This window comes from Siphateles boraxobius, unplaced genomic scaffold (assembly GCF_051911475.1).
Source record: "Siphateles boraxobius isolate OS27281-9 unplaced genomic scaffold, OSU_SipBor_1 65, whole genome shotgun sequence".
In the NCBI taxonomy this organism is placed as follows: domain Eukaryota; kingdom Metazoa; phylum Chordata; class Actinopteri; order Cypriniformes; family Leuciscidae; genus Siphateles; species Siphateles boraxobius.
The window spans coordinates 18,869,062-19,013,240 of record NW_027509192.1 but is presented as its reverse complement, the minus strand read 5'-3'; the positions used below and the strand labels follow the sequence as shown (position 1 = coordinate 19,013,240).

Below are 144,179 nucleotides of genomic sequence, written 5' to 3'. Positions count from 1 at the left end.
ATTTATTAACATGTAAGACTGATCTAATCCAAACATGTATGAATAATTATTAATTACCAATTATTAATTATGATATGCAAATCCCCCACGGATTAGATCCGCCCCTGAGTCTTTACACAGTACAACTTCGCAATAAGTGAATGTGAAAACCAGGTATTTATGGTGTGAACTAAACAAGATGATGAGAAACAGGTGATTGAGATGAGTGCTGATGAGTCCGGGCAGTGAGTTATGGGAAATGTAGTTTGTGTGTGAAACATGATCATCTGGTGTAGAGTGCCCTCTGGTGTCTCTCAAGAGCACTCCAGCTGGTGACCGTTACAATTGCGCTTAAAGAAGATCAAACAAAATAGTCCTCCGCCGTGGTACAACGAGCACACTCAGGCCCTTACTGTGCGTTCACACCGCCGCCGGCGAGAGCGTCAAAGTGGCCGGAAGTCATTCATTGTCAATTAGAGGAGGCCTGAGCTCCGGCGAGAGCGGTGCGGCGCGTCTTGGACGGTGAGAGCGGCGAGGAGAGTTGAAGTCAGGTCAACTTTATTGTAATAAGCAATGACACGGTTCGGGGGCAACCGGCGGCAACCAATCGGAATATAGAAGTGCTCCGTTTGAGAGGAGTCCAGAGAACGCAGTCCTGTAAACTTTGGTTCCGACCACATTAGTTCCCAAGCAAAATTGAGGAGGTTGATCATTTGAATTTGATAAGGCGCGCAACACTAGTATTTATAGGCAATATTTTCGCGCTAGAACGCTTGTTTTTCAGCGGGAATGCAAATTATAATAGCACTTAACCATGAACACAAAAGCCACACCACACAAATGGCTTTTAATTTGTTTATCATTAGCAAACATGTCACTATAATTGTTTTTCCATCGATAAATTTTCTGCAAAAATAACGATCGACATGCTTGTTTGCTTTGTGGCCCCTTTAAATACAGTTGTAAAAAAGACCAAGCGTTCGATCTACGTCAGAGCATCAGAGCGTCCACGAATCTTTCCACGGCGTCGCTGGCAGGGCGGCGAGAGCGAATTTTGCCGCTCTCGTCGGCTGCGGTGTGAATGTACAGTTAAGAGAGCAGCCAGAAAAATGGAGCGAAACTGGAAGAAAACAAAACTAGAGGTATTTCGCATTTCATGGAAGGAGAGCTCTATTGCATACAGATATAGGGTTGCCACCTTCAATACAAAAAAATCAGGGACGCCTGCCGCAGCGGGGGCCAAAGCCCTCGGGGCCACAATGACCACAGGCCCGACGGTATGCCAATGTTGGTATATCATAACTCAAAACATATTTTCAGGAAAGTAATAAGATCAGTACCAATGGTCATTATAATAAGCTATCTGCTATTGAAATCAGTGTGGATAGATGCATTCACTCTTTATCACAAACAACGTTAACAAAGTGTGACAATGAGACCACAAAAAAATGGCCTTTCCTTGGAGATGTATGTGAGATGTTAACCATACTTTATTAACTTATTAAATTAACAGATCCATAACTTCAGGGGCGTCGCAAGGCCCTTTTTAGGGGGGCTTTTTCAAAATTTGTGATTAATGTAGGCTACACAAATTCGTGTTCGCTTCAGTCTTGTTATAATCAGATTCAGCGGGATCTTCATCTTCAATCCGCAGCGGCGCCGAGCAGAGAGGACATAAGAAACAGAGGACACAGGTGGTGTGTGTGTGTGTGTGTGTGTGTGTGTGTGTGTGTTTATCTGAGCCGCATTGGTTCTGTCACTGCTCGTCAATGTCAGAATATTTGAGATGACCAATCAAATCAAAGTAGGCGGGCTTTATGTTCACACACGCTGCTGAGTGCGAATTTTAACAGTGCAACTCCACGCGTTCGGTCAAGTGCGAGATAAGATGTAAGTAGCTAAACTTAACCATTCATATTTGACATTTGTTTAGCTCATAAATGTTAAACGAATGACAAAAAATAATCAGGCAAACTAATATAGTTTTGTCTAATTTCGCCATTTTGAACTGAAAATAGCCCTATATAACTTGTCTTATGTAATAGGCCTAATAATTAGTTTACTGTCATTATGAGGGGACAAGAAACATTAACAAAGCCGTTTTCATCATGTTAGGCACAAGATTAATAATGAATGTGTACATATTAAGAATATAATACAAATTATCGCCTTTAGTAAATTAAAAAAGCTCAGCTTTAGGAGGGGAAGAGAAAGGGATGAAGAGACTGAGAAAAAAAAGAAAGAGTGATGGAGATGAGGAGAGAGCAGGTATTGACAAATAATTTTGGTCTTAAAAACGTCTTGAAATGCACATATCAGAGAAATAATTTGAACCCCTTACCAACCTCAAATTTAGGACCTCTATGATTATGCCTAATACAGGGCCAATACAGACAGGGTGACAATACAGACATAAGATCAATAATGAATGTGTAGCCTACATATTGTGAATGCATTTAATAAACTTAATTACCTAAAAAAAAAATTACCTAGCTTTTAGGTAATTACAAATTTTCAGTAAATAAACGCGTCTGAGAAAATGATTCATAGGAAAAATCAACCTATCAGTTGACCCTATGTTTACTTTCTTCACTAACAGACAAAAATTTAAAGCTTATATCAGTCAAAGCTCAGCCTTAGGATGGGAAGAGACAGGGCAAGAGAAAAACAAAGAGAAAAAGAGTGTGATGCTGATGAGGAGAGAAAAAAAATCGGCTGCCCACTGACATGGTTTTAAAGCTGTCATCCAATATTTTTTTGGCCTTCAAAACATCTTAAAATATGTAGATCAGAGAAATCAAAATTTTCTCGGGGAAACCCAGAACCTCCCTATCTGCCCTACCTCACATTTGGGACCACAGTGATTATAAAACCCTGCATTTGCATGGTAATGAAACTGGTTAATAGTGAGCATTAGATCCTAAACTAAAGTGTTACCTTTTTTATAATTTAAAAAAAAATCATACCCTCATTGGGGGGTTAGCCCCCCTAAAATGAAAATCCTAGTGACGCCCCTGTATAACTTATTCACTATAAATTAAACAAATACGTTGATACTCAAACAAATACTAAATTTGATTGGAAAAAAATATATAGTGCAGGAGACTTTAGCAAAGAATCCTGAACATCAAAAACAACAATAGACCAGAAGTAGTACTGTGCAGTATTGGACTATGTTAGGCCTACTTTTTTATAAGTGTACTTCTGTCACTCCGTGCAGCACTGGGTAGCTGTTTGTCTTTCAAACATGTAAAACCATCCAAATGGTGATACCACACATAAATAACCTATAATCTACAAACATTTCTAAATTTTATTATAACACTATTTTTATAATTGGTAAGAAAATCTATTTATGTATGTATTTATTTATGTATTCAGACCTATTGTTAATTCTATAGTATTAAAGGATGAAATTCTCTAGATTTGTTAAGCATAAGTTATTTTCTTCCCATATGCACATTTTTATTCTCTCTCTTATTTCTTATTTAAAAAATGCATGTCTTTGACTGTGTACCTTAACCATAATAAACAAATCATACCATAATGTATGAATATAATTCATTTACATTGTAACATTATTTCTTAACAAATGGGCATAGGCAGAATATGAAAACATAATCAATCAGAACATTATTGAGCTGATTAAAAAACTGTCAATACACTATATGCTTCGGGAGAAGAACTGTGAGACGGTGCTTTGATTTTTCTGAGCTCTAGTATTGCTATCAACTCTCTGCCAAAAGACCCGCCCTCCTCTGACTCTGATTGGCCCTGAACCTGGTAGTATTAAACAAATCAATCAAACCAACAATGGCAGCGAGTAGGCTATTACCCGATCAAGGGTAGATAAGGACGAGTTTTCACAGAAGCGGGTGGAATGATTTGCATGGGATGATGCGTTTAAGACAACTCGGAAATACGGGAAAAACCGCGTCCCGTATTGATTCAAAACGGGACGCGCTGTTTATTTCACAAATATGGGACAATTCCGTATTTTAAGGGACGGGTGGCAACCCTATTTTTCAACCCTATTAGAAGAAAATAAACAAAACCCTAGGTATTTATTCGAAACAGTTGTTAAACTGACGAAAAAGTTCCCTTTCGAACGGTCACTTCGTATTGTGTAGCTATACGCAGTGGGGGAACTCCTTTTCCTCAATTTACTGAAGCCTTTATGCAAAGCGCATTTGCAGCTGCACAGCTAGAACATGAACGTCTGGCTCGCTCATAGGCTGCGCTGCGGCAACTGCAGATCCAATGGCGCGGGCTCAGGCTGAAGGCTTGTTCGACGGCGAAGGCTCAATAACGGCCGTTTCACACCGCAAGCATGAGCGGCGTGTGAGCAGCACGTCAGCGCAACTACATCGTCACTGCAGCTGCAGACGCGCGCGAGTATTCACACTGGAAGCGTTTGTAAAGCCGTCACAACAGCGGCTCCCAGGCTACATATAAGCAAGCATTTCTTTACAATGACTTTTGTAAAATTTGTTTTTAGAAGTTGGTCATAAACACATTTGTTCAAAGCCCAAACTGAATAATTAAAAACAAGTTTAATGGGTACATTTTCTATAAAATTTTATTTTCTTTATGTTAGTCTTCATTTCCTTTTCTGACATCTGACAGCGTGAGCAGCGCAGCAAAAATAGACTCAAGGCCGAAACCCCCGCTTCACTGCTGCTCACGAGACGCTCCTGCTTGACGCTCACGCGCTGCTCCTGCTCGCGGTGTGAACGCCCTCATTGACTCTGGGGTCCTTCATTTCAGAGTCACACTCAGGACCTTCGGGTCCAAATGTGCCGGAAGGGTGGGATTCATATTTATTAAAAGAAAATCATAATTTTTTTTTTACTTGTTTTTTATAATATTTTTTCTTTTCTTTTTTGGTGTTTTGAGAATTTATGATTTATAATTAATATTTATGCAATAAATATGACCCATTTCCCCCCAGTTTCCCCCCCATTGAATATAATAGAAAATTATTATTTTTTTTAAATATTTTTTTTTATTTTTTTAAAACTGTATTTCATTTTAGAGTCAAGCCTAGACCTCATGAAAGCAATTTTTGAAATGAGATGGATGCCATCTGGTGGAAAAACTGAGCATTTTAAAAATGCAAAACACATAGGTAATCTGAATTTATTGGTTTGTTTATGTATAAACGTGTGTTTGTGTGTGTGTGTGTGTGTGTGTGTGTGTGTGTGTGTGTGTGTGTGTGTGTGTGTGTGTGGATGTGGATGTTTTGCACTCTTGATGTTTTATAGATTCACCCCTTCACTGTTGTGTGCTTTTTTTCTGGATCGTGGCTGATTTGTAGATTGTACGCACAAAAAAACTCGGAATTTTCACATTTTTGCCAATTTGCCATTCATTTCCTATCCGGGTCCATTTGGACCCGAAGGTCCTGAGTGTGACAATTTTTTTTTTACAACCGCTTAGATTATTCAAATCCTGTCCCCAATTTTTTTGGATGTTCATATACCAAGTACCAAAAAAGTCACCAAATTTCAGACCATTCCGATGAAGCTATGATTTAAAAAAAAACAATATTTAAATGCGTCGGGTCCATTTGGACCGAAGGACCCCAGACAGTTAACATGCACGCCGAAAAAAATACGCGCTGCTCACGCGCCGCTGACGCTTGCGGTGTGAAACGGCCGTTATGTGTAGCCTGGGAGCCGCTGTTGTGACGCTGTACAAACGCTTCCAGTGTGAATACTCGCGCGCGTCTGCAGCTTCAGTGACGATGTAATTGCGCTGACGTGCTGCTCACGCGCCGCTCATGCTTGCGGTGTGAACGGCCGTAATGGTCAGAGACGTGAAGTTTGTTGCTGAAGGAGTAAAATCTGCTATAATGGCAATTTCGGGAACTATTATAGACTGAGGTCACGCCCATAGGCGTCGATTTCGGTGGGGACGGTGGGTGCGCGTCCCCACCAGATTTCTTCATGAGTCATTTTGTAACCACCACTTTTTGAAACATTGAGGCGCCACGGTACCTAATACAAATAAATAAACCACATCCAGTTAACTAGCATTCATTTAATCCTCTATTAAATAAGAGATCTGGCGCTAAAATGTGTTGTTTTTGAACTCAAGCTGAGCGCTCGTTGTTGCGGCAATCAGTGTCATGGATACAGTCAGGCTCGCGCAGTCTTCATTCGGACGCGCTCTTCAATCTATCGCCGTTGTGGAGACTCACTATATACATTCCGGTGGAATCTCAAAATAAAATACACACAAACGTGTCCCTGCTTGATATAGACTGTAACCACTGATGAACATATTTAGTTTTGATGAGAGAAAAAACAACAACATGCCGAATGCGGATTAGAACCCGTAACCTCTGACACGCTTGGCAAAAGGTCTACCACTAGACAGATCGATGGATTTACTTACGGGTTGAGCAGAGAGAGGCTGCACACTTTGACAAGTTTCAGTGACGTGCGGTCTGGGTAGGCAAACTAGGCACTAACCTGCCAAAATTGTTTTTTACTGTTTATTCGTATTTTTTATATATGCAATAGGCCTATGTGTGTTATTCCGGATGTTTAGACGTTATGATGACAAATGTAGCAGTTACGCATAATCAAATAAAAAACAAATGGTAGAATAAGCAGTGCTTTTACTGTCTACTAACATTTTTCTTTTACTAGCATTTGTTTACGGTATGTTGCGCATGCACACTTCGATCCTGTATTCTTCAACATGTAGCCTACGGCAAAAAGCACAAATCTGCTGTGCCTTTGGACGTAGGCTAAATATGTTATGCCAGTAATCATCTCCGTTACGTATCAGACATGGACCAATTAAAATCGAGATATTAGCCTACTGGACATTTGCGCAGCTAACGTCATTACACCAGCTACCCAACATGCCTATAACGTTAATCCCTGCCAAATTCAAAGTCAAAATGACAGCACCGGCCGTGATCACGAGTTAAGAAATTTTTCTAAGCTCGATTTTAATTCAAAATCTGAGTTCAAAATCCTGAATTCCTGAATTCAAAATCAAAAGTTCAAGATGGCGCCGAGTATGGCTGCTGCGTTGCGAGCTCCGTCACAACATGGTAGTTTTTTGTTTGTTCTGTTTACAGTTCTTTTGTTTTTTGTCTTGGATGTTGTCTGTCTTATTCAGTACGACATACAAACACTTTTGGACATTGGTTCCGCAATCGAACACCGAAAACCGGACTTTCATTTCTTCAGTGATGCCCCGCTGTTTACAAACACGGCAGCGGAGCCCTTTGTCTGGGCAGCTTGGCCGCGGAAACGCAGCCGGAGAAGGGGAAGAAGAGCCGGCGTTCTCGTCAGAGTAAGACGGCGTGCAAATCGACCCCCGCTTCCCAGTATTCTGCTAGCAAACGTTCAGTCTCTAGACAACAAGCTCTGTGAGTTGAGAGCGCGGATCTCTTTCCAACGGGAGACGAGGGACTGCTGCATTATCTGCCTTACAGAAACTTGGATGTCTGCTGAGATTCCAGACTCGGCCATCGAAACCGTGGGGTTCTCAGTGCACCGAGCGGATAGAGTTAAAGACCTCTCAGGTAAAAGCAGAGGTGGAGGTGTATGTTTTATGATCAACAAATCCTGGTGTGATCAGAGGCACGTACATTCTATCAAGTCTTTCTGCTCTCCTGATCTGGAATTTCTCATGCTTCTGTGTCGACCATTCTGGCTACCGAGGGAATTCACAGCGGTCATTATCACGGCTGTGTACATTCCCCCACAAGCCGACACAGACCGGGCACTAAAGGAACTGTATGGGGAAATAAGCGAGCAGGAAACCGCGCACCCTGAGGCCGCGTTCATTGTGTCCGGGGACTTTAACAAAGCCAACTTTAAGAAAATAGCACCTAAATACCACCAATCCACCATCATTGCTACTCCCCTTTCCGGGATGGCTACAAATCCCTCCCCCGCCCACCTTTTGGCAAATCGGATCACTCTTCCGTTCTCCTTCTGCCCGCTTAGAGGCAGAAACTGAAACAGGAAACACCCGCCCTCAAAACGATCCAGTGCTGGTCGGACCAATCAGACTCTATGCTTCAGGACTGTTTTGATCACGCGGACTGGGAGATGTTCAGGTCGGCCTCTGATGACGACATCGAGGCTTATGCTGACAGCGTAACCTGTTTCATCAGGAAGTGCGTAGAAGACGTTGTTCCGATCAAAACAATACGGATTTACCCGAACCAGAAACCATGGATTAATGGCGATGTTCGTGCAGCACTCAACGCGCGGACCTCCGCTTTTAACTCCGGGAGTGCGGAGGAGCAAAAACAAGCAAGTTATGCCCTCCGAAAAACTATCAGAGCAGCAAAACGCCAATTCAGGGACAAGATTGAAGGACAGTTCAACACCACCGACTCTAGAAGCATGTGGAAGGGAATTAATAGCATTACGGACTATAAAGGAAACATAAACTCCACAGTGAACAACACTGCCTCTCTCCCAGATGAGCTGAACACTTTTTATGCTCGATTTGAGGGAACTAACATCCCCCTCGCGGAGAGAGTTCTCGCGGCTGAAGCTACAGAGGTTAGTACACTCTCCGTCTCTGTAGCGGATGTAACCCGATCTTTCCGTCGGGTGAACATCCGTAAAGCCGCGGGTCCAGACGGTATTCCGGGCCGCGTCATCAGAAAGTGCGCGAACCAACTAGCTGGTGTTTTTACGGACATTTTCAATTGGTCCCTCTCCTTGTCTGTAGTCCCCACATGCTTCAAAACGTCCATCATAGTACCTGTACCGAAGCAAACCAACATCACCTGCTTAAATGACTGGCGCCCTGTTGCTCTGACCCCCATCATCAGTAAATGCTTTGAGAGACTAGTCAGAGATTACATCTGCTCTGTTCTACCTTCCTCACTGGACCCACTGCAGTTTGCATACCGCAATAACCGCTCCACTGATGATGCTATTGCATCTACAATACACACTGCTCTCTCCCACCTGGAAAAGAGGAACACATATGTGAGAATGCTATTTGTAGACTACAGCTCAGCATTCAATACCATAGTGCCCTCCTTGCTTGATGTGAAACTCCGGGCTCTGGGCTTAAACAGCTTGCTGTGCAGCTGGATCCTGGACTTCCTGTCAAACAGACGCCAGGTGGTTAGAATAGGCAGCAACATCTCCTCATCACTGACCCTCAACACTGGAGCCCCACAGGGCTGTGTTCTCAGCCCACTCTTGTACTCCTTGTACACATATGACTGCGTGGCAACTCACAGCTCTAATTCCATCATCAAGTTTGCTGATGATACTACGGTCGTAGGTCTGATCACCGACAACGATGAAACGGCCTACAGAGAGGAGGTGCTCACTCTGACGCACTGGTGTCAGAGGAACAACCTCTCCCTCAACATCAGCAAAACCAAGGAGCTAGTGGTCGACTTCAGGAAGAACGACAGAGAACACAGCCCCATCACCATCAATGGAGCACCGGTGGAGAGAGTCAGCAGCTTCAAGTTCCTCGGTGTCCACATCACAGAGGAACTCACATGGTCCGTCCACACTGAGGCCGTCGTGAAGAAGGCTCATCAGCGCCTCTTCTTCCTGAGACGGCTGAGGAAGTTTGGAATGAACCGCCACATCCTCACACAGTTCTACACCAGCACCGTCGAGAGCATCCTGACTGGCTGCATCACTGCCTGGTATGGCAATACTACCAGCCGTAACCGCAAAGCCTTGCGAAGGGTGGTGCGCACTGCCAGCCGTATCATCGGAGGTGAGCTTCCCTCCCTCCAGGATATTTATGCCAGGCGGTGTGTGAAGAAAGCTCGGAGGATCATCAGAGACTCTAGCCACCCGAGCCATGGGCTGCTCTCACTGCTACCCTCAGGCCGGCGGTACCGCAGCATCAGGACACACACCAGCCGACTCCATGACAGCTTCTTCCCACAAGCAATTAGATTTCTAAACTCTTGATCCCTCATGAACAATAACCATAAACATTCTAACTGTCAACACAGCACAACATAACCTACTGCATTTACATAATATATATATATATATATATATATATATATATATATATATATATATATATTTGCACCTTACGAGTATCTACTCTATGTATAATTACCTCTTTTTGTATTTTTGTATACTGTTGTATATGTAAATTGTTGTATATTGTATATTGTTGTATATTGTAAACTGTTGTATATTGTACATTGTATATTATTTATTGTTCTGTTAGTGTATATGGTACTGTGAGTAATTGTGCGCACATTAGATGTGTAATCTATGTAAATCTGATGTTTGCTGTAATTGTTTTCGTCACATCGTGTCATACTGCTATGTTGCTCGGAACTGCACCTAAGAATTTCACCCACTGTTGCACTTGTGTATATGGTTGTGTGACAATAAAAGGATTTGATTTGATTTGATTTGATTTAATAGCAAGAGGGAGGTCTACACCTGCCTTAGATGGACTAGTGCAGTAAAAGGGCCCAAAAATTGTCCGATCGTTACAAACAGACTGGTATGAAAGAAAATATGTGATCGAAGTCTTCACGAGGAAAGAGCGGCGGATGGATTTTATGTACAAATAATCTACCGATTGGTGAGTCAAAAACTATTTTGGACTTAATATTGAATTGATAAATGTGGTTGAATTAATGCAAGCCATTTGCCTTCATATTCAATTGAGCAGTGTGTGATTTTACTTTTGCTGACTGACAAACATAATAGGCCGCTGTGCCTGTGCAACAATTAAGGATTAAGAATGGTTGTTGCGTTCTAATGCTGGAGTGTGTGTGTGTGTGTGTGTGTGTGAGTGTGTGCGTGCAAGAGAGAGAGAGAGAGTACACGATACACATTCCTGATTTGTACATTTCTTGATATGCCACGCTTGTGCGTAACGTTTACGGTTACGTATTATTAGCCTAAACAATAAATCAGGTAATATGGCTTTCAACTCAGTGCCTAGCCTCTTTAAGAAATTTTTGTTTGTACCCAGCACTTCTGATAATGCACTTCCGAATGCGTCTCTGTCCCCCCCACATTTCAAACCAAACTGACGCCCGTGGTCACGCCCCCTTTGGCGGGCTCTGACGTGTATGACCCAGAGTGATCTCATTGGTTGCACGTCAGAGCCCGCCAAAGGGGGCGTGACCTCAGTCTATAATAGTCCCCGAATTTGCCATTATGACAGATTTTACTCCTTCAGCGAAAAACTTCACGTCTCTGACCATTATTGAGCCTTCGCCGTCGAACAAGCCTTCAGCCTGAGCGAGCTACAGTTCAGCAGACGACACATTTCAACCGTGTTTCTCCTGACGCCGTCTCTCCTGTGGCTATCCGGCGATATCCTTTTCATTATTCATTGTATTCTGTGTATTAAATCTGTACGAGCGTTGTTTCAAATGCCTCGTGTCAAGACCTGCGCCACGTGCGGATGCAAGCTGCACGAGGAGGACGAACATGCTAGCTGCATTCCATGCCTGGGACTTCACCACGCAGATAATGCACTGTCTGCCGGCGAATGTGCGGCTTGCGAGACCATGCCTATCTCCGTGCTGCGAACTCGGCTAGCCCTCTCCCGTGATGGCGCCGCAGAAGCGCCGCAGCCAACGGCAACCGGAGAGCATGGATGTTAGTGAACACACGCAGGCCATGTCCCCACGTGCCTCACTCTCTCCAGCTCGTTCATTTCCGGTCCTGTTCGAGGGAGATCCCCCTTGAAGTCGGCTGGATAGCTGGTTTCTGCCGGGGCACCAACAGGCCCCTCGTCACAAGCCAGCTCCATTTTTTTCCCCAAGTACACGAGGAGCTTACCAAGACCTGGCGGACTCCTTATTCAACACAAGGCCCCGCAGTTTTCGCGACGCTCTCCTCCGTGGACGGACCAGCGGAAAGAGGCTATGAGTCGTTGCCGCCCCTCGAAGAGGGGGCGCACGATGGCCGTGCTGCAGGTTTACCAAGCCAAACTTCTCCGGTCTATGGACGAGGCTGGCCCGAGGCCTTTCGGGACCTTTGAAGCGCCACGGACCTGGCCTTGAGAGTTACCAAGGCCACAGCGCAGGCTATCGGCAGGAATATCGGCAAGTTTGGTCATGCTCGAACGCCACCTCTGGCTTACCCTCACTGACATTAAGGACGCGCAGAGAACGAGGTTCCTCGACGCCCCAGTATCCAGCTCCGGCCTCTTCGGCCCGGCGGTGAAGGGGTTCGCGGAGAGATACACCGAGGCACAGAAAGCGTCCCAGGCCATGCGTCACTTCCTGCCTAAGCGCTCGAGCTCGGCGTCGAGTGCTCACAAGCCAGCCCCGTTGACGCCCCGCCCTGCGGTTGATGCCCAGCGCCAGCCAAGAGCAGGCAAAAGCGCTTCCCGCTACCCAGACACCAAGGCCCGAGACCAAGCGCCGCGCCCCACACAGACAAAGTCGTCCTAGCACGCAGGGGAAAAAGAGAGGGCACGTGTCCCGCGCTCGCCGGACCAACCTCAAAGAAGCCAACAAAACTTCCCACAGACCCCTGTTCAGTTCAGGCGGCTGGGGATTTTTTTTACTGCAAACAGGCCCGAAACAGTAAGCGCGTCTTTGCAAACAAACGCCGTTTTCACGAAGACCCAAATAAAGCACAAAAAGAGCATGTTTCACAAACACAACACATGGGTTCACGGTCCCCCTTCATCAGACGGCCCCTCCCCCGTTGTAACACTGACTTCCCCACACGCAAATGCTTGTACAGTCAGTCCAATACTCAATGTGTGTACAAATCACAATATAAGGGTATCAGGTCCCCCTACATTAGGCGACCAGCCCCAATCTAGCCCTAGCCAAACAGGTTCTAGCCTGGCAAGCTAAGACTTGGGTCATAAACACTATAAAGCGAGGTTACTCGCTCCAATTCGCTCGCAAAACCACGAAATTTCAGGCAGTTCTCGAGACTTCGGTGAGAAGCAACGTGGGTCACGTGCTTCGCACCGAAGTACAGAATCTATTAGCAAAAGGGGCGATAGAATTAGTCCCCCCCGCGCTAAAACATATGGGTTTTTACAGCCACTATTTTCTGATTCTGAAAAAAGACGGTGGTCTCAGACCCATTCTAGATTTGAGACATTTGAACAAAGCTCTCATGAGACGGCCGTTCAAAATGTTAACTATCAAACATATCCTCGTGCAAATGTGCCCAGGGGATTGGTTTGTCACAATGGATCTGAAAGATCCTTACTTTCACATTCAAATAAATCCTCGTCACAGGCCATTCTTGAGATTCGCCTTCGAGGGCCAGGCTTATCAATACACCGTTCTGCCGTTCGGTCTATCGTTGGCACCCCGTACATTCACGAAGTGTGTGGATGCAGCGCTTTCTCCTCTGAGACATCAGGGAGTGCGGGTGTTAAATTATCTCGACGACTGACTGGTGCTGGCACAGTCGAGAATCGAGCTATTAGCTCACAGGGATTTGATTCTCCGCCATCTAAAATGCTGGGTTTCACAATCAATGTTTCAAAAAGCAAACTAACCCCCAGCCAGAGCGTGATCTTTCTGAGCACAGTTTTAGACTCGAGAGCTATGACAGCGCGACTGACACCAGAGCGCGCGCTCTCAGTGCGAGCACTTGCAGGCACTTTCAGCAAGCGCGCGCCACTTAAGAAATTTCAGAAAATGCTTGGTCTCATGGCAGCAGCATCGGCAGTACTCCGCATGGGATTACTGCGCATGCGCCCGCTGCAGCATTGGCTGAAACGCCGTGTGCCAACTCACGCATGGCAGTCAGGCAGCTTGCGCGTCATGGTGAATCACGGTTGTTTAAGAACCCTGATTCCCTGGCGGGCTCAGAACTGGTACCACGAGGGGGTGGCAATGGGAACAATTTCCAGGAGGAAAGTGGTTCTTACAGATGCGTCCAACCTGGGTCGGGGAGCGCTGTATGAGGGAATGCCTGCATCCGGCCTCTGGTCGAGCACGGAGCAGAGCTTACATATCAACTGTCTGGAGATGAAAGCAGTTGGGTTGGACCTGAAGGCATTTCTGTCGAACCTCAGAGGTCACCACGTCTTAGTCCGCACAGACAATACGTCAGTGGTGGCCTACATAAATCAGGCCTTCTTTCCTGGGCATCAGGTCAGGAAACCTGCATGCGATGGCGAGAGACCTCCTCTTATGGGCACAAACCAACCTGAGCTCTTTGAGAGCAGCCCATATCCCGGGCGTCCAGAATGTGGGCGCGGATATGCTTTCAAGGGGCAACACTCCCCTCGGCGAGTGGTCCCTGAACCCACAGACGGTCAGGCTGATACGGAAGGTGTTTGGCGAGGCCGAAATCAACCTTTTCGCCTCGATAATCAACACCCACTGCAAATTGTTCTTTTCGAAGAACAGGGCCTTTATGCCTTTCCCCCGTCTCGATGATTCCACAAGTCATCAAATGGGTCAGAGAGAGCGGGTGCCCAGTCCTTCTGGTGGCCCCTCTCTTGAAAACCAGACCGTAGTTCCCGGAACTGGTTCAGTTATCGGACACAATCCCATGGCCTGTCCCACTGAAGAAAGACCTCCTCACACAGGCGTACGGGACATTGTGGCATCCGAGACCTGATTTATGGGCCCTCCATGTTTGGCCCCTCAACGGGTACCCAGGGACCTTCCTGAGAAGGTTTTAAGCACTATATCTGAAGCCAGGGCCCCTTCGACTAGGCGCCTGTATGCTTCAAAATGGTCAGGTTTTTCCAACTGGTGCTCGAAAAATCAGGCTGACCCAGAGTCATGTGAGATATCTGTTGTTCTCTCATTCTTACAGGAGCTGCTGGACGCGGGTCGCTCCCCATCCACGCTCAAAGTGTATGTGGCAGCCATAGCAGCACAACATGTTCTGACGGCTGGCCAGTCACTGGGAAGAAACGACCTGGTTATAAGATTCCTGAAAGGTGCGAGGAGAATGAACCCCTCCAGACCTCCGTCTGTGCCACCTTGGGACCTCTCCACGGTCTTGGGGGCTCTGAAAGGTCCACCTTTCGAACCGCTCCAATCGGTTGATCTAAAACCCCTCTCGCTGAAGACCGCTCTCCTTATGGCGTTGGCATCTATCAAGCGAGTGGGAGATCTGCAGGCGCTCTCTGTGAGCCCTGCATGTTTGGAGTTGGGTCCAGATGACTCCAGAGTCATCCAAAAAGCCCAGACATGGTTATGTTCCTAAAGTGCTCTTAACACCGTTCAGAGCACAGGTGGTGACATTATCAGCCCTCCCTCCTTCTGCAGAGGATGGAGAGGTTAATCTTCTCTGCCCTGTCAGAGCACTGAGAATCTATCTAGAACATTCTGGGTCTTTTAGACAATCAGAACAGCTTTTTGTCTGCTTTGTTGGTAGATCCAAGGGGGATCCAGTCACTAAGCAAAGACTGTCTAGATGGATAGTGGATGCTATTTCTATGGCTTATACCGCAGCGGGTCAAGTTTGCCCTATAGGCATCAAGGCCCATTCGACCAGAGGTATGGGCTTTCGTCATGGGCTTGGTCATCTGGCATTCCCATTAGTGATATTTGTGATGTGGCCGGCTGGTCCTCGCCTTCCACATTTATGAGTTTCTATAATATGGAAGTGCCTTCCCTGCAGGCGAAGGTGCTTTCGGTATGATTAAGACCCGTCGGTGGCCGGTCTTGTCATATATTACTGTGGACAATCACATTCACATATATATATATAAAACCCGCTGCTGGCCGGTTGTATTTCATGCATAAACCCGCTGTTGCCGGTTATACTGACATATATATATATATATATATATATATATATATATATATAAAACCCGCTTTTGGCCGGTTATATGACATATATAAAACCCGCTTTGCCGGTTATATTCCATACATATATAAAACCCGCTTTGGTCGGTTATAATTACATATATAAACCCGCTTTGTCGGTTATATTCCATACATATATAAAACCCGCTTTGGTCGGTTATAATTACATATATAAACCCACTTGACTGGTTATATGTTCATATACTATGTAACGGCAAGCAGATTCTGTTCTGCCATTTGCTTTTTAATTACTGGTTTCTAATTTGCAAACACAGCCCCACTCTTGTGGACTGTGACACAAGGCAAATGGTGTTCGGACTTGATTAAGTTAGTGATTCTGATCAGCACACGAGGCGCTTTTCTCTAATGAGTAAACAAAGGAATGCCCTGTTTTACCGACATGTGACCAAAAGGCGCCCGCAGGAAACCCCCCCAGGGTCCCCTTTTATGAGATTGCACCTCACAAACAAGACATTGTGTAGCCAGATAGTCAAACACTATTCTGGTGTTAAACTCATCAATTCACAGAATACGCACACACACAAAACAAGTCCCCGGAGGGGATGAGCAAAAGTTCACCACTCCATCGAACGCTGGATGAACTTTCCTACGAATACACACACACACACACACAGAAACACTCATCCCTGACTACGTATGGTCAAAAGTACCTTTCTAAATGTATGAAATGTTTCTCTTGTGTGTTTCACGATAGCCATGTGACCAATTGCTATAACTATAAGCTTTATGGTGTATAATCAAACTTTATATGCATTTAATCACGAATAATCATGTATCTTTATCTTACTAGCTCATAGAAGTACCGTGTGTGGCATTGTTATGATCCAAGAAATTCAATGGTATCGAATACTTAACCCAAAGTGCTTTGATGCATTCTTTTTCTAATACTAGACTAGAAATGTTTTATGATTCAGTTCTGTCCCCTCTGTACATTGGCCGGAACGAAGTGTGCCACCACGCCTCCTCCCAAACGATTGGATCGGGAACGTGAGAAAGGCGTGCCACTGCTCCCTTTAAAATTCGGAGCACCACTTCTGTTCTGTGCAGTCCTACGCCAGAGAGAGGTTCACTTCTTCAACAAGAACTCCAACCGGAGTTCTTTGTTTGCTTTCTAAAATTTCGTTTTAATCTAAGTTTTTCTTTCTGTTGAAAAACTATCTACCTCAGTTGATAGTTTTCCTTCGTTCAGTGTATTCACGAACGAAACAAATTTAAGATTAATCATATGTCGTACGACCTGAAGAGATCGCAACATCTACCTCCATCCGAACGAAACTCTGGACCTTCAGCCTACGCTTCTTTTCAAACCAGCTGCACAAAAAGGGCCCATATCAATGCAAGTATAATCTAAAAGGAAATGCTGTTTTAAGGTTGTCTAGAACTTTCTAAAAGCCTTTGGGTCTCATTTTGAAGTAACTGTTTGAACAGTTCTGTCCTGAGAAGGTCTCTCTCTCTCTCTCTCTCTCTCTCTCTCTCTCTCTCTCTCTCTCTCTCTCTCTCTCTCTCTCTCTCTCTCTCGTATTGCAATCATTTTGTTTTTCTTTGTAATTGTTTGTTTTGCTATGAATATTTACTCCTGCGTGATTTAAGTAGTTTATGTAATCTTTAGTTTTGCTTTATTAAATTCCATAATCCTTTGAATGGAATCTGTCTCATTGTTCCATAAACTTGAAGTCCTTGAAAATGTTGATTTAAGCTACAAGCTCAATTTGGTTTAACTATTGAAATATCTAAAGTGCCTTACACGAAAATATCCCTCCTAGTGGCCATAGGACGGGTATTGTCGCTGTTTATAGGCCGGTAAGTTGTGATAAGAAGCTTCGTCCTCCAGTCAGATACAGATTGCTTGACAAACTAAATTTAAATCACATGAAAATTTACCCTGATAATTGATCTGATTTTACCGACCTATATTAATAATTAATACGAGCAATCGTGTTAATGATTCATATACGGTGAGGCTTAACCTTTTCCCTATTTGGGATAATCTAATTTGTGTATACGATAATGCATATTCATCATCTCATGAATATTATTCCCCCTTTGAGTTAATAATTTCCATACAAAAGTCAATGTCGCTACAACTAATAACCCCGACAGTGTCTGGGTTCATTGGTGTAGTATGTTGGGTTATTTCTAACTGATGTGTACTATTTTAGACCTGACGGTGTCTGTTCTATTTAAACAATAATTATGCGGTTATGGCTTGTTCTGTATACTCAGGGGTCCTGAGTTGCAGTGGCAGCCAGTTACTCAGTGTGGCGTTTTGCATGGCGTCCCCACTGCGTATACTACGTGACCGTTGGAAAGGGAACTACTCGGTTACTCACGTAACCTCAGTTCCCTGAGTTAGGGAACGAATATTGCTGCGTAGCCAGCCGCACTATAGTAACATGGCAAGTTGTCGCTTCAGTCGTTAAACCTGCTATAATGGCGAATTCGGGGACTATTATAGACTGAGGTCACGCCCCCCCAGAGTGATCTCATTGGTCGCACATCAGAGGCGCCCGCGCTATTGGATGTGCAGTTGCCGCAGCACAGGCTATGAGCAAGCCAGACGCTCATGTTCTAGCTGTGTAGCTGCAAATGCGCTTTACATAAAGGCTTCAGTAAATCGAGGAAAAGGAGTTCCCCCACTGCATATAGCTAAGCAATACTCGTTCCCTAACTCAGGGAACTGAGGTTGCGTGAGTAACCAAGTAGTTTCAAGCTTAGACGTTTCCAAGCAGCACAACAGTAATGACTTTATGACCTTCTTCACTTATAAGATTGATAATATCAGGGAAAAAATTATAACTATGCAACCGTCTACTACAGTATCGCATCAGGCAGTGCATTGTAGTCTCACTGACGAAAAATTAGATTCATTCATTGCTATAGGAGAGGAAGAATTTTCTAAACTCGTTAAATCATCTAAATCGACAACATGTATGTTAGACCCTATACCGACTAAACTATTGAAAGAGATGCTTCATAGATCCTCTTCTCAATATCATTAATTCATCTTCGTCACTAGGATACGTACCGAAAACGTTTAAGCGTGCAATAATTAAACCACTTGTTAAAAAACCGCAACTTGATCCTACAGAATTAGTCAATTACAGGCCGATCTCAAATCTACCAGCTGAGTGTAATGAACAGTGATAAGTGAAGGACAGAATGCTGGGAATTGTAGTCAATGTGAAGGACACCGTGAAAACGAGGATCCCTAGTGACACCCGGGGAAACACAAACCAGACACTGTGACATAACCCCCCCTCTACGGAGCGGCTACCAGACGCTCCACGACAACAAAACACAAGGGTTCAGGACGGAGGTGGAATGGTGGAGGATCAGGGGGAGGGATGGTGGGCCAGGTCCATGGAAGGGAACCGAAACAGGGGGTGATGGTTTAGCCGGGGACCAGGGCGAAACAGAGAGTCCATCAACTGGGCAGGCAGGAGAAGACAGTCCATCGGGCGGCCAGGGCGGTGAAGACCCCTCGGGCGGCCAGGGCGGTGAAGACCCCTCAGGCGGCCAGGGCGGTGAAGACCCCTCGGGCGGCCAGGGCGGTGTAGACCCCTCGGGCGGCCAGGGCGTTGAAGACCCCTCGGGCGGCCAGGGCGGTGAAGACCCCTCGGGCGGCCAGGGCGGTGAAGACCCCTCGGGCGGCCAGGGCGGTGAAGACCCCTCGGGCGGCCAGGGCGGTGAAGACCCCTCGGGCGGCCAGGGCGGTGACTCAGGTGCAGGAACAGCAGACAACCGCTCAGGAACAGCAGACACCGGCTCAGGAACAGCAGACACCGGCTCAGGAACAGCAGAAACCGGCTCAGGAACAGCAGACACCGGCTCAGGTACAGCAGACACCGGCTCAGGTACAGCAGACACCGGCTCAGGTACAGCAGACACCGGCTCAGGTACAGCAGACACCGGCTCAGGTACAGCAGACACAAGAACTGTAACAGTTACAAGAACAGACACAAACACAGAAACAAACACTGGCTCTGGTTCTGGAACAGGCGCTGGCTCTGAAACAGACCTTGGCTCCAGCTCTGGAACAGGCCTTGGCTCTGCCTCCGGCTCTGGAACAGGCACTGGCTCTGCCTCCGGCTCTGGAACAGCAGACACTGGCTCCGGCCCTGGAACAGACACTGGCACAGACTCTGGAATAGCGAACACAGGCATGTCCAGGATCCGAGCCAAACGCTTCAGATAGTTGCTCGGTATTCCCCCGGCTGCGAGCATGGGTCTCTCCTGATCTGTCTCTGGCTTCTTGACCATGGCAGGACAGATGACGGGTAGTTCTGGGATGGTCTCTGGGATAACAGCGGACTGCACTAGGACGGCCTCTGACACCACCGAATGCTGTACAGGGACGGCCTCCGAAATGACTGCGTGTTACACAGGGACGGCCTCCAAAACGCCCGCGCACTGCATAGGGATGACCTCCGAAACGGCCGCATGCTGTACAGGGACGGCCTCTGAAATGACCGCATGCTGCACAAGGACGGCCTCCAAAACGATCGCACGCTGCACAGGAACGGCCTCTGAAATGACCGCATGCTGTGCAGAGACGACCACCGGGGCGTTGGGGAGATAAGAGGCCCTTCTCCTCCTCCTCCTTCCTTGATGGCGAGGTGCAGCTTCAGTACCAGACGGGACCAGCGGTGAGGACTCCAGACCGGATGAAACCAGCGACGACGATCTTGTGCTGGGCGGAACCAGCTGCAAAGATCTTGTACAGGGCGGAATCAGCCAGTCCGGCGGCTCCGGACCAGAAAAATTGTTAGGCGGAGGACGGTGTCGTGGAACTTGTCGACCACCTCCTCCCCTGCAACCTCCCCGAGTTCCGGAAAACCTTGCCAGCCGTGTCCCCAGAAACGACTCCCCATTTCTGCTGGAAGACTTCGCTGAAGTTTTAGCTGCTGCTGCTTCCTCAGTTAGCTGGGCCCATAAGGCAAAACATTGGTGAATATTTAGTCGGGGCGCTTCCTCCCCAACCTGCAACCCTCCTTTCTGCGGCCCCCTTCCTTCCCCATATACGGGACAAGAATTACAGAAACCCGAACTGCTGGATCTGTTCATAAGGACGGAGTCGTTCTGTCACGACACACACGGGAGATAGACAGCAGATCCAAGTGCAGTAAAGATGTTTTAATGGGCAATCCGTAAAGCGTAAATCCAGTCCAGGCAAAGGTCAAATACCGTGTAAACAATCCAAATACAAAAATAACAAAACATAAGGAACAATCAGGAACAGACCAATAAGTGTCAGACATAACAACGACTCCGTAACACATACTGACACAGACATGGAATATATACACACACAGATCTAACAAGACTAACAATGAACAGCTGGGACAATGATTACAGGGAACAGCTGAGTGTAATGAACAGTGATAAGTGAAGGACAGAATGCTGGGAATTGTAGTCAATGTGAAGGACACCGTGAAAACGAGGATCCCTAGTGACACCCGGGGAAACACAAACCAGACACTGTGACATACCTTTTCTGTCAAAGATACTAGAAAAAGCAGTATCCTCACAACTGTGTTCCTTTCTTGAAAATGATATCTGCGAGGATTTTCAGTCAGGATTTAGACCGTATCATAGTACTGAGACTGCTCTCATTAGAGTCGTCGTGGTTGTATCTCTCTCTAAGTGTTACTCGATCTTAGTGCTGCATTTGACACCATTGACACATAGACTAAAAAACTATGTTGGCATTAGTGGAATTGCACTAGCATGGTTTAAATCATATTTATCTGATCGCTACCAGTTTGTAGCAGTAAATGAAGACAAGTTTTATCGATCACAATTTCAGTATGGCGTACCACAAGGCTCAGTACTAGGACCGCTGCTGTTCACTCTGTACATGCTACCTTTAGGAGATATCATTAGGAAACATGGAATTAGCTTTCACTGTTATGCTGATGATACTCAGCTGTATATTTCTTCAAAACCTAACGAAACTTACCAATTCACAAAATTATCTGAATGCATAGTTGATATAAAATATTGGATGACTAGTAATTTCCTACTACTAAATTCTGAAAAAACAGAGATTCTAATTATTGGACAAAAAACTTCCAATAAACGTAATAACCTAGAATACTGTTTAACACTTGATGGCTGCTCTGTTAAGTCTTCGTCATCAGTTAGGAACCTGGGTGTGCTATTTGATACCAATCTTTCATTTGAAAGTCACGTGTCTAGTATCTGTAAAACCGCATTTTTCCATCTTAAAAATATATCTAAATTACGTCATATGCTCTCATTGACAAATGCGGAACAACTAGTTTATGCGTTCATGACATCAAGGCTAGATTATTGTAATGCTCTACTGGGTGGTTGCCCTGCACGCTTAATAAACAAACTATTAAAGTAAGTATGGTAAGTATGACCATATTTGCCCGGTTTTGTCAACACTGCTTTGGCTGCCTATCAAACATCGTATAAATTTAAAAATATTGCTGATTACTTACAAAGCACTAAATGGTTTATCTCCGCAGTACTTAAGGGAGCTCTTAACGCATTATACTCCTTCACGTCTATTGCGATCTCAAAGTTCCGGCCAGTTGATGATACCTAGAATATCTAAATCGACTGCTGGCGGTAGATCCTTTTCCTATTTAGCACCAAAACTTTGGAACAATCTTCCTAACATTGTCCTGGAATCAGACACAGTCTGTCAGTTCAAAGCTAGACTAAAAACACATCTAGCATACACATAACACACTATAGACTTCTATAATTCAATATTAGGCTGCATAGATTAGGTCAGCCGGAACTGGGAACACTTCCCTTAAATCCTGATGTACTCGTTACATCATAAGAAGAATGGCATCTACGCTAATTTTATATGGAGCGAATTATGAAAAATCGACTTGCAAACAAACAGAAAGCATTGTTCAAGTACAAAGGTCAATCTGAGCGAAAATGCAGTGGAGTAACAAAAATGTATTGTGTTTTACAAATATAAATAAATGAGCCTAGATAATATTTCACAAATAAATACAAACCATCCTACAAATTGCATGTAACCTTTGAACAAATACCAAATTTATTGCATACAAATGCATATCTTTCTGTTTTGATTTTGAGACACTTGGCTTTTTATGAGATCTCTCGGCTTGATTTTCTCACAAATGCGTCCAGGCAGATTTTCTCACAAATGTTCAGCTTATAGATTCCTCTATCCTAGAGAGGTGAAGTGCTACTAAGTGCTAATGTGGATTTCTGTCTAGATATGTAATAACTTATTGCAAAAGAAAACCTCAAAAGGGTAAATTATAGATACAGTAAGATAGAAACTCACCTGTTCAACGCTCATTTTCCCTAGCTGTAGGCAAAGGCAAGCACGCGTTTCAAATCAGTGCTTCTCCCGGGAGAATAGCATTAAATTAATCCCCTATCTTAGCGCCATCTACTGTTTTAGAAGAGGAAGTTGCTCAACTGCATTTATGAGAAAATCTGCCTGGACACATTTGTGAGAAAATCGAGCCGGGAGATCTCATAAAAAGCCAAGTGTCTCACAATCGAAACAGACAGATACGCATTTGTATGCACTAGATTTGGTATTTGTTCAAAGGTTACATGCAATTTGTAGGATGGTTTGTATTTATTTGTGAAATATTGTCTAGGATCATTTATTTATATTTGCAAAACACAATGAATTTGTGTTACTCCACTGCATTTTCGCACAAATTTACCTTTGTACTTGAACATTGCTTTTTGTTTGTTTGCAAGTCGATTTTTCCTTTGCAAAGCAGATCGAGTTTGTTTGCGAGTCGATTTTTCCTTTGCAAAGCAGATCGAGTTTGTTTGCGAGTCGAGTTTCCCTTTGCAAAGCAGATCGAGTTTGTTTGCAAAATGCTCTATTTGTTTGTTTAATGATGGCACAAAATTCGCTGCATAATTTTAGTGTCTTTGTTTATCCCAAGGTTTTCCCGCAGCCTGCCGGATCCAGGCCGTTTCCAGATCTGATGAAGGACCTTCGCCTGGACCCGATGACAATGCAGTGCTGAAGTGCCAACTAGCCTCTCCCTATGGAGGATCCCTATATCACTCTACAGATAAAGCGTTGTGGAATTTGTTGGTTTGCATACCTTCCCGAAGTGATAAAATAAAATAAAATTCTGCATCAAAATTTATAGACGAGACAAGTAGTTTGTTTAGGCATCCTTAGTAAGGAATTACAAACCTGCGCACATATATTCAAACGCACATAACTACGGACTCAATTCTTACTGCGCATGTGAATGCCATCAGCGTCTATCACACGCGTTTAAAGTCTGTTTAGAGAGAACGGTGTCGTCTTAGCGGAATCTAATTTAATAACAAATGATCATTTAGACGGAAGTGAATCAATCATGATTTCTATTACACGAGAGAAGATGTTAAAAACTTCATGCTGATTTGTACTCAGCTTTCGCCAAGATAAGAACAAACTAAGACATAGCTTTACAGTAACCTATGCTTCTCCATCCATTTACGCATCTTTCCATATGGTGATGTAAATCTCCTTCTGTCTAGTGTTAACACGCGTCAGCACACACAACGGCTGCAACCACAGTGCGGTCCCCCCATGACAACCGTCTGGATTGAGCTGAGTAGGGGACATCTCTAGGGTCTTCAAGTGAGCACCTTCCGTCCTCAGTGTTTCGTCGACTAGCCCACAACACCTCAAGAGGGCTCGACAGTGACTCTGGCGTCCCAGAGTCACCCCCATCCGTCCCCCACTCAACCCAGACAGTCGTTGCTGCTGAGACCTAACCACAATCTCACAATCTCTCCGCAACCCAACCATACGCGCCAACCCGTTTGACTAAGGCTGTCGAGCCCCACTTGTGCGTTAATATGCAGTTTCAGTGGCAACGGTTCCGTATGGCATACCACCTACCGCAAAACACAATATCTGCCCAACCACCCGTCATTCACGCAATATACATAGGAACGTAATGACTGTAAATACTATACAACCTATACAAATAAACCAACGGACTCTTCAAGTTTTCAAGAATTCTACGAAACCGTAGCATGGCGGCCTGTACACAACCAGCTAGAATCTTTCCGTCTCAACCACAACCAGTTGCTGCTCCTTTCTGCTGCTTCAGATAAGTTCCTTACTATGTGATGCAACTCTTGGCCACTGAATCCTACGTCTCTGAGGAACCGGGTTGTAGAGTGTGTGTGACGACCCTGAGTGTACTCCTTCTCTGATGGTGGCAGTCTGTGGGAGTTTTGGGTCACTCCCCCATGTTAATTGTTAATTAGGAAATTTAGTATTTAAGTGTTTGAGTTTTTCATTTGGTTAGCACTCTCTGTGGGATAGTTTCTCAGAGGAGTTGCTCTCTACATCTCATTTGCTTTTCTTTCTTATACTTATCATTATATCATGTAGCTTTAATATTTTGTTGTAGTTATTTTGTTTATTTCTTTGTTTCTTCATTTTCCCTAGACTTATGTTTGTTATGAGTGGTTATTGTTATGTTTGTTAAAGAGAATAAAATCTTTTTTTTTCATTCATTGAACATTTGAGTTGATCCCTCTTTCATGTTGCGGCTTTAAACGAGTTGGTCGTAACAGTGTGCCACAAAACCTTGACATCCCACTTCCACTGGATAAACCTGGACTCTCCATCCTCGCTCTTCTGCTTCAGTGGCCAGATGAGCATTCCTCAGTTACTTCCTCTCATATGCCCATCTACCGCATCCTCCCATGGCACTGTTAACTCTATCAGTTGAACAATGCGTGCTGATCCAGACCACAAAACAATATCTGGTCGTAGGTTAGTGGTGGCAATCTCAGCTGGAAAAATAAGCCGTTGATCAAGATCAGCCAGCATCTTCCAGTCCAAAGCAGCTTCCAGTTGTCCTGGGCGAGAATTGGTGTTAGAACCTTTTCTTGGTGGTTGCTCGCCTGGGCGGAGGAATATTGTCTTCTGCGTGTAATGTTTGCAAGAACAGGCGGCAACTTATTGGTCATACTACGCTTGCCTTCCAATGCTAAAGCCAAACATCGCAATACTTGGTCATGGTGCCAAGTAAACCGACCTTGGCTAAGAGCCACCTTACATCCTGTCAAAATGTGCCTTAATGTGGCAGGTGATGAACACAAAGGACAAGAGGGATCCTCTCCTACCCAGAGGTTCAGGTTCTGTGGTGATGGGAGAACATCATATGTTGACCTTATAAGGAAACTGATCCTACTCTCTTCCATTGACCAAAGGTCTTGCCAGCCCATTTTGCGTTGTTCCACACTCTCCCATCTCATCCACTCTCCCTGCTTGGCCTGGGAAATGGCCTTTATACATCTCATCCTCTCCTCCTGCTTTCGCACCTCGTTGACTACCGGCTTCCTCCTTTGAGCTGGGCCTGCCTTGTGCCATTTAGGAGGAGCTAAACTGAGCCCAAAACCCCCTCTTCCATGCTGTACCTGTCCCACGATATCCCCAATTTGAAGGTCAGCCTTTGCCTCTACTACAGATTTCTTTGCTGACCACTTTCTACCAGTTTTTACCACAGGGGCTGCCTCCCTTACACATTTGTCGCATGACTCTGCTAAAGTCATTTCCAGTCTGACCTTGGCACACTTAAACTGCTTGGTTAAGGCAGAGACTGGCAGTTGCAATACTCCTTTACTATAAAGTCCCACTCTGCTGAGGCAGCGTGGAACTCCCAACCATTTCCTGATGTATGAACTTATTGACGCTTCCAGCTTATCCACTGTTGTCAAAGAAACCTCGTACACAGTCAGTGGCCACAGCAACCTTGGCAGTAGACCAAACTGAAAGCACCAGAGTTTTAGTTTGCCTGGTAGAGCACAGCTGTTTATGCTCTTCAACCCTTCCACTGCTTGTCGTCTAACTTCTCCCACTCGAACTGTGTCCTTTAGATCCCCATCGGACCATCTCCCAAGACTCTTCACTCATCAAAATTAACTTTAGCTTGAAAAATCATTATACAAGAACCGCTATAAAACCAAACCAATCTCTGTTACCTTAAATTATATGTTAATCTCTGTAAAGCTGCTTTGAAACAATCTACATTGTTAAAAGCATTATATAAATGAAGATGACTTGACTTGACTTGACTTATTTGACTGTTATCAGTTTGTAGCAGTAAATGAAGAGATGTCTTATCGATCAAAAGTTCAGTATGGCTTACCACAAGGCTCAGTACTAGGACCATTGCTGTTCACTCTGTACATGTTACCCCCTTAGGAGATATTATTAGGAAGCATGGCATTAGTTTTCACTGTTATGCTGATGATACTCAGCTCTATATTTCTTCAAGCCCTGACGAAACTTACCAATTCACTAAATTATCGGAATGCATAGCTGATATAAAAAATTGGATGACTAGTAATTTCCTACTACTTAACTCTGAAAAAACAGAGATTCTAATTATTGGACAAAAAACTTCCTCACGTAATAATAACCTAGAATACGGTCTAACACTTGATGGCTGCTCTGTCAAGTCCTCGTCGTCAGTTAGGAACCTGGGTGTGCTCTTTGATAGCAATCTTTCATTTGAAAATCACGTGAATAGTATCTGTAAAACCGCATTTTTCCATGTAAAAATATATTTATAAATTACGTCATATGCTCTCAATGACAAATGCAGGACAATTAGTTCATGCGTTCGTGACATCAAGGCTAGATTATTGTAATGCTCTTATGGGTGGTTGCCCTGCACGCTTAATAAACAAACTACAGCTGGTCCAAAACACAGCCACTAGAGTACTTACCAGAACCAGGATGTATGACGATATTAGCCCGGTTCTGTCAACACTGCATTGCCCAAACTATTTCTGGGGCGGACATATGTACAAAACCATGGTATGCACCTCCTATTCAGCTTGCAGATGGAGTGGCCTGTCTCCCGTAGGGCGAACATCACCGCAGAAGGCATCCTGCCAAACAAGAACAAGGGGAGAGCAGTGACAGATTTTGCAGTACCAGTCAAAGTCAAACAAGTCTCACAGATTTTTGGACTGACAAGTTATTACAGAATTTTTATCCATGACTACGCTTGCCACGCAGAGTCACTGTTCACACTTATCAGAGCAGATGTTTTATTCGTGTGGAAGGATGCATATCAGGGGGCCATGGATTTCCTTAAAGACAAGTTGACTTCTGCACCTGTCTTGACGTGCCCAGATTTTTCCCTTCCGTTTTTCATTCATGCTGATGCTTGTGATGTCGTACTTGGTGCTGCTCTCATGCAAAGGGAGAGGGCAGAGAGGTTGTGGTAGCATATGCGAGCCATGCTCTGCACAAATCTGAAAAGCCATATTGTACTTCAGAAAAGGAATGTTTGGCCATCATCTGGGCCCTCAAACAATTCAGACCGTATGTTGAGGGTCTTCATGTGACCATTGTCTTGGACCACAGCAGTCTAAAATGGCTAATGTCCAGTCAAAACCTCACAGGCAGGCTGACTAGGTGGTCCCTCCGTTTACAAGATTTTGATTTTAATATTGTCCATAAGTCCATAAGCGAGTAATAAAGTTCCCGATGCTATGTCTCGAAACCCCGTGCTTTTTGGTGATGCACCCTTGGACATTCTCCCTGAGTACGCTGTTATTTTGGGCCTTGACATGCGTGCCTTGCCTCCTGTGATCTTTTCAGATCGTGAGCACCTAAGAGAGCTGCAATTTAATGACCCGGTTACAGGGTGACTTATACGCATGATTGAGGGGCAAGAGGAGAGTGACACAGGACAGCTGTAACAGAATACAATGCAAGATGTCGTTCTGTACTTCAAAGACGGCAAAGTGTCCCTGTCATTTTTGTGGGTTAAATCTTCCGCTCTGTTTGAGAAAATCGCAGAGGCTTCTCTACATGATCATCAAAAAGGGAAGCTGGCTGAATTACTTGAGATCTTCAATGTTTTGTTTGATGGACATTTGGGCCACGCAACTATGGTCGAACATAAGATCATGACGGGTACTGCAAAGCAGATCCATCTCGCTCCTTTCTTTTCTCCTCCGGCGAAAAAGGAGTTAAGGGAAAATTCGAGAGATATTAAAGGATGGCATAATTGAACCTGCTCCAGGCCCATGGGCTGCTCCCATGATAATTGTGAAAAAAAAACATCAGGAGAGCCAAGATTTTGCGTTGATTATCGTGACCTGAACAAATTCACTGTGAAGGACTCATACCCACTCTTGGAAGGACTTCCTGGCCTGGTGGACTTTATATCCACGATTGACTTGGGCAGAGGTTACTGGCAGGTGGCTGTGGCAGAGGACTCGAGGCCCAAGACTGCCTTCATTTCACATTGTGGGCTATTTCAATTCTGAGTTGTACCTTTTGGCCTGTGCAACGTGCCAGCCAATTTCCAGAGACTTATAAATAACATCCTTGCAGGTCTCATATATAAGTCTTGTGCCGTATATCTGGATGATATTGTCGTGGCCTCACCCACATTTGAACAGCACCTTGTCGACCTTAAGGATGTTCTCACTCGACTGGAGTCAACTGGACTGTCAATAAAGCTAGCAAAGTGTCAGTTCTGCAGGAGCAAACTTACCTTCCTGGGTTATAACATCACCGCAGAAGGCATCCTGCCAAACAAGAACAAGGTGAGAGCAGTGACAGATTTTGCAGTACCAGTCAAAGTCAAACAAGTCTCACAGATTTTTGGACTGACAAGTTATTACAGACTTTTTATCCATGACTACGCTCGCCATGCAGAGCCACTTATCAGAGCAGATGTTCCATTCATGTGGAAGGATGCGTATCAGGGGGCCATGGATTTTCTTAAAGACAAGTTGACTTCGGCAGCTGTCTTGAGGTTCCCGGATTTTTCCCTTCCTTTTTTCATTCATGCTGATGCTTGTGATGTCGGACTTGGTGCTGCCCTCATGCAAAAGGGCAGAGAGGTTGTGGTAGCATATGCGAGCCATGCTCTGCACAAATCTGAAATGTCCCATCAAAACCTCACAGGCAGGCTGGCTAGGTGGTCCCTCCGTTTACAAGATTTTGATTTTAATATTGTCCATAAGCCCAGGGTGAGTAACAAAGTTCCGATGCTATGTCTCAAAACCCCATGCCTTTTGGTGATGCACCCATGGACATTCTCCTTGAGTACGCTGTTACTTTGGGCCTTAACCTGCGTGCCTTGCCTCCTGTGATTTTTTTCAGATCGTGAGCACCTAAGATAGCTGCAACTTAATGACCCGGTTACAGGGTGACTTATACGCATGATTGAGGGGCAAGAGGAGAGTGACACAGGAGAACTGTCACAGTATACAATGCAAGATGTCGTTCTGTACTTCAAAGACGGCAAAGTGTCTTGTAGCCTTCATCCTCTGAAACAGGAATTTGTTGGAATACTACCATTATCACCCAACCGCTGGAAATTTGGGACAAACAAAAACTGTGGCTAGAAGACTAAAACAGATTTTTCAGGCTGAAAATGTCATCAGAGGAGAAAAAGTATGTAATCTCTTGAACTGTTTGTCAGTTCACGAAACCTAGCCAAAGGAAACCTGCTGGCTTTAAGATACCGATTTGCCCCCAAAGACCCTGGCTCTACAAAAGACTTTGTAAGGCCTTTACCTCACACATCCTGTGGAAACTCTAATATCCTTGTTTTTGTGGATATCCTATTTAAAATATAATAAATATAAAATAATTATAAAATAAAATAAATATAAAATATCCTATTTTTCAAAGTGGGTGGAAGTCAGAGCAGTTAGAGAAGCAACTGCACAGGTAGCGGCTAGCAAGCTGCTCAGTGAGGTCTTTGCACGACATGGTGATTTCAGAGGTTCCCCTTTTGTTACTTTTACTCTTTGCGTTGGGGTCTGAACATAGACTCACGACTGCATACCACCCCCAAACGATTGCAACAGAGAGGTTGAATCGCACCTTGAAGACTGCCATTCCTGCCTACATTGGCAACAAACATACCCCTTGGGACCGATATCTTCTGCAAATTTGTTTTGGCCTGAAAACTGCCTGACATGAGAATACGAGCCAACGCCCTTCCATGTTGTTGTACAGATGGGAATTGGACACACCACTCGATCTCATCACCCAGCCAAACTGTGATGGACTTGGTGAGCCAGGTATTCCTTACCCTGAAAGCCTGATGTCATCAATTCAGGATGCACACGATCATGCAAGGGCTGTCCTGGGTGGTAGCCATGCTAAAAGAAAAGCATTTATTATTATTGTAAACTTCGTTCTGTCTCTAATGACTTGTTTCCACTGAGCGGTATGGTACAGTACAGTACGGTATGCAATTATTTCCGTTTCCACTGTCAAAAGTTGTGAATGGTACCAAAATGCCGAACTGTACCATACCACTTTTTCTGTACCCTTCCGTTGGGTAACCTAGCACAGTGGTACAGTACCTAAAGGGTGGAGCTACAACCCCAAATCCAGAAAAGTTGGGACATTTTGTAAAATGCATTAAAATCAAGAATCTGTGATTTGTTAATTCTATTTAAACTTTTTTTAACTGACAAAATTACAAAGAAAAATGTTCCAATGTTTTCACTGACCAACATAATTGTATTTTGTAAATTGATTTTGATTTTGATGGCTGCAACACACCCCAAAAAAGTAGGGACAGAGGCAAAATAAAAGTGAAAAGATTATCCAAATTAGATTATTCAACTCTTTTGAAACACTCCACAATGAGCAGGTGAATTGGTAATAGTTGAGGATATCGTATTTGGGTGTAAAAGTGTTTCTCAGTCTTTTTAAGCAAAGATAGGTCATGGCTCATCACTTTTGTGCCAAATATCATGAGAGCATTGTCAAACAATTAAAAAAAACAAGATATTGTCACAAGATTCAGGGAATCCAGAGAACTCTCAGTCTGTGTAGGGCAAGGCAGTAGACCTCTGCTGAATGTGCGTGACCTTTGAGCCCTCAAATGGCATTGCACAAGATACCATCATGCTAATCCGTTAAATACAGTCACCTGTGCTCAGGAGTAATTTGGAAAACCGGGTTCACTGAACACAGTCTGACTCTGCATTAAGAAATGCCACTTGAATCTCTGTTACGCAAGAAGAAAGCTTTACATCAGTTCTATGTGGAGATGCCGGTAAGTTCTCTGGGCCTGAGCTTATCTCAGATGGTCTAGAAGACATTAGAAATGTGTGCTGTGGTCAGATGAGTCCATGTTTCAGCTTGCTTTTGGAAAAAAATGGACACCGAGTTCTCACCATCCAGACTTTCACCAGCGACAGGTGCAAAAGCAAACATCTGTGCTGGTATTGAGGTGCATCAAAATCAAAATTTGTTCATATTTACAAAATACAATTATGTTGGTCAGTGAAAACATTGAAAAACTTTTCTTTGTACTTTTGTCAGTTAAAAAAAGTTTAAATAGAATTAACAAAACACAGATTCTTGATTTTAATGCATTTTACAAAATGTCCCAACTTTTCTGGATTTGGGGTTGTAAATACTGAAGCATTTGTTTGACTTTTCTTATTATAGTACTTTTTCATTACCTCATGTGTTTTGTCATGTGTGCAATGGCCATCTCACAGGCTTCCTCCCTTACCCATTCTATAAATTGATGTCAATTTAACGTTCCTGCCATCTGGTGTCAACGACGGTGTTTCTATCAGTCTTGTTATCACTAATCACATGTTTTTGTTCTGTTTTCCTGCCACTCATCTGTTTCCATGGTTACTGTCATTTAGTTCATCTGCATCACCTGTGTTTAGTTAATTATCATCATCATCATCATCTGTTTCACCTGTGTTCTGTTAATCTATGATGAGCATGAGTTCCTTCGCGTCAGTCCTGTCGAGCCTGATGTTTACATCATGCCTGCTGCACAAGAGACCGTTCACGTCGAGCCAGAGACCGTTCACGTCATGCTTGCCGAGCCAGAGACCATTTACGCCAGGGCAACCGTGCCTGAACCCTCACCTTTGGCCAAGATGGCCGCCACCTCACTGCCTGAGTCCTCAAAGTCTGCCCCCGAGCCTGAGTCTTCTGTCCCTGAGTCTTCTGTCCCCGAGTCTTCTGTCTTGATGGCGGCACGATTGAGTAAAGCGGGAAGAGTGGAACAAAGCGTCCTCAGAAGCTTCTGACTCCAAGGAGGAGGTGACGGGTGAGTTGTGACAGCAGCGGTCGCAATGTCTAACAACTCGAGGCACGAATGCCCGTGTAGTCGGGGGTCGCCCAGGCCCCCGTTAAAACACGCCCTTGTACATGGCCCCTCTGTTGAAGAGGGTTTGGCAGCAGACCGGGATGAACTATAGTCACACAGGGTGAGCTGCTCTGCCACGGTCACCTCGGGACTCGATCATGAAGCTAGCGCTGAAGCGGTCACATATGGAGGAAGCCAATGGCTGCAACTACCATATACCCCAGGAGCCTCTGAAAGTTCTTCCAGTGGGACCCTTTCTCACTTCAAACACCAGCTAAACACATTCTCATTGGAGAAACGTGTTAGACCGAGTCCATCTCCAAAACTGAAAAAGAGATACTAAGCCCGTGGGCGAGATTACTCTCTTCCAGTTGACCTGAAGACCCAACGGGCTCTGGAGCACTCGAAGGGAAGGACACTGTACTGATACTCCACCCTTACACGCAACCCACAGGATGGCCTGCGGTGCGGAAGGTAGAGATCTGTTCTTAAGCACATGTCTTTCAGGTCGGAGCTGCAGACCAATCTTGGGCCAAGATGGTCACGACCCACCACCTAGTAGCACGAAGAACGAGTTTACAACTGGCCTTCGTACCGGCTGGAGGAGCGGCTATATCAAATCCTTTGCCAGCAGGATAAGATAAGCACGCACAAGTCAGGAGCACGTCTGCTCAACACCTAATGTGATGACTATCACTGACTTGAGCGGAGTAGCCGAGCCTGAGGTGGGGCAGCAAAGTAGAGAGAGTGGTGTTAGTGTGCTGTGCAACACTTACCTGTCTCCACAAGCGGCAGGGGGCCCGTGAGAAGGCGGATGACTGGGTCCTCGAACGCACCAAGCTGCCTGCTGGCGACCAAGGGGGAGCTGAGGGGTGTAAGGCTATACAGGGTCACACCCGCCAGACTGGCCCTCTTGGGACCCCGGAACAGATGAAATTGCTCTCTCTTTGAAGTGTGGGTACCGCTTGCTCCGCTTTTTTTTTTTTTTTTTTTTTTAGGGAGCCAGCGGCGGAACAGACACACACACAAACAAAGGCTCCACCCGGCCCTCACCCGGGGGGAGGGAGTGATCGTGCCACTCCAAGAGCATCTCATCCATTCCTGGGCGGCCCGCTCCAGAATGCTTTCGCTGTCGCTTGCCACCTGGCTTGGCAGCGCCTGGAGTGGGCTGGGCGTCTCTACTGCGGCCGGCTCCATGCTGAGGCCTGGGGGGGAGCAGGAGCGGCTGCCGGGGAACGCCCACGGCGACGAGCAGGCGGAGTAGCTGCCACCGGCGGCGGGTGGAGGCAGCAGCTGGCCACCGGGGCAGGATGTGCCTGATGACCTCCGTCTGCGCTTGAGCGGCAGAGAACTGTTGGATGTAGTTCTCCACCGCGTCGCCGACCAGCCCAAACCTGGGAAATTGGGGAGACCAGGAACCGAACCTTGTCCGCATCCGCAATACCAACCAGGCTGAGCCAACGAAGGCGCTACTGGACCACCAAGGTGGACATCGCCAGACCGATCACGCACGCTACGACACCCGTACCCCGGAGGGTGAGGTCGGATGCAGTGCGGTGCTCACCTATGAGCGCACGGTCTGGATTACCCTCGTGCATGCCATGGGTGCCCTAGCCTGCAGCAACGCCATGGCACGCAAGAGGAAGCGGCTTGCCCACAGGCTTTGTAAGCTCTGCCCGTCGGAACAGACGAAAACTCACAGGCCTTAGGGGGGAGACGAGGATCCCCCCAAAAGGCAGCGGCCGCCGGACACAGGTGCACCTGTGTCGACAGACCGCTCCAATGGAGTGACACCTCGCAACCCTTCACCGTTCCTCCATCAAGGGTAATGAGGGGGAAAGGCTATTCAGGCAGTTTCTGGCAGAGAAAGATGCTGTTCACCACCTGATAAGCTCTCCATGCATTTCGGGAAAGAAAGGCACTGGGGCGGCGAGCTGAGAACCAGCGCGGCCCGCCCCAAGATACCAAACTCCAGATTCCAACCGAGACTGAACGGGACATGGTGGAGGTTCCACTCGAGCCCGGCAGCCTCGGCGGCCCGTTTCAGCATAGCTGATAATTCTGGATCCGGCTCGGGCAACATTGAACTCCCGGAGGGAGACAATGCAGCCGAGTCATCATCTCTAGAAGTCAGCTCACCCTCCGATGCTGCAATCGGCGTCCTGTCCTCCAGGGGAGCCCCGAGTGAAACCGCTGGCCCACCCATTACAGATGGACCAGCAGACAACACAGGAGGCTCCAGTGGTTGCAGTGGAAGGGAGGAGTGAGGAGCCCACAGGGAATGGTTACCGGGCGGGACATCCAACACTATCCTCCGGTCACCCATCCCACACAGCACCCGAGGGTGGGGCATGGTAATGGGGACTCGCTCTCCGCGAACGAAGGCGAGTCCCTTTAATGTGTTGTGACGGATCGCTGTAGAACCTCTTAAAGCTGCTCGTGAACCGATCATCTCTTCCTTCTAGTTAATTTATAGCATTAAATAAACATGAAAGAACATAAGAAGGAATTTTGTTTTAACCGTGGGAAGACATCAGGTTCAAGTTCAAATCCTCCAATGTTAATCTACCAACTCTCCTGACTGCTTTGTCGGACAAAAACGATGGATTCGGCGAATGGCGGATTATGATTGGTCAGATCGCATGTCAATCAAACTCCCTGCGAAGGGTCAATTGGGACACAGCCACTTTTTTTCGCCAACTGTATAGGGAGGTATGCAATTTCGTATGCAGCCACTGTTTGCTGCTACGACCTACGTCTACAGACTAGCCATTAAAAATGCAACCTGAAATGACATTTTGCTCAACACAAAAATGCCACTAAAACTTAAAACTACTAGGCCGCTTCTCATTTCTTGTTTGTGCATCCTCGTTTCCTTCTCTCTCTTCTTTTTCTCACGTCTTATGCCAAGTTCACACTGAACGGTTTTAAGCCCGATTTTTGCTCGCCGACAGGTTTTGGAAGATCGCTGACAAATGCCCGAAATCATAGGCAAATCGGTGCTTGTTCACATGAGTGACAATCACGCAGTGTGAATGTTCAAAGACGCGATCTGAGAGAATCGCAGATGAGTCGCCGGCGCTCGTGAGATATTTGGCATGCTAAATATCTGGACCTGTCGGCGATTCACAATCCTGCTGTGTGAAAGTGTTCTGACTGAAAACTACATCGGCGATGACCTAAAGCCAATGAGAGAGCAAGATACAGTACAGCGGGAAGTTTGGGGAGGATTTATAGACCTGAATATGAGTATTTTAATATATCAAACAGAAATAAAGCACAAACATTTGCTTGACCAGCGGCAACTGCAGCACATTGCAAAATTATTTATTTACCCTCAACTCGCTTTGCAGAACACACAATCCTTGCTCCCTCGTCAACCCAACCATTTCCTCCTGCATAATCTGTTTTTTTCTTTTTCTCCTTTTCCGCTGCAAATCAGCACACAGGCAATTTGGATCGCAAGCTTCTTGCGGGCTATAATTTTTTTAAGTTTCAAGAACGCTGTTGTGTTTACAACTGTGAAAATGAGCGCTTACCAGGATTAACTAAATAATGGATTTTCAAAAGTATGTGAATTCGCAGTAAACTTGCACAACGTTCTTGAATTAATCATTTATTAGATAACTACACGCCGGTCAGTTATTGTAGGGACATCGACATTATATTTTCACGCCCCTAAACATGACGCAGAACAAAACGAACTGTGATTGGTTGCGTTACATGTCAGTCAAATGTCCTCTTGGGCGGACCTTGGCCAATGAAAGCTGCGACAGAGTCCCACATCAAGATGTTAGGTCTGGGAACACACCATTGGCAGGGCTCAATCCAAGGGGTGGGATAAACGGTTGTCTTTCAAATTCCCTCTGCACACAAAAGGATAGCGCAACAACCAACCAGAGCAAGGTGAAGGTGACATAGTCAGAGCGACGGAGAAGGGGACATAGTCAGAGCGACGGAGTCAGAGTCAGAGTAAAGCCGTTCTTTGTTCTTGTTTCAAAGAAAAGTTTAACTTCAAATCCTCCAGAGTCGTGGCCAAAGCCGAATCGAAAGACTGCTGTTCGCCAGCAGCAGCAGCCATTATTTGTTTTCAAGTAGCAGTGAACCATCGCAACTTTGTCGCCATTATGTTAAGCCCGCCCGCCAACTCTATACACAATCTGATTGGCCTGACCAGTTTGTGTTTTTTCCAGCTCGAAAGTCAAGGGAGAGTTGCTAGACCACACTGGCTGCAAAATAATTTTACCAGATAAATAAATACTGTAACTTGTTACTCATTGTAAGTTCATGTTAGGTGATGCATTATCAAATGTTAACTAATGAGGCCTTATTCTGTAAAGTGTTAAAAAAAAAAAATGTGGTGGTGAAAACCTGCATGTTGGTCTGAGCCCTGATCTTTTACCTTTTAGTTTTTTCTTACAAAGTTCTCTTCTCAAACGGACATTGGGCAATAGATTTTACAGAGGTTTGATGACTGCGTTCACCGTTTTTCATGTAGCCTAGTTAAAATTGCGCCTCCAGATCAGTCCTGATTTTATTAGTGGCTGGTTGTGGGCGATGGACTAAGCGCCCTTGTCTGATTAGATTTGAGGACGCCGATTGGCTCAATTTTATGTGGCCCTGTTCCAAATGGCACACTTCATATTTACTCTCGGTCTTGTGGACTTACCATGGCCGTTAAGTCCATGAGAAACCGCAGTGTCCCATTTGTCATTTTAGGTTTCAGAAAGGTGCTCGCGAGCACCCCCTTGCGGCCGATATGCGCGCTCGATGCGCACTTTTGCCGAGCCCGCACTGATGTGGATCAACACAGACAGGAACGCACTAGAATTGCGAATTAGGCTATTCTACTAGTTCCAAAAAGGCACGTGTGTATGTAACCCGCCCTCTTTGAGCCTCTGAAGGAATTTGATCAAAGTCTTTCCTCATTCAACTGGACTGTAAACGTCGCCTTGAATGGTATCGTTGAGATCTAAAAAAACTGGTAGACCGTGGTCACGCATATTAAATGAATAAGTGAATATTGTGGGACGATGAAGCGTACAGGTGAGTGTTTTTTTTTCTCTTTTTTACATGGATAATTCATACTATGTCATAAAAGTAAACATTGGCTTACTATTAAACTGGTTGTAGTTAAGAGATTTTGGTCCCAATTTATATTAAATGGCTTTAAGTATTATATAGGCTACTTAAATTGACAAATATCTACAATGTGTCATGAACAACCAGACAAGGTTAGATCCAAACGCAGCGTGAGTTTATTCACAGGGTAGTCAAACAGGCAATGGGTCAAATACACAGACAGGAACAGACTAGACTAGACTAGACTAGGAAAACTAGGAAACGCTCGGAGATGTACACAACAGTGAAACAAGACTTAGCAATGAGTGATAGTTAGAGTGGAGTATAAATGAGTGCGGAGCTGCGTGAGGAACTCGATGCAGGTGTGAGAGTGATCAGTGGAAACAGGTGTGTGTGAAATCAGTTCAGGGTGTGTGCCTGATCAGTCCCAGGGAAGGCAGTGCAGGAGTGGAGCAGCCTCTAGTGACACTCGAGGGCAATCCAGCCGACATCGTCACATAACCCCCCCTTTAAGGAGCGGCTTCCAGACGCTCCAAAGAATATCCAGGTGGGGGGCAGAGTGAAGACGATCCTGGGGGAGGGACGGAGGGCCAGGCCCGTGCAGGGGAACGGGACAAGGAGGTAGCCAAGGCGGGCCTGGGCCGCAGAGCGTGGGCGACCAGGGCGGAGCAGGACGTGATGGCAGCCAGGGCGGAGCAGGACGTGATGGCGGCCAGGGCGGAGCAGGACGTGGTGGCGGCCAGGGCGGAGCAGGACGTGGTGGCGGCCAGGGCGGAGCAGGACGTGATGGCGGCCAGGGCGGAGCAGGATGAGCCAAAGGCCAGGGTGGAACGGGATGGACCAATGGCCAGGGTGGGGCCCCCTCAGGCCTCCCTGGGTGTGAAGACCTCACGGGCAGCCACGGCAGAGACGACCCCTCAGGAGACCACGGTGGCACGCCCCTCATTGTCCCTTCGTGGCCTCTACTGCCCCCCTCCAAAAAATACTTGGGGGAACCTACGGGGACATAGACTGGAACTGAAGGCTTCGGGGGTTCGGCTGCAGGCTTCACTAAAGGTTTCGGAGGTTCGGCTGCAGGCGGCTCTGGCAGTTCGGTAGCAGGCTCTGGTTCAGCTAGGCAGACGTGAAACTCAAGCTTGTCATGGCTGACGTGAAGCTCTGGGTCATCGAGGCTGACGTGAAGCTCTGGTTCGTCTAGGCTGACGTGAAGGGCAGGTTCGTCAAGGCAGGCGTGAAGGGCAGGTTCGTCAAGGCAGACGTTAAACTCAGGTTCGTCAAGGCTGATGCGAAGCTCAGGTTCGTCGAGGCTGACGTGAAGCTCAGGTTCGTCGAGGCTGACGCGAAGCTCAGGTGCGTCTAGGCAGACGTGAAGCTCAGGTTCGTCGAGGCTGACGCGAAGCTCTGGCTCGTCGAGGCTGACGCGAAGCTCAGGTGCGTCTAGGCAGACGTGAAGCTCAGGTTCGTCGAGGCTGACGTGAAGCTCAGGTTCGTCGAGGCTGACGCGAAGCTCAGGTGCGTCTAGGCAGACGTGAAGCTCAGGTTCGTCGAGGCTGACGTGAAGCTCTGGCTCGTCGAGGCTGACGTGAAGCTCAGGTTTGTCGAGGCTGACGTGAAGCTCTGGTTCGTCGGGGCTGACGTGAAGCGCAGGTTCGTCAAGGCAGACGTTAAACTCAGATTCGTCAAGGCTGACGCGAAGCTCAGGTTCGTCGAGGCTGACGCGAAGCTCAGGTTCGTCGAGGCTGACGTGAAGCTCTGGCTCGGCAGAAAGGAACCCTGGAACGGCGACCTTTATGGACTTCCGCGTTGAGATCAGTGGAGGATCAGCCATGCTGGAAACCAGTCCTGGATAGCAATAGACCGATCCGATGGCAGCTTTGATGGTAGGTGTGACGTGAGGATTCTCCAGCTTGTCAAGCATGACATGACTATACCCTGGTTCGGTGAATGTCGCGGCGTCGTGGAGCTCCTTCTCCATCTTACTCACAGCGAGAGCAGAACCACTCAGTAGAAGGGCCATGTCAATATACTGCATTAAAGTACCGTGGGGATCATGAATGGGCATCAGTGACCGGAGCGGTTCGGATAACCCTCCGCGGAAAAACACCATTAAAGCTTCGGTACTCATTATAGTGAAACGTGCCAGTTCAACAAACTCTTTGACATACCACTCAATCGATCGATCCTCTTGACGAAGTCGCATAATCTCAGCTCCCGTATCCGTGTTCGGTATTGCTGCGAAAGCTCGACGTGGAACCTTGCTGTCGAATTTTACCGGGAGTGCTTGGCGTTGAACTGGGATTGGATCAGGGCTGACAACTGTGGAGACAGGTTGAGTCTGCGATGGTCCCGGTGTGGAAACCTGTAGACCGCGAACCATCTTGGCCAACCTCTCCAATGACGAGGTGAGTTGATCCAGCTGATCCCGGTGTACAGCGATCAGATCCGCATTGGCTGACTGGGAGGCATACAAGGCTGACATGCTGCTGGATCTGTTTATGGCTAAGTCTTCTGTCATGAACAACCAGACAAGGTTAGATCCAAACGCAGCGTGAGTTTATTCACAGGGTAGTCAAACAGGCAATGGGTCAAATACACAGACAGGAACAGACTAGACTAGACTAGGAAAACTAGGAAACGCTCGGAGATGTACACAACAGTGAAACAAGACTTAGCAATGAGTGATAGTTAGAGTGGAGTATAAATGAGTGCGGAGCTGCGTGAGGAACTCGATGCAGGTGTGAGAGTGATCAGTGGAAACAGGTGTGTGTGAAATCAGTTCAGGGTGTGTGCCTGATCAGTCCCAGGGAAGGCAGTGCAGGAGTGGAGCACCCTCTAGTGACACTCGAGGGCAATCCAGCCGACATCGTCACACAATGTACTTGTTGTGTTCATGTTGTATTGTAAAACACTTGTGCTGCTATTGAGGCGTGATACAGGTAAGGTTAGGGGCTGGTATGGGTCGGTTTAAGGGTGGGTTAAGATGTAAGGGAAGGGTCAACACTCAACAGTGTAATTACAAATGTAATTACATACATTAACTACAGCTGTAATTACATGCAGGTATTTTAAATATAAGGACAATGTATAAATATGTATACACAAGTCCATTGTATCAAATTATTAGTTTCAATGTAAGTAATTAAAGCCACTTAACATAAAGTGGGAACGAGATTTTTAATAGGCCTACAAATTGTATAATTTAAAAGTCAAACTGTGCAAAACATATGTCACCACTGGAAAGTTTATTTTATATACTTGGTTTAACTGACTTTTTAAAGGAAAAAGCAAAGAGACACTGACTAGTTGTCACACAGATAAGATGTCAAATATTTCTGTCAAATATTTCTGTAACAAATGAGTTTTCTCTTGAAGTGGTTTGTTTTTTATGCTTTAAGAACTGAGTTCCAGCACCTACCTTTAAAAATATTCACTGGATCAAAGAGTCTGACAGCTATTCATGGTCTACCATTTATTTTTATTGGGTATTTTGTTTGTAAATTTAATAGAATATGCTAGGCTATATAAATCTTACTGAATTCCATTACAGCTAGGGACTTTCCATGCCCCTTATCACAAATAAGTATACTTAAAGTTATTCTTAAAAATATAATTGATCTTTACTTCAGTATATACTTAAGTATACTTACTAATATTAATGTACTATAAGTATACTTGTGTGCTGTATCAATACTATTTGGGACTAAACTGGCACACTTTTTAGTGTATAAAAGCGTACTTTTAATTAGGCTATAAAATTTTACGTCTATTACAGTTATGTGAATTTGTTGTACAGTATACAGTGTATACTGTATAGGTGGGACATGTTGTAACGCCCCATATGACAGATTAAAATGTTATCTGATCTAATCAAAACAATATTAAAGTCAAATCAAAAATATTTTCTCAATAAAATACAGCAAATAAATCTGTAGTAGAGGCAAAGGCTGACCTTCAAATTGGGGATATCGTGGGGCAGGTGCAGCATGGAAGAGGGGGTTTTGGGCTGAGTTTAGCTCCTCCTAAATGGCACAAGGCAGGCCCAGCTCAAAGGAGGAAGCTGGTAGTCAACGAGGTGCGAAAGCAGGAGGAGAGGATGGGATGTATAAAGGCCATTTCCCAGGCCAAGCAGGGAGAGTGGATGAGATGGGAGAGTGTGGAACAACGCAAAATGGGCTGGCAAGACCTTTGGTCAATGGAAGAGAGTAGGATCAGTTTCCTTATTAGGTCAACATATGATGTTCTCCCATCACCGCAGAATCTAAACCTCTGGGTAGAAGAGGATCCCTCTTGTTCTTTGTGTTCACCACCTGCCACATTAAGGCACATTTTGACAGGATGTAAGGAGGCTCTTAGCCAAGGTCGGTTTACTTGGCGCCATGACCAAATATTGCGATGTTTGGCTTTAGCATTGGAAGGCAAGCGTAGTATGACCAATAAGTTGCCGCCTGTTCTAGCAAACATTACACGCAGAAGACAATATTCCTCCGCCCAGGCGAGCAACCACCAAGAAAAGGTGCTAACACCAATTCTCGCCCAGGACAACTGGAAGCTGCTAGGGACTGGAAGATGCTGGCTGATCTTGATCAACGGCTTATTTATCCACCTGAGATTGCCACCACTAACCTACGACCAGATATCGTTTTGTGGTCTGGATCAGCACGCATTGTTCAACTGATAGAGTTAACAGTACCATGGGAGGATGCGGTAGATGAGGCATATGAGAGGAGGAAACTGCGGTATGCTCATCTGGCCACTGAAGCAGAACAGCGAGGATAGAGAGTCCAGGTTTATCCAGTGGAAGTGGGTTGTCGAGGTTTTGTGGCACACTCTACAACCCGGTTCCTCAGAGACGTCGGATTCAGTGGCCAAGAGTTGCGTCGCACAGTAAAGAACTTATCTGAAGCAGCAGAAAGGAGCAGCAACTGGCTGTGGTTGAGACGGAAAGATTCTAGCTGGCTGGCTGTGTACAGGCCGCCATGCTACGGTTTCGTAGAATTCTTGAAAACTTGAAAGAGTCTGTTGGTTTATTTGTATAGGTTGTATAGTATTTACAGTCATTACGCTCCTGTGTATATTGCGTGAATGACGGGTGGTTGGGCAGATATTGTGTTTTGCGGTAGGTGGTATGCCATACGGAACCATTGCCACTGAAACTGCATATTAACGCACCAGTGGGGCTCGACAGCCTTAGTCAAACGGGTTGGTGCGTATGGTTGGGTTGCGGAGAGATTGTGGTTAGGTCTCAGCAGCAGGAGGGATGTAGAGGTCAGTAAGCTGGGCTGAATTGAGTGGGGGACGGAGAGGGGGGGGGGGGGGGGGGGGGGGGGGGGGGGGGGGGGGCTCTGGGACGCCAGAGTCACTGTCGAGCCCTCTTGAGGTGTCGTGGGCTAGTCGACGAAACACTGAGGACAGAAGGTGCCCACTTGAAGACCCTAGAGATGTCCCCTACTCAGCTCAATCCAGACGGTTGTCATGGGGGGACCGCACTGTGGTTGCAGCCGTTGTGTGTGCTGACGCGTGTTAACACTAGACAGAAGGAGATTTACATCACCATATGGAAAGAAGCGTAAATTGATGGTGAAGCATAGGTTACTGTAAAACTATGTCTTAGTTTGTGCTCATCTTGGCGAAAGCAGAGTACAAATCAGCATGACGTTTTAACATCTACTCTCGTGTAATGGAAATCAATTAACTTCTTCATATAAAATAATGTCATTTTTAATAAATAAAAATAAAGTTAATTTTTGAGTTTGACAAACACACCACAAAACACAGATATACAGCAAAGTTAAAAACATAATAATGTATAATTTCTGAACATTGACTTAGTCTTTAGTCACCTTTTTCTTGTGGTTTCTCAATAGAATTCATAAAAGTATAGTGTAGAATAGCAGTTCTAATAGGGGCTCATTGTAATGCAGTGTTACAGCGTCCCTCACCTGCACAACTAGGATTTAAACCTGGTTTCTTTTGCTGGTTAGATCAGCATTAAAAAACTTTCAACTGTTAAATAACAGATATAAGATTAATATAATATCAGATTTGTCTAGTTATAAATAAACACACACACACAAAACATTGATGAAAAATTTACTTAATGTACTTTTGCTAGTGCTAAATAAATGTTCAATGATATCTTCCAAAGATTTTTTAAACTTTGGAGTAATTCTTTTCTCTATGTAATGTTGATATGACAACTAGTAAATACACTTAGTTTCATCATGCTGGCATGTGTGGAACAAGCCCTGCGTTAGGCTGTGTCCCGCTCACCCCTACACAACTAGGTTACAACTAGGTTTTTCTTTGTACTGCAAATGGTGAACTACTACAAGTGAATTCAGTTTACTATTCAAAAACTTGTTGTACATTCTTTAGTTTATGAAAGTACACTTTGAAGTATACTCTCAGTAAACTACTAGTAGTTTTATACTTCAAGAATACTTGTAAGTCTTAATTTAAATAAACATAACATCATCCTTAAAGTGCAAAAATAATAAATAAATAGTTGACTAAGTATACTATGTTCTTAGGTATTCATTCATTTTTTATAGGCTACTTGAAATTTACCTTTAACTGTACTTTAAAGGGGTGGTTGATTGCGATTTCACTGTTTTCATTTTAAATAGTGTGTAATGTTGCTGTTGGTGCATGAACAGTTTCTGCAAAGTTGCTGCACTGAAAGTTCAACGTAAGCAGAGATATCGTCTTTTAAAAATCAGGAAGTTTAATGCCTACAAAAACGACTCGAATGGGACTACAACGAGATACTCCCAGGTTTTATACGTAACTAACCCATAATCAACCCTCCCTCCGAAATATGTAAAAAAGGGGGCATTGCCATATTTCTGCTGCTTTGTCGAAGAGGAAGAGTTATATTGGAGAGCAGTAGCCATGCCGTCGAAAGTGTTATTTTCACCCAGCTCTCAGGTCTTCTGTGTTCGGGCTTTCTATGGACGCTGTAGTTCGTCAACAATGGCTACAATTTATGTTTGATTATGTTCCTGAAAATTACAATCGTAATTTAGCTCTCTGTGCTGCGCATTTTACGGAAGACAGCTTCCAGAATCTCCACGAATTCAATGCCGGATTCAACTGTTACTAAAACATGAAGCAGTTCCAACTTTAAAGCCAGAGGCAGCAGTTGTTGGGCCACAACCTGTAAGTAAGACTTAATAATTTTAAATGTATTTGCATGTATAATTTCAGACATAATGTTTTAGTTTTATCAAGGACGTAAAAAATGCCAGCGCTGGCTTTAGTAGCCACTTAGTTATGCTATTTCGTGTGTCTATGACAAACGCATACACACATTTTGGACCTGAGTTTGTAATTATGTACTAATTTTGTAAATGTATTTTCCATGTATAGTTTATGACGTAATTTTTCGATTTGATCAGGAACGTAAACCAATGCCAACGCTGTTTGTTTATAGCCAGTTAGTTCGATGCTATTTTGTGTGTGTAAGACAAACGTGTACACCTAAAGAAAACGACACACTGAGTAAACTAAGTTTTGTGAATAGATAAACGGTTGTTCATTTTATCGATACAACAATAACTTTAAAAAACGGTATTACTCTGTCATTTTAACTCGGTAACTCGAGAATGCAAACCATGAAATAGGTTCCAAGGTACAAGCCTTGAAAAATTTATAATACAGAATTCATCGCTTCCACGTAGCCACGTGAACCGGAATTATCCCGACAACGTTTTATCTGTACAGAGGTAGAGGGAAAGGAATGAGGCCTTCACAGTGGAGAGACTAGTTGACACTTCAGGTCTAGATTTGAACTGACAGAGTGTGTCTGCTTCCTGGACAATGTTAGGAAGACTGTTGCAAAGTTTTGGTGCTAAACAGGAAAAGAATCTACCGCCAACAGTCGATTTTGATATTCTAGGTATTATCAACTGGGCGGAATTTTGAGATCGCAAAAGACGTGACAGACTATAATGTGTTAAGAGTTTGCTCAAGTACTGGGGAGCTAAACCATTTAGTGCTTTGCAAGTAATCAGCAATATTTTAAAATTTATACGATGTTTAATAGGGAGCCAATGCAGTGTTGACAGAACAGGGCTAATATGGTCATACTTCCTGGTTCTGGTAAGAACTCTAGCGGCTGCGTTTTGGACCAGCTTTAGTTTGTTTATTAAGCGTGCAGGGCAACCACCCATAATAGCATTACAATAATCTAGCCTTGATGACTTGAACGCATTAACTAATTGTTCTGCATTTGTCATTGAGAGCATATGATGTAATTTAGATATATTGTTAAGATGGAAAAATTCGGTTTTACAGATACTAGACATGTGACTTTCAAATGAAAGATTGGTATCAAAGAGCACACCCAGCTTCCTAACTGACGACGAAGACTTGACAGAGCAGCAATCAAGTGTTAGACAGTATTATAGGACAGTATTATATTGTATGTGAGGAAGTTTTTTGTCCAATAATTAGAATCTGTTTTTTCAGAAGTAGTAGGAAATTACTAGTCAATCCAGTTTTTTATATCACCTTTGCATTCCGTTAATTTTGTGAATTGGTAGATTTCGTCGGGGCGTGAAGAAATATAGAGCTTGAGTATCATCATCATAGCAGTGAAAACTAAATGCCATGCTTCCTAATGATATCTCCTAAGGGTAGCATGTACAGACTGAATAGCAACAGTCCTTTTACTGAGCCTTGTGGTATGCCATACTGAACAAGAAGCTCCTTAACGCTCCTTCATCCTGACAGATTCGTCAGAGGAGACAGTTCGCTGGAGGCCCCGCCCCCAAGCACCATGTTCTGCATCATGTACCCTGTGTTCCTGCTGGTGACAAATGCAATGTTTGTGTAAATGATGTCTCTTTCTCTGTGAGTTCCACAATAAAAACATGTGTCCCTTCACAAAAAAAGCTATTTCCTCCTCTTACACCCAACACTGTGTCACTCACCCTCCACCAGAGCAGCGCGGAGCATAACTATAATGGCCTCTTGAGGGTGCGAGAGTGCCAATATGCGAGATGGCGTGGCTCCAATCAAAACACGTCGCCAATGGCTATGGCGGCCGTAGAACTAACACGACCACGGTGTCATTTCCTAGACGCGTGGAGGGCTTTTCCGTGTTTTTCTGGACCTGAGGCCCATCAACCGAGCACTTCACAAGTGCGTGTTCAGGATGACAACACTGAAGCAGATCCTGGCACAGATTCGTCTCGGGGACTGGTTCGCTTCAGTGGATTTAAAGGACACATACTTCCATATTCAAATAGCAACACGTCACAGGCACTTTCTGAGATTTTCTTTCGAAGGCACGGCATACCAGTATTCAGTGCTTCTGTTGGGGCTGGTTCTAGCCCCCCGCACTTTTTCCAAGTGTGTGGACGCAGAGCTTTCTCCCCTCAGAACAAGCAGAATGCGCATTTTGAATTATCTGAACGATTGGCTGATTTCAGTCACATGGAAACGCTGCTTCGCCATCTAGATGCGCTGGAACTATGTGTGACTGTGCAGAAAGGCGTGTTTATCCTGAGTCAAGACTATAACATATCTGGGCATGTGTTTCGACTCGGTGGTGATGTGAGCCCATCTCTCCCAAGAGCGCATAGAGACAATTTTATCGACTCTGTGCCATTTCAGATAGGGCAGGTCTGTTTCACTAAGGGAATTTCAGAGGCTTTTAGGGCCGATGGCGGTGGCTTCTTCAGTGTGCCCTCTGGGTCTGCTGCATATGTGGCCTCTGACATTGTATTCGTTGAAAGCCAGGCTTTACGTGCTCCCTCCATTGAAGATTCTGCCTGTGGTGTTATGTAAAATCAGGGAGGAGATTCTTGTGGCCCTGAACTGGCCGAACCAGCTCTGGTTTGCAGATCTGAGAGAGATAATGGTAGCTCCCCCATGGCAAATCCCCCTCAGGAAGGACCTGCTGTCTCAGACGGAAAACACCACATAGTGACACCCCAGCCCCAAACTGGGGAACCTTCATGTGTGGCCGCTTAAGGGACCTTAAATGAGTGAGACACTCTGCATTCACGAGTGCGGGGCACACTTGCGGAGGCGTGCGCGCCTTCTACTAGGCGCCTTTACGCTCTAAAATGGGGAGTTTTTGCAAAATGGTGCCAGGAGATGGATATTTCTGATCTGTTCCGTATCAGATGTTTCGCGCTTCCTACAGCACAGACTGGATAGCTGGAGTTTGCCAGTGTTAAATCTTCTACTAGATTTTAATTCAGAGAAAAATATTTTATTAATATTATTTTGATAGTAGGATATTTAAAAAGTACAATTAAACAAACATTCAAGAGCAAGGACCACGCCACAACCATGAATGTTAGAAATTATTAATTGAGAGTTGGGGATGAATAGAGAAAGGATGAAGTGGAAGGGGGAAAAGTGATGATAGTCAGGTTGATCTGGGCATCTGGTGTTGGCGGCCTAGAGACTCGAGTGGGGGCATCTCAGTTAAATGTAGTCCGAGTGATAAGGACCCCCCGATACAACCTGGAAGAGAAGGAAGAGGGCATGATATGGATGGTTGAATGGATGGGAAGGGAGGGTTCAAAAGAACGAGACAAACAGCATTGTAAGGGGCGGCCCAATATAAGAAGGTTTTGATAAGTCAGGTGACTGGTTGAAGCTCCCGAACATCAGTTAACCAGTCAACTCTGTGAAAAAGTGTCTCAGGGACAAAATGTGGTTTAATGGTCAACTGTATTTTTACCAGAGTGTTCTTTCCTTGTTTTTCTGTCTCCATGTGCTTTTTTTTTCTCAGTGGGTGATCAGAAACCACCGTTGGCTCCAAAACCAAAGGTTCTCTCAGAACCAGTGCAAACAGAACATCTACCTGCTTCTAAGTTGTGTGTTTACCAACATAACTCACCAGCTGTTAAAAGTAAAGTTAAGCTTGAAGTAGCTCCAAAACCACGCCTTTTCAAACCTCCCTCTCCTTTCAATTCAAAACATCTCGCATCCAAGGAGGTCCATCAAACTATTTTACCAGAAAAGTTTGACAGCACAGAAAATGTTGGCGTTCTAAGTTTCAGAAATTGTTTGCACACTGGGAACAACAAGCCAAAGTGGGATTACATAATTCCAATCTGTGTATGCAATGACCGAAATTGTGCTGATTGCTCACCGAAGGAAAACAACCAAAATGTTAATCAACATGAGAACAGTCCTGATCCGTGTAAAGCAGGAAATACAGAAAGTACCAGAAATAAATCATCCAAACCTCCGCTGAGAACACCGGAGGAAGAAAAGCATTTGGTGACGCCTATTTTGTCAAAGTGCATCTCTGAATTCAATAACAGTGAATTCCATCCAATTGAAAAATCTCAGGAAACATCCCAGATCCAGAACAAGTAGCCGTTGAAGGTGAATCAGAGTGGTTCTGAGATGCAAATGACCAAGAAACACCAAAAAAACATGGTCTCTATCATTAATTCATCTGTTGATAGTGGACAAACACCAGAGCCTCTAAAATGTATTGTGCGTTATAGTCCGCCCCCTACTAAACCTCTTAAGAAAGCACCACCAGTAGCCTTGCAGCGCAAAAATAAGATGGAAAAACCCAATGTTATCTATCAGGAGTCAGCTTCAGGAGTCAGCCTTACCAAGTTTACTGTCTTGCCTGTTGAAGTAAATAACCCATATCCATTATGGAGAGAAAGTCCTAACAAGATGAACATCAATGCAGTAAGACATTCTAGAGAGAACAAAGGTCCTCAGGCCATAAGGAGCTTTAAATGTACCCAGTGTAACAGCCAGGGCACCCCAGCACCTGTTCCACACCAGAAAATCCATCAGCTGCAACAAAATAAAAGCCAGCAATTTGGTTTACATGGGACTGAAAATAAAGAACAAAATCTGTATGCATCTCCTGAGGTATCAAGCAATTCCCATCTGAAGAAGTCATCTCAGAAACCTCAACCTGAGGGGCGAAGGCATAATAACATTGGGTCTACAGAACTTTCAGTAGATAGACTTCCTAAAAAGACTTTGACATCCAAAGGTCCACTGAGAAATGGTCACATTAATGCAATAAATACTGAAGGAAATCCCCCTCTCGCATTTGAAGGACAAATTGCCAATCAGAACCAAGCAAGTGATGTGCCAAAAAAAAAGACCAGCTTTACTCTCAAGCCTAAATCAAAGTCCCTATCCTCAGCAGATATACGTAACCTGGTGGCCTCAAGACCTCCTTTCTAAGGATCATGGACCTTGACCGTGTCAAAAAGGTTCCCAAGTTATCTGTCAAGAGTGGGCAGGCCCTTGTTCTCATTCCAGTTATGAATGAGCAGTCAGTGGATACAGAGGAAAGCCACTGTGAAACCTGCTCTCATACACTGGTGTCACTGCACAATGGTCACCTTGATGCGAATATACCTCGAGTTGAGCAGAGAGTAGATGAAGATCTTGAGAATTCTGGTGAATCTGAGCATGGATATGAAGATATCCCAGAATATGAAAACCTGCCTCCTTTTAGCACTACAAAGGAACAGTATGCTGATAGAAACCAAAATCAGTTAACCATGTATGAGGACGATGGTATTTATGAAATTCCAGATGTGTTGCCTGAACACTACGCAGACACCAAACAGCAGCAGTTTCTTAAAAGGTAAGATTTAAGCCAAAACAGATTAATAATTAATGAGAAAGTTGAATAGTAGAAATGAGGTAATTTCATTCCTGAGTTTGGATTGAAGTAGCAAAATGAAGGTCTGAATTTGATTTGCAAAATATAGAATTGCAATTGAAACTTGAATTTATTTGCTGTAAATAACTCGTATTTAACTAGGAAAGCAACGTTTTTGGCAAAGGCTTTGATGTTTTTAGAAAAAAGTAAAAATCCTTGACTTTTACGGGCCTTATGGAGGGACAGACATTTACATTTTGATTATATCATCAAATTTACAAATGTATACATTTAACTAAATCTATACAAATAATAATAATGATAAATACCCTAGCCTTAGTTAAAAATATACAATGGCCCTAAAAGGTATTTGGACACTTAAGCAACACTTAAAAATGTATGGATGTATTTTGTTTAGATAATTAATTTAGATCTATTCAGCAATATCAAAAACAAACAGATTTTGCTGGAAATGAGCCTGGGCTATTTTTACATGCAGTCTAATTTGATTTAGGGCTGTTTACTTGTTTACACTCCAATAATAATTAGACACTAACAGCAAAAACAAAACTTTAGGTAGATGCAGTGAAGAAGTTTAGTTTGATTTATAGAATGGTTGCAGCTTTCTAAACGGGTGTTCCTGAATCATTTTACCTTTGACCGACATCTAGCTCATACTACAGATTCTGAGACATTACTATTGACTCTTCTGCTTATGTAGCTAATATGGCGGGAAGAACTGAAATTTGGTGATTTTGGGATGTGACACCTCTTCAGTTCAACTCACATACTTTTAAAATCTGGGAGGCTTTTGGATTTCTTTTCAGAAATGTGTTGGAAAAAGTGCAAGAATTGGAGGATATGCATTCGGAAGAAGATGAATGTAGCTCAGAAGAGGAGGATAACACCATCAATAGAGAAAAACAGGTACTATATTCAAATTTACTGGATATTAAGAAGTATTTAAGAGTGTTTTCATAATTGGTCCTTGAGCAAGATTTGGGCCCATATGTGAACACTCCAAATTATCTCAGACCTTTTTAAAGCAAACCAAACCAAACCAAGACCATCTCAGGAGATGGCCAGAGTATGGTTCGCTCTCAGCTAATGGTATTCACTAAAAACATACATTGTGAAATCCATTTGTATTTCCAATTTATTTTGGTCATCAGATGCCTCTGTTCATTCAGATCTCTCCAAATTATTTATTCATTACATGCACTTGTCTGTGATTTCAACCGCTTCCAAACTCTGTGAGAGAGACACAACTGTGTGAATGCCTTGTTTATATTTTTGTGTTAAGCCCGCAAGATATTTAATGATATTATTAAACCACTGCATGGAATGCTTAACATGGTGTATGTTCAATATTAAATGGAGTAAATAATTGCTAGTTCTCATAATGCCTGATAGTAGATTTTAAAAAGCAGCAGTATGAACACAAAGAGGTCCCCATTATTACTTAAGTGGACCAAAAAAGGATCTGAGCTTTTAAAGGGGACTCAAGTGTGAAACCATCCTAAATTTTATGAAATCTAACACTTTATAAGATATAATACTTCATTGTTCCTAAAAGATAATTGCTATAAATGTATAGAAATATTACAGAACAGCATATGCAAAGATAAAACAGTCAAGTGCAAGTTTATAAATATGTTCTATACATAGTTTGCACAATTAACTACAGCTAAATATTTAGTTTTGATGGTAAAATTTACATTTTTTTTCTAGACTGAGAAGACGACCAATAAAACTGAATACATTGTAAATGAGATATTGTCTTCTGAGAAAATGTAAGTCTTTTTTATACAGTCTAACCTTTTTTAAAGGAACATTACCATGTCTTTTTTTTTCTTTTTTTTCCTTCAATCTTCAATCAAAATTGAATTTTCATACAGCCCTTTTCCATCCAGCCCTTTTGTTAAATTTCTGGTTACCACATGTGTCAAGTTTTGTGATGATTACTTTCTGGAAAAAAGTTTAATCAAATTCTCCTTTTGTGTTCCTGAGAATAAAGAAAGTCACAATTTGGATCTTATTGTTTGCATAAATTAGTCCTCTTTTAATAAATGTATTATTGTTAATGTTTCTCTTTATTATACTTTTTCCTCTTTATTTATTCACAGATTTGTGCAAGTACTAAAGCTCCTCCATGTAGTAAGTATTTCCTATTACTTGTTGAACTGATTAAGGTGCAGTCATGCACCATAGGAAACATTACATAAAAGCCCTGCTTTTTCAGCCATTTCATGAAATATAAGTTAATCAGTCACATGGGTTCTTTTCTAAATCTGCTTTATTATTGAAATCACACTTACTAGCCTACCTAACTTGCAGTCAGTGTTGGGAATCTGTTACTTTTACTGCATTTATGGCAATTCAGTAGCTTCAATGTGGTTGTATGGCAGTGAAGTTCAGTGGTAGTAAAGTTCTTATATAGGGATGTATGAGTGCTGAAGCGGTGCAGGGAGTTGAGTTAGATGTGAAAAAGTCAGGAACTATGAATAATTAATGGCTTTAGTTTTTCAGGGCCATTTCCACACCAAATCCAAAATCAAAACTACAAAAATGTACTGAGTAAATAAACCAAGTTAAGGCGTTGTTTTCTTAATGACTTCATTAAGTTCATCTGTTCTGAACTCATTTAAATGTGATATTCTTCTGATGTGCATGAATTATTCAGGCCGTATATAGCCGATATCATGGTGTCTTTACTGTGTTAAGAAACAAAGACTTTTGCTCTTATCAGTGCTTTTGTTGTTACTGATGGTAAAATGTCATTATAGTGACTCTCACTTCCCTAAATCTTGTAGGATTTTCGTGAAGTGGTACTGAAGGCCTCCTGTCAGGCGGGAAAATCCGTAATCGATGAGCGAGTCGTGAACCAGATCTTGTGTTCTTTGCCTCAGCTGTACGAGCTAAATTGCGACCTGTTGAACGAGCTGGAAGAACGGGTTGCTCACTGGTAATGCAACTGCACCAACATCAACAAATGCCAGAAAGCAGCAATCTTGAATACCTTATTTATATTTAAACAATGGGAAGTCAGCCTTATAGTATAGCTGTACAGTGCCCCTGCTCGTCATAGAAAATGTGTTTTCAAGTCTTTGTATTTATGAATTGAATTTTTAATGTAGTGACAAATATGAGGATCACAACATTGACCTATGTAGCATCTGGACCAATCAGACTCACACAAATTATTCATTATATTTAATGAATAATCCAGCAAACTCACTCTCCCAACAAAGGTCTATGAAACATCAATTGAAGCTAACACTGACACACACTCGGTGTCCTGTTACAGGACACATTAAGACTGATAAGAATTTTACGACCCCAAAAGGAAACAGGGCATTGTGACTCTCACTTAATTCTTGCTGAAGCAAAGGCTCACCTTTCTACACCCTAAAGGCCTTACAAATTATAGTTAGATTCATCTAAACTTTATCTGTGCATCTAAAAAGAATAGCTACCTGGTGATCAAAAAGTGCATTGGTTCCCATGACAACGACTTGTCACAGGAAGTGTATACTCCAGATAGTACACGTGATACCTTCCAACACCATTTTGTAAACAAACCAGACTAGGTGGCTAAACTAACCCAACCTAGCAGCCCTTCAGCTTAGGCGAAGCTAACTAATAACTTCAACAGTTAGCTGTTAGCATCATTTACATGAAGCCTTTAATTACAGCTTGTGTGAATGAAGTGTGAAGTGATCTTAACCATTTTGCTTTAACCCCATTTCTGGTTTCTGAATTCTTACTTTTTCTTTCCTTAACTTTAATTCTTCTCATCTAATTTCACCTGCACTGTTTTTGCACGGTGTGCACTGTGCATTCCTTACTGAACGCTGTTCAGCTAAATTTGCAGTTACTTTAATTAAATCTAAACTTAGTTACATGTAAACTGTTTAGCTAGAGAAGCATTTTTTATAGTTATTGGGAATTTTCAGTGGCACGTTGGTTTAAACTTTATGGAGGGACAAACACATGGTGTGGTCTTGAACATGTAGCAGCTGTGACCAACTATAGAATTATGTCCAAAGCAAATCTAATGGTTGATCATAGGTGCTATTGATTATTCCCAATACCAGGTCATTCTGCTGTTTTAATCACTTCTTTAAAGGTACACTGTGTAGGAATTTCTCCCATCTAGCGGTGAAATGATATTTTGCATTCAAACGAATAGTGCTCTCTAGGCACCTCGCTTTTTCAAATGCATGTTGCAACTACGGTAGCCGTTATGTACCAATAAGCTATGATAACATGTCTGGGAAAAACTATCCCAATATTTACCCTCCTTTTTAAATTCAATTCGTCGCTTTTTTGGCGACGAGGACCTATATATATATATATATATATATATATATATATATATATATATATATATATATATATATATATATATATACAGTGTTGTGCAAGTTACTTCCAAACTGTAATACATTATATATTACTTGTTACTGTTATTTAAAAGTAATTCATTACCTTACAATAGTACTGTCTCAGAATTGTAATGCGTTACATTACTTTTGAGTTACTTTCACCAAAATAACTATACAGAAGTAGAACTTAACATTCTAAAATGACTAAGGCTGTAACGATATGCGATATGAAACCGAAATCGCGACACTCAGATCCACGAACCTGCAGAATGGGGACACACCCCTTCCAACTCCCAGGGTTATCCATACCGTCCAGATCCAATGCTACCACATCTTTAAATTACTATTAGTATTATTTGAAGTTAACTTAACATTATAAAATATGTAGACCTACACCACAAAACTAGTTGAGGATAAATTATTTAAAATTTGGGAATTCCAGCGTTATGGACATGACATTTGCAGACTTGCAGTCAAAACTTATATAATTATATAAATTCTCAGAAAATGCATTAATACCAAAATATTGAAACGTCTGTTTATCCATAGGCTCCTCCCAGAAAGGAGTCCACACATTAGAAAAATATCAGTCTACACATGCGTTTTATATTTAATATTAGGGAAATCGACAGTCATGTGTGACAAAAGAAAATCTTTAACTTTTAGGAGGAAACGATTTTTTTTGTTGTAATTCTGTGAATTACACGGCGCAAATCTAATGAAGAAGGGTTGGCTCTCCACAGAACATAAAATATTCATTTTATTTTATTTTTCGGTGACGGACAGGTTCCATTTCAGCATCAAAGGAGTAGAGATACCATCACTGTCAGAACAGCCGGTGAAAAGCTTGGGCAAGGTTTTTGACAGTAGCCTCAGAGACTTCGCATCAGTCCAGTTGACCGGTCCGGAGCTGGACAGCTGGTTAAGAGCAACAGACCGGTCTGGCCTCCCCGGCAAGTTTAAAGCGTGGATTTACCAACATGGTATACTGCCAAGAATACTCTGGCCGCTACTTGTGTATGAGGTTCCCATTTCCACGGTGGAGACCTTGGAAAGAAAGGTCAGCAGCTGTCTCAGGAGATGGTTAAGGCGAGGGGGGCGTGGTTCAGCGAAGTCTGTAGCGCGAGAGCAACGACGGAGCCGAGCGGTGAGTAAGTAGGTCAAGTGCAAAATGACGAACACCTGTCTCTGATTGCAGTAATTGGCGTGGGGAGATCGCATAAAAGCTGGCTGCTGCAAGAGAGCGTGAGAGAGAAGGACTGGGTACTCGTGCACGAGACGTGAGCTGGACGCTGAAGAGTGATGTTTGATATTGGAAAGAGTGATATTGGATATAGTGGAAAGAGTGATATTTTGAACGTGAACGTGATTTATGTTAGAGCGCGCACAGCGCATTTCTTCTTAACTAAATAAAAGTGTACGAGTCCCAGTCACGCCGACCCCTGTCTTCTTCCATCACACCAACACTGAACCTTTACTACACTGGTGCCGAAACCCGGGATGGAAGAAGAGGCCGCCGCCACACAGCCCCCGTCCCCACTTGCGGACATCATCCACGCGCTCGCGGGACTCCACCAGCAACAACATCGGGCCCTGCTGGCCATGGAGGAGCACCAGGAGCGTCGGTTCGAGACACTCCTCCGGGCCCAGCAGGAGGACCGTGAGCAGTTCCGGAGCTGGATGGACCAGGAGGTTCGGGCCACACCATCATCGCCAGCTCCAGCCTCGGCCCAGCCCATGCACCTCCACAAAATGGGTCCAGGAGACGATCCCGAAGCCTTCCTCGAGCTGTTCGAGAGGTCGGCCGAGGCCTGGGGCTGGCCGTCCACGGACTGGCCGATGCGGCTGATCCCGCTGCTGGCCGGAGAAGCCCAGATCGCCGCACAACAGCTGCCAGTCCAGAACCTCCTGGTCTATGAAGACCTCAAGCGCGCCATTCTGCAGCGGGTTGGCCGGACCCCGGAGCAGAGCAGACAGCGGTTCCGGTCACTGGAGCTCGGGGAATCCGGCCGACCCTTCGCCTTTGCGCAGCAGCTCCGGGACGCGTGCCGCAAGTGGTTGATGGCCGACGGACGCGACGTCGAGGGAATTATAGACCACGTGGTACTGGAGCAATTCGTCGCGCGGCTCCCCCGGAAGACCGCGCAGTGGGTCCAGTGCCACCGCCCGACGTCGCTGAACCAGGCCATCCAGTTGGCGGAGGACCAGATGGTGGCGTGCCCAGGGGTCGGCGAACCCCTTCCAGCAGCTTCTCTCTCTCTTCTCGCCCTGTCCCTCTACCCAGGTCCCGTGGAGGATTCCTGCCCAGGCCAGCGCCCCGCTGGAGGACCGGACCTACGGCTGAGCCTGTTCCCGCACCCAGAACGCCGTCCAGGGGAACAGCCTCCGCCACTGCGCCTCCTGCACCCCCGCTCTCCCCACGCCAATCGCTTGACCCACTTCCCGCCATTGGGGCGGCGGGAAGGACTGGGCCGGCCTGTTGGCGTTGCGGGGACCCTGGACATTTTATCGATCGGTGCCCCGTAATGGAGGTGGGGACACTGGTCAGGGTCCCTGACACACCGCAGGCTGCCCCCGATCAAGCTGGGTTGTACCAAATACCTGTGAGTATTAAGGGGGGTACCTATCAGGCTTTGGTGGATTCAGGCTGTAACCAAACCTCCATCCATCAAAATCTGATACAACCAGAGGCATTGGATAAGAGCCGCACGGTTAGGGTTCGGTGTGTGCACGGGGAGGTGATGGATTACCCTTTAATGCCAGTCATTATCCAATTTCGGGGCCAAAAGCATAGTGTGGAGGTGGCCGTTAGCCAACACCTCCGGCACCCGTTAATTTTGGGGACCAATTGGCCGGGGTTTAAAACACTATTGGGTTATTTGTGTGCGGGTGCTTCTGGGACAAAAAGGAAGCAGGAGAGGGGAGCGGTCGCTCAGGTTGGAGAGGCTGTGCCGGGGCCCTCGGTATCTGTCCCAGAGGTTCGGAACGCGGTTGAAAGGATTCTTTCAGAGCGTGATGACTTTCCTCTGGAACAGTCCCGAGATGAGACGCTTAAAAATGCGTTTGACCAGGTCCGTACGATCGACGGGCAGCCCCTCCACCCCGACCGACCGCCCTCATATCCTTATTTTGCTATCATAAAAGATAAGTTGTATCGGGTGACCCAAGACACCCAGTCAAAGCAAGATACAACTCAGTTATTAGTTCCAAAGAGCCGTCGGGAAATGCTTTTCCAGGCGGCTCACTGTAATCCGATGGCTGGTCATTTAGGGCAGGCAGCTACACTAAATCGTTTAATGACCCGATTTTTCTGGCCGGGCATTCACGAGAACGTGCGCAAGTGGTGCGCGTCTTGTCGTGAATGTCAGTTGGTGAATCCACCGGCCAACCCAAAAGCACCTTTGTGCCCTCTTCCCTTAATGGAGGTCCCCTTCGAAAGAATTGGAATGGACCTCATCGGGCCATTAGAACGATCTGCACGGGGGCATCGCTTTGCATTAGTCCTGGTGGATTATGCAACGCGATACCCAGAAGCAGTGCCGCTTCGCAATATTTCCGCTAAAAGCGTGGCGAGCGCACTGTTTCAATTAATCTCCCGGGTAGGAATCCCGAAAGAGATTCTCACCGATCAAGGCACGGCGTTTATGTCACGCACTATTCGCGAACTGTACGAATTATTGGGCATTAAATCGATTCGCACCAGCGTCTATCACCCACAAACAGACGGCTTGGTGGAACGTTTTAACCGCACGTTAAAATCCATGATTCGTAAGTTCGTACGGGAAGACGCCAAACATTGGGATAAGTGGCTAGAACCCCTCTTGTTCGCTGTACGCGAGGTCCCCCAAGCCTCCACGGGGTTTTCCCCCTTCGAGCTTCTCTATGGGCGTCAGCCCCGCGGGGTGCTGGACGTGCTTAGAGAAGCTTGGGAGGACGGACCTTCGAATAGCAAAAACAAAATTCAGTATGTCTTGGACCTGAGAACAAAACTCCACACTTTGGGGCGGCTCTCTATGGAGAATTTGTTACAGGCTCAGGACAAGCAAAGTCGGCTGTACAACAGGGGGACTAGACTACGCAAATTTGCACCGGGAGATAAAGTCCTTGTATTGCTTCCCACATCCAGCTCTAAATTACTCGCGAAGTGGCAAGGGCCGTTTGTGGTCACACGGCGAGTCGGGGACCTCGACTATGAGGTTGTCCGATCAGATAGGGACGGGGCACATCAAATTTACCACCTTAACCTCCTTAAAAAATGGAATGAGGCGGAGTCAGTGATGCTGGCGACGGTGGTAAGTGGGGAGGAGGATCTCGGTCCAGAAGCGAGCTCAAAATCCCAATCTCTCGCTCTGGCATTTGGCGGAGACCACCTCTCACCGTCCCAGATCACTGACATACGTAATTTACAAGCAGAGTTTGCTGATGTGTTTTCGCCCCTACCTGGTCGGACAAATCTCATTCAGCACCACGTTGAGACCGAACCGGGCGTAATAGTACGCAGCCGGCCGTATCGTTTACCTGAACATAAAAAGAAAGTAGTTCAGGATGAATTAGAAGCTATGCTGGACATGGGGGTAATAGAAGAATCCAACAGTGACTGGGCAAGCCCGATAGTTTTAGTGCCTAAAACCGACGGCTCCGTCCGGTTCTGTGTGGATTATCGCAAGGTGAATGCTGTGTCGAAATTCGATGCGTATCCAATGCCGCGGGTTGACGAATTGCTTGATCGGCTCGGTACCGCTCGTTTTTATTCGACACTGGATTTGACAAAAGGGTATTGGCAGATCCCCTTATCTCCAATATCTAAAGAAAAAACTGCTTTCACGACGCCGTTTGGATTACACCAATTTGTTACTCTTCCTTTCGGCTTGTTCGGGGCTCCCGCGACCTTCCAGCGCCTGATGGACAGAATTCTCCGGCCGCATACTGCATATGCTGCTGCTTACTTGGATGACATTATCATCTATAGTAACGACTGGCAGCGGCATATGCAGCATTTGCGGTGAGTAAGTAGGTCAAGTGCAAAATGACGAACACCTGTCTCTGATTGCAGTAATTGGCGTGGGGAGATCGCATAAAAGCTGGCTGCTGCAAGAGAGCGTGAGAGAGAAGGACTGGGTACTCGTGCACGAGACGTGAGCTGGACGCTGAAGAGTGATGTTTGATATTGGAAAGAGTGATATTGGATATAGTGGAAAGAGTGATATTTTGAACGTGAACGTGATTTATGTTAGAGCGCGCACAGCGCATTTCTTCTTAACTAAATAAAAGTGTACGAGTCCCAGTCACGCCGACCCCTGTCTTCTTCCATCACACCAACACTGAACCTTTACTACAACCACAATGCTCCGGTTGCCTCTGAAATCCCTGGAAGAGGAGTTTAAAGTGACTCGGGCACGTGAGGTTCTGATGTATAGAGACTCCAACGACCCAAAGGTGGCCCAGGCAGGAGTGCTGGTGAAGACAGGGAGGAAGTGGAGCGCCCAAGCCGCTGTGCTGGATGCACAGGCTCGACTGCGGCACAAAGAGCTTGTGGGAGTGGTGGCCCGAGGCAGAGCAGGCTTGGGGATGTTCCCAACACCTCCTCGACATAAAGAGTTGAAGGGGAAGGAGAAGCGCAGCCGAATTTATGAAGAGATCAGAGCTACTGTGGAGGAAGGAAGGACAGGCAGAGCTGCTGGAATGGGGCAACAGGGGGCCTGGACCAGGTGGGAGCAGGCCATGGACCGCAAGGTCACCTGGACGGAGCTCTGGCAAAGCGAGCCGCACCGCATAACCTTCCTGATTCGGGCAGTGTACGATGTCCTGCCTAGCCCAGCAAACCTGTGTACGTGGGGGAAAGCAGACACACCAACTTGCCAATTGTGCCCAGCTCGTGGAACGCTGGAGCACATTTTGAGCTCCTGCCCAACAGCGCTCGGCCAGGGTCGTTACACTTGGCTTCACAACCAGGTGCTGAAAGCTATTGCAGACACCATCAGCAAAGAGATCAGCAAAGGCGGCCGAGGCAGCAACACCACTCGCTCAATCGTATTTGTTAGGGCAGGAGAACAGCCACAGGCAGGGAGGAAGGCACCAGCAGGAATTCTGGCATCAGCCAAGGACTGGAAACTCTCGGTGGATTTGGAGAAGCAGCTGAAATTCCCCCAGCACATCGTCAGCACAACTATGAGGCCAGATATCACTCTAGTCTCAGAGAGTACCAAGAATATAATCATCATGGAGCTGACCATGCCATGGGAGGACCGCTTGGGAGAAGCCCATGAAAGAAAGATGACCAAATATGAACATCTGGTCACAGACTGCCGAGCACAGGGCTGGAAAGCGAAATGCATGCCTATCGAGGTTGGCTGCAGAGGCTTTGTGGGGCGCTCCCTCCACAGAGCCTTTACTGCGCTGGGCATTGCAGGAACAACAAGGAGCAGGGCCATCAGGAACACCACCGACGCAGCCGAGAGAGCCTCGAGATGGCTCTGGATCCGTACAGGAGCACCATGGGGGCAAGCAAGTGCTACCTGAACACAAGTCGCGGTCTGATCAGCCGTGGCTGGGTCGCCTGGGCGAGGGTGTCTGATGTTGAAAGACCCGAAACACCCGAGGACCCCAGGTTACATCACTGATGATGTGTTCAGGTGCATCTGAAGATGTGTTCCAAGAACTTTGTGTTCGCATTTATGAGGAAAAAACAATGTTACATACGTGACAGTTCTCCGTTACGGACGCGCCCGCTCTGAAGCGGCACTAAAAGAATGCTTTAAAACTTTTACAGACACCTTACACAGAAGACACGAAGACTTTCTTTAAAGTGAATTTCGTTTTGTATTAATTGTACGGACCTGAAAAATATATCTATATTGAAATGTCTACTTGTAAACAGAACAATTCAAAACGAAAGAAAACAGACTGCTCTCTGCTTATGAAATTAAATGTGAATTCCTCTCTGGTGCATTCACTAGCCTACTGCGAAGATCGCGAGTCAGCATCGTCAACTTCATCTTGACTTTATTAATAAACAATCAACATGTCTCGTTGCTATATTTGACATATTCATAATCATTGCTTTTGCCGGTTCTTTGTGACAGCTTTTAGGTGCTTTATCGCCGCCCTTACATGAACGCGTCACCACGGCATCAAAAACATGATTGCGTGATGAAAACACGAAAAATACCACACAAACATAGCCTAACTGTTTAGAAAGAAAACACAGAACGAATAGCCTAATGCGCATACGTCCATCTCGCGAATGTAGTCTTCTTCATGCGATCTTCACCATTAGACGCTTTTCCTCTGGCCAGCGTGAGCACAGAGGCCGAAATCATACCTCACGGCACTCCAGTAAAAAATAAATCGCTATACAAATATATCAGACGCTGCCATTTAGTCTTTAATTACAGACTTGGACACCACACGCGGCTATTGACTGACCACGAACAGGTAATTTAGCCTACTTGCATCTTTCATTCGTTAATGTCTGGCGGTCTTGCTGTTTTTTTTTTGTTTGTTTGTTTGTTTTACAATTAAAACTAAAAGTCTGTTGTAACGCAAGCCTTACCGAACATGTACCGAGTAAAATATTACTGAAAATTGATTAGTAATGCCTTACACTACTGCGTTACAGCAAAACGTAATATGTTACTGTAATGCATTACTTTTGTAACGTGTTACTCCCAACACTGTGTATATATCTATATCTATATCTATATATATATATATATATATATATATATATATATATAGGTCCTTCTCAAACAATTAGCATATTGTGACAAAGTTCATTATTTTCCATAATGTAATGATAAAAATTAAACTTTCATATATTTTAGATTCATTGCACACCAGCTGAAATATTTCAGGTATTTTATTGTTTTAATACTGATGATTTTGGCATATAGCTCATGAAAACCCAAAATCCGACCAAGTTTTTAATAATAAAAAAGTCAACCTTCAAATAATTACGTTCAGTTATGCACTCAATACTTGGACGGGAATCCTTTTGCAGAAATGACTGCTTCAATGCGGCGTGGCATGGAAGCAATCAGCCTGTGGCACTGCTGAGGTGTTATGGAGGCCCAGGATGCTTCGATAGCGGCCTTAAGCTCATCCAGAGTGTTGGGTCTTGCGTCTCTCAACTTTCTCTTCACAATATCCCACAGATTCTCTATGGGGTTCAGGTCAGGAGAGTTGGCAGGCCAATTGAGCTCAGTAGTACCATGGTCAGTAAACCATTTACCAGTGGTTTTGGCACTGTGAGCAGGTGCCAGGTCATGCTGAAAAATGAAATCTTCATCTCCATAAAGCTTTTCAGCAGATGGAAGCATGAAGTGCTCCAAAATCTCCTGATAGCTAGCTGCATTGACCCTGCCCTTGATAAAACACAGTGGACCAACACCAGCAGCTGACATGGCACCCCAGACCATCACTGACTGTGGGTACTTGACACTGGACTTCAGGCATTTTGGCATTTCCTTCTCCCCAGTCTTCCTCCTGACTCTGGCACCTTGATTTCCGAATGACATGCTAAATTTGCTTTCATCCGAAAAAAGTACTTTGGACCACTGAGCAACAGTCCAGTGCTGCTTCTCTGTAGCCCAGGTCAGGCGCTTCTGCCGCTGTTTCTGGTTCAAAAGTGGCTTGACCTGGGGAATGCGGCACCTGTAGCCCATTTCCTGCACACGCCTGTGCACGGTGGCTCTGGATGTTTCTACTCCAGACTCAGTCCACTGCTTCCGCAGGTCCCCCAAGGTCTTGAATCGGTCCTTCTCCACAATCTTCCTCAGGGTCCGGTCACCTCTTCTCGTTGTGCAGCTTTTTTTGCCACACTTTTTCCTTCCCACAGACTTCCCACTGAGGTGCCTTGATACAGCACTCTGGGAACAGCCTATTTGTTCAGAAATTTCTTTCTGTGTCTTACCCTCTTGCTTGAGGGTGTCAATGATGGCCTTCTGGACAGCAGTCAGGTTGGCAGTCTTACCCATGATTGCGGTTTTGAGTAATGTAACAGGCTGGGAGTTTTTAAAAGCCTCAGGAATCTTTTGCAGGTGTTTAGAGTTAATTAGTTGATTCAGATGATTAGGTTAATAGCTCGTTTAGAGACCCTTTTCATGATATGCTAATTTTTTGAGATAGGAATTTTGGGTTTTCATGAGCTGTATGCCAAAATCATCAGTATTAAAACAATAAAAGACCTGAAGTATTTCAGTTGGTGTGCAATGAATCTAAAATATATGAAAGTTTTATTTTTATCCTTTATCAACTTTATCACAATATGCTAATTTTTTTAGAAGGACCTGTATGCATGTGTGTGTGTATATATATATATATATATATATATATATATATATATATATATATATATATATATATATAATATAAAAAAAATATACACCACTTGAGAAATGTATAAACATGTATCTAATTTTCCTATCTCATGATTTTCCTTTTATGTGGTTTGGCCTATGTCTTCATTTTTTCCTTTTAAACTCTTTTGGATTCATGTTGCAGACTTGCATACTATGGTTAACCTAAATCATATATGTAGCATGTTTAGTCTCTATAAACTCCAATCTTCATTCCCGTTTGTTAATTTACATTATATATTTCTAAATTTGTGATGAATTAGTATTATGAGACATGCAAGTATCAGACTTAGTATCATTATTTGATAAATTAAGTATCCTTACCCCTTTTTAAGAAGGGAGTATTAGAACTAAACTGATGGTTTGCCCAAGGCTGTTGATCTGCTGAATTTCAGACAATGCTATAACTTCTTGCTTTCCTGTATTCCGCTTCAGCTCTCCCTTGGTAAATTGTATGCATGTGTGTATGTTTATGTTAGAGTAGTGTTTTAGTCTAGTTAGTGGGTGCTTGCCAAAGGCAAAGCCCCAACTATTACTATTGCGGTTTTTATTCCGCCAAAAGTTTGACGCGCTACTCCTCACGCAGCTTTTGTCACAGACCCACAAATGAGTCGTCAAATCGTTTGGATTATTGAGGAATGGTGTGCTATGACTTTTATAAGCGATCGGGAGTACGGTGTCCGCCCCAGGGGTGAAAAAGTGGCCGAAAAAACCCATAGACTTAACATTGTGACAAACTTTGACGAGTAGTAGCTCCAAAAGAGGATTTCGCAGAAACGTGAAATTTGCCACATTTGAAGAGGTTGACAAGCTCTGTAAGACCATACCAAAAGTTGCACCCCTGGGGGGCAGGAGCAGCCCAAAGTTTCCCCATTGACTTACTATGGCGAAGGTCGGCCCATGAAACGCATATGTTTCTCCTGCTATGGTAAATTACCTTGTGATCCAGAGTTATGTTAAATACAAAATCCCTGTGTCATAGAGACAAGGGGGCGGGCTCATTTTACTCAGACGACCAATCAGTCTCTCAAGGTCATTGTGAAGCTATCAAGCCAGGCCCTAGCAACCATTAGAGAGCTCTAGCAACAAGTTACATAGACTTGCATTGAAAGAGATCAAAGGGATATCTATGGATGGAAGTGTCATAGGAACATGAGGATGGTCTTGTTTGACTCGGGACAGAAAACAGCCAATCCTGAATCACCTCAACACTTACTGGCCATGCCCTAGCAACCATTGTCGACCACCCTAGCAACCACAATCCAAAGAGGGATATCTTCCATTCTGAATGTCACAGAGTCATGGGAGTTGGTTTATGTCATTCAAGCAGCCTTTGGAGCTTCAACATTGGCAGCTCCATAGCAACCAAACAGAGTACTATAGAAACCGTTTATCAAGACCTATATCTCTGCTTCAAAACATCGTATAGACCCCTTTTGCGCCGACGTCACAATTATGTCACGGCGTTAGCTGGAATCAAAACAAAGTGAAAACTGGATACAATACAAACCAGCACAGATTCGGCTACATAATAAGGATCTTAAATTATTATTATTTTTATTAAATGTCATCTTGTTGTGTTTCTGGGTGCAAGAACCACCTACAGGACCCAATTTGAAATTTTATCGCATAATGTTGTCTAAATTATTGTGATTTGTGAATCATCTATGATTGTATACATTGTTGTGATTGATTGTGATAGACTTTTTGAAGAACCTGGTAAGAAAGAATAATAATAAATATTTTTATTTCTAGAAAATATTCACATCATTAAAATTGCACTGTAAAGTCACTCTTTACATTGTCGTCTTCTGGCCTTGGTGCTGGGCAGGACCGCGCAATGTAACGTTGCCACAAGTCAAGACCATTCATCACATAGTTATAGGCATCTAAAGATTTATATGCCCTCAGTTTGTCTTTACGCTCGGTTTCTCTATCAGGTAGGTGTAGAAGGCAGGCCACTCAACCGAGGTACAGTTAATCCTGTTAGATCGTCCATCCATTGACTGAGCGTGTATGGGTCGGCCAATCTGGTTCTGTCCGTTAAAAATAACTTTTGCAAATAACAATCGCTTGACAGTGAGTGACCTTTCACATTAAGATAAAATCTGTTTTTCTCCCGTCATTGTTAAAAAAACAAGCCTCAAAACTTGCAAACTAGTGTTAGTGAAGCAGCCAGAGGGATCGTTCTGCCTCCACCTAAGCTCTGCCCACATAAAAACGTCATCTTGTTTACCAACTGAAAAGGGATCTATAGAGATGGGGGTTGGCTTGTTTGTTTCGGTTGGGAAACAGTCTGTATATATCAACATGGTAACTGTGTATTCACACCCTAACAACCGTTTAGAGCCAACTTGCAACCATATTGCAACATATAGAAGCCATATTACAACTCCAAAACATTGTGTAGACTTTGGCTCATATGCAATCATGTACAACACCCTAGCTACCGAGTGGCAAGTTTTGCCACTGCAAGCACCCACTCGCATTTTCTTCAGGAAATGTACATTCTAGTTAATAAAATCTTGTTCATGTCACACGTACAGTTGTCCGTGTCTTAAGCTCTTACACTGGAGTCCCTAATCATAGATTTTGACTACTTGCTCTTAGTAGTACTGTAAAGTAAGAAAGGCATTTCCCATACCCCGGAAATTTACATTTCTTAGAATTAATAAACCGTTAACACTGAGTGTTCATGGGACAAACAGGTTAATTGATTTATTAATTTACAACATTTAGTTAATTCTATTAACTGATCCAAATATTCATAATCAATTATAACAAGTTATTGATTTATTAATATTTCTTAGAGCTAATTTGCTACACCTATATAGGGCTGGACCAGAATATTCGAATATTCGAATATTCGTTCGGTGGGTTGGTGTTCGATTTGAAAATTTGACATTCGAATATTCGTTTTTTTTTTTTTTTTTTGCACACCTGGGATCCCCCGCGAAACGGTTCTCACTCGCGCTTGAATAAGGCCGGCGACACACTGGCTGCATGGCGTGAGCGTCTCAGCTGTGTGGCATCTACGTTTTTATTTCAGCTCCCATGTTAACAGGTTGGAGTTTGCACACTGCCTGCGTGAAACACGCGTCTCAGGCGCGGCTCGAGCCACGCGGAAAATGCGTGCATGCTAGAAATAGAACCGACGCCTAACTGCAACGGGAGTGTTCTCTGGCTAGAGCGCAGAACAGCGGAGTTTGTATGGACCGAAGTGCATGCCTGAGCTTGTGTTTTGGGTTAAGCTGCGTTGCTTTGACATTGTGGAAAATAGAATAATAGAAACAAAATGTATTAGCCTTTTACCCTTTATTATCAATCTAAATTAATCTCGTTTTTAATTTAACTTAATTTCGTTTTTCTTTATTTAAATTTTGTTTTTTCTTTATTTAAGTTTCATTTTTCTTTATTTAAATTTCGTTTTTTCTTTATTTAAGTTTCATTTTTCTTTATTTAAATTTCGTTTTTCTTTATTTAAGTTTCGTTTTTCTTTATTTAAGTTTCGTTTTTCTTTATTTAAATTTATTTTTTTCTTTATTTAAATTTATTTTTTTCTTTATTTAAATTTCGTTTTTCCTTATTTAAATTTATTTTTTTCTTTATTTAATTTTCGTTTTTCTTTATTTAAATCTACCCTTTACTGTGTCAGTAATTTGTTAGTCAGAAAAATATTAGACTACCTTAAAAGTATTGCTTAATTTAACAGACCTGTGTGTGTGCGTTTTATATCATAGTGGAGTGTCCTTTCTCGGAGCATATAAACCCTGCCCGCGTGAGGTGCGCTGCTTCCCGCTCGCGCTGTTCTGTAGCTGACTAAAAGTTTATTAATTCTGAATGTGTCGCGTCTCGCGTGTCCATCTATATTGCACCAAATGCAACACTGCACTCCCTTGTGAAGTCGGTTGGATGAACGGTTCTCGAAGTAATCAAAATGCAAAAAGACAGACCAACACAGAGATTCCTGCCTTTATTAGTGAAAAGTTCAGCCCCCTCTCGCCGAAGCATCGAATATTCGATGTTCATTACTACCGAAGCTTCGAAGCTCAAAAAATGGTATTCGGACCAGCCCTACACCTATATACCTAATTCCTTAAAACATTTTACCCACAAAAGGTCTGGAAACTAGATATTCAAGTCATTAAAAAAATGTCATTCTAATTTTTTTTAACTTTTTAGTTTAGGGTCGAATTCTCACTATTAACTTTATACTTATTAGCATGCATATTACTATGATATTGGCTGTTTATTAGTAATTATAAAGCACATATTAATGCCATACTCTGCATGACCATATACTACATCCCTCAATCATACCTAAACTTAACAACTACCTTACTAACTATTAATAAACAGTAATTAGGAGTTTGAGGCAAAAGTCGTAGTTTGTGAGAACACATCCTGTATGACTTCTGCAGAACACAAAATAAGAGATTTGTTAGTTGCTCTTTAAATCTTAAGCCACTGAAAATCTTGACATCTCCACTAGCCATCCTGAAGAATTAGCAATGTCCTTTTTGGGCCAACATTCTTTTGAGTCTTTTCAATTAAATAAATTGATCTTGTTCACAAAACTGGTCTGAATTATTAAAAAAGAGCAATCTTCAAAATATCTTTTGAGCTCCATGGATGATTGAAAGTTACATGGGTTTGGACAACATATGTAAACGATGCCAGATTGTATTTTTGCGAACTAGTCTATTTATAGAAGTTTCTTTGTTCAAACAGGAACAAGCATTGTGGTGTAGCAGATATATTTGTAAAGAAAGGACCTTATCTCAAAATGTACTCCAATTATATTCGTGACTTCGACAAGAATGTGGCACTTCTAGAAGAGCATTGCCGGAAAAACCCAGCATTTGCCAAAGTTGTCAAAGAGTTTGAGGTAATAGAACCACTCCGACCTGTTTTTAATTCATACCTAAATGCCTTTGTAGTGATGTGAATAGTCTCTTGTTTTTTTAGGGCCCAAGCCTTGAAAAGGCGAAGGCCCTATTGTTTTCCTTAGGATTATTAGGGCCCAAGCCCTGAAAGGGCGAAGGCCCTATTGTTTTCCTAAGGATTATTAGGGCCAAAGCCCTGAAAGGGCGAAGGCCCTATTGTTTTCCTAAGGATTATTTATTAGGGCCCAAGCCCTGAAAGGGCGAAGGGCCTATTGTTTTCCTAAGGATTATTTATTAGGGCCCAAGCCCTGAAAGGGCGAATGCCCTATTGTTTTCCTAAGGATTATTTATTAGGGCCCAAGCCCTGAAAGGGCGAAGGCCCTATTGTTTTCCTAAGGATTATTAGGGCCCAAGCCCTGAAAGGGCGAAGGCCCTATTGTTTTCCTAAGGATTATTATTAGGGTCCAAGCCCTGAAAGGGCGAAGGCCCTATTGTTTTCCTAAGGATTATTTATTAGGGCCCAAGCCCTGAAAGGGCGAAGGCCCTATTGTTTTCCTAAGGATTATTTATTAGGGCCCAAGCCTTGAAAAGGCGAAGGCCCTATTGTTTTCCTAAGGATTATTATTATTATTATTATTATTATTAGGGCCCAAGCCTTGAAAAGGCGAAGGCCCTATTGTTTTCCTAAGGATTATTAGGGCCCAAGCCTTGAAAAGGCGAAGGCCCTATTGTTTTCCTAAGGATTATTATTATTATTATTAGGGCCCAAGCCTTGAAAAGGCGAAGGCCCTATTGTTTTCCTAAGGATTATTATTATTATTAGGGCCCAAGCCTTGAAAAGGCGAAGGCCCTATTGTTTTCCTAAGGATTATTATTATTATTATTATTATTATTATTATTATTATTATTATAACGACTATTCGGGCACTTTTGGGGCTCTTAACGTGCACGAAAACTCTTGAAACTTTGCACACAGGTCAGAACCCGCGGCCATCAGGGCCGGGCTGAAGGTGGTACCCGGGCGTGGCAGGGGGGCTCGACAGCGCCCCCTGGAACGGGGTCCGAAAACTTGGTCCATAAATCAAACACGCTTGCATGTAATAATATGAAACTCGGTACACATATAGATCTCATCGGTTCATATATACTTCATGCTCTTACTTTTTACCCCAGCCCAACAGGAAGTCGGCTATTTAGGGATGTTTGTAAAACGCATGCAATGGAATTTAAAGTACTTCTCCTAGAGAATTCAAAGAAATGCCACGAAACTCGGTCAGCATGAAGTCAAGACATTGAGGATGAAAAATTGCCAGGGGATTTTTGATATCTCGAACGGTTTGGCCGTGGCGAGGAAACGAATTTATGGCGAGAAACGTGAAACAGGAAGTGTGTTATAACTTCAGCATACATTAGCTGATCTTAATGAAACTTCAGCAGTGTGTTCGTTGTAAGAGGCCGATCACATGGATGTGACTATTGTGAGTCAAAGTTATAGCGCCACCAACTGGCAGCAGGAAGTGTGTCACTTTCAAAATGCTTTGAAATCACCCTCTTATTTTAACCCGATTTGCTTCAAACTTCATCTGTATAATGTAAATACACGGCAGATGTAGACCTGTGAAAGGATTACTGATATCTTAGATACTGGTGCCATGGCAACGCATCAAACTTTAATATTCTTTTTGGATGCTTTTGAGACTCTTAGCATGCCTGAAATTGCTTAAAATTGCATGAAACTCGACAGACAGATCACATTTATTAGCCTGTAGACATGTGCAAAGTTTCAGAAACGGGCGTGGTGCGGGGACTCAGTAGCGCCACCTTTTGACAAAAGTGGGGGGGTTAGTTTTATAGTTTTATCTACAATCATAAAACTCGGTACGCATATTGTTCAGATCAAGCCGGACAACTTTCTAATTAACTGTCATTAGCTCAGACCAAGAGGAAGTCAGATATTTTGGTTTGAATATGGTCATTTTCTCTCTCTCTCTCTCTGAGCCAATATGGCAAGCCGTTTTAACATTTAATCATTTTAACCTACTAATCTCTATTTTCATGCTTCTAGTACTTATTTTTTAGATACTAGTATCTATTCCATTAAGTACTAGTACTTATTCATTAGATACTAGAGCTTATTCTTTAGATATTCTTTTGAATACGTATTAGTAGCTAATGAATAAGTACTGGTATCTATTTAATAGGTACTAGTATCTAATGACTTAGTACTAGTATTTATTGAATAAATACTAGTATCTATTAATATGTACTAGTATCTAAAAGGTCATTTTCTCTCTCTCTCTCTCTGAGCCAATATGGCAAGCCGTTTTAACATTTTATCATTTTAACCTACTAGTCTCTATTTTCATGCTACTAGTACTTATTTTTTAGATACTAGTATCTATTCCATTAAGTACTAGTACTTATTCATTAGCGACTAGTGCTTATTCTGTTTAGAATATTAAAAGTGCTTATTCAATTTTTATGCTTATTTATATTTTCAGAGCAGAAAATCCGAATTTTCTGCTTATTCAATATTGCATCTAAAATGGAAGTGACTTGACGTGTGTGTGTGTGTGTGTGTGTGTGTGAGAGAGAGATTGTGTCTGTTACAGTGACAAGAGTTTAACCCTTTAAGGCCTTGTTTTTTGGATATATATCTTTTTTTATTAAAAAAAAGGTGCATACAACCCATATCTTTTAAATGTATTGTTTGCTTTAAATTAAATTAAGATTGTATGTTTGGTAATTGAACCTAAATAAATTTAAAATTAATGTGCTATATTTCAGATCAATATATTTGTTTTCCTTCATTTTAATCAACACTAACTTTATTCTCATCTGAATTATAAATAACTTATTTCTGTATAAAATAAAAAAATCCTGAATAATCCAGACCAACCAGAGCGCACTATTTCTACAACATCATCAGTGCTGAAGCGGAACTACCAGAGCCGTTCGGCAGATAGCCAGCAGATATTTTGTGTCACGTCGTGCACAATAACGCTAAAGGCACCAGGGTGGCGGTGCCACCGGCTTTTTATATATATATATATATATATATATATATTAGGGCTGTCAGTTAAACGCGTTATTAACGGCGTTAACGCAAACCCATTTTAACGGCGTTAATTTTTTTATCGCGCGATTAACGGTCTTTTTGGCCTAGCAAACTTTGTAGTTTTTTTTGCACATGCTTTTGCAATAGGACGCGGCATGGACGTTTTGAAAGCGCAAGCGGATCTAGCTAGACCAGAAACAAAACAACAGGCACGCCGCACACACTTGTTTGGGCTTGCGAGCCGGATGCGCGAGCGCGAATCTCTCTGCTCGCGCGTGGAATATAATGTGCCGAGCACGAATCTCTCTGCTCGAGTCGCGCGCTCTCAGATACGCTGCTCTTGTTAGAATTTTCTCTGGGCTCGCTCAGACAATATGTGCCTGCACTTAAAACGTGTTCAGTGCAATCGCGAATCTCTCCTCTTCCCCAGCTAACAATTTTAGGTTATAAGAACGTTTTCATAACGTTCCCATTAAGTTATAAAAACGTTATTTCTGAATGTTATAGGAACGTTCAAAACGTCCAGTTTTGAGTGGATGACGAGCGCGAGACACCGAAATGGATGCCAATAAGATTCTGAATGGAACGTTTACTTTTAAAAAGTTGCCAAATGGTTCCATTGACGATACCAAAGTGATCTGTGTGTTTTGTCGTTGTGAACTGAGCTATCATCATCGCAGCACGTCCAGTCTGAAATACCACTTGATGATGGCCAAACACACACACACACACACACACACACACACACACACACACACACACACACACACACACACACACACACACACACACACACACACACACACAGCTGATGCGAATTCTCCGCCCCCTCGTCAATATCAGGACCTCGTCAGTATTTCTTTCACCCTTTTATTGATGAACAGTGTTACATTGTGTGAGAGATTATTTGCTCCAAGTAAGAATGTTTTAGTGTGAAATTGAACACAATATATGCCAATGTTGTTTTCAATAAAAAACATTTGCACAAAGCAAGCCGATCCACTTTTCCATGTTGATAAGAGCATTAAAATGAGAAAAAATAATGGGACAAAAGAAATCAAGAGACATTTAGAATAGATAAAAATGTGCGATTAAATGCGATTAATCGCGAGTTAACTATGACATTAATGCGATTAATCACGATTAAATATTTTAATCGTTTGACAGCACTAATATATATATATATAAATATAGCTGCGAGCAGCGATGAAGGGCCAAAGCCGGCGGTACCGCCACCCCGGTGCCTTTAGGTAACTAAAGGCACCTGGGTTGCGGTGCCACCGGCTTGGGCCCGTAATCGCTGCTCGCAGCTATATTTATTATTATTATTATTATTATTATTATTATTATTATTATTATTATTATTATTATTATTATTATTATTATTCTAACGACTATTCGGGCACTTTTGGGGCTCTTAACGTGCACGAAAACTCTTGAAACTTTGCACACAGGTCAGAACCCGCGGCCATCAGGGCGGGGCTGAAGGTGGTACCCGGGCGTGGCAGGGGGGCTCGACAGCGCCCCCTGGAACGGGGTCCGAAAACTTGGTCCATAAATCAAACACGCTTGCATGTAATAATATGAAACTCGGTACACATATAGATCTCATCGGTTCATATATACTTCATGCTCTTACTTTTTACCCCAGCCCAACAGGAAGTCGGCTATTTAGGGTTGTTTGTAAAACGCATGCAATGGAATTTAAAGTACTTCTCCTAGAGAATTCAAAGAAATGCCACGAAAGCTGCTCGCAGCTATATTTATTCTTCTTCTTTTTATTATTTTACTACCTTTTGGGCACTTTTGGGGGCCTTAACGTGCTCAAAAACTCTTGAAACTTTGCACACGCGTCAGAACCCGTGGCCATCAGGGCCGGGCTGAAGATGGTACCCGGGCGTGGCAGGGGGGCTCGACAGCGCCCCCTGGAACGGGGTTTGAACACTTGTCCATATATCAAACATGCTTGCATGTAATAATCTGAAACTCGGTACACTTATAGATCTCATCGGGCCAAACAACTTTCGTGCTCTAAGTTTTACGTCAGCCCAACAGGAAGTCGGTTATTATGGGTTGTTTGGAAACTCATTTTCTATATTTTTCTTACGACTATTCGGGCACTTTTGGGGCCCTTAACGTGCTCGAAAACTCTTGAAACTTTACACACGGGTCAGAACCCGCGGCCATCAGGGCCGGGCTGAAGATGGTACCCGGGCGTGGCAGGGGGGCTCGACAGCGCCCCCTGGAACGGGGTCCGAAAACTTGGTCCATAAATCAAACACGCTTGCATGTAATAATATGAAACTCGGTACACATATAGATCTCATCGGTTCATATATACTTCATGCTCTTACTTTTTACCCCAGCCCAACAGGAAGTCGGCTATTTAGGGTTGTTTGTAAAACGCATGCAATGGAATTTAAAGTACTTCTCCTAGAGAATTCAAAGAAATGCCACGAAACTCGGTCAGCATAAAGTCAAGACATTGAGGATGAAAAATTGCCAGGGGATTTTTGATATCTCGAACGGTTTGGCCGTGGCGAGGAAACGAATTTATGGCGAGAAACGTGAAACAGGAAGTGTGTTATAACTTCAGCATACATTAGCTGATCTTAATGAAACTTCAGCAGTGTGTTCGTTGTAAGAGGTCGATCACATGGATGTGACTATTGTGAGTCAAAGTTATAGCGCCACCAACTGGCAGCAGGAAGTGTGTCACTTTCAAAATGCTTTGAAATCACCCTCTTATTTTAACCCGATTTGCTTCAAACTTCATCTGTATAATGTAAATACACGGCAGATGTAGACCTGTGAAAGGATTATTGATATCTTAGATACTGGTGCCGTGGCAACGCATCAAACTTTAATATTCTTTTTGGATGCTTTTGAGACTCTTAGCATGCCTGAAATTGCTTAAAATTGCATGAAACTCGACAGACAGATCACATTTATTAGCCTGTAGACATGTGCAAAGTTTCAGAAACGGGCGTGGTGCAGGGACTCAGTAGCGCCACCTTTTGACAAAAGTGGGGGGGTTAGTTTTATAGTTTTACCTACAATCATAAAACTCGGTACGCATATTGTTCAGATCAAGGCGGACAACTTTCTAATTAACTGTCATTAGCTCAGACCAAGAGGAAGTCAGATATTTTGGTTTGAATATGGTCATTTTCTCTCTCTCTCTCTCTGAGCCAATATGGCAAGCCGTTTTAACATTTAATCATTTTAACCTACTAGTCTCTATTTTCATGCTTCTAGTACTTATTTTTTAGATACTAGTATCTATTCCATTAAGTACTAGTACTTATTCATTAGCGACTAGTGCTTATTCTTTAGTACTAGTGCCTATTCTTTAGATACTAGTGCTTATTCTTTAGATATTCTTTTGAATACGTATTAGTAGCTAATGAATAAGTACTGGTATCTATTTAATAGATACTAGTATCTAATGACTTAGTACTAGTATGTATTGAATAAATACTAGTATCTATTAATAGGTACTAGTATCTAAAAGGTCATTTTCTCTCTCTCTCTCTGAGCCAATATGGCAAGCCGTTTTAACATTTTATCATTTTAACCTACTAGTCTCTATTTTCATGCTACTAGTACTTATTTTTTAGATACTAGTATCTATTCCATTAAGTACTAGTACTTATTCATTAGCGACTAGTGCTTATTCTGTTTAGAATATTAAAAGTGCTTATTCAATTTTTATGCTTATTTATATTTTCAGAGCAGAAAATCCGAATTTTCTGCTTATTCAATATTGCATCTAAAATGGAAGTGACTTGACGTGTGTGTGTGTGTGTGTGTGTGTGTGTGTGTGTGTGTGTGTGTGTGTGTGTGTGTGTGTGTGTGTGTGTGTGTGTGTGTGTGTGTGTGTGTGTGTGAGAGAGATTGTGTCTGTTACAGTGACAAGAGTTTAACCCTTTAAGGCCTTGTTTTTTGGATATATATCTTTTTTTATTAAAAAAAAGTGCATACAACCCATATCTTTTAAATGTATTGTTTGCTTTAAATTAAATTAAGATTGTATGTTTGGTAATTGAACCTAAATAAATTTAAAATTAATGTGCTATATTTCAGATCAATATATTTGTTTTCCTTCATTTTAATCAACACTAACTTTATTCTCATCTGAATTATAAATAACTTATTTCTGTATAAAATAAAAAATCCCGAATAATCCAGACCAACCAGAGCGCACTATTTCTACAACATCATCAGTGCTGAAGCTGAACTACCAGAGCCGTTCGGCAGATAGCCAGCAGATATTTTGTGTCACGTCGTGCACAATAACCCTAATGGCACCAGGGTGGCGGTGCCACCGGCTTTTTATATATATATATATATATAAATATAGCTGCGAGCAGCGATGAAGGGCCAAAGCCGGCGGTACCGCCACCCCGGTGCCTTTAGGTAACTAAAGGCACCGGGGTTGCGGTGCCACCGGCTTGGGCCCGTAATCGCTGCTCGCAGCTATATTTTATTATTATTATTATTATTATTATTTTACTACCTTTTGGGCACTTTTGGGGGCCTTAACGTGCTCAAAAACTCTTGAAACTTTGCACACGGGTCAGAACCCGCGGCCATCAGGGCCGGGCTGAAGATGGTACCCGGGCGTGGCAGGGGGGCTTGACAGCGCCCCCTGGAACGGGATTCGAAAACATGTCCATATATCAAACACGCTTGCATGAATTAATATGAAAATCGGTACACATATAGATCTCATCGTTTCATATATCCTTCGCACTCTTACTTTTTACGCCAGCCCAACAGGAAGTCGTTTATTATGGGTTGTTTGGAAACTCATGCTCAGGAATTTGAAACACTTCTCCTAGGGAATTCACCCGATCGTCACCAAACTCGGTGTGCATGAAGTCAAGACATTGAGGATGAAAAATTGCCAGGGCATTTTTGATATCTCGATTGGTTTGGCCGTGGCGAGGAAACTAATTTATGGCGAATAATGGAAACAGGAAGTGTGTTATAACTTCTGCATACATTGACTGATCTTGATGAAACTTCAGCAGTGTGTTCGCTGTAAGAGGCCGATCACATGGATGTGACTATTGTGAGTCAAAGTTATAGCGCCACCAACTGGCAGCAGGAAGTGTGTCACTTTCAAAATGCTTTTAAATCACCCTCTTATTTTAACCCGATTTGCTTAAAACTTTATGTGTATAATGTAAACACACGGCAGATGTAGACCTGTGAAAGGATTATTGATATCTTAGATACTGTATCCGTGGTAACGCATCAAACTTTAAGATTATTTTTTGATGCTTTTGAGACTCTTAGCATACTTGAAATTGCATGAAACTCGACAGACACATCACATTTATTAGCCAGTAGACATGTGCAAAGTTTCAGAAACGGGCGTGGTGCAGGGGCTCAGTAGCGCCACCTTTTGACAAAAGAGGGGGAGTTAGGTCTATATTTTTATCTACAATCTTAAAACTCAGTATGTATATTGTTCATATCGAGTTGGACAACTTTCTAATTTACAGTTATTAGCTCAGACCAACTGGAAGTCAGATATTTTGGTTTGAATGTGGATGTTTTGGAGAATTTTCTCTTCCTCTCTCTCTGACCCTACGTCTCTCCGTGTGTTTGGGGGGAGGGGGATTTGTCTGCTGAGTGAGAATGCTTTTGTTTTTGTTTTTCAAGGTTTTGGGGCCCTTAATGTGCTCGAAAACTCTTGAAACTTTGCACACAGGTCAGAACCCGCGGCCATCAGGGCCGGGCTGAAGCTGGTACCCGGGCGTGGCAGGGGTGCTCGACAGCGCCCCCTGGAATGCGATTCGAACATTTGTCCATATTTCAAACATCCTTGCATGTAATAATATAAAACTCGGTACATATTTAGATCTCATCGGGCCGAACAACTTTCGTGCTCTAAGTTTAACGACAGCTCAACAGGAAGTCAGCAATTATGGGTTGTTTGGAAAATGCATGCTTTTATTTTTTATATACTTCTCCTAGAGAATTAATCCAAACACCACGAAACTCGGTCAGCATGAAGTCAAGGCATTGAGGATGATAAATTGCCAGCGGATTTTTGATATCTCGAACGGTTTGGCCGTGGCGAGGAAATGAATTTATGACTAAAAAAGGACACATAAAGTATGTTATAACTTAGTTAGTTTTACCTACAGTTACAGAACTTGGCGTGTATATTGTTCTCTTCAAGCCGAACAACTTTCTAATTTACAGTTATTAGTTCGGACCAACAGAAAGTCAGATATTGTGGTTTGAATGTGGATTCTGAGAATTTTTTCTCCCTCTCTCTGACAGAGAGAGTGTTCCCTGCCATTCTCTGTGTGTGTGTGTGTGTCTGTGTAGGGAGGGTGAGAAGGAAAGGGGGGGGCGGCGTGGGGTGGTCTCTTCCAGTGATAGTTTAAACACAAAATCATAAATAGGGCTATACTGCCCTCTTGTGTCCAAAATTATATTTATATATAAATATATTACGTATGTGACTGAGGATGTGGTGTTTTATAGCGAGTGTACACAAATATAAGTAAACAGTTTGCAGTCTGAATGATGTCCTGTATGAAAAAAATGACGGAGTATGTTTCCACTGTTCACACACGAACACAGTTCGATCGCGCCCGCTCCTCTCTCTCTCACACGCGCGCACACACACACACACAGTTCGATCGCGCCCGCGCTTCTCTCTCTCTCTCTCTCTCTCTCTCTCTCTCTCTCTCTCTCTCTCTCTCTCACACAAACACAGTTTGATGGCGCGCGCCTCTCTCTTAAGCTGGAGTGTGTGTGTGCGCGCGAGAGAGGCGGGCTGGCGCGATAGAACTTTGTGTGTGTGAGAGAGAGAGAGGGAGAGTGAGAGAGAGAGAGAGAGAGAGAGAGAGAGAGAGAGAGAGTGAGAGAGAGAGAGAGAGAGAGAGGCGCTGAAATCATTTTATACGGAAATCAATTATTTATAATTCAGATGAGAATAAAGTTAGTGTTAATTAAAATTATAAGGAACATTTAGTTTTTCGGTTACACTTTATTTTAAGGTGTCATTGTTACAGTGTAATTATATATTTAAGTACTGAGTAATAATAATTAACTACATGTACTTACTATGGAGTTAGGGTAGGATTAGGATTTGGTTGAGGGTTAGTTCCAAGTAATTATGCACAATTTACTGTTATTACTATGGTAAGTACATGTAACATATGCAACAAGGGCACTGTAAAATAAAGTGTTACCAGTTTTTCTGTTCTGAATATCATTAAAACAGAAAAGGCAGAGACAACATAATGATGAATAATTTTAAGATATTATATCGGATGCTATGTGTTGTGAATACACCCATGTTAAACATTAAAATTTACTTCCATTACATATCAGGACACATAAGCGTAAAATATAATTACATTAATAAACCTGTACAAAGACCTCCAGATAAATACTGCGCTTCTATATTTACACATTTAAGTGCTGAAAAACATATTGAGCTATGACATCCTATGACATTAAAAATTATTCTATATTTAAATTATCTCATATATGTGGCTATTGTGGTTCAAGATCATAGGCCCCGTCCCAAATGGGACACTTCATATGAATACTCGGTCTTGTGTACTTATTTCATGTGTCCGTTAAATCCATGAGACCCATAGATGAGGTGTCTCATTTTTCATTTTAGGTTTCAGAAGGTTGCTCACACATACTTTGTGGTTGATATGTGCCCTCGATGCGCACTTGATGCACCCAAACTGATGCAAGCTCTACAGCACACTTCTTTTCGACAATCAAAGCAGGGTTACGTTTTTGCACGTTGTGCACAATAACCCTAAAGGCACCAGGGTGGCGGTGCCACCGGCTTCTTATATATATATTTATTAGGGCCCAAGCCTTGAAAAGGCGAAGATTTTCAATGGATTTTTTTCATCCATTGAAAATGCATGCTTTTATTTTTTATATACTTCTCCTAGAGAATTAATCCAAACACCACGATACTCTGTCAGCATGAATTCATATGAATTTTCGGTCTTGTGTACTTATTTCATGTGTCCGTTAAATCCATGAGACCGTAGGCTGTCTCATTTTTCATTTTAGGTTTCAGAAGGTTGCTCACGCCAGAGATGGGAGTAAGTCAAGTCTCAAGTCCCTACCATCAAGCAGAGGTGGAAAGTCCAGGGGTCAGAAAGTAAGGGGGCTTTCACACTGGCAGTTTAGTTCGGAACGGGGCTCGGATCGCATGAAAAATCGCTAATGTGAACCCTGTCATGGGACCCGGGTGCGCACTGGGGTACCGACCCCCAGACTACCTGGAGGAGGTGGCCTGAGTTCGGTTGCTCCCGAACCGTGCTGCGATTCGCGTGTATGTGAAAACTACACGGACTCGGGTGCGCACTTGTTCAGGAAGTAAAGTATCCTGCGCATGCGTTTTAGTCGATTATGATGTATTTAGTTAAATAAAACACACGTAAGGGATGAAGATTTACCCTGGATACGAGCAAGAGTGAGTCTGCAGTGTATTCGCGCATAGTGCGTGCAATCAGGGCAACAAATTAATGGAAATCCACTGTCTCCTCAAAAGAGTCCATTTGCAAGCAGCGGAAAAACAGCTTATGCGAAACACACACACACACACACACAGTTAACCTGGGTTGTTTACTCAGCTATGAATAATGGCACCAAATTAATAAAAAACACAATATATTGACCCGCGTCGTGTTTTCTATCATGCGCCGTGCACGTTTGCAATGACGTAAGATGCACGCAAACGCACCAGAGTTCGATAGAATCAAGTTGAGTGTGAAACCAGACCAACGCTGCGGGGGGCGCCGGGAACAAACGCGCTCGGGCTCGGACCGCAGCAAACGAGCCCAGTGGAAAAGCCCCCTAAAAGTCCTGCCATATTTTTATTCCACCCATGAACTCACACAGCAAAAACTTCAGTGTTAAATGAACTTTCCTAAGAGTTCATTTGGCTCCAGACTCAAGAGTGTTAAAGTGTTAAAATGATTGTTAAATTAACACTCAATAGTGTTAAAGTTAATGAGATAATTAAGTGATTGATTGAGTGATGATTGACCATTATTGAAGACACCTGATGTTAACAAGCAGAATCACTGAAGGAGAAATTGTAACAAATCACAAATTGTAAGCCACCGTTATGGCGATAAGTGTTAGGCCCTCTGCTTGATGGTAGGGACTTGAGACTTGACTTACTCCCATCTCTGGCTCACGCATACTTTGTGGTTGATATGTGCCCTCGATGCGCACTTTTGCAGAGCCCACACTGATGCAAGCTCTACAGCACACTTCTTTTCAACAGTCAAAGCGGGGTTACGTTTTTGCACGTCGTGCACAATAACCCTAAAGGCACCGGGGTGGCGGTGTCAGCGGCTTCTTATATATTTATATATATAAATATAGCTGCGAGCAGCGATGAAGGGCCAAAGCTGGCGGCACCGCCACCCCGGTGCCTTTAGGTAAAGGCACCGGGGTGGCGGTGCCACCGGCTTGGGCCCGCAATCGCTGCTCGCAGCTATATTTTTTTCATTGTTTTTTTTACATTCTTAAAAACTACCCTTGTGAAAAATAAATATACTAAAATGTATTTGAAATACATTTATTTTATGCTAAATATACTTCAAATGCAATTACATATTTATTTACTTATGTAATATAAATACCCTGCAATTGGAATACTAAATTGGTATACTTAAAGTCTGCAAAATTAGAACAAATAATTTTGTCCATAATGCACTTTAATTATCCATAAATAATGCTGAGGTCCAACTAAAGATATACTTAAGTATATTTGATTGTGTTATAGTGGAACTATTAGAAAAGTAGGCCTATACTTTAGGTATACTTTAAATATCTTGCATTTAAATTATACAGTGATTATACTATCCTTGATAATAGTGATATTAAACACATTTTAGGCTTAATATTAAGAAATATGCCTTGTGTAATAAAGAACTCCAGATAAAGTTTTAATTATAATATTTATATTATTATAAGTCTCAAGGAATATGGGTATAAATATATAAATGGGTTTGTAGAGTACTTAGTATGAAATAAATGTAGGCCTATGTAACGACTGAGACAAATCATACAATAAACTTTAAAACTCACTCTGGGATCTATGGTCCCATCCCCCCAACAAGGGCGAGAAGGGTCTTGGTTCCCATGACTACAATCAGATAAGTTTTATTGCTGTTAAAAAATGTGGTCACGTGGAAAAAGCAGAGGCCATAGAAAATACACACAGCCCTTGAAACAGATTTTGCATCAATTTATGGACGAACTGACCTATAAGTGAACATGCACCCCAGGACACTGTGTGAATGATTTACTGTCTTGTGTACTATTATGTCTTTGATACTACAGAATGTATTTTATTGACACAAACCATAACCCATATGTCTACCACACTTGAGATAGTGTCATAAATCCTCCCAACAGATGAATCTCCCGCTTAGAAATTCCCCATTTCTTATTGGTTGAGCCAACCTTGAAAGGTGGGACTCAGCCTTTAAATGGCCTCTACACAAGCCCGCCCCTCTCTTGGCCTTCTCGGTACGTTTGGGGTGCTGTGTTGTCCTGCGTGGCCTCAGCAGGCCCCAGGGCAGCAGGCCTTGGACTCACAACCAGCCATGTGCTCATGGAGAGAGAGAAAACTTTCAACCAGAACAGAGTCCAACTAACCATGCAAAGTTCATCATATCTTCATCCAAATGAGCAGAAACCGATTGCAACTTCAACGTTTGACACTCACGGAACCATCAATACCCTTTTTCTGAAACTTCAAGAAATGCTTTCACTGCAAAGGCCATGCAAGTATAAATTTAATGAGGTGCTCTTAAAATAATAAGCTGATGATTGTTTTCATGTTCAATGAATCTTTTCCCTAGCTTTATTTCATTTCCGGTTTCATTCTGTTATTTACCATCTACCCATGCAGAGGCGGTTCTAGACCATTTCAACTGGGGGGGCCAAGCTGGGGCCAGTTGTACTGTTTATGTTTATTATCATTCAACAATGTATTTGCATTTCCATTATATTTTTACATTTGCATTACATATTCAGTATTAGTCACAGTAACTGTAATTGACATGATGTCCTTCTTTCTCTTCATTTTGGTGAGAACTATAGAGCAAAAACAATGGGGACCAAGAAGCTTAATTAATTTACTGAAAATAACTGACTTGCTAGGTAACTATGTCTAACTGTTTACAGGGTTCCTGCACACTTTTTAAAGTCAAATTTAAGGCTTTTTAAGACCTGAAGAAATCAAAATTCATGCCGTACATTAGGGGTGTGCAATATTGACCTAAATATATTTCAATATTTTCAATGTTTTGTTGATAATAATTAGATTATATTTTACTGATTGTGAGTCTGTCTCAATGACCTCTGTGGAGGTAGAGTCCTCTCTGCAACACCCTATTCCAGCCCCTCCACGAGAGGCGATACTTTGGCTGGTGGCCAGGGTGACCTGAGGGTTACTGTGTGGAACAAAGCCCGACGATTCCTCCTCGGGCCACATCCACCTCTTGCGCACTGCAACCCACAAGTGTGCAGGATGATATTATCGGCCGGCCTTTGTACCCGCCCCGCGTCTCATTCGGCGCTCCAGATGATGAGACTATGTCGATCGTCGCATCACAAGGTGGGCTGGAGTCTTCCGGAGATGAAGACTCGACTGTGCTGGCACCTTCAGGGAGCTGCGAGCATTGGGCTGGAATGGAATCCTCCACCCTGTCCCGAGCGCTTGCGGCTGGATGACTGGGTTTTGACACCCGCCAGCACCCGCCCCAAATTCCTTTCTTCCCGGAAGTGCATGAAGAGGTCATGAGTTCATGGAAGTCTCCTTTGACTTCTCGCGATTGCTCAGCGGCATCTTCCGCCTTCTCTACCCTCGGCCAAAGGGTACACTGGTGTCCCCCCAGTGGAGCGTTCTCTGGCTATGCTATTGTGTCCCCAGAGCGCCTCCACCTAGCGTGGCAACCTTAAGCACCCCTTCAAAGCCTGTAGGTTCACGTCTATTCTGGTGGCAAAGACCTATAGAGCTGCTGGGCAGGCTGCCTCCTCACTGCATGCTATGGCCATCCTCCAGGTCTACCAGACCAGGGTGCTCACAGACATGCACGAGGGTAGGGCTGGTCCAGGGCTCATGGAAGAGCTTCGCTCCGCCACCGACCTCGCTCTACGGGTGACCAAGGTGACTGCACGCTCCCTGGGTCAGGTGATGTCCACATGCTTGGTCAGTTTTTTGGAGCCTGTCCCACTGGCTCGCGAGAACCATCAGGCTCAGCTATGGGATTCAGTTTGCATGGTCTCCTCCCTGATTCTGGTGAGTCCGCTATATCTTGGTGGGCTGCGATCTCTGCACACCGCGCCCTTGTGGAGTCGAAAACAGTAGGTCAGCACGACCTGGTCGTCAGGTTCCTGAGGGTGCGAGGAGACAAATCCTCCTCAATTTCCTCTCATACCCTCTTGGGACCTCGCAGTGGTCTTATCTGTCCTCCAGAGAGCTCCCTCGAGCCATTGCAATCAGTGGAGCTGAAGTTCCTGACTATGAAGACAGAGCTCCAGGTCGCTTTGGCCCCCATCAAGTGGGTAGGCGACCTGCAGGCATTTTCGGTTTACGAAGCGTGCCTGGAATTCGGGCCGGCTAACTCTCATGTGATCCTGGGACCCCGGACTGGATACATTTCCAAGGTTCCCACCACTCCTTTCAAGGATCAGATGGTGAACCTGCAAGTGCTGCCCTCAGAGGAAGCAGACCCAGCCTTGGCACTGCTCTGTCCAATACTCCGTAATTGTCCGTGCTTACGTATACAGAATGCGGTGTTTCAGGACCTCAGACCAGCTGTGTGCATGGTACCCCTGTTGGGCAACCCCCACATGTGTATTTCCATGGTAAGTCACCTCCGAGCATGTGTCTTTCCCTTGCCTCAAGGTTGAAACATTCCACACTGCAGGCTGGATATCTCTGAGTTTCCATATCCATCCCGTACTCGGGTCATATTTGTATTCTAAGTCCTCCCTACGGGTAGGCGCTGTGTTACATATCCCTCCTGGGATATGCCACCCAGTGTACCTTGGTATTCCTGTGTTAAGCCTAGCCCTTTGTCCGTGCTAGTCTCACGACAGGGAGCTCAGTCTTGGGCAGGGGACTGGAAAACAGTCTCTGTGGCATGATTTAAATTGGGACCCCCATTTCGTCAGTCACTGACATAACTCTAAGTGACTGAACGAAAGGGAACGTCTCGGTTACGTACGTAACCCTCGTTCCCTGAGGCGGGAACAGACACGTTACGTCTCTCTGCCACAACCGCTGTACCGCTGGAACGGCCTGGATTTCAGTCTGAGCTCCTCAGCAGGAAAACATAATGCAAGATTGCCAGCGGCCCTCCTTTTATACCCACGCGGTGGGATGCTTATAAATTCCGCAGACCCATGGCATTTCCTTGCCATTGGCTCATTTTGTAGAACTCGAAGGTGATAGGCTTCTTAGCGAAACCCCCATTTCGACAGTCACTGATGTAACGTCTCCGTTCCCTGGGTTACATACGTAACAGATACTTTTTTTTAGCACATTGCAATTTGTGTTTGACTGAACTGACACTTTTGGACGTGATTTGAACTGAGCTGGTTGACGACATCACTGTTTTTTGCAAAGCTAAACATTTATTTAACTAATTTCACAATTGAATTTTTTGAATTTATTAGACCTTAACAAAAATAAATGCATAGCAAGATGGCATCACAGTAACATTATACATTTATCAGAACTGTCAAGGATATCACAAGAAAGTTACTAACTTATTTCCATTGTGGTCCTCGTTGTAGTATGATAAAGATGGCCAGACAAGCTACAGATGACTAAAAAGCAGAGATGGGGGACTCGTCACATGACTTGACTCGAGTCAGACTCGAGTCGCAAATTTAAGGACTTGAGACTTGCTTGACTAAATTAAGAAAATGACTCGACTTGACTTTGACTTGAGATCCAATGACTTGAGACTTGACTTGACTTGAACTGTATGACTCGAGAATGACTTGATATACATTTATCATCGCAACATCAATTGATGAACAAAATGAAAGCAACGGAACCATTGACGCCAGTCATCAGATTCTGCGCGATTGCGTGACACTGCACAAGCCCAGAAAAAAACATACAATCGCGGTGAGCGCGCTAAATACAAAAACATCTCCCAGCATCGTTTCTTTTTGGATATAAACACTAGAAATTGACTATATTCATACAAGAAGATTTGCTGTACGCATAATAACTGGCAAGGGATATCGGCCGACCATCACAACCTCGAACAGTCGAACTTCATTCACCACGTCTAAAAGTAAGCTATGGCTTGCTTAACCTGTTTGTTATAGTTAATTTGATTATCTTTAAATCGAGAATATTGATCAAAATAGCATGCCTCTTTATACACAATTATGTTTTCAAATGTAGCATAATGTTGTCAATATCAAATGATAATTAATGATGTCATATGTTTTGTATAACATTTGCCACATTTCTTTTTAAATCATGCTTTAAAGCCAAATATGTCGTTCTTTCCAATGACAAAAAACAACATAGAAAACTGTCAATGTTTTGTCTTGTTTTATGTTTCTCTTTAAGCAGGGTTAGATATTTATCAGGGGTTACATCTATTAGATGTTATCAAAATGCCAGCAGAAATAATATTGCACCCAAAATTCAAAATGAGTTGAGTTATTTTCATAATTATAACATATGATATTAAAAAAAAATTCCATAATATTGACGCGATTGCAAATGTGATAATGATTTTATAAAACAGTTGAGTATTTATAAAACAAAGAGTGAATATTGTGATGTGACATTTAGACATAGCCTAATATTCCAAATATTTTCTGTTTTTGCTCGATTTCTCCAATGACAATAGTTCCAAACAAGCCACAGAAAAAGTTATGCGTATTTGTAATTCAGTGACCTAGTTGCTTAGTTCCAGAACGAATCTGCCGTTTTGAACATACCTGTCAAGTTTTGGATTTGAAAATAAGGGAAATTTTCCGGCGCCCACCGCAAGCAGTCCCACCACCCCAACCAAGCTCCAGTCACGTTATCCCTTACATTTTAAGACAAGTGTTATAGCTTGAATGTTGCAGACTTTGCATTCTTTAACCTGTTAGGCTGCAACCCCACTTTTGAAAAATCCTCAGAAATGGCATATACCCAAACTGAAACAGATAGCCTACAGTTCATTAACACTTTGCACTAATAGCAAAAGTATGATCTCATTTGAAAGCTGACACCTGGCGGTTTATTGTAAATGTAGAATTAATTGTTGTCATAATGAAAAAATAGTTATTAATAGCTACAAAGTTTTGTAAAATTATTAGAAATTTATTTTGTATGAAACATCTTCAAAGTTTCTGAGAATACAATAGTGGTCAAATACTGAAACTTGAGTATTATATCTTTTTAATGATTTAGTTTGTCAAGGTAACAACATTAAATCTGATAGTAACTTTGAACTATTTAAAAAAAAAAAAAAAACGCTTCAGTGCGTCGGCGCACTGGCAACGGTTAACAGGTTTTAAGATGCTAAAGTCGCAGTTACAAAACGCGTGACTGTCCCCTACCCTGCTCCTCTTCAGAAAAGTAAATTCGCTGTCCCATTGATCGCGGTATTTACATGAGGGTTTTGGGTTTTTTTGGAGTGCCTTCCGTCTCTGTCGTAGCGTCCATCATCGGTCTCCGATTTTCTTTCTTTTTTCCCTCCGCGTTGTCAGTCAAAATCTGACCTCACACACTAACCTCGCGACAACTGCCACCTACAGGCTACCCACAGTGACAGTACCTGTAGTAGGCTACGGCAGGTGGCAGTTATCGCGTGGCTAGTGACAGAGCTCAGATTGGGAATGTTTTTTTATCCGCCCGGGCCATTATTATTTTTTAATAGCGCAGGTTAAAATACGGGAGATTTTCGGGAAAATACTAATACGGGAGGACGGCGGAAAAGAAGGGTTAAATACGGGACTTTCCCGGCCAAAACGGGATACTTGACAGGTATGGTTTTGAACATAAGTTAAATGAATGCTTCTATGACTCGTACATTAATACGGTAATTTGGCGCCACCCATTGGCGGTTTTAACTTCATAATTAAAAATATATAACTTGTATTAAGGGGATGCCAGTTTGAAGAATGCCTTTGGTCGCATAGGAATTATACTTGAATTGTGAATTGTTTAATACCTTTTAATGGTCTTCTGCAATGTTTGAGGCATAGGGGAGAGCGGGGCACAACCTAACACATTTTGGTTTGGGCTTAATTATAAAAAAAATAATTAAGTTAGATTCATCTTTTTTTTACACAAGCAACATACACATCTCTGCTACAAATGAACACTTAAAGTTTTTTTCTAGGACCTACCATTTCCGTACAGTTGCACTGAAAGTGACAGAAGTCTAAATGTTACAACTTACCCCATATGCTGGGTTAATTGTAACAGACAGAGGGGTTAGTTGTAACACACATCATTCTGTACTATTGTATCTGTATAGTTTGATATTGTTTGTGCATCTGTATAGATAGATATCCATACATCCATCCCTCATCCAATCATCATTCTGTTATGGATCAATATAATGGATAGAGATATAGGAAAGGGCTGCACAGTTTTGCAATAAATAAATCAATAAAATCATCAAATATTGTAATTGCAATTTAATTACATTTGTGTGTGGCAGCTGCATGTAAAATTATTATTATTAATAATAATAACAGTAAAAATAATAAAAACGAGCTTAAAATAAAATTTTTAATGGTTTATTGCATTAAAAACAGGCTAAACAATCAATGACAATCAAACAATCAGGCATGATCAGTGCATAGTAAACTAAAAAAAAAAAATTCCAACATTGTTTGTGAAAGTCCAACAAAGTTAAATATATAAATAAATACTCAAACCTGAAACGTTGTGTGGCTCCCGTTTTCATTTGATTATCATTGTGCACTTGGCGGCTTAGTTGTAACACAGTGCTACAACTAACCCCGCTGTGTAAAAATATTTTAAGCCTAGCTAACAGTTGCTAGGAGTTGCTGACATGTTTCAAAATGGTGCTATGTTTTAGCCAACAAGACAGTGATTAATGTCAGATAAAGTTAGATTTGGTGACGTACACACCACACTAAGAAACCGAAAAAAACCTATGATGAAAAAATTTACTTGCATGGTGTCAAACACTCTTTGTCCAGTATCTTCACGAAATCTTATCAAAACTTTCTACAAATTCGCGCGAGAGAGTCTTCTGGCAGCAGGAGAAAAAGAGCGGAAACACAATCTGCTTGATCCTGACTAACTATGTAAAAGGTCAGCGTTACATTTAACCCCGCGTTAGGTTGTGCCCCGCGCTCCCCTATTTATTTTTTCATGCTTTAATGTTGGCCTAATTTCAGTTACATTTAGATTTTTATTGTAGTAACCACTCAGCTATATGTGGAAATGCATATATATATATAAAAAAAATAAAGTTGCAAATAAAACCATAGTCCACAACTTCTGTAGTTTTAACTTATTTTAATATATAAATTCAGTGAAATCGTCAAACGTTTGTATGACTTGCCAGTGACTTGTGACCCAAGCTACGACTTGACTTGCTTGACATAAGGCAGTGACTTGACTTGACTTGACTTGCCTTTATAAAAAATTTACTTGGACTTGCTTGAGACTCGAAGGTTAAGACTTGAGACTTGCTTGTGACTTGCACATGTGTGACTTACTCCCACCTCTCCTAAAAAGTACCTTGTATACTCAACCACATCCAAATACAAAACAAATGCATACACTACAATAATAAATATTCCTTAAGACTACATAAAAACTAAATCAAATTAGTAGTACGCAACCATTCACCACATGCTCGATTAAAACAGCAATCTGACTGGCTCAACTTAATCTCAACTGGGAGTTTATTCCATTCTATTGCTGCCAAGTACAAAAAGGTGTTTTTTCCCAGAACAGCTCTTAAATACAAGCTCTTAAGTACAACAGCTCTTAAGTACAAGGTACTATGTCTGTGGCACTGCCTCTAGTTGAGTAGCTATGAGAGTTCCTAATAAGCTTAAAATAATCTTTAAAATACCTTGGCTCATTCCTATACAAAATCTTTCGTGTTAACCTCAGTTTCAACTGTCTCACCCTATTTTCGACTGTCAGACATTTTAAATTCCTAAGTTCAGAGGAGCCGACATGGTTCCGTTTATTAAGATTTAAAATCAACCCAACTAATTTATTTTGTGCCGTTTGAAGTTGAACTTGTATCCTCTTGGGTCAGCTACTGTACCATGTAGTACAGGCATAATCAAAGTGTGGCTGAATTAAAGCATTGGCTAACATTTTTAGAGTTTCTTTATTTAAAAAATGTGCCTTTCGTGCCAGAAATTTAATTCTTTGGTTCACTTTAGTGATAACCTTTTGACCCATACTTTCTCCACTCAAAGAACTATCTAAATCACAACCTAAATATTTAACACAGTTTTTAACTTCGATCTGGGTATCACCCACATAAATTCTGAGCTCAGGAGTCCTACTCAACCTTATTTTTGAACCAAATAGAATAGATTCGGTTTTCCCTAGATGCAAAGACAGTTTGTTCTCTATCAGCCATTCACTTATGTTCTTTAACTCATCATTAAAATGGTTCTCAATAACTTTTATGTCCTTATGAGAGAACACTAAGGCTGAATCATCCGCGTAGAGAAAGAGTTTACAGTTGCAAACAGATTTCATATCATTTATATACAAGAGAAACAACAATAGACCCAGGACGCTACCCTGTGGCACACCACATGTTATTTCTCTAGCCTCAGACAGAGTGCTGTTAATATCAACTCTTTGATGCCTCTCAGTCAAGTATGATCTAATCCATTCATATGCCATACTGTTAAAACCTAGGGCTTTTAGTTTAATCAGCAAAATCTGATGGTCAACGGTGTCAAATGCTTTCTGGAGGTCTAACAATACCAAGCCACAGAGTTTACCCTAATCGATCTCTCTCCTTCAATAGTCTGTCATATATAATAAACAGGAATCCGTAGAATAAGATGTTCTAAAACCAGATTGAGGTCTATAATTGCCCTCTATAACTGGTCTATAATTGCCCTCTTCTAATTTGCTCCCTTTTTTATAAAGCGGCACAACCCTAGCAAGCTTCAGATCTTTCGGAACTTTACCTGACGTGATTGAAAGATTAAAAATATGAGTGAGATATGGAGAAATATATTCTGCAGCATCTTTTAAAAATCTGGCACGTATTTCAACTAGCCCTATTACCTTCGAACACTTAAGATCATTCAATAACTTTAATACCTTATCCTGTGAGATCACAGAAAGGCCAAAAGAGTCTGCTACCACTCCCAGCTTAGAATAATACTTAAACATAACCTCACCATCATTTAACCCAGGTTCCCCTTCAGGGACTACCGCTGCGTGTAATCGCAGTGGGAACGCCCTCCAGCGTAACGCGTCTGAAGCATGAATGAAATCAGTCAATGGAGAGATGGAGCGTCATAGCGAGTGACGTCATCGACCAGGAAGCTATAAATATCCCCTGAGCACACAATACGCCAGCTTTTTGTTACTTCAGCAAGCTCTGTGTGTGTCTGAAATCTAGCGAATGTGTTTGTCTGTTTAGACAGGAGTTTCTCACTATATATATATATATATAAAAAAACCAATATGAGTGTCAAAGTGACGAGCGAGCAATATAGAAAGTGTGTTTCCCCCTGTACACGATACATCACGGGTGGGGATACACATCAGCTGTGTGTTGCTTGTTTGGGATTGCAGCATGACCAGTCGGCTCTCGAGGGGGTCGATTGTGAGCATTGCGAGCGTTTTCCCTTGAGAACTCTGCGCTCGCGGCGATCGCTCTTCGAGGAGAGTGGTTTGCTGCGAGCTCCCCGAGGCTCCGGTCCCGCTTCTGTTGAGGCAGAGCGACGTCGCTTGTCTTGGGGCTCGCAGATGGATCTCACTGGCGACGTTGAGACGGGCTCCGCCCTATCTCAGCTATCTCCAGCGAGATCTAGTGCCTCTCACCCGGCTCTAGAAGCACGCGCTGCGGCGGTTACTTCTGCCCGGGTCGAGGCACATGATGTCGAACTTAGATTATCCAGTTCTGAGGAGCTCGATGTCGAAAGTTTTGCATCAGAAGAAACTGACTCGTCACTCCAGCATACTGCTGAAGAGGGGCTGATAGATGTTATCTCGGGCTGTTGAAAAGCTCAGCATCGAGTGGCCAACTGATAGGCAGGAGTCTAGAAATAAAAGCAAATTAGATGATAGACTTCTGTCTGCACGTCCTCAGCCTTCTCGCCGGTGCTTGCCATTCTTCCCAGATCTTCACTCTGAGGTTTCAAAGACCTGGGTTAGACCTGTTTCAAATAGAATTTATACTAACCAGTCTAATGCTTATGGAAACATTTTTGGTGCAAAACATTCAGGGTACGTGACCATGCCGAAGGCAGAGGAGACGCTCGCTAGCTATCTCTCTCCTGCTTCGTCATCTTCACTTAAAGCACCGGCTCTGCCCTCTAAGCCACTAAAAAATACTTCTGTGTTAGTGGGGAAGGCTTACTCGGCGGCGGGTCAGGCGGCTGCATGTCTACACACTATGGCCATTATGCAGGCTTATCAGGCTGACCTCCTTAAAGATGCTTGTGGGGGGGTGAAATTTCTGTGGATATGATTAATGAGCTCAGGCAGACTGCTGATCTCACTCTCCGGGCCACCAAGGAGACCGCTAAATCTATCGGCCGGTCTATGGCAGCCATGGTGGCCACAGAGAGACACTTGTGGTTGAGTCAGACCTCTATGAAGGAGAAAGATAAGACTCTTCTTTTAAATGCTCCAGTTTCGCCTGCGGGCCTCTTCGGTGACGCTCTTCACTCTGTCACGGAGAGGTTCCAGGAAGAGAAGAAACAGGCGGCCGCTTTTCAGAAATTTATGCCCCTTAAAGTGCGTGTCGCTGGGGCTGCTGAGCGAGGGCAGTCCCAGCCACCGAGTACTTCAAAAAGAGCGCAGCAGAAATGGAGTGTCGCTTCGTGCCCCCCCGCAGAGAAACTGGAGGGACGAGGCGGGGCGCTCTCCGGCGCGACCTTCTCGGGGTAGGGCTGATCTGAGGACAGTCATTATCGTAAAGAAGGCCGCATCGAAAAAATCCTGACGTGCTGAACGTCAGGACTCTAAGGGTGGTCCCCATCGTGGAAGACTTGAGTTCACTGCACAAAAACACGGTGCCCTGTCTTTCCCGATGCCCTCAGGGGTCTGCTCTACTAACCCTGCCTATACAGGGCGTAGAGAGACTCGGCGAGCGATTTCCCGAGGGACGCTTGCCCCCTCCGAGGAGGGTTGTGGAGTGCCCAGACCAGCTGTTCCCTGCCAGTACTGTGTCTGTCACTCGGGGCTGTGTCTGTCACTCGGGATGTTCATCCAGAGGCCAGCCTCGAGAGATTGGTTCCCTTAGTAGAGTTCCTAGCGAAAGGAGCTATAGAGCGGGTTCCTCCACCCAGCAGGGAGTTAGGATACTACAGCCGGTACTTCATCTTTCCGAAAAAAGATGGAGGGCTGCGTCCCTTTCTAGATCTGCGTCTCTTAAATACAAGCAGATCGTGTCAAATCAGATCTGAGGACTGGTTCGTCACGATAGATCTAAAGGACGCTTACTTCCACGTATCTATCCTCCCTCAACACAGGAAGTCCCTGAGGTTCGCTTTCGGGGGCGAGGCTTACCAATATCGGATTCTTCCGTTCGGCCTAGCACTGTCACCCCGCACGTTCACGAAGTGTATGGATGCGGCTATAGCCCCGCTGAGGCTGCAGGGCATCCGTATTCTGAACTATACAGACGATTGGTTAATTCTAGCTCAATCAGAACAACAGGCGGTTCGGCATCGAGATGTCGTTCTTGCTCACATCAAGAGGTTGGGGTTGAGGCGCAACGCCAAGAAGAGTGTTCTTTCTCCATTACAGAGAACCACTTTTCTCGGTGACGTGTGGGATTTGACGACGATCCAGGCACAGTTGTCACCTGCTCGTGTTGCTTCGATTCGCCGCAGTAGATCAGGTCAAGCTAGGCCAGTCATCCACTGTAAAACAGTTCCAGAGACTGTTAGGTCTCATGGCAGCTGCGTCCAACGTGATACCTTTTGGCCTCCTGCACATGAGACCGTTACAGTGGTGGCTTAGAACCAGGGGATTCTCCCCGAGGGGAAATCCGCTTCGCATGATCATGAGTTCGCGACGGTGTCATCGCGCCCTGGTTATGTGGAAAGATCCTCGGTTTCTGTCCCAAGGCCCTGTGTTGGGAGCTCCTTGTCGTCGCGTTATGCTAACGACAGATGCCTCTCTCACGGGGTGGGGGGCGATCATGAGTGGTCGCCCAGCTCAGCGTCTGTGGGAGGACCATCACCGTCTATGGCACATAAATTGTCTAGAGATGTTGGCAGTGTTTCAGGCACTGAAACATTTCCTCCCAGACCTAAGTGGCCACCATGTTCTTGTCCGGTCAGACAACACATCGTGGTCTCTTATATCAACCATCAGGGGGGTCTGAGTTCTCGCCCAATTTACAAACTGGCACGTCAGATCCTTCTATGGTCCCAGGGGAAAATTCTTTCTCTGAGAGCTATTTTTCTCCCGGGGTATTTAAATCAGGGTGCAGACATCCTGTCGAGGCAGGGGCCAAGGCCCGGGGAATGGAGTCTTCACCCCGAGTTGGTGGAGCTCCTATGGGAGCATTTCGGTCGTGCCGAGGTAGACCTATTTGCTTCCCGAGAGACATCAAACTGTCCACTGTGGTTCTCTCTCAGCCTGCCAGCCCCACTGGGGTTGGACGCGATGGTACATCTTTGGCCAAGGTCATGTTTGTACGCTTTTCCCCCGATCGCTCTGCTCCCGGGAGTTCTGGATAGGGTTCGCCGGGACGGTGTTTTACGGTGTGTGCTTTAACCTTACACCTTTAACCTTATTATTTATTATCCTCAGGTTAGGTAGAGCAAGTCAAATCTGACCTAAATCATAAGCGTTCAAATGGTACTTACAACTTGTTCAGAAGACTCCTCTGTGGTTTAGTTCTTGCTCAAGGTTTATTAACAACAATACTGGTAGACAATTGCTTGCAATTAGTATAATAGTTATTTATTAATATTCCAAAAATAAAAGTTAAACCAAAACTAATAGCAAAGTTACAATATAAAGCAAGGTATAAATTAAAGGTACAATCAGCTGGTTTTCTGGCGTCGAGAGATACCGCTAAATCAGTATCTGCTTGTTCAGTCTTCTCATCAGTCTTTTATACTCAAACAGTTCACTGCCGAAGTCAAACTCTCTTCTGTTGTCATCAACTGGAGAGCTGCCAAGTCTTCCATGACCCTTTTAAGGTGTTTCCGACGTAGCCTGCCCTCTCTTCTTGGCTCTTTTTCTCTTGGTTCTCAGTTTCTTCGTCTGTAAAATATACCTTATCTACAGCATTACATTTTTCTTAAAAGCAATTCTTATCTAATACATACATGCTCTACTCTAAGTTACTTAATATAAACATCTACTACTTTTATAAGGTCAAGTATACATGCATAATTGGTATTAATTTTTGTATATAATTTCCAATACATTTTCATGCAGCATTACAATTTGGGTTACATAAAAGTACTACAAAGGAAAACAGACATTAATCAAGACAGAGTAATTGCAAATAATCATCTCCATTAACAACGGGCTCAGTCTTCTGTTAATAGCCCCGTTCTGGCCGGCCCGAGTATGGTTTGCGGACCTAGTGTCTCTCCTCGACGGCTCTCCCTTGGAGATACCGATCAGGAGAGATCTACTCTCTCAGGCGAGTGGGTCGATCCTTCACCCCCGCCCAGAACTATGGAGGCTGTGGGCTTGGCCTGCAGTTGAGGCCTGCAGTTCGCACGAGGGTACCAGCTTGGGATCTGGCCATCATCTTAGAAGGTCTCTCCCTAGCTCCTTTCGAGCCCATCGAGGAAGTTTCGGAAAAGTTTCTTACGCTAAAGACTATCCTTCTTCTCGCTATCTCATCTCTAAAAAGAATTGGAGATATTCAAGCACTTTCGGTGGCTCCCTCGTGCCTGGAATTTGCTCCTGGTATGGTTAAGGCCTTTCTCTGTCCGAGACCAGGTTATGTTCCTAAGGTGCCAACTACTATTGTTAGACCTATAGTTCTGCAGGGTTTCTGTCCTCCGCCTTTTGTGACGTCAGACCAGAAGAGACTTAATTTGCTGTGCCCCGTCAGGGCTTTAGATGCTTATGTCCACAGAGCTGCCCTGTGGAGGAGATCGGAAACTGTTTGTCTGTTTTGGGTCACCTAAGAAAGGGTGTCCGGCATCTAAGCAAAGGATGAGCAAGTGGGTGGTCGAGGCCATCTCGCTTGCTTATGGTTCGGCCTATCAGCCTTCACCTTTGGCTTAAGGGCTCATTCCACCAGGAGTATGGCTGCCTCTACAGCTCTTCTTTCAGGAGCTTCTCTTCAGGACGTTTGTGATGCGGCAGGCTGGTCCTCACCGCACACTTTCGTTAGATTTTATTCCCTTGATCTTAGCTCCACTCCCGGGGCTCAGGTTCTCTCGTCGGTTTGTGTCTCCTAATGACACACGACGGGGATTTGGTCGTATGGGGATGTGGGTATTGCGTTCCCACTGCGATTACACGCAGCGGTAGTCCCTGAAGGGGAACGTCCCGGGTTACGTATGTAACCCTAGTTCCCCGAAGGGACGGACGCTGCGTGTCCTGCCATACTCCCGGCATCCCCTTGGGTCGCTTGCTTCAGTAACTTTAAGCTGGCGTATTGTGTGCTCAGGGGATATTTATAGCTTCCTGGTCGATGACGTCAGGAGAGATGGAGCTATGACGCTCCATCTCTCCATTGACTGATTTCATTCATGCTTCAGACGCGTTACGCTGGAGGGCATTCCCACTGCGATTACACGCAGCATCCGTCCCTTCGGGGAACTAGGGTTACATACGTAACCCGGGACGTTTACTTGGCAACTTTTCAACTAAATTTCCAGCTATAGAAGTAAAAAAGGAGTTAAATTTATCCGCAACCTTTAATTGATCAGAGGAAAGCTCCCCATTGATGTTAAGCAGATATTATTTGTCTTTGTCTTAAGTCTATTACTGTACCCAATTTGTTTCAATGACTGCCAAAGTTTCTTTGGGTTACCTTTATGCTCAGTTAATTTATCATGAAAAAAGTCCCTTTTACATATTTTTATCATCTTTTGCACTATATTTCTTAGCTTCTTATAATTATCCAAGTCATCCTGCTCATTACTCTTCCTAAAAACTAAAAAGGCCTTATTTCTCTTACTAATTGCTTCTAAAATATCACCATTCATCCATGGCTTTGACCTCAGTTTTACTCTAATATTGATGATTTTTTGAAAATTGATGAACTTCAGCTTGAACTGAATGACACTATTGTCTTTTTAGAGCTGCTTTACATCACAATTTAATTCTGTTTGCATTCTTGATCATTACTTTCCTGTTTATCACTGTAAAACTTATTTAAAATAATCTTTATTGTATAAATCACTGTATAAATAAAGATGACTCAACTTGGTTGCAACCATTTTTTTTTGGCTGTGTTCTATGTGTGTCACAATATAACCAGGCTGAAGACCAGGATACAATTCACAGAGTTTAAGGCAATTCCACAGACTAATAGAAGTTCAGGAACTTAGGAAAAGTCTTCAGACAGAAATATAACCTTAAACTATAATAGAACGCAGGAAGTCCATTCTTGAAATGTCTCTTAAGGATAACTCACAGAAGATACAAGAGGTCCTCTTTCTCGGACAGTCAACAGAACATAACTCACTGAAGATAATTGATTCACAGAAGAAGAGTGAAGTCCTCTCAAACGATCCACTGAATAAAACTCACAGAAGTAGAGTGAAGTCCTCTCAAACGATCCACTGAATATAACTCACAGAAGTAGAGTGAAGTCCTCTCTCAAACGATCCACTGAATATAACTCACAGAAGAAGAGTGAAGTCCTCTCTCAAACGATCCACTGAATATAACTCACAGAAGAAGAGTGATGTCCTCTCTCGGACGATCCTCATCATATAACTCACAGAAGAAGAGTGAAGTCCTCTCTCGGACGATCCTCATCATATAACCCACAGAAGAAGAGTGAAGTCCTCTCTCGGACGATACTCATCATATAACTCACAGAAGAAGAGTGAAATCCTCTCTCAAACGATCCACTGAATATAACTCACAGAAGAAGAGTGATGTCCTCTCTCGGAAGATCCTCATCATATAACTCACAGAAGAAGAGTGAAGTCCTCTCTCGGACGATCCTCATCATATAACTCACAGAAGAAGAGTGAAGTCCTCTCTCGGACGATCCTCATCATATAACTCACAGAAGAAGAGTGAAGTCCTCTCTCAAACGATCCACTGAATGTCTTATTGATAACACAAGGATCCACCTCGCTAGCAACACAACAGACACTAGCCCTGCACAAGAACTTTAAAAGGCACAAGGGAACAGAATAATGTGTAACATATAATACCCAGCAGTGAGGGAGTGAGAGCAAACAGAATATAAAGGCTGGTGATGAGATGATTATGACGTGATAGAGATCAGGTGTGGTGATGAGGGAATCGAGTGCAGGTGAGGATCCAGGGGAATGCTGGGAAATGTAGTGCGGGACAGGACCAGAAAACCAGAGGAACCGTGACAGAACTCCCCCCGCCTCGGAGGCGCGTCCTCGCGCCTAAACAACAGAAGGGAGGAGAGAGTCAGGGAGAGTCAGGGAGAGGTCATAGTGAAAACTAGGGTGGAACCAGGATGGAGCCGGGGAGAAGCCAGAGAGGAGTAGATTGTGTGGTCGACCAGGGCGGACGTGACTTTCAGGTGACCGGGGTGGAGGCTTTCTCTCGGGTGGAGACCCTATTTCGGAAGGCCAGGGCGGAGAGAGTCGAGTGGTCAGCCATGGTGGAGTAGGCCGAGTGACCGCCCACGGAGGAGCAGGTTCTAAATAGGGTTGGTCAGGGTCGATGATTTGCTCCGACTTGGCTGGGCAGAAGATTTGCTCCGACTTGGCTGGGCCGACGAGAGGTAATAGTTTAACTGTGCAGAGGACAGTCTTGAGTTTGATTTCGACTGGACTGACAGTTGGCACGAGTTTGCCTTGGTAGACCGTCGTCACAGACTCGTCTGGGCAACTCTTAGCATTCGGTCGGACTTGACTCGTATTCGACTGGGTAGACAAACGACTCAACTTGACTGGGCAAATTAATTGAACTGGCTCTTCTGTGCAAAAGAATTGAACTGATACGACGGGGCTAATACATTGAGCTGGTTCATCGGAGCAGAGGATGACTTTAATGTGGACTAGGCTTGGACCTTGACTGACTGAGCATACGAATAGCTCTGGTTCGAAGACGGGCTCTGGCTCTTGCTCGGAGACGGGCTCTGTACTGGACCAGCGGCGAAGGCGGCTCAGGACTGGACGAGAGCAGCGGCGAAGAGGGACCTGAGGTGGGCGGAACCAACGGCGAAGAGAGCTCCGAGCTTGGCGGGACCAGCGGCGAAGAGAGTTCCGAGATGGGCGGGACCAGCGGCGAAGAGGGCTCGGCTGGGCTGGACGGAACCAGCGATGAAGAGGGCTCGGCTGGGCGGAACCAGCGGTGAACAGGTCTTTGGCTGGACGGTCCCCGGCCGGGCGGTCTCTGGCTGGACGTGGCTGACGTGAAGCTCTGGCTGGACGTGGCTGACGTGAAGCTCTGGCTGGACGTGGCTGACGTGAAGCTCTGGCTGGACGTGGCTGACGTGAAGCTCTGGCTGGACGTGGCTGACGTGAAGCTCTGGCTGGACGTGGCTGACGTGAAGCTCTGGCTGGACGTGGCTGACGTGAAGCTCTGGCTGGACGTGGCTGACGTGAAGCTCTGGCTGAGCATCGTGGCTGACGTGAGGCTCTGGCTGGACGTGGCTGACGTGAGGCTCTGGCTGGACGTAACCAGCAGGGCAGGCTCGGCTGGACTGGGCGGAACCAGCATGGAAGTGGGCTTTGAGCTGGGTTCATGGGCTGTATCGGATGTGTGTGCTGCCCATACACACAAAACAGCCATGGACCCCACAATGAGCACAGTATCTTCCAGAGAAGCATGGACGGTCTCTGGCTCTGGACTGGCAAGAAGTGCAGGCCTGAGAGCTCCACGGACGGACATCAAAGCGGGGTCAGATAACTTGGACATCATGTTGGCACTATTTGAAACGAGATTACGTGCTCGGGGCCATGCACTGAGTCCAGGACGAATTAGGGGTTCTTGCTCAAAGGGCTGTGCTTTAAGCGACTGAGCAAACTCGGCATGGAAACTTTTGGTAAAGTAACTCAAATTCTGGAAAATAGAAGCATCTGAAACCAACAGATTTTGTGCTCACCTCTGGGCGTGGCCAGTAAGAAGGGAGAGAATGAAGGCAATCTTACTTGTGTCAGAAGTGAAATGAGTTGAGTTTACCACAAAGTAAAGTTCACAATAGAAGAGGAAGTCCCTGCTATCATCTTCCCCCGAATATGTAGCCGGTAATGCCATGGGACTGATGTAAGCAGAAGGAAGAACACTAGTGACGATGTCTTGCATCAACTGAGGTGCCACGGTGGAAGCAGCAGTATCCATAATTGACTGAAAAGCGTTGGTAGCGCAAGTAGAGGAAGTGGGTGGAGCTTGCCTTGAGGTGGCTGGGTATTCTGTCACAATATAACCAGGCTGAAGACCAGGATACAATTCACAGAGTTTATTTAAGGCAATTCCACAGACTAATAGAAGTTCAGGAACTTAGGAAAAGTCTTCAGACAGAAATATCACCTTAAACTATAATAGAACACAGGAAGTCCATTCTTGAAATGTCTCTTAAGGATAACTCACAGAAGATACAAGAGGTCCTCTTTCTCGGACAGTCAACAGAACATAACTCACTGAAGATAATTGATTCACAGAAGAGTGAAGTCCTCTCAAACGATCCACTGAATATAACTCACAGAAGTAGAGTGAAGTCCTCTCAAACGATCCACTGAATATAACTCACAGAAGTAGAGTGAAGTCCTCTCTCAAACAATCCACTGAATATAACTCACAGAAGAAGAGTGAAGTCCTCTCTCAAACGATCCACTGAATATAACTCACAGAAGAAGAGTGATGTCCTCTCTCGGACGATCCTCATCATATAACTCACAGAAGAAGAGTGAAGTCCTCTCTCGGACGATCCTCATCATATAACTCACAGAAGAAGAGTGAAGTCCTCTCTCGGACGATCCTCATCATATAACCCACAGAAGAAGAGTAAAGTCCTCTCTCGGACGATCCTCATCATATAACCCACAGAAGAAGAGTGAAGTCCTCTCTCGGACGATACTCATCATATAACTCACAGAAGAAGAGTGAAGTCCTCTCTCAAACGATCCACTGAATATAACTCACAGAAGAAGAGTGAAGTCCTCTCTCGGACGATCCTCATCATATAACTCACAGAAGAAGAGTGAAGTCCTCTCTCGGACGATCCTCATCATATAACTCACAGAAGAAGAGTGAAGTCCTCTCTCAAACGATCCACTGAATGTCTTATTGATAACACAAGGATCCACCTCGCTAGCAACACAACAGACACTAGCCCTGCACAAGAACTTTAAAAGGCACAAGGGAACAGAATAATGTGTAACATATAATACCCAGCAGTGAGGGAGTGAGAGCAAACAGAATATAAAGGCTGGTGATGAGATGATTATGACGTGATAGAGATCAGGTGTGGTGATGAGGGAATCGAGTGCAGGTGAGGATCCAGGGGAATGCTGGGAAATGTAGTGCGGGACAGGACCAGAAAACCAGAGGAACCGTGACAATGTGGTGTTTCAATTAGTAACACATTGTAGCGCAGTTTTCTAGGGTATTGTGGATGGTTGCCAGGTTGTTGCTATCCAATTGCTAAGGTATTCTGGATACTATTTAGTAGGGGTGCGCCGATCCGATACTCAGTATCGGTATTCCTCCGATACTAGCAATATTTGCCGGATCGGGTATCGCCAGACAAGATCATCCGAATCCGATCCGATATTGTATCTACGTATGTTATTGTTATACAACACAAAAGGCACAAAAACATTATAAAGCACTATAATGTTTTCGTGTACTGTATTCCAAGATTTCTGAAGCCATTACATATAGTTTAATGTGAGGTACAGATTTAAATCGTTAAATTAATCTTCACCTAAGTGCTTCCCTCCGCTGCGGCTGTCAGTCATTCTCAGCACTCAAACAGCGCGTCGCGCTCGGGAAAAACAGTCAACACGATGAAACTCTCTCCAAGATGAGTCAATGTTCCTATTATTATACTGTATATATGTAGATAAAGGTCTATGGTTCGCATAAGAGGACTTTAACGTGCTGGAGTTTCACATGTTACTTTCAAACGGGTGTCTGTTAGATCACAACACAACTCATCAGTGATCACAACACTGGAGTAGAGAGCGATATAATTGCTCTTCACACGCACATTAACTGAAATTTAAAACTGTTAAAAGGCTCAAACAAATGAATAAATAAAGAAATATATGTATATCTTACTTTTGTGCTTTGAACTTTTCAATGCGACGCGCTGCGCGCCGTGACTCAATGTTGCTTCGAGCGCATCATTCTGCGCAGGGGAAGCGCATAAGGTTTCGTGCCGCTCTGAATTGGAGCCTTTCATATTACAATACTTTTGCGCAATGGCAGTTTATTGATAGCCTTAGTTTTTCTGTCCAATCTATGTATCATATGTTGCTGCTTCATTAAAAAGTTGCGCTTAAAATTTTAAAATAAATGTATTTTAATTATATAGTATATATTTTGTCTGTATTGTTTTACAAAGTAAGGAAAATAATGTTTAAGTCAAGCTTTGATGCCTTTAACAAAAGAATAATCCCAGTCTCTTCCCCACAGTGAGGCATACAGATACAGTTTATTAGGTAATTTGGCACTGTTTAAATTATTATTTTAGTATTGGATCGGATCGGTATCGGCCAATACTGAGTCCCAGGTATCGGGATCGGTATCGGAGGCAAAAAAAGCGGATCGTGCCACCCCTACTATTTAGCACAACATGCAGTAAGTGTGGTTTTAGTACATGTAAGAGGTAAGAGGTTTTAGCTCATTGCAGTTGCTAGCACTGATCTGTATAATGACTGAATTGCTCATTGCGTTATAAACTGCCATCAGGCGGTGAAGCCACCGGAAGTGTTTGAGCGGCCATCTTTCTATTCCCTACCGACAGAGGGCCTCATTGATTTACAGCCAAAACATTGACCTAAAATCACCTGATTTGCAGCATCTCAGTCTCACAGGATTAGTTTTGCGATATATGTATGTAAATTAATTTTTACTTCCGATGTTATCTGTAATGTTTATGGTCTTTTCGGAAAGGATGAGTCATATATTGAAATTTTTAGTGTGGTTGTCTACTGCACACTTCTGACAAAGGTAACCGACCTAACACAAAATATATTTATTTATGTACATAATTATGGAGGAAATATTAAACATGACCATACAGTATATCTGTGTTTAGTTGCTGGAATTGATTAGAAAAGCCTATACAATAAATATTAATACAAGCCACTGTTACTATATTGCACTATATTGTATTAAAAAATTGTTAATGTGGTTGTCTACTGCACACTTCTGACAAAGGTAACCGACCGAACACAAAATATATTTCTTTATGTACATAATCATGGAGGAAATATTAAACATGAACATACAGTATATCTGTGTTTAGTTGCTGGAATTGATTAGGAAAGCCTATACAATAAATATTAATACAAGCCACTGTTACTATATTGCACTATATTGTATTAAATTTCAAAGTTTACCATGCATCATCTTGGAAATAAAGCAATCTGCGTTATTTGTCTAAATAAGTTATGATGATGTGTTTTTTATTCCCTGATTGAGCAACATATTTCAGACTTTTAAGGCCCGCCCAATCAGTCCAACGACAGTTTAAGATAAGTGGGTGAGCGGGTCTTTTCAGTGTGAAAAAGAAATTTTATTCCATTTAAACTTTTATCTGGGAACTTTTATTAAAGGAGTAGTTCACTTTAAAATAAAAATTACCCCATGATTTACTCACCCTCAAGCCATCCTAGGTGTATATGACTTTCTTCTTTCAGACAAATACAATCATAGTTATTAATAAACACCCTGATGCTTCTGAGCTTTATAATGGCAGTGGATTGGAATCCAATTAGTTTGAAGCTTAAAAAAGTGAATCCATCATCATAAAAGAACTCCACACAGCTCCGGGGGGTTAATAAAGGCCTTCTGAAGCAAAGCGATGGGTTTGTGTAAGAAAAATATTCATATTGAACACGTTACAAAGTAAAATTTCATTTTCCGGCCAAGGCTAGAACAAGTGCAAGTTAGTAAACCTAGTACAAGTTACTAGGGTTTTCGGTGGTAGCCAGGGTGTTTGTATGTCGTGTTCCATGGGGTTTTAGCACATTGCTATGCAGTTTTTAAAGTGCTCTGAGTGGTTTTTATATTAAAGATACAAGTGTCAACTAAGACAATCGATTATAATGGGAAGTATACTTTACATGAGTTAAAGTGTAAAAAACTGTCTGCTAAATATTCTGTATGATGATTTACCCGCTGGCTTTCTGGAACTTTGAATCCATGTTTGCAATGTTGAATGGCCTTTAGCCTCCCTTTACTCTTTCTCAGTCTGTCTTCATTTTGTGACGACATTGTTTATTGTCTACAAAGTGTGTTGACAACAGAAATGTTATTTATTTATTTATTAGTGTTTTATTTATTTGTGTTGTTTATATTAGATCAGATCAGGTACAATAATTTTAGACAAGAATTAATTATCTTCCAAGAACGTGGATATTTTGCACAAGTTGTTAGCACTATTAGAAGACCAGGATATTACCGACAGAAATACAAAAACAAACTACCAAATTACCAATTTATGGATCAACCACTGTCTGTAAAGTGGATTGTACAGGGCATAGGTGACGTGGCCCTTGCCACCAGGCAACCCTACACCCCCTCCCGTGCACGACTCTGCTGGGGATAAATGCAGATTTCATAAATAAGAGCAAGAGTAGCAGTGATGCTTTACTTATCAAACACCATAAACAAGGACACTTTCAGATGGCCAGTTGTAACATCCAAATATCTAAACAAAAGAACCTGCGTTCAGAATTTTTGTGTGTGATATGTCGGATATGTTGGCGTTAATGCTTTTATTTTACTACAGCAAAAACATAATCAGATTTACAAAGCAGAAATCTGATTTGTGTGCCACAGGCCACGTTTTGTGTTGTGTAAGCAGTAGAGCCTTAATGATACAAAAATGTAAAAAATGTATTTATTAATGCTAATGCACTGATTACATAAGTAACTAAGGATTATTGTAGATTATTAGAATTACATTACAGTCAACTTCTATTGGTTTGAAACTAAAGGCAGCATCATGGAGGCAGCATTTGCAACACGTGATTATGTTTGCTGAGTAAAAGTTTGAAACAAATGCAAGAAGGATAATGGCCGCCGAGAGATGCCCTTACGCGACTAAATGAAGCTTATAATGGAAATTGCCTAAAAATAAGATAGTGAGATGACAACTTATTGTTTATTATTAAAAAAATATATATGAAAATGTATGCGTTTCAAATATTTTTAAATTACTCATATTTTTAAATATTTATTTTTTCCTCAGATTACTGTATTTGAACAATCTAGATGAAGAATCCCCAGACTACAGAGATGCAGAAGGTGAAAATAAAAGCTATCGAAATCTTCACTTATTAGGCACACCTTTAAATCATCTAAATAAATACAGTACAACTAAAACCTGATCTGAATCTTCTATTATATGAAAAAAAGTTATGTCTTTATAAATCTTTACAGCAGCCCTATTGATAGTAAAGGAGGTGGCTAATCATGCCAATGAATTCGTAAGACAAAAGGTAATTCAGAATATTAATATTTTAATATGTTTACTTTCTAAAAGAACTATACATTTTCTTGGTAGATCTTGAGAAATGCAATTTTTTGTTTTCAAACAGGATAACTCCCAGAAGCTCTATGAGGTTCAGTGCCGCTTAATTGGAATCGTGTGATTGTCCAACCAGGAAGGGTAAGTTAACAACAGTTCAGTCTTGTTGAACTATTTGCAACAGCAAATGCTTTTGAAATATATCAATGTATGTTTCTTTAGGTTTTGTTAAAGGAAGGGATCTTGATGAAGCTCTCCAGGAAAGTGATGCAGCCTCGAATGTTCTTCTTAGTAAGTGACAGTTATCACAATTCTCATTAAATTTTACAAAAAAATACATGAAACAATATTCACAATGCAACTGTATATGAGACATATTATCAGGTGAAACACTATTCAGTGTGCAGGGCTTCATTTTACCATAGGACTTGTATTTGTTTATAGATGTTAGGGTATGATAGTATTAGTCAATAATAGAATATATAGCATACAGAAAAGAAAATCAAATCAAAGGCAGAACTTGTGGTGTTTTTTTTAATGCTGATTTTATGTGAACTTTAACATACAAAAACTCTCAAATATCTTTGTTACTTTTTCTTGCTCTATAAAAATGTATTTCTATTGTATTTGAACAGACACGATAGTCTTCTTTATACCACGCAAGTAGCATCGGGCAATTTCAAACTGAACAATGTACTGTCATTGGCTGGGATGAAGGTGAGATCTTTATTCTAAATGTATCATATTAAAATTAAATATAGTTTTATTTTAAATTAAATGATTAAACAATTGGCATCAATCATTTTAGTAATAAGTGCAATATTTATATAAATTTCATATTTTCTTTTTTTCTGTTATTATCTGTATTTTCCCCAGGTTAGTAAACCTAGTCAAGAGGGGTATCAAAATGAGCTGAACATTGAGAGTGTTGAACGATCTATCATTTTATCTGCCAGGTGAGAATCTTTAAAAAGTTTTAAATCATGTGGGTCGATGATGTGACGCTCATTTTTTGTCCTATCCATTCATTTACTCTTTAAAGTTCACCGAAAAAAATAAAAAATCTAATTCTGTCATTATTTATTAACCCTTATGTTGTACCAAACCTACATGTACACTAAAGAAGTTTTAAAGAATGTTCTTTTGTCCGTGGCAACATTGTATGTGTCACGTGTCAGTGTTTGTTTGGACTTTTAGTCTGTATTTTGATTGTTTCCTGTTCTCCTTTGTTCTTTTCCCGCCACTCCTTCGTATCCATGGTTACTGTCATCAACAGTTCAGTTGTGTCACCTGTTTAGTCATCATCGTTATCTGTATCACCTGTGTTCTATTAATCAGTGTCATCTGTGTTTGTCATCTGTGTTTCCATCTGTCCAGTCAGTGTTTGTACGTTCTTCGTCTTATTTAGTGTGTTGCTACCTGTTCTGCCTTCCTGTGTTTAATTAAACCTTCGTTTTGGGAATATATCCTCGTCTGCCTTCCTGCAACCCAACGTGACAGTATGGACAAGGGAAAGTCATTTTTCAAAATATCCTCCGTGTTCCACAGAAGCAAGAAAGTTATACAGGTTTATACTACGCTACGCTTGAATCTGACTAGCTGACGAACGTTCTAAGGTGTGCAATTATTCAGCAACAACAGAAGACATAAAACAGTCAGTGAAGAACAGCTGGATAGACCCGAAGGCGGAAAACATGAAGAAAACACCAACAAAACAACAGCTTGGGCTGTCAATGTTTTTTAACAACCTGCTTAAGGCCAAAAAAGTAGATTGAGAGGGGACCGACACTTTAAATGCCCAGCTGCGAGCTCTCTATGCCACCGTCCGAAACCAGTCCGGCGCAGAGTATTCAGTGTCAAGTTTTCTTTCCCTGAGAGCTGCACTAATCCACCATATATCCAAATACAACATCATTTGGCAATCGGAATTCTAGTCATCCAACAACTTATTCAGTGCTGTCCACAAAAGGTTGGGAGGTCGTAAGACGAAATTAGTCCTACACACAAGGACAAACACCTGAGAAATGTCTTGAAATAAATCATCTGAACAATGTTTTGAGGTGTGGTAGCTGTAGTAGTAGCAGAATAATTGACTCTGGACCATTGAATTATTAGAAAAATAATACACACCTGAGGTGTAATCTGCTTCACGTTGTGGCCACATTACCACCTCGGGTGTGCATTTTTTTTTTTTTTTATATAATTCAACAGCCCGTCGTCAATTATTCCTTACTTGGTATGACAAAAGCGTGCATAAATTATGCTAGAATATTCATAATTTGTGCTACATTTTTCCCAACAATATGTGAATACTGACCCTTATTTATTTTATGCCCCATAACAAATTCATACAATTGAATGTGTATGTTTCTGATTTACACACTCTCATTGTTTTATCCGCAAAGCTCTGCTGCATGTCGAGATGAGTGGCTACAGACTATTTCTACTGGAATCAACGATTATACTAAGAAAGAGACCACCTTCACCTCAGTTGGAAACCCTGAGATGGTAAACTGACTCATAAACTTTTAATAATCTTCATGTGTGCAATTTTGTTGTAAACTAAATCAATTACATTTTTTAGGCAACCCAAGACATTGTAGACATTAATGCCCAGCTGGGAACCAGACGCCCAATATGGATCCCAGATCACAGAGTCACTATGTGTATGATCTGCACGTCTGAGTTCACCCTCGCCTGGAGACGCCACCATTGCAGAGCCTGTGGGAAGGTGAGAAGATGTTGCTCCCTTTAGACCCCATTTACATCTGATATTATATTCCATTCTTGGTAATCCGATCACAAGCAGCAAAACCAGTGTGGCAATGCATGTCCACTGTGTGATCCAATCACTCAAAACACTTTCTGTCATAGGCATAAATTGCGGGTGGGACATGTCCCCACCACTTTTTGCCAGAGTCGATATTGTCCCCACCATTTTTTGAAACATCTCGCGGCATAATACTAATGTACCTAATACAAAAGAAACATCTTCATTTGATTAGCAATTCATTTGTTTGCGTTAAAAAAGAGCCGATCTGTCAATGGAATGTGTTGTTTTTGAAATCATGCTGAGTGCTCGTTGCCACTGTCAGCAGTGCCGGGAAGCAACTGTGCTCTCTTGGCACTTGTGCACTTTACACAGATGAGCCCTTCAATATATGGCTCAATGCCATTGCGGAGACTCTGTTTGACTCGGTGAAATCACAATGCAAGGGCATATTAGAACCCAGAACCTCTTTGACACACAAGTTCTACCACCAGACCATTAAAGCACATGATCATTCAGTGCAAATCTATGTACTTATTCCATGATATGAAGAATCTCGGTGTAACAAGTCCACTGAAGGTGAGTTGCAGGGCAACCCGAGGGCAGTTTTATTTTAATACAAACATGAACAAAATGCTAAATAAACAAAGATCTGGCTTGAAACATGAACTTAAACATGGTCCAGCGGTGGACCTGGACCATGGGGCGATGGCAGACCTGGGCCGTAGAGTAATGACGGAAACCATGGACTGTGGAGCAGAAGTTGGTCTGGAAGGCCAGAGCGGGCATGGACACCCTCTGTTGCCATGACATGAGGCACAGAGAGTTTGTGGACTGCCTCCGTGGCTGTGACATGAGGCACAGAGAGTTCGAGGACGGCCTCCGTGGCTATGACATGAGGCACAGAGAGTTTGTGGACAGCCTCTGAAGGACTAGAGGTGTGTGGAGCCCAAACACACCAGTGAGCGATCCCCGTTATGGGGGGTGCAGCTGACAGTGGTAGGATCTCTGGGACCACTGGACTTGGGAGTACTTGGCTTGAGAGCGTTGAGGAGGTTAACGGTGAACCAAGCTCTGCATCCACAAGAGCTTGTCTCCTATAGTCCCCTCCCAAAAAATCCTTAGGGGAAACTTGCATGGCGGCTTTGGCGTGACGAGGCTCTGTGGTGGCGGCTATCTTGCCTGAAGACTCGGGCGTGGCGGCCATCTTGGCTGAAGACTCGGGCGTGGCGGCCGTCTTGGCTGAAGACTCGGGCGTGGCGGCCGTCTTGGCTGAAGACTCGGGCGTGGCGGCCGTCTTGGCTGAAGACTCGGGCGTGGCGGCCGTCTTGGCTGAAGACTCGGGCGTGGCGGCCGTCTTGGCTGAAGACTCGGGCGTGGCGGCCGTCTTGGCTGAAGACTCGGGCGTGGCGGCCGTCTTGGCTGAAGACTCGGGCGTGGCGGCCGTCTTGGCTGAAGACTCGGGCGTGGCGGCCGTCTTGGCTGAAGACTCGGGCGTGGCGGCCATCTTGGCTGAAGACTCAGGCGTGGCGGCCATCTTGGCTGAAGACTCAGGCGTGGCGGCCATCTTGGCTGAAGACTCAGGCGTGGCGGCCATCTTGGCTGAAGACTCAGGGGTGGCGGCCATCTTGGCTGAAGACTCAGGCGTGGCGGCCATCTTGGCTGAAGACTCAGGCGTGGCGGCCATCTTGGCTGAAGACTCAGGCGTGGCGGCCATCTTGGCTGAAGACTCAGGCGTGGCGGCCATCTTGGCTGAAGACTCAGGCGTGGCGGCCATCTTGGCTGAAGACTCAGGCGTGACGGCCATCTTGGCTGAAGACTCAGGCGTGGCGGCCATCTTGGCTGAAGACTCAGGCGTGGCTGCCATCTTGGCTGAAGACTCAGGCGTGGCGGCCATCTTGGCTGAAGACTCAGGCGTGGCGGCTATCTTGGCTGAAGATTCAGGTGTGGCAGCCATGACGTGAACAAGCTCTGGCTTGGCAGGCATATTGTGAACTGGCATGATGACATGATACCAGGTGTAATAGAGTGCCGCAGAAATGAGTCGTAGAACTCGGAAAGTCAGCATTTTTGAACTTCCGGTGCCATTGTCCCAAGTCAATGAGTTTTTTTTAATTAAATATCTGAAAAGAGTTCTGTGGTTAACACAATCTCAAGATATTTCCATGTTTTATTCTATAGCCTAGAAGAAACAAGCAAAAAATATATCTTCAATCCATCGTAGCTTTTAAAACTTCAAACTTTTAGAAAGTTAAAAATGTCAGGGTGATTAAACTTTCCTAGCGTCATACCTAATATAAAGAAAAAAAATCAAGATTAAAAGAATCAAATTCTTGAAAATGTATGTTGGAAGCTGCTTCGCAGAGCATGCTCTTGCAGTATTGCCATGTCCTCTTATTACAAGTGTTTTTAGGCTCGATGTTTGGGATTGGCTCTTAAAGAGATCAAGGTAATCGCGTTATTAAAGTGGGATGATATTTTGGTCTTATCTCCAAAAAAATCTTACATTAAATTGTTATTTATGAATTAAAGGGGCTAGTGTAGAATTCAGAAACCCTTGTTATAGAGTGCTACAATCGTGACGTCAAAAACTGGAAGACTAATTCACCAGTGGTACCCTTGTGATTTTCCTACGGGTTTTTATAATGGGGTTTTTCTATTTATGAGTAAAATAAGGTCTGTGGTAAACATCAGTTGACAATATTGGACATTTAGATTAAAAAATTTGGCGTGTGTGAGAAATTTATGTTGGCAAAACGTCTGAGTATCGTCAACTTATGTTTACCAAATTTTATTCGATATTGAAAACCCCATAATGAAAACCCATAGGAAAATTTGTCTTCCAGGTTTTGACATCATTCTTGCACAACTCTACTAGCGACACCGGTGGCTGTTAAGTGATTGTAAGGAAAATTTTATTATTATTTTTTTTACTTGTTTAAAGTTTTCGTTGTCTTTCTGTTGCATATAATTGTTCAATGATGCTTATGTGGGCATGCATTCTTTTCTCTTGGCATGTAGGTTGTGTGTCAGGCCTGTTCGACTAATGAACAGCCTCTGAAATACTGTAAAACTGTAAAACGCCCACGGCGACGAGCAGGCGGAGGAGCTGCCACCGGCGGCGGGTGGAGGCAGCAGCTGGCCACCGGGGCAGGATGTGCCGGATGACCTCTGTCTGCGCTTGAGCGGCAGAGAACTGTATGATGCAGTTCTCCACCGCGTCGCCGACCAGCCCAACCTGGGAAATTGGGGAGACCAGGAACCGAACCTTGTCCGCATCCGCCATACCAACCAGGCTGAGCCAACGAAGGCGCTACTGGACCACCAAGGTGGACATCGCCAGACCGATCACGCACGCTACGACACCCGTACCCCGGAGGGTGAGGTCGGATGCAGTGCGGTGCTCACCTATGAGCGCACGGTCTGGATTACCCTCGTGCATGCCATGGGTGCCCTAGCCTGCAGTAACGCCATGGCACGCAAGAGGAAGGGGCTTGCCCACAGGCTTTGTAAGCTCTGCCCGTCGGAACAGACGAAACTCACAGGCCTTAGGGGGGAGACGAGGATCCCCCCAAAAGGCAGCGGCCGCCGGACACAGGTGCACCTGTGTCGACAGACCGCTCCAATGGAGGGACACCTCGCAACCCTTCACCGCTCCTCCATCAAGGGTAATGAGGGGGAAAAGCTATTCAGGCAGTTTCTGGCAGAGAAAGAGCTGTTCACCACCTGATAAGCTCTCCATGCATTTCGGGAAAGAAAGGCACTGGGGCGGCGAGCTGAGAACCAGCGCGGCCCGCCCCAAGATACCAAACTCCAGATTCCAACCGAGACTGAACGGGACACGGTGGAGGTTCCACTCGAGCCCGGCAGCCTCGGCGGCCCGTTTCAGCATAGCTGATAATTCTGGATCCGGCTCGGGCAACATTGAACTCCCGGAGGGAGACAATGCAGCCGAGTCATCATCTCTAGAAGTCAGCTCACCCTCCGATGCTGCAATCGGCGTCCTGTCCTCCAGGGGAGCCCCGAGTGAAACCGCTGGCCCACCCATTACAGATGGACCAGCAGACAACACAGGAGGCTCCAGTGGTTGCAGTGGAAGGGAGGAGTGAGGAGCCCACAGGGAATGGTTACCGGGCGGGACATCCAACACTATCCTCCGGTCACCCATCCCACACAGCACCCGAGGGTGGGGCATGGTAATGGGGACTCGCTCTCCGCGAACGAAGGCGAGTCTCGCCCTCAACACTGCGACAGTCATGTTCCCACAGTGAAAACATGAGCTGTCCACAAAAGCTGTCTCAGCGTGCTGTAAGCCAAACACGTGACACAACAGTTGTGACCATCAGAGAGAGACAGGGAACGACCGCACCCAGAAACGCACGGGCGGAATGACATCTTGAAAAAGACGCAAACGCACCCGTGTTGCTCTTTCAGAAAATAGGACCGTCACCAGTGCCGGAGCACACAGGGGAATGACCGCGGCAACACTGAACAGAGAACTGAAACAGTGAAGCACTCACTTTTCCGCCCTCTAACCAGCCATCAACACACACAAACATTTAGAAATTTGTTGCTGTTAAAACAGCAGTTGAGAGCTCAAAGCTCGCGATCACCGCTGCACTCGCGCTGTAGAACACCAGCACTGGGAGAGTCTTCCTGAAGAACACCGACACACTCGCTCGTTGTAGACAACAGCACTCTCAGAGACATCAAACGATCGGCTCCGAAGCGAAAGGCAACTAGTGCGTGCATCCACTTCCGTATTTATACCCGCGCCGCGGGGGCGGAGTGTGTGATGCGAATCACGCACGCCAATTACATTGGCTCGTTCAATAGTACTCGAAGAAGACAGGCTCTCTAGCGAGATCCCATTTCAGTCGGCGTCGACTACGTCCGACGTTATCGACTGAAAGGGAACTATATTTTTTGGGTTTTCCCATTGTGATGGATGATTTAGGGAGTTTGGCTTTTGTGTTCCCCAGGTTTATGCTTCTGTGAAACAGGAAGTCATCGTTGGATAATGTCATGCACCTAGTCAGTGTAAATATTATAAATGGGAAAATACTTCTATTTAGATATTTAACCCCAACGTGTATTAGAGAAAAACATTTATTTGATAAAGTGACATTTGGTTTTTGGCATGGCATGCACACGTGAATTGAGCACAATAATACCAAGGTGTATTAAGAAAATAAACCTGAAAAATTAGTCTCAAATGGACTGAAATGATCAGGGAGGTAAATGCTACTCCTATGTCTAGTGCTTCTGGGCCCGTATTCCTAAAGAATCTAAATCCTTTTAGAAAACTCTTAATTTAGCTTAAAAACTTTTACGTAGGAGTCTTAGCTTAAGAGTGATTCGGGACCGATCTGAGAGCAACTCTGAGTAAGGAAAAGACAAAAACTTTTATCTTAGTGAGGAGGCGGGGCTGACCCCGTTGCTATGTATGACACAATCGTTTGAAGACTGTGATTGGTTGGTTGTCCAAGAAGGAAAAAAAGAGTGATTAGGGTCTATTCTAAGCCGTCACTTTGAAATTACATGTGTAATTTTTCCTATTTGACCATTCTCATACACACACACACACACACATTATATTTGTGTATATAAATCCTTTTTTTTATTTACCATACTGTTAATTTCCTATAAGGTATTTAATTGGATTAGAATGATAAAAATTGTTCCACTGTCTATTTAAGTGGTGGTTTGAATGTTGGTTTTAATGTAACAAACATGGAATAAAAAACAAGAGGGACAAGAAAGCTCAACTGGACAGAGGAACAGTGCTTACTGTGAGCCCAGTTAGTGGATGAACACAAGGCCATCCTTAAAGGAAAATCAGGCTGAGTGTCACTGCACAGAAGCAGACGTGGGAGCTTATAGCGGTTAATAATAAATTATTTACGGTTCATTCCTCTTCCTTGTTCGGAAGCCTGATATATTTATAAATGCATTTTTTTGAGCCTGTAATGTGGGAATGTCCAGTGGAAACTAAATGAACTGCAACACAATAAGAGGTTCTGAAAGTGCTGTAATTGTTTGTGATCACTCTGCTTACAGAAGTTTGTGACAGACCCAAATCATCACTGCTGCGTTGATGCATTTTCCCAGCTGCCAAATATCTTAATGTACAGTAGTGATTTCATTTCTGGCACTATGCCATTCCTGCGCTGTGTGGGAGATGTTATTGTGTCTCTAATAAAATCGGTCACAAACATGATCCCTGCATGATCTAATCTATAGTTTCTTATTAACTCACTATCAACTAATTGTCTGCAATGCATTTCTTCTCCCTCTTCGTCTTTCTGCCATTTTCTCCTCTGCTAAAAAAACTCTTAAGCCTCTTAAAAGTCCTCGTCCGTGCTCCTAACAATTTTGACCTTAAGACCTCTTTTAAGGGTTAAGATGCTTTCTGAATTACTTTTTTCTTTACTAGGATTTTTTCTTTAATTTTAGGAGTAAACGCCCACATTTCTAAGGATTTTCTTAGAATTTTGTCACTAGGAGCTACTTTTTGCATTAAGATTCTTTAGGAATACGGGCCCTGGTGATTTGAAATGATAGCATCTGCTGTCAAGTGACTTGGTGAGTCAAGTTTCTGAGCACAAAAACAGTAATTGATGTGTAAATCTGGCCAATCATGTTTTAATGTGTGGTTTCTGTCATTAAACTTCCAGCAAATGAGTGAGCAGTTTTTTTTAGCTTAGTTTCAATTAACTTTTTAACAATTAATTAAGTTTTTCCTTATTTTTTACAGTACAAAGCATGTCCACCAATATAAACTGATTTTTTTGTTTTCTCTATTACATATTGTGAAGTGAATGTTTTGTAGTTATTCAGTGATTTTGCTTAATTTATCTGATTGTTTTTGCATGATGTCGTAAAAATCATGTTATGCTGCTATATTTTCGCTTTATGATCACACTTTATTGTATTTAATCAACTAATGAATCCACTGTTACCAGTTCATTGCACTTGATAAATGTATTTTTTACATTATACATTTTTTCAGTTCAAATTTTGTTACTGATTTTATTTATATATTATTTAAATTGTTGTATCATGCAGGATGTAGCAGCTTTGGAAAGTCAACCCCTTCTCGGATTCTCTCTCCAAACAGAGAAACCAGAATCTTCATTGCATTTTAAACTTTATCACAAAAACATGCTCTACTACATTTTCAGAGCAAGTGACAGCCAGATCTTTAAAAGGTAAATGTATTGATGTAAAATATTTTAAATATGAAGGTACACATGTAGTAATAATTACATAATAATGTTACATTTAAATAATAATCATCTTATAAAATTTTATCTCTCTCATAGATGGATTGAAGCTATCCAGGAGGCCACGGTTCTATAACCTTCTCTTCCTTAACAACCTTGACAACTATCAGACCAGGGGCCGTATTCACAAAGAATTTTATTTTACCACTAGGAGTACTCCTAAATCCCATTAAAATATTTTAGCTAGGAGTTTTCTCTTAAAAGTTATTCACAACGCCTTTCAGACCTACTCTTAGTAAGGAAAAATGACAACTCCTAAACTAAGAGTGAGTCTTCGTTGCTATGGATGACGTCAATTCTCATGCACGAGTTTCCTCGCAATGATCACGGTGATTGGTTGTTAGATGACAGGGCCATCATGCGGAACATAACACAGACACAACAAATCATGGAATTACGACATCTAAATATGTCTGTGTCCTACACAAAATAATAATAGTAATGTCATCGAAATGCATATATAATGACATGTTTGTGCAGGCCCCAGTGAAGTGTAATTCTAAAAAGGCCGAAAGAGAGAGAAAAGTGGTGAATTAAATTAAATTAAATTAAGGTAGCCTAATACCCTAATGAAACCGCCACTTTCCTAATAATGAAAAACGACTCTTGCATTAACACTTGCTTGGTTAATTGACATCCTATTAATATAGAAGCTTGTTTCCGCCACTGAATAAAAATAAATTAAAATAATTGCGACTTTTTATCTCACAATTGCGAGATACTAAGTCAGAATTGTGAGAAATAAAGTCGCAGTTGTGAGATAAAAAGTCGCAATTAGCTTTTTTATTTTTCATTCTGTGGCGGAAACAAGCTTCCATAGCCTAAATAGACTACTTAAAGCAAGTAAATATTGCTCCTATTGAAGTAATGTAATAGTTGAATGACGGTGGATTATGAACTCGCCAAAACGAAAAAGAAAGCCCAACTGGACGCAGGATCAGTTACTGCTGCTGGCCCAGTTGGTGCTGAAAAAATAAATAAATAAAAATAAAATGGAAATTCGACACTGGGATTCAAGTAAAACTAAGCGTGAGACATAGGAGAAGATTTGTTTGCAGATCAATGCAGCATTCCCGCTTGTGTCGCAGACCCCGGTCGACTGCAGAGGCGGTGGGATGCGCTACAATCCTTTGTGAATAGGTCTTAGTGAGTTAGGAGTCCTCTCGACTTCTTTTAAGCTGTCCCAGACTTAGGTGCTACTTTTAGGCCTAAAATGCTTCGTGAATTACTCTTAGTGAAAAAAATTAGGAGTCCTAAAGTTAGGAGTGACACGCCCATTATTTTTAGGAGTTGCTACTAAATTCGCCAGTTAGGAGCTACTTTTAGCCTTAAAATTCTTTGTGAATACGGCCCCAGATCTTCATACAAAAGACAATTTAAAGTTATCTCATGACTAACTTGTTTAAATTTGTGGCTCACCACTTTTGTATGTCCAATTGTTACAAATGAAAATTGTAAAGTGAGTGTTTTTAGTTATTAAATTCATAATATATCTGATAATGCGTTTACATAGTAAAAATATTTTTTATTAAGCATATGTATCCTTTATGGCAAAGCCATTGTACAGTTAGGTGCACTCAATAAATGTATTTTTATCGGTGTTTCTTTCATTTCAGTATTTTGTCATTTTAGAATAATTGTTTTAGAATACTCTTTAGAATATTTTATATTGTATTCCAATTTGTCTAATATAATTATACATTTATTCTATTCAACTATTTATCATCACTCAGGCTCAGGTGACCGTATTTATAGTATGTGTCACTCCGAGAGAATAACCTATGGTAATACTATGGTAATGCCTCCAGAAGGACAGGTAGGGGGGTGAGACTAATCTTAACTGGTTCAGGGGTCAAACTGCCTACGTCACAAGCTCCTAAGATGGCGTTTTGATGACGACGGGAGAAGTAAGGACCCCTGCCCTTGTTTAAAAGGTATTTGAAAATAATATATATATTTGTTTTCGCATATATATGATGTAAATAAACGCATTGTGTTGTACTTAAGAACTAATATTGATTATTAAAACACAAACGGCATTAAATCCATAGCGCGATCCGCTTACCTAGCCCACAGCAGCCTTGCAAGGTATCATTTCCTGTTTTTTTGGTGTGTGTGTGTGTGTTTTTTTTTTTACTTTAAACGGGTTTAAAAATTGTTCAGTGTTTGTCTCATTGTTAACATCTATACTATCATCCATACTATTCAGGCGTGAGAGATATTATAAAAAAATTAATTTGTCATACGCTCGTAAGCATGTCTGTGTAAATGATTGGTATCCGCAGTTCCGCATTTATTAGTAAGAAACAGATACGTGTATTTTTTACCTAGGACCCACCGTAACGAGCTCGGGCGTGTTATTCACGGACATGCTGTTTTCGAGGAGTATATGTTGATGTGTTGTTTTAAATAATAGTTTGAAATGATTTAAAACCCGTAGTTTTGCAATTTTAATCAAAGACAAGACCCAATTAATTAGCACATGCGCGTTTGGACTTGTTATCTGTAACCCGCCGTAGTGTTTAAATGTTAGATTCTTGTTTGTGGATCAATACAACACCATACCTGGCTCAAAAACGGGTATTGACTTTTAATTTAATTATGACAATGATGACTATGCCAATGTCCCTTTGAAAATGAACTAGCTTCTGCTAAAATGCTGTAGTTTGTGCAGTGTTTATCACTGTAAAATCATTGTATTTCTTCAAATAGTGTAAGCTTTATACATTTATTTTTTGTTGACTGTCTTGGCTGATATAAAGTTACCACTGTTTAATTTTTAGTAACAATAGCTTGAGTGACTGTTATAGCAAAAAATGTGTACCATGGGTGTTTTTGGTGAGAGACATTTATATATATTATATTTCTTTTCTCTATATTAATGCCTTCCAAACACTTCATGAACACAACTGAGTGACAACAGTACAAATCACATTAGTTTTTTTAGTTTTTTTCAGTAGATAAATTGTTGGGAAACTCCCATGAAGCATTGTAATCGATCATAGTTGGTCACTACAACACTCTCAAACTACTCATTTGGTGTATGTGAATATTTTACAGTCAACCTTTGTTTAAAATTAGTTGCTTATAACTTCACTAATTTTCTATTGAACCATTATTTTTGGTTCATTTATGTCATCCCCAACGATTCATTGGAGTAGTCTGTATCATAAAAGAATTTAAAAAAATGCATCTTAATGATTTTGTGAAATTTTTATTTTATTTTATATATATCGCTACTTCCATTTAGGGTTGGCTCGATACCACAATTTTGGCTTCAGTACGATAGCATTTACATTAACCATTTAGCAGACTATTTTATCCAAAGCGACTTGTTAGCAGGATTTAATACCTCTGTATCGATACTACATTTACCATAGGTGACTTGCAGCCTCAAAAGATAACTGTAAGATAAACAGTAGATAAACTCTGCAGTAACACATGTATTGCTGGTTTTCAAGCATAACTATATAAACAGCACTTCTCAGTGATGCACTGATACACTTAAAAAAAAATTGTTTTCAATTGAATTATAAAAAAGTGAACTTATTTTTTTCAATTGAATCATAAAAAAGTGAAATTTCCTATAAAAAGTAAGAAATTACACATCTATTAGCACATCTATTAGCTTGCATTTACGATCCATGGATGTAATGGGTAGATCTATTTTGACATACAGTATCAGGATGTTGTTGTTTTTTGGTCTCGTCCGTTTCTATGGTTATCACTATCAAAACTCAATCCACCATTTAAATAAGGTTGTCAATCCAGAAACTTTGAAATGAGCAGTTAGAAGCATGACACAAAAAGTGAGCAAAGAGCGCTCCCATTATAATCACTGAAGCTCAGAGCCGACACCTTACTGACTTGGAGAAAACTCCTGTTATAATCAATGAATCTCTTTTTTACATAGTGTTGTTCTTTTTGAAAGGATTTGCGAACATGCTTTGGCTTAAATTTATGAGCTTTCTCTAAACGAGCAAGCTCATACATTTAAGCCAAAGCACTTCGCAAATCCTTTGGTTCACTTGCTCTACAGATATGTCTGTGATGGGCTACAATGCATTGGAAACAGTTACATTTGACTGCACTTACAGAAATTGACATGGAAGCATTAACATGTCTGGTACTGAAATTAGCGAAATCATTATTGTACCATTTGAAATATAATATATACCGGTATTTTTCCATTTTCCAACCCAACTTCCATTACATTGCGCAGTACACACAACACAGTCTTGAACCTTCCCAGTTGCTAATCCTTTTTTTTTTGTTGCTTCAATCAAAGATCGTTTTTAAGCCCCAATGTATCTCAAAGCTCAAATGGTTTTATTTGTTGTTGTTTTTTTCTATGTGAAAAATGCCAGAACCAAAGTCACTGAAAAAAAGTGGGTGGACACCTTGAGCTCAGCTGACTTGCAGAGTCATAATATTTGTGCACTTGAATTATTTATAACATAGACAATTACTTAACGACAAACAATACTGTATTATGCAGGCCTGATAAGTAATTTGGCGATGTCAATTTGTAAAGAAAGACTAAATGCTTGCGCACATATACAGGTCCTTCTCAAAAAATTAGCATATTGTGATGAAGTTCATTATTTTCCATAATCTAATGATAAAAATTAAACTTTCATATATTTTAGATTCATCGCACACCAACTGAAATATTTCAGGTCTTTTATTGTTTTAATACTGATGATTTTGGCATACAGCTCATGAAAACCCAAAATTCCTATCTCAAATAATTAGCATATTTCATTCGACCAATAAAAGAAGTAGTCAACCTTCAAATAATTATGTTCAGTTATGCACTCAATACTTGGTCGGGAATCCTTTTGCAGAAATGACTGCTTCAATGCGGCGTGGCATGGAGGCAATCAGCCTGTGGCACTGCTGAGGTGTTATGGAGGCCCAGGATGCTTCGATAGCTGCCTTAAGCTCATCCAGAGTGTTGGGTCTTGCGTCTCTCAACTTTCTCTTCACAATATCCCACAGATTCTCTATAGGGTTCAGGTCAGGAGAGTTGGCAGGCCAATTGAGCACAGTAATACCATGGTCAGTAAACCATTTACCAGTGGTTTTGGCACTGTGAGCAGGTGCCAGGTCGTGCTGAAAAATGAAATCAGATGGAAGCATGAAGTGCTCCAAAATCTCCTGATAGCTAGCTGCATTGACCCTGCCCTTGATAAAACACAGTGGAGCAACACCAGGAGCTGACATGGCACCCCAGACCATCACTGACTGTGGGTACTTGACACTGGACTTCAGGCATTTTGGCATTTCCTTCTCCCCAGTCTTCTTCCAGACTCTGGCACCTTGATTTCCGAATGACATGCAAAATTTGCTTTCATCCGAAAAAAGTACTTTGGACCACTGAGCAACAGTCCAGTGCTGCTTCTCTGTAGCCCAGGTCAGGCGCTTCTGCCGCTGTTTCTGGTTCAAAAGTGGCTTGACCTGGGGAATGCGGCACCTTTAGCCCATTTCAGTGCACGGTGGCTCTGGATGTTTCTACTCCAGACTCAGTCCACTGCTTCAGCAGGTCCCCCAAGGTCTGGAATCGGTCCTTCTCCACAATCTTCCTCAGGGTCCGGTCACCTCTTCTCGTTGTGCAGCGTTTTTTGCCACACTTTTTCCTTCCCACAGACTTCCCACTGAGGTGCCTTGATACAGCACTCTGGGAACAGCCTATTTGTTCAGAAATTTCTTTCTGTGTCTTACCCTCTTGCTTGAGGGTGTCAATGATGGCCTTCTGGACAGCAGTCAGGTTGGCAGTCTTAACCATGATTGCGGTTTTGAGTAATGAAACAGGCTGGGAGTTTTTAAAAGCCTCAGGAATCTTTTGCAGGTGTTTAGAGTTAATTAGTTGATTCAGATGATTAGGTTAATAGCTCGTTTAGAGACCCTTTTCATGATATGCTAATTTTTTTAGATAGATATTTTGGGTTTTCATGAGCTGTATGCCAAAATCATCAGTATTAAAACAACAAAAGACCTGAAATATTTCAGTTGGTGTGCAATGAATACATGACATGCATGTGCACGCGGTCACCGTTTTAACAGATTCACGTTTTTGAAGTTTACACAGAGATAACTTTTTCAAAATTTTTCAAAACTTGGGCATTGGAACCTGTTTCAAGGTTTGCGTTCTCCAGCCACCAAACACTGTAGTCGTGCAAATGAATGGCCAGACCGCGTTAAAAGTTTTGTTTTCTGTTAAAACGGTGTTGTGTAAGCGGCCCCTAAGTTAATAATTAATGATCTTTGCAATGGAAGTGAATCAATCAAAAACTAATTTTAGCTGGACAATATCTTTATTCTAGAGCTGCTGTAAAGCCAAAACAATCTGTTACTTTAATTTTCTATTATCACTGTAAAGCTGGTTTGAAACCATCTATGTTGTTAAAAGCGCTATATAAATGGCGACTTATTGACTGACTTTATTTATAACTGCATAGTATGGTTGAGTGAAGTTGCATTCTAAAAATAGGTAATCTAAGCATTTTATCATCTGCTTGTCGTCCCGTAGTTTTTTTTTTTAGTTAATGGTGCAGGACTTTCAGTTATTGTTTGTAAATATAACATTGAAACTTGGGGTCCGTTCTTCGTACGTGGATTACTCAATTAGCTGGGTTTCATCATTGTTGCCGATTTGACATGATCCAGAATTGTTAGGTTCTTCGAAGCTCATCCTGGAGGTGCTGTCATAGCAACAGGTCCGTAAACTCAAACCTGCTCAAGAGCTGGTTTATTTCATGACAGGATTAGATTGCATCTTTTTAAGCGGAGGTGATAGTTAAAGTCTGTCCCAGCCATTGCTACTTTCTTACGAGAAGTACTCTAACGAACCATATTATAATATGTATTTATATTGTAAATTTACGAATAATATTATAATGTTGTGTAGTCTATCATAATAAAGACACAGCAGGTTACTGATCATGGTTCCGAGAATCGATATATCTGCCCTTTCCTGTGAACACAAGAACGTGCAGTTATCTCAGACAACTTAATCCAGATATTTTAATCAAATCTGCAAATTCGTTTGAACCAAATTAGCCAGACATCAGTTATGATTAGAAGATCTGGCATCCGTCAAATCATCACAATGTATTAATCGAGGTACAAGAACACCGCCAGAAGCGCAAGCCCTATGGGATTAATTTAGTCCCAAAATGATTAACGCATGCACAATTATTGATAAATGTTGCAGATATGTTTTACTATCCACAACCAAAATGTCTTTCAACTTGTGTGTGCAAAATTCAGAATTAAATAAATGTGTAACAATTTGTACAAATAGAGACATTTTTGTGAATACACATATTTTCTTTTTTATTAGTGTATCATAATTTGCAGATGTAAAAAAGATGATGTGCATTTGTGGATCAGGTGATTCATGGTTCCACACACAGCTGGCTAAGAAAAGCTGCTACCACTAGATGGCAGTAGCCTGCAAAGACAACGGCACCACAATCAAGCGTTCTTCCCCATGTAAGATGCTTAATATGGCACAAGGAAGTGATATTGAAGCACCAAATTTAGTACACAACTTATTAATAAAACTAAGCCTACATAAAAAATATGAAATCAAAACGCTCAAAGTTTTACATCAAATGTTTCCTCGTTATAAAGAAAACGCTTAACGTAATGGATTAAGACACAAGGCTAACATTTTAAAGACCAAACTCTGCAAGACTATAGGCGTACCTTATTAAAGGACAATTCTGGCGCAAAATGAACCTAGGGGTTAATAACACATGGGTACCGAGTCGACCGTTCTCTGGGATGTTTCTCCATGATAATCAAATGTACCCAGTTTTAGCTCGAACCACAGATTAGCTTATAACGCTAGTGCATAGATAGGGCATAGAGTAAGTAAAAATAAAAATCGCTAGTTAATACCACTAACAAGGCTAAAAATAGCCCCACACTAACACAGTAGCTTAATAAGGGTCTCTACCTGCAAACCGAAGCATGTAGCATTGTGTACAGACAGTTTAATAAGAAGATACTTTATAAAGACAGTTAACTTCGCGTATACAGGCAGGAGCCATCTTTGGAAAACAGTCTCCACCAGTCGAACCACGAACGCCGGTTTAAACTTTTAAAAACAGACATTTTCAAATTACAAAGCTCATAGTAGGTTCCTATTGGTAAGACTGACTTACTACAAGTAACATTTTTACAGTACTTCCCTTCATGTATGTACAGCACACAATTATTTTCAGCAAAATTACTGTAATTCACCAAAAGTTTTTTTTTTTTCATGTTCAAATGATTGTAGTACAATCCTAGTGCCCAGACTGACTTACTACTGGTGAAATTGTGCCAAAACAATGGTCATTAGGAACGTACTACAACCTTTGGAACATGAAAAAAAAAAGACTTTTGGTGAGTTATAATAATTAGAAAAAAAGATTGTACTGTAAAATATATATTATATACTATAAGATATTGGCTGAAGTCCATATACAGTATGTTAGACTGCCCAGCAGGCATTTACTATAACCTTGTAAATATCGTTAATTTGAATGAATGATTGGACTTTATATTTTTGGACTGTAAGTGGAATTTGCAGACAGTGCCTTTAGAATATTTGGTGAATATCAAACCTAAAACTTACTTTACTACGCTTCTGGTTGCTTTCCCCTACAAATGCAAAGTTTCACGTTAAGTGTTTTCTTTTTAACAGGCTCTACGGGATAAAAATGCCCTTCATGTGAAACTTGGCGCATTGCATAAATATTCTTTAGGCTCTTTTTTGTAGGTCTATATAGTTTTACTCCCATAGACCCTATTATAAAGAAAACACTTAACGTGGCTTAATGCAGTAAGATGGGGATATACTAAAACGCACTAGCCTGTACACCTTATTGAACATGCAACTATAATGCACGTTAAGCGTTTTTATAATGGTTTTCTACGAGAGAGAAATGCTTAACCTTGCGTGTTGTTCATAATCTGATTTAATATGCTTGCCTGTACAAAGTATGCTTTAATAATAAGGCAGGCCAATAGTCTTGCCGAGTTTAGTCTTTTAATGTTAGCCTTTTGTCTTAATTCATTACGTTAAGCGTTTTCTTTATAACGAGGAAACATTCGATCTGAAACTTTGTGTGTTTTGAGGTCATATTTTTCTGTTAGTCTGTACAAGGTAAACTTAGTTTTATTAATAAGTTGTGTACTAAATTTGGTGCTCCAATATCACTTTTCTTAAGCCACATAAAGCATTGGTAGAACGCATGATTTCTGTGCCATTGTCTGTTTTAGCAGGCTACTGCCATCTAGTGGTTGCAGCTTTTCTCAGACACTGTGTGGATCGTGAAAGGCTAAACCGGTGGAATAAAAGTCTCAAAATCCAAATTAATCAAATGGGATCGACTCCGAAACGAGTCAATGAATGCATATGTGTCACCTGATCCACAAATGCACATCTTTCTAGTTGCATGCACAAATTCTGAATCATTTAATTCTGAATTTTGCACAGGCAAGTTGAAAGGCATTTGGTTGTGGATATTGAAACATATCTGCAACATTTATCAAGTTCATGGATATGCATGCATGTGTTAAATCATTTTGAGACTAAATTCATCCCATACAAGCCCTCTCCCCTGATATATCAGTTGCACACGATGCTCGAGAGACTACCTGCAGGGAAGATGAGCGATACTACAAACATTTTTTATTTGTCATGCATAAATAATTTGTAAATGAAATAATAGTTATGCTAATATTAAGATGACTGGCTGTAATTTGTGAGCGAGTTTTAGCCATCTTCTCTAGCTCGCTAATAATTATTGCCATAAAATCATAATTACATTGCCTAATAATCTGACTCGAGTTACAGAACAGGCAATAACAACATTAGCTGATTGTTTTTGTGTTGAGACGTGACAACTTTTCAGAGCTTCCCGAGCTTCAGACACCAACGTTAAAGTCCCGCCCAGACCTGCACAGTGTTTTGTGATTGGCTGGGGCTACACACCCACTGGCAAGATTGTCGTCCAGAAACGTCCTGAGCACAGGAATTCAAGAAGAAATTAAGAAATTACAGGCTCAGGACAATTTCCGTTGACAGAAACACCACCACACACTTCTAGTGGACCATAAGTAATGATTGAAAGGCATTATTTTTGTACGAGTCTATACTTTATTTTTTCAGAAAATCCTTCATAGAGCACCTTTAAGGCAAAGATGATGTTGTTGATTATCCGTTAGGGTCTGTGTCACACCAAAATAACATTTCGTTATCTTTTATTACAGTGACACCAATGCAAAACATCAAGGGTAGGCGATGGAGCTCCCCAACTACGCCAGTCAACTGCTTCTCCAGCTCAATCAACAGCGTTCAAAGGGCTTCCTGTGCGATGTCATCATCATGGTTGAGAATACGCTCTTCCGAGCCCACAAAAGTGTCCTTGCCGCCACCAGCCACTACTTCAAGTCCCTTGTCCTTCATGATAACCTCATCCACCTTGACCCTGATATGGTGGATCCAGTTGTTTTCCAGCAAATTCTAGATTTCATTTACACTGGCAAATTGTCAGATGAGACTTTTGAGGCTGTGGATTTGAGCTCTCTACTCACCACAGCTAACTTTCTCCAGCTCAATGACCTCGCAAACCTGTGCTCCACTAAGATTAACCAAAATGGATCCCTTAATAGCGTAGCATGTGTGAGCTCCAAATCTCTATTTCGCCTGTATGAAGACCACTCATCAGACACTGAAACGTACACGTGTATGACTCCTCCCAAAAAAAGGCATAATGCTGAAAGTAAATGTAGGAAAAATCAGGACTTGGGGTTGGATTTGACTAAGAAGAATGTAAAATCTGAGACGAATGATACGTTTTTTCTTTCTAGAACCATCTCCAACAATATGCAGCTAGGAATAAATGGGAAGTGTATTCCAAAGAAAGAGAAGTGGATAATTCCTTTGGACGGAGCTCAGGAAAGAAAAAGGGAGGGATCCCGAAGAAAATCCAAGGTCAGTGGTTACATTCCTCTTAGCAGGGTTGGAAGTCAACTAAACCAGAATCAGACTTTCACTTTACAGTTGTCTGTAAAGAAAGAGAAAGGAATTGGAGGGAAAACAGATGAAACTGATGGCCAAAAACCAAACAATGGCAGCACCAATTTTGTATATCAAAAGGAGACCTTTCTCAAAGAAGCTGAAGGGGACAAACCTTACGTTTGCATTCCATGTGAAAAGGGTTTTCCCTCCTCTGAGAGTCTCAAGTCCCATGTGGAAAGTCACTTGGATGGAGACCTGGATGTAAAGATTGAGGATGAGGAGGAAGAGGAACGTGATGGAGACGTTGGAGTCACAAGAGTCTCGAAAGAAGCTTCCGAAAGCCTGGAGCAAAGTCCCCGAAAGTCCCTCAAAGATGTTGACACCTTGCGTCCATTCCCTTGCAACATTTGCGGCAAGATGTTCACACAGCGCGGTACTATGACCCGCCACATGCGCAGCCACCTCGGTCTAAAGCCGTTTGCGTGTGAGGAGTGTGGTATGCGCTTCACCAGGCAGTACCGTCTCACTGAGCACATGCGTGTCCATTCAGGGGAGAAACCGTATGAGTGCCAGGTCTGTGGTGGAAAGTTTACGCAACAAAGAAACCTCATTAGTCACATGCGGATGCATACCTCAGCATCTTAGAACAGGTCAAAGAGCCCTAAACTTGGATAATGCAGATACTGATAGTTCTCCATTGTGCTTTGGTTTAGGTTCTTTTAACTAGGCTTCAGTTCTCCCACAAGTTCTCCAGAACACTACGAAGATTCATCTAGATCTTTACAGTTTTAGTTTCATCCACAAATCTTCCAGAATTCGAATCTCAAAAAGGAAACCTCTGTAGTCTAATCTAAAATACGATTTTGGCTAAGTTTACTTTTTGATCTAATTTAGGGTTCAGTTTCAGCCACAAATTCTTAAATTCTACAAAGATTCTTCTAGCTCAAAAATGATACCTCTGAAGATCTAGAGTAGGCCTATGTTCACACGGTCAGTCCAAATCTGATTATTTCTGTATCCGATTGGAATCTGATCTACATTATTGACTGTCCACACTGTGTATCGTAACTGTGGTGCTCTTTCGTTTTCCAGAATATCTCCATTGGATTTCTATGGCAATGACGTTGCGTTAGTAGGCATACGCCAAAAACAACAGCAACGTTGGGTTTTGCTATACAGATGTTGTCTTATTTACAACTTGACAATGTGTAGCCACAGCACTGGTCTACTACATCTGAGGCAGCGGCAGAAACATAGGAGTCTGGTATGAGCGGCTTTTTTCCGTGCTGCCGTCTCTGTCAGTCTTAGAATTCAACATTATATTCTAATTAAATGCTTAACCGACACTTTGCAACAAAACAACCTTGTTTTTGCAGCGACTTTCAGCATGTTTGTTATAACAACGTCTGACATGTTTACGTTTAACGTGGCCTTAGAAAGTGACATAAACGAAGAAATGCAATTTAAATAGGATTTCAAACCACATATGATCAGATTCAATCGGATATGCACAAAAATCTGATTCGGACTGACAGTCTGATGAGGCGTAGGAGTAGCCAACCTGGAGGGCTGCCTTCCTGCAAACTATTGATATCTGGTATAGGTGTGTTTGATTAGGGATGGAGCTAAACTCCTCCAGAGCCGGATTTGAGAAACCCCGATCTAGAGCAGGGGTGATAAACTGTGGCCCTCCAGGAGTTCGAGTTCGGGAGCCCTGATCAAGAGCTTTCTTTGTAGATTTCTGAGAATTTGTGGCCAAAACGGAACTCTATATTCTCTCAAAAGGAAACCTCTGTATCCTATTCTAGGGACTAGGTTTGGCCACAAATCCTCTAGAACACTATATGAAGATTCATTTAGTTTAGCTTTTGAGCTAATCTAGTTTTCAGTGCGGATCTCGAGTCCTTTAGGACTCTATAAAAGAATCCTTTAACTCTTCTCTAAACTGATTTTCTTTTTGAGCTAATCTAGGGTTTGTTTTCATCCACAAATTCTAGAATACTCTAGCTGCAAATTAAACCTCCGAACATCTAGATGTTCAGAACTTTTGTCTAATCTAAGGTTTCTCTACAGTTCATTTTTTTTAGATAATCTAGAGTCCAATTTTGCTCGCTATTCCTCTAGAATGCTACATAGAATTATCTTGATCTTCGTTGAAGAATGGCGATGCCATTTCCTGATCAGTATAAAAATGCCAACTTCAGCCAATACCTGCTGTTATACCTCTTTCTATGAATTTCTATACATTTTCTTCTTGTGCATGAATTGTTTATTGTTATTGTTAGTGTGTAGCTAAAAAAATATCAAGGTTATCCACTTAGTGATGTAGTTTGATCTATTAAAATGAAAATTACCTCAAATTGCTAGTAATTCTCTCCGAACTGAAACAACCGAATGTTCCTGGTGATACCAGTTTTACAGCAGTGACTTGCTATACCTCTTGAATGTAATTAGGAATTGTGATGTAGTTTAGGCTTCAGAAACTGACCGCTATAATAAAGCTATCTGGTTGTTTACTTGAATACACAAACTTGCTACCTCAGATTAAACCAAACCCTCTGATTAGCCTGTATGAGATTAAGACTACATGTTGGATAAGAAAACCTACATGCTGTCTTCCATAACACAGTCACTCTGTCTAGTTTAATTAATGAGCTTAAACTGACATCTGACCCAAAACAGGGGAAAACACACTGCCTGTTTTAATGTACACTTTTCAGGGGGTCAGGTAATACTTCACTGTAGGGTTGCTATCTAAGCTTGTGAAGTCATATTGCTTGAGCAATTAGGGTGTTTTTTATGTACAGTTCCAAAGAAATATTGAATGTTGAAATACTGAAGAAATACTGTAAAACTATATAACCAAATCTATATTCTTGCTAAATATTTAAGTCTAATTTATGCTTCTTTCAATTCAGGTTTATATTATAAATCTTTTCTTTTCTTTTTTTTCAGGGGTTTTCTTTTGGGATTTTTAATTATAATTATTTTCCAATGCTTCAACCAATGGCTTAATGTATACAGCATGTTGTCCATATTTTCTTGTGGCATGTGCATTATTGTTATGATTTAAAAAATGTTAGGTTTAGCAGATTGCATTCTTGCATTTAATGTTGAAATGAGACCAAAAGCTTAAAATCAAAACCTACTGTAAATATCTTTGGGCATCTTAATGTAAATTACATGTTATTGTTATCAGTTGATACATCACTGAAACTTTTACTTGTTCAGATATGAAATGATTTTCTTGCGGTTTAATATCTTTAAACCATGTTTCTTTTAAACTACCTCTGGGTTGGGTTTCATCTTGCTGGAGGGCTTTATAAACAATACCTAATTCTGATGTTTTTTAGTTAGTTGCCTGTTCTGGTAATATCAACAAGGGTACTTTAAATAATAGATCAACTAGTCAAATTATTTAATTTGCTGAATTGCCATTACAGGCACTCTTTGTTCAGTTGTGCTTGCTTTTTTCTCTCTGTCTCTGCTTTATATTATTATTTGACGTTGTCTGTAAATCAATATAATTCTAGAATATTCAGGAACTTTTTATTATATAGTGGGGCTTGAAACTGAACTTCAAAACTGTGACAACACTTTCATTTGCATCCTCTGCAAACCTCAGGGAACATTTTAGGGACACATACCAATGAACTTTTTGAACCATAAAGCACCATTAACAAATGTTTTTTGCAGCTATTTTGATTTAGACACGTTTCTATATTCACTATGACGGACACAATATGCCTTCAGAAGGTATGGCAGCTCTTTCCATTAGCAGTACAGGTTTGTGTGTACGTGTATGGTTTTGATGTGGTTTTCAAATGCTTTTGAAATGTCAAGTACTTTGTTAAAAAATAATGATATTAAAGTATTTGCACCTTGTTTATGAAAACCAAAGCACATTTTCACTCTTTTAAGAATTTAAAGTCCTGTTGTAAGTAACATTGTTCTCAGTTATGCCATGAAATAAAATTAAATGCTGATCAGATAACTTCACTTTTGCTTTTTATTGATGTGGGTTTGTACAAAAAAATTAAGTTTCTGCAATATAATAATATCAAATTTATAATCTGCCATTGTATGCAAACCAATAATTGACGATAGGGTTTAGCCATGTTAGGGAATAATTGATGGCTATTGGGAATAACATATAAACATTTATCAATAAATACCAATAAATATTCTCAATGCCAAGAAAGGAAATATCTCTAAATAAAATATGTAAAAGTAAAATTAAAATAAAATAATTTAATCCGATATCGATGATTAAATAGTTTACTGATGACTTGCATTTCACAGTTGATTAAATAAGAGTAAAGGTTATGTGTAATTGTCGTGCTGTTTTTTGCCCCGTACTCCCCCATCCCAGGTTGGGATAGGAATAGAAGTGAGGAGATGGGGTGGTGGTGGGATGCTGGAAAACTGTCTTAGAACAGAGGCGTGTGTGTGTGTGTGTGTGTGTGTGTGTGTGTGTGTGTGTGTGTGTGTATATATACACCTCTGGATGTTAATTGAGTTGATAACTGAATGAGCTCCTCCCATGTTAATTAGGTTAATTATCTGATCATGCTCCCCCTTAATTTTGTTAATAAAACATGAATCAAAAAATAGTCAAGCACACTGAAAATTTACAACATTAATCATTGCATACTGCAAAATGTAAAGCATTTATACAGCATAAACAATTGTTGACACTATATACTGTACAAAATGCTTTTCGAATAGAGCCAAAAGCTCTAAGTAACACTGTTTTCATATCTTGTCCAGTGGGTGGCAGCAAGACTCCACACAGCGATGGAAGTGATCACCATTATTCATCAAGCTTTTGGAGTGGGAAGTTTGGGAATACTATAGTTTCAGTGCTTCTTTGTAGAGCTGACAGCCTCATTGCAGCCTTCATCCACCAGTAGAGACCTACCTGTTACAGATCTGCATGCTCACACAGGCAAGTTGAGTCCTCTTGTCCTAAACCTTCACTGAACTTAAGATAAGGCCCAGTGTTTTCACATGTAAATGTCTGCAGTGTATTGTTAGCTCAGAGTGCCTCAGAAGATTTCTTACAGCATGCAGGGTGTTATCTGATGGCGTGCAGGCCATGCAGTGTAGGACAAGCAGACCGGGTTCAAAGAAGAGAATAGAACAGCTGGCAGCATCCCACGTGCGGCTCCCAACAAGAGACAGCAGACACTCTGAGCAGGGTGGGAACTTGCATACTAAGAAATCCCCTTTGTGGCATTATCAGAGAGCGGACAGCTTGTGCTGTGCACACACAGACAAGTACACAGTGAAAGAAACATTCAGACCAGTTGAATAAGAAGTCTTGGCTCACTTTGGTCTTATCTCACTTTTGCATAGTGTTTGCATAGTTAGTTTCAGTGACACACATAGGTTTGTTTTCTTGGGGGGGGGGGGGGGGGGGGTGTTTGTGTGTGTAACCTAATAGTAATCAGGTTCCTAAGGAATCCACATAAAATAAAACCATGAAGATATCCAGGAAATTGTTTGATATGAAAAACTGACTCTATTATTGAACATAGGTGCAAAGAATCATTAAAGAAGCTTTATTTTTAAGAGAAACATTTAAGACTTCCTAAAAATATACAAGAACTTTTTTGTATCAACAAAACTGAAAGATTTGAAACTAACTGAAATTGAAATACAATTTTTTTTTCTTTAGGTTGAATCAAACTTAAATCTTTGAGTTGACAAAAATGGGCCAGAAATTAGCAAAATAAATGTCACTTCTAAGGCTGTAAATAAGTGAATGTGTTGTACTATCATTAAGCACAAAGCAGGGTTGCATCTCCTGAATGTCCAGGACTCGGTATGTTTTAACAACGAATGTCACTTTTGTCCTGTGCATTCCAGGTTGCAAGGTGGAAATTGGCTGAAAAAGACAAAAATTTGCTGTAATTGGCACTCACACAATAGAGGGTAGTGTAAGAGGTCAATGGGGCTTATTGTAAAGTAGCTACACAACGAAAGCGGCAAAGCGCATTAAAACAGAAGACATAATGCAGAGTGGTTGTTGGCAGTAAAATCAGAACGTGTGTGAATTCAAATGACCAGTGTTACACTTTATCAAGGCCCTGTTCTTGTCTCCTCGACGTCCTTGTGATATATGACTTTCTGTATCAGTAATAAATGCAATGTGCTGTGTGTGCACTCGCCGAATACTCTTGTGTAGCCCATGTTCTTGCAGACGCATTTATCAAAAACAGCGCTTCATCAGCATACTGCTTATTTTCTCTTATAAATATTCTACGGCCGAAGTGTAGCTAGGTCAGAAACAAACAGGCACAAAAGAATATTGAGAAGAAAAGGCAGAAAGTGTAGCGCTAAGAGGGCTGATGTGATTTGAGTTGGGCTTTTGTTCCTGGCTCTAGCCCCGGACACCCTCCCCTCAGTGGGACAACGGCGCAGAATGAAGGCCTATTCAGTGGAAGGAGCGGTGTTAGGTGAAAACCCCCCGCATCTTCATACCCTCGTCCCATCCTGGTCACCAGCAACCCTCTATGTTTGTGCCTGTCAAAGGGGCCGGAGGGATCCACCCCTGAACTCAGCCATCACTCCACACGCTGTGTCTACACTGCAAGTGATTGACGGGACGGGACACAACAAGAACACTCCCATTATAATCAACAAAGCTGTGTACAAAAGAAATATGTTTGGAAAGGACTGCTTTAGCGTCTGCAACAAATATTTCACAAATAAACAAATAGGTTTTATTAATAATAGTACACATTTAGCCTATTTTTTAAATGTTTATATATATATATATATATATATATATATATATATATAATTTTTTACAGCTTTTATTACTGATAAAATATAAAGAATATACATCTTTTTTTATTCGACAGACTGCAATTTAAATATCCAATAAATAATAAATTATTAATCTTGCAAAATGCAATAGATTTGTTGCTGTTAACTTTTTAAATTGTGTAAAGTAGCCTAAGTCTTAAGGTGTAAGTGCAGAGTTTAAAAGCAAAAATGGGCAGCTTGTATGGTAAAGAGCATTCATTGACTGTACAGCCTACTCCATAATATTTGATAGGCCTCTCTAAATTGTGATTAGATCAAACCTTTTACTGTGAAACTGTTTTTTTTAAGTTAAGAATAACTTTTATACTAGTAATATTTCATGAACTGGTCTGAAGCTACGTATGTTTACTTGTGTCACATGCATGTTCTGTTTTGATTTAGTTTTCATTGAGTTCTGCTTCTGTTTGCAGTTAATTTGGTAATTAGTTCATATCTCCTCTGTTCCCTGCCTGTGTGTTTCCTATGTTTCTGATTGATTAGAGCCCTCAGTTCAGGTGTACCTTGTTAATTATCTCATTAGCTCCTTTGTTTGCCTGTATTTAAGCTCTCAGTTTCTGTCTGTTCCTGGGGCCTATACCATGAAGCCGGTTTAGGTGGCTAGCCAGCTATGTTTCAGTTTAGTTTGCGTCAACCCTGGGTTTTAGGGACCATGAAAGTGGTTTGGCTTTTAGCAGTGTTCATCGCCATAGTAACTTACGCTCCACGGCTAACCTGGTCCGGGGCAGGTTATGTTCCAGGTAAGAGGTTGCAAACTGAACTTGGACCAATCAGCTGTGAGCAAAGTGACACATGTCTGATGTGATAAAGTCACTCCACCTGTTTCTACTCCAAATTAAAGGTCACTACATAGCAAATGATTTTTAAAGACAAAATCGTCTGGTTTATAGTGATGCTTATTTTGAATAATAAATTTGTATGATTTAGATATTATTTATGTAATTATTATACCCTTTATCAATCACACATGTACAATTTTAGTTCATCAATTATTACGCAGTTTAAATGAATAAATATATAAAGGTAATATATATACGCTTTAGCATCAATAGATGAAGCTATAAAATGACTACATGTGCGCTTAAATGTTCAATTCTCTCTATACCTTTATCAGCTGTATAAAATAACTTCACAACTTTTACTTGCACTGATATACAGTAGTGAGACTTTTTCTTTTAGTTGTCCTCTTTCATAGACAGCTGTTTTCTTGCTGTGTAAATTTGTTTAAATTCTTAATATTTGAATACTTTTATTTAATAAGTGAATTGCGCTGCTTCTCTTGCGAGAAATTAATCTCAGTTTCACTCTTTCTCAACATGTGATTGGCTGTTCGCTACTGATGTCACACTTAAACTCCTAAACTCAGGATGAAAGCCTGAGTTAACAGAGAAAGTTGATGATCAGTATCATGGTACCAACAAAGCCTGGTTGGATTGGTTTGGTTTTGTCAACTCTAAACTAATCCTGTAACCCTGAGTTTGTTCAACTACCATCATGGTACAGGCCCCTGGTCTTGCATTGCTGTTGTTTTACGTCGATGTGGACTGGTTGTCATTTCTCCCAGTTGTTTCTCCCAGTTGTTTCTCCCAGTTGTTTCTCCCAGTTGTTTCTCCCAGTTGTTTCTCCCAGTTGTTTCTCCCAGTTGTTTCTCCCAGTTGTTCTCCTGTTTGTTAGATTAAAGTCAGTTTGAGTATGTCCTTTGTCATGCACTTGTTCGCAGCCACCTGCTCTGTGACAACTTGATTATCCATTCATTATTTTTTTAGAAACATTGTGTTAAAATGTTTCAAATGGGATAGATCAGGCTTTTGAGGAACATTTATTTGTACATCTCTCAATCATCATTGTTTTGCATTTACATAATTTTTTTTTATGTAAGTATAAATATGCAGTTTTTTTGTCTGTTATACTGTTATAAAGAGCTCATTGATTTACATTACAAGCTATCAGAATTCCATTGTAGTTTTTGGCCGTAGCAACTGCACCAAATTGCATATTTTTGCTCAGTTTGGGCCTCTGAATAAAATCGACGAGCTCCATATTATCCTGTAAGAGCATAAATGCCTGATGCATCAGATATAAAAAGCACATATGCAATCTTTTTTTAAATATATTTTTGTAAATTAGTTGTCTGTTAAAATTTTTTTTTAAAAAAGTTGTTTTTTGATTGTTAAGTTGTCTAAATAGAAGTAGGACTACTTTTCTTTGTAGATGCACTTCTGGTTATGCATTTTTCATGCAATACCTATGGTTGTATTTTGTGTGTGTAAACAGATACTTTCTCGTATCTTTGCATGTCAAAGTTTAAAGTAATAATTTAAAGTGTCAAAGTAATTTAAATGCTGACTGCTTAATTTAAAATCTATTGCTGAATCATGGCTCTTGCCTTTGTTCTTTCATCAAACTTTGTTCGCTTTCACCCTAAAAGTAGATATATATACTCGCCCTTGAATATATCAACTATTCTCCCATCTTTTTCCCACAGGTATGGGGATGAATACTCACTCAGATGAAAAAAGAGGAGAGAAAGGGGAACCAGGGTGGATATTTTTAGCCTTGTTTCTGATTTGTGACCACCAAAAGCAGACTCGTTTAGCAAAGCAGACATGAATAACCATTGGGAAAAAATACTATAATGTAGAGTCTAGCTGCATCTGTTGTATAGTGGGTAGTATGTGTGATTGTGGAATTATGCTCAAGAGGATGTAGGTTCAAATCCTGCATTCGACATACTATCCGAATCAGAATCAGAAAGAGCTTTATTGCCAAGTGTGCTTGCACACACAAGGAATTTGTTTTGGTACTGAGGCTTCCAGTGGACATATACAAATACAAATACAACATGAAACAAAATACTACAAATTATAAGAATAAAAAATAAAAATATAAATATATGAGAATAAAAGTATCACAGTTGGGTTAAGTCAGAATAGACATTTTCAGATTTACAGATTATGAACATATTTACAGTGTTTTGAATATTATAAATAAATAAATCTACATATAAGTATCACCTGAGTTGTAGGATATTGCACTAAACAGTGGGAGTATTGCACTTAAATGCATATGCTTTGGGAGGTGTGTTAACTGTTCTGGAGGGAAATGGCCTGTGGGAAGAAATTGTTCCTGTGCCGAGATGTTCTAGTGGCCAGTGATCTGAGTCTCCGTCTTGACGGTAACAGTTCAAACAGGTGGTGTCCAGGGTGAGTGGAGTCTGTGATGATTTTACCTGCTCTCTTCCTCACTCTGGAAGAGTACAAGATTTTATCCCCACTTCTGTAGGCATCCTCTTTGGCATGACGAAGGTGTTTGAGTTTCCCAGTAAATCATGGTTTATCATTAGTAAATGATAAGAATGTCCTGGTAGGAATGCATGTATCCTCACAGAAACTTATATATGATGTTACAGTATCTGTGAGCTCATCCAGATTGTTGGTAGCAGCTTCAAAAACAGTCCAATCAGTGCAATCAAAGCAGACCTGAAGATTCTGCTCTGCTTCATTAGTCCATCTTTTTACAGTCCTTATTACAGGTTTAGCTGATTTCAGTTTCTTCCTGTAGGTCGGTATGAGATGAACCAAACAGTGATCAGAGAGCCCCAAAGCTGCCCGTGGGACAGAGTGAAATGCATTTTTTATGAAATGTGCCTCTAAATTAGGCGAGCACATCTTCTTCAGTGCTGTTACATCTGAACACCAACTTTCGTTAATTTAGAAACACAGTCCACCACCTCTCGTTTTCCCCGTTAGCTCCGCGATGCGATCCACTCGGAACAGCCGGAAGCCCGGCAGATGTATTGCGTTGTCCGGTATGGCTTCACTCAGCCAGGTTTCAGTGAAGCACAGAGCAGCAGAGTTTAAAAAATCCTTGTTAGTGCGGGTGAGGGAAGAAGTTCATCCGTTTTGTTAGGAAGGGATTGGAGATTCGCAAGATGAATACTGGGAAGTGCAGTGCGCAGGCCGCGCTCGTGGAGTTTAACCAGCGCGCTGGCTCGCTTCCCGCGTTTACGTCTGACCGCGCGTTTGAACAACACCGCTTCCCCTCCGACGAGAATGTCCAGCAAAACGTCCGAATAATCAAAAACTGTAGAAAAGGTTTCTGGTGTGTGTTTCCTAATGTCCAGTAGTTCGTCTTTGGTGAAACTGATAGGAAAAGAATGACTAAACGCAGAACAAACGAACAAAAACAACACAATAGCTGGAGAGCCCCACACCGAGGCAGCCATCTGCGGCGCCATCTTGTAAGAAGAAGATCCCCCACTCTTTTTGTCTTTTGACTTAACTATATTGTAGAAGGTTCATTCAGTTTGGTAGATTTTGGACTGTGCAGGCTTGTTGAAACCCTGTGTCAACCGTAACATGAATTTTTTACAATGCAATGTGTAACAGAGTGGACGTTTTAAGCGAATGAAGCCCATTACTAGGGGGAAAAACATGAAAGCAGAAGATTAACATTTAGGAAGAATTTTAATAGATGTATAAAGTCTATTTAAAAAAAATTATCAAACATTTTCATGTCCAATATAAATTGACACAGCAGGATCGACACGTTATGTTTAAACACTGTTATATAAGTCTTTTGAGAATGAGGAAAAGATAGAAATGTTTATAACCGATTCTTTAAAACTGATGAAACTTATGCGATTTAAGGAAGTAGCACCAATCTGAAAAGCATTAGCTGATATAAAAAATTGGATGACTAGTAATTTCCTAATTCTGAAAAAACACATTAGACCCAAAAAACTAAGCACGTAATAACCTAGAATATTGTTTAATACCTGATGGATGTTCTGTCAAGTCTCCGTCGGCAGTTAGGAACCTGGGTGTCCTTTTTAATACCAATCCTTCATTTGAAGCCTCTGTAAAAATGCATTCTTCCACAATAAAAGATATCTAAATTACGACGTATGCTTTCAATGACAAATGCGAAACAGTTAATCATGACCTCAAGGCTAGATTATTTAATGCTCTTATGGGTGGTTGCCCTGCACGCTTAATAAACAAACTACAGCTGGTTCAAAACCGAGTTCTTACCAGAACCAGGAAGTATGACGATATTAGCCAGGTTCTGTCAAAACTGCATTTGCTCCCCATTAAAATTGTATACGTTTTGAAATATTGCAGATTACTTACAAATAACTAAATGGTTTAGTAAGAGCGAGCTCGTCACGCATTATATTCCTTCTAGTCTATTGCGATTTCAAAATTCTGGCCAGTTGATAATACCTAGTATATCAAAATCGACACACAGACACACTCTGTCAGTTTAAATCTAGACTAAAAACACATGTCTTTAACCTGGCACATTATCAATTTCTATAGTTCAAATCATGTACAATCATGTATTAGGTTGCATAAACTAGGTCAGCCGGAACCGGGAACACTTTACATAACATCTGATCTAAGAAGAATGGCTTCCACGCTATATTAGTCTCTCTGTTTATCCCGAGGTTTAAGGTACTTAGCCGGATCTGGGTCGTATCCAGATCAGATTGAGGACCTGCACCTAGACTTGACCACAACGCAGCCCTGAAGTGTCAGCAGCGACCATGTCAACTAGACTCTCCCCTGTGACGGCCTCATCGACCTAACAAAAGTTTTTTTTTTCCACAACAAACTTTTTTCATCTGTACAGATAAAAGCGTTATCAAAATGTTTCCCGTTCAAACCCATCCACAGAAATGACTAAAATGCTGTATTATGCGTGCCGGACAAGTAGTTGGCAATGTCACTTTGTAAAGAAAGACTACACACCTGCACACATACACATTCAAACGTGCAAATAGGCTAGAGCCTATATAGACGTAATACGCATGTGCATGCCGTCACCATTTTCACAGATTCACGTTTTTTAAGCTTACACGGTAACGGTAACGCTTTCAAAAACCCGTTTTCAAAATCTTGCACTTTGAATCCTACTTCAAAGTTTGCATTCTCAGACCACCAAAACACCATTGTTGTGTAAATGAACAGCCAGAACATATTAAAAACTTACTTAAGCTTGACAATGACTTTCTTCTAGAGCTGCTGTACAGCCCAAACAATGTTGAATCAATTTCCTATTATCACCGTCAAGCTGCTTCGATACAATCTGTATTGTAAAAAGGGCTGTATAAATTAAGGTGACTTGACTTGAATTGACAATGTAAAAGTGGATTGGAGTTTGAGAGGCAAACTTATTTTAATGGTAATAAATTGTATTTGACATCAAATATAAAATTATATAAAATAGAATATTAGAATAAATGCTTACTAATACTATTGAGAATATTGAGAAAACATGATTGGGACATGGGAATTTAAATGTCAAGTGCTTAATCTTTCTTTTAATTTTTTTAAATTAATCATATAGGTATTAATGAGTCATTATGATTTTGTGTTAACTGTGGTACATCTAACCATGAAGCAAGACAGTTGATTAATATTTTGTATATACTTTTATATATATACAGTGTTGTTTCATGGGTCCAAACTGTATGAATGACCCAGAAGGCAAAAGGGCAATTAAAAATATTGTTAAGTATATCCATTTTTAGTGTTCCAGTTTCTATGTTTTAAAAGGTATACAAATGTTTAGAGAATTATCGAGTCATATCCAGACATGCATTCTCTTAAGGAATTACTTGATCAGCCAACATCTTTTCTGAGATCTAAAGTTCCAAAAAAACTTTGTTTCTTTGCCCAAATACTTTGTCACTCTGAATTTGTAACTTCCTGTAACTGTACTTCAAGTAAAGGTTACTATAGTGATCTTCACAGCTATTTCCTATGGACAAAAGCAGAACAATGCACCACTTAAGAGAGATGTCTTGCTTAAGGTTTGACCTGCTTTCTACCCCAAAGAGGAAGAGACGGTGCTTGCAGACACAAGGCCAAACAACAATGGAGTCGTAAAATATCACAGGGTAATGCACATGCACCCACACACACACCAAAACAAAGTGGCAACCCCCAGACAAATAAGCATTTGTAAATATTGTTGCTCAGGGTGGCAGCATGCTGAACTTCTGACCCCTTGGATAACTCCAGATGTCAGTCATTCAAGGCAATTTGGTAATTATTTGCATGTTACTGATGCATTATGAACCCCATTTGTGTACTGTCCCTGCTAGATTAGAATAAGTGCAACTGAAATCATAGTAAATGCGTCAAATTTGAAAATGGATTTTCAAACTTTGTGAGCCAATTTTGCTAACATTGCCTCATGGAAAAGGAGTAGCTTGCAATGGTTCTTTTTCAGTTAAAGGAACTTGGCAAGGAATGCAAGGCCCCAAGCTGCAATAACAGTTATTCTATGCATAAACCTAGCATCATTTAACTAGATGCTAACAGTTGACAGAATGCAAACCCAGGTAATACGTGATAACGGGGCCTTTCATATCCAGACACTATATGATAGTATAAAATAATGAGCATTTGCTTACTAAACATTGACAATTACATTTCCATCACTAATTAAGTATGTACAGAAGTGGCCAAAAGGGATAGAAAAATTGACAACAATAGGAAATTGGCAACCAATTAAAAATTTGTTAAAGATTTAAAAGCATATTGCGTAGTAGTCAATTGTTTTATTTGTGATATCACAAAGAATCAAGCATTATCAAACTGTGGAGACATTTTGTTTTTGCTAGGCTGTAATACAAAGAAGACAAATGCAGGGAGTTCTCTCTTATTTAAAACACCCATCTGAGGTCTTGGATCCCCAATCATGAGTTGAATCGAGTGTGTTTGATTAGGCAGACATCTAAACTGTGCAGTGCTTGAGGTACTCCAGGGTTAGGAACTACTGGTCTAGAGCGAACAAAGTGGCTTATAATAAAGCAAAATATCTGCACCAAGCCTATTTTGATGCCCCACAACCGTTTGAGACTGAGAAAACATTATGAAATATTACATTTGTCTTTCTGAATGATGATGTGCTTGATGATGCTGCATGGTATTAAAGTGCCCATTCTAGTGTGTTGCATCTATCGGATCTATGCTCCCATCACTTTGATGTGTTCATGACCTGTTTATGTTTTGAAGGTTTAAATGAAACGAATTTTGGCTGGCACTTCTGTAACCAAAGCTGAATTTTTTTCCCATGTAACATGTCAGCCATGGTTACATGGTCCCGCATAGCCAGACATTCAGACTGATGGCAGAAGATCTGGACTCTATCGCAGCTTTTTGTTGGTCAATGACACTGTCTATTTCAGTTGCCTCAAAATGGCAACCCGCCAACAATGCATCTGAACACACCTCGTTTTCAGACCAGCAGCCCATGGGTGCATAAATGGGTGCATATGCATTTGCTATTTAAACAATGTGGTGCAGGACGTGAAATGTGAAATATAAACTTGTGAGGAAAAAGTACGAATTGTGAGATAATATTTTTTATTATTTTAATATTTTATTCCATGACCGAAATAAGCTTCCATTGTTCAGGTACCTGAATAACGAATCTCAATTATATTGCTACAGGCTTTGGGTGTTTGTTACCATCATAGTAACATACAAAACATACATTAAAGGAAATATTTCTGCCAAAAATTTAATTTTTGTTGACCAATCATTCGTGTTACTTCTTACTTACTTCCCTCAAAAGCTACTTTACTGGCCTGTATGCAAATGAGGATGTAGCCACAGAGATACTGGGAGAATAGAGCTGATGATTAAAAAAACTTAAATCACAGCATCTGCTATGACATCTTCAACACATCAAATGCTCTCAGACAAGACTGAGAGATTTACTGAGAGGATATTTATTCCCAGACAAAACAAATGCTACTTGTGACTCTCTAAACCAGGGACCCGGGAGGTGGAGGGGGTTTACATAGCAGAGCTCGGCTCATCCTCTTAATTTGCAGGACCAAGAAAGTTTGTGAAAAGGTGGAAATCTACATGCTGGGGGCTTAGGACAGCGGCCACTCAATGGATCAGTTTAGTCATCACAGCAGGACTGGGGATTTGTGATAGATCCGAGTCTTTCACTCATCGATACCAAACAGCATCCATTTACTTTCTGTTTGGAATTCAAGAAGGGAGATTTCTCCCAACAACCATCTGAAACCATCTTAGATCAACAGAACCACCTTCGAGGCCTTTTTGTTTGTGCATCAGTGCATTAATCTGTGCCTCCAAAGTCTCTCCCCTCAAATGCTGGTAGACCACCATTCCTCTCCCTCTCCGCCCAAGGCAGCAGTGCCAAGCCGAGCAGCTTTCTCATGTTAATCACACACTTTGTCCCAGGGTGGATTATCTTGCCGTGGCTTTTGTTCCAGCCCCTAGCAGAGCCCCGCGAGGTCGACCTCGGCCTCGGCCTCAGATACAAAGATCCCTTGCGCATGCAGCCCAGTGCTGAGCACGTCCCTCCACACACAAATTAGTCAGGTACAATTCAGCACTCACTGCGAAGAGGCCCCTCGCTCATTAAAAATGACTGCACATACTCCCCGACCGCCAGCATGAGACGCAATCAAATGGGGGCCCATTTTCAAGAGCTTGTTATGGCAACGCACGTAACAGATCTGTACACTGATGTGTTACTGTGTCACATGTTGCATTGTGAAACCTCCCTAATTACTACACTTTAAAAAAAAAATCTTTAATGTCTAAAAAATTCTAGTGTTGATTTCTCTTGATTCTCCAATTTGTCTCCTGAGAAAAAAGACTTTCACTGAATTTCAGATGACATCTCAACAGCCAGTCAGAATCCATAACTGAGACGACATAACTGCAGTGTGTATATAATAAACAGATAATAAACAGTAAGTTATCGTCCATTGGTGTTGGTGCTAATAATGTCATCATTATAGTTATCTTTATAATTAATTTTCTTCGTGTCAATGGACCTTAAGTGTCTATTTTTATGTTATATGCAGGAGTTTTAGGAGAAACATCCAAAAGTTAATACATGAACATATCTGAGACATCCATTAATTCTCCTGAGCAACATTAATTCTCACTGAGATGTGACATGCTAAGCCATAAGAAA

The 144,179-nt window shown here is 42.3% G+C and overlaps 1 protein-coding gene and 1 pseudogene across 2 annotated transcripts; both read left to right on the top strand.

The window, feature by feature from the left end:
• The first annotated feature begins 50,138 nt into the window (after positions 1–50,138).
• Positions 50,139–114,085, top strand: LOC143721263 (FYVE, RhoGEF and PH domain-containing protein 6-like; annotated as a pseudogene). The gene is made up of 16 exons (XR_013196702.1): positions 50,139–50,542; positions 51,388–51,487; positions 52,292–52,353; positions 52,687–52,717; positions 53,374–53,525; positions 69,036–69,185; positions 106,016–106,071; positions 106,207–106,265; positions 106,365–106,435; positions 106,517–106,595; positions 106,863–107,011; positions 107,171–107,250; positions 108,700–108,802; positions 108,879–109,025; positions 112,086–112,139; positions 114,047–114,085. The product of XR_013196702.1 is annotated as an FYVE, RhoGEF and PH domain-containing protein 6-like (transcript).
• A 3,990-nt stretch (positions 114,086–118,075) lies between these two features.
• On the top strand, positions 118,076–131,361 carry hic1l (hypermethylated in cancer 1 like). The gene is made up of 2 exons (XM_077211370.1): positions 118,076–118,284; positions 126,620–131,361. Exon 2 carries the CDS (start codon positions 126,651–126,653, stop codon positions 128,013–128,015), a length of 1,365 nt encoding a protein of 454 aa, XP_077067485.1. The 5' UTR covers positions 118,076–118,284; positions 126,620–126,650; the 3' UTR covers positions 128,016–131,361.
• The last annotated feature ends 12,818 nt before the right edge of the window (positions 131,362–144,179 follow it).

What these genes read in the sequence shown, in the direction of transcription:
- hic1l (XM_077211370.1), top strand. Translation starts at nt 126,651, where the DNA reads ATGGAGCTCCCCAACTACGCCAGTCAACTGCTTCTCCAGCTCAATCAA.